At 37.2% G+C, this 144,179-nt stretch overlaps 6 protein-coding genes across 13 annotated transcripts in view; 1 reads left to right on the plus strand and 5 right to left on the minus strand.

Annotated features, from left to right (window-relative positions):
- Window positions 1-12,882, plus strand: part of LOC311282832 (transcription initiation factor TFIID subunit 4) — a 35,417-nt gene extending 22,535 nt beyond the window's left edge. For 2 of the 3 annotated variants that reach the window (XM_084396878.1, XM_084396880.1), the window contains exon 14: window positions 11,263-12,882. In XM_084396878.1, coding sequence (XP_084253004.1) covers window positions 11,263-11,436 — 174 coding nt within the window. In that variant the 3' untranslated portion in view covers window positions 11,437-12,882. The remainder of the gene's footprint in view (window positions 1-11,262) is intronic. The other variant, XM_084396879.1, reaches the window with a different exon arrangement.
- Window positions 12,883-14,099: 1,217 nt separating this feature from the next.
- Window positions 14,100-29,482, minus strand: kctd15a (potassium channel tetramerization domain containing 15a). Of its 2 annotated transcripts, none has more exons than XM_084397561.1 (5): window positions 27,387-29,482; window positions 25,505-25,680; window positions 24,324-24,468; window positions 19,542-19,847; window positions 14,100-16,067 (listed from the first exon to the last, which is right to left on the minus strand). In XM_084397561.1, the coding sequence occupies exons 1-5, from the start codon at window positions 27,396-27,398 to the stop codon at window positions 15,909-15,911; spliced, it is 798 nt and encodes a 265-aa protein (XP_084253687.1). In that variant the 5' UTR covers window positions 27,399-29,482; the 3' UTR covers window positions 14,100-15,908. The 2 variants fall into 2 exon arrangements, with proteins under 2 accessions (XP_084253687.1, XP_084253686.1); XM_084397560.1 differs by having other exon boundaries at window positions 27,673-29,479.
- A 1,525-nt stretch (window positions 29,483-31,007) lies between these two features.
- LOC311282904 (carbohydrate sulfotransferase 8) lies at window positions 31,008-91,651 on the minus strand. Its single transcript, XM_084397000.1, has 4 exons — window positions 91,534-91,651; window positions 76,284-76,492; window positions 39,044-39,084; window positions 31,008-37,222 (listed from the first exon to the last, which is right to left on the minus strand). Exons 2-4 carry the CDS (start codon window positions 76,456-76,458, stop codon window positions 36,143-36,145), a joined length of 1,296 nt encoding a protein of 431 aa, XP_084253126.1. The 5' UTR covers window positions 76,459-76,492; window positions 91,534-91,651; the 3' UTR covers window positions 31,008-36,142.
- Window positions 91,652-110,936: 19,285 nt separating this feature from the next.
- Window positions 110,937-115,492, minus strand: mapda (N6-Methyl-AMP deaminase). The gene is made up of 10 exons (XM_084396296.1): window positions 115,356-115,492; window positions 115,093-115,223; window positions 113,592-113,652; window positions 113,422-113,509; window positions 113,258-113,339; window positions 113,053-113,179; window positions 112,900-112,980; window positions 112,670-112,808; window positions 111,561-111,661; window positions 110,937-111,421 (listed from the first exon to the last, which is right to left on the minus strand). The coding sequence occupies exons 1-10, from the start codon at window positions 115,413-115,415 to the stop codon at window positions 111,230-111,232; spliced, it is 1,062 nt and encodes a 353-aa protein (XP_084252422.1). The 5' UTR covers window positions 115,416-115,492; the 3' UTR covers window positions 110,937-111,229.
- Window positions 115,493-115,708: 216 nt separating this feature from the next.
- cplx3a (complexin 3a) lies at window positions 115,709-123,657 on the minus strand. 3 transcript variants are annotated; one of them, XM_084397787.1, is made up of 4 exons: window positions 122,689-123,657; window positions 117,330-117,459; window positions 116,361-116,448; window positions 115,709-116,285 (listed from the first exon to the last, which is right to left on the minus strand). In XM_084397787.1, exons 1-4 carry the CDS (start codon window positions 122,705-122,707, stop codon window positions 116,061-116,063), a joined length of 462 nt encoding a protein of 153 aa, XP_084253913.1. In that variant the 5' UTR covers window positions 122,708-123,657; the 3' UTR covers window positions 115,709-116,060. The 3 variants fall into 3 exon arrangements, with proteins under 3 accessions (XP_084253913.1, XP_084253911.1, XP_084253912.1); XM_084397785.1 differs by having other exon boundaries at window positions 122,664-123,657; XM_084397786.1 differs by lacking the exon at window positions 122,689-123,657 and having other exon boundaries at window positions 117,330-118,019.
- A 1,442-nt stretch (window positions 123,658-125,099) lies between these two features.
- Window positions 125,100-144,179, minus strand: part of csk (C-terminal Src kinase) — a 23,471-nt gene continuing 4,391 nt past the window's right edge. For 2 of the 3 annotated variants that reach the window (XM_084397265.1, XM_084397264.1), the window contains 12 exons: window positions 138,186-138,298; window positions 137,937-138,050; window positions 135,706-135,818; window positions 133,309-133,528; window positions 130,339-130,432; window positions 130,140-130,205; window positions 129,452-129,551; window positions 129,262-129,352; window positions 129,071-129,144; window positions 128,756-128,951; window positions 128,572-128,658; window positions 125,100-126,507 (listed from right to left, as the gene is read on the minus strand). In XM_084397265.1, coding sequence (XP_084253391.1) covers window positions 126,325-126,507; window positions 128,572-128,658; window positions 128,756-128,951; window positions 129,071-129,144; window positions 129,262-129,352; window positions 129,452-129,551; window positions 130,140-130,205; window positions 130,339-130,432; window positions 133,309-133,528; window positions 135,706-135,818; window positions 137,937-138,050; window positions 138,186-138,200 — 1,353 coding nt within the window. In that variant the 5' untranslated portion in view covers window positions 138,201-138,298 and the 3' untranslated portion in view covers window positions 125,100-126,324. Of the gene's footprint in view, window positions 126,508-128,571; window positions 128,659-128,755; window positions 128,952-129,070; window positions 129,145-129,261; window positions 129,353-129,451; window positions 129,552-130,139; window positions 130,206-130,338; window positions 130,433-133,308; window positions 133,529-135,705; window positions 135,819-137,936; window positions 138,051-138,185; window positions 138,299-138,482; window positions 138,547-144,179 lie in introns of those variants that run through there. The other variant, XM_084397266.1, reaches the window with a different exon arrangement.

Here is a 144,179-nt window from a genome sequence, read left to right on the forward strand (position 1 = left end):
GCGCAGAAACTCGAGCACACACTGCCTCAGTGTGGAGCAAAGTGAATATGACTTTTCTAAAGGGGTCGGTCCTCGCCCAGAGGTCCGTGGCTGGGCCTGCTCTGAAGGGTCCAGTCAGAGATTTCATCACAGCAATGTGCCTGAAGGGCAGCATGGCCCTGAGCGGGAGGCAACCATGTCATTATGGCTCCACTCATTCTTCCCCCACCCTCGTGTCCTGACAGCAAAATACCTCGTCCTTGCTCCCTGTTCGTTCTCTGCGAGCTTCCTGTGGTGTCGTTCTGCGGGGAACTTTGTCGGGGACATAGTGATAAAACACTCAAGTTCTTGTTTGCAGCGGTTGAGGAAAGGGCGCAGTTTTCTGCTTGGCCTTTGTCTGGCCTCGACGCCCTTGAGGCGGTTTGTTGTTTAATTGCTATTCCGTCTGTCTTTGGGTTGATGAAGCATTTAGGCCAGAGGGCAAGCCTGCAGGACTGCTCGAGGGTAGATTAGTCACAAGGGCAGGTGATGAGGACGTTTCTGAAGGGCGAGTTTTAGGGCACGCTGTAATAAAGGCCGCTGAGTTCCTGTGGGCCTGCATACCAGACTGAGCCTGGGGGCAGATCACACATGAGGGTTCAGAGTTGAGCTGTCCTAACATGGGCAGCCCATATTAACATGTTCATCTCAGTCCTGAGGCCAGGGGGATGAAGAGGATGACAGATTGAGAAACAATCCATGTGGAAAAAGAGGAAGAGAAGATGTTTTCATATTATCTGGTGCACTTCTTGAACCATTTTTTTTTTTTTTTTGATCAACATAATTCTTGACGCAAAACTAACCGTGAGCAACTTCTCGCCCCGCATGAGTTTCGTAAGTGTAACATGTTGGCTTTAACTTTCAGTTCGTTTTGTGAAAAGTGAGTGTTACACACCTTCATTGTGGTCTAAACCTTTTATGACTTTCTTCTCTGAAACAAAAATACAAATTGAAGATATGAATGCACCATTGATCAGTACTACAAACATTTTCTTATTGTATCTGTGCACATCTTATATTATTACTACTACTATTATTTTTTTTCAAGATCACCATGATTCTTGGTGTCCACTAACCACAAGCAAATTCTCAGCCCGCATGCATTCCGTAACATGATGGCTCTAACTTTCGGTTCAAGTCAAGAAAAGCGAGTATTGTGAGAAGGAAAAATGGAGACGAAAAGCAAGAAGAAATGTATCTCTCGTACAGAAAAGGAGAATGAATATACGGTTGCCCTTCCCTGCAGCAGAATTAACAGGCATCACATGGAAAACAATCTCAGCCCCGGCTATGAAAGAGAGGAGAGGGCCATTAAAAGCAGCCTGAAGGGATGGACTGGACCCAATATCACTAAAGCAAGCTCTCACTCACTGAAGTGAGGGCTCGCTCACAGGCAAAGAACCGTGCAGAGTTCTATAGCCACAATTAAAATCTCCCCCTCTGCCAGATCGGCCAGAGGGCAGAGACTGAATGGGGGAGGGAGGGGGGACGTGGGGGCAGACATGGAATACCAAAGGCAGATTGAAATGTGTAGCCAGTAATGAGCACTACCAAAGCATAGCTTTTTGCAGCAGCAGTCTAAAGTTTAAACATTACCAGTCATTGAACTGAGAGTGTGGTTGTTCTGAATGTGTCATTAAAGGGACCGTTCATTCAAAATATAACACCGCCATCATTTACTCTGCTGCATGTTGTTCTAAACCTGTATGACTTTCTGTTCTGCAACAAAGACAAACCGCATATAGGGATGCACAATAGATCGGTAATTTATATATATACAAAATTCTTATTTTCAATTTTGACCTTGTTTGGTCAATTTTCAATTTTGAAAATAAATTCTTATTTTCAGTTTTTCAATCTTGATCGTAAATTGTTGTTTCTGGAAGTAATGACAGATCTCTCTCTATACATGTTCTCTAATTATGACACATTTCTCGAAGTATGCCAGACTTCTCCAATCATTTAATCATCTTAAACTCATCCCTTTTTAAAAAAAAATCAACTGCAAGCTTGCATTCAGATCTGCCTCCATTTAATCAGCAACTAAAGGATAGAACCAGTTCCCATCCTACTTTTTTATTTGTTGATTTGTTTTGTTCAGATGTACGTCACAATACGTAAGAAAAGATTTATTGCTATTTACGTTTCATTGTGACTTTAATCTTTAGAAAATTTCTAAATCAATATAAATTTTTCCTGAATTCACAATTGATTTGTTTTATTTTTTGTTTTCTAATTGTATTTAGACAAAATAGTAATAGAATTTTATTATCAGTGCATCCCTGATTGCATGGTGTCCAGAGCTCGTTTTCTATAATGGGCACTGACACTGTTAAACTTCCCACAAACTGTCTGTATGACTCGTGCACCATATTTCAAGCGGTCGTAAGCCATAGAATCTTTTTTTTTTTTTTTTTTTTTTAGGTTTCCAGTAGGCTCCCATTTTCTGTCCCCTACATGCCTTAACCTTGTGCTTTATCTCTGTGGTTTGTTACCGTTGTATAAAGTTGGATCATTAATATAAAATTCACACAGATTCTCTTGTTTCCTGTGGCAGATTTTGCCGGTTGATTGGAGCGCCAGTGTGTGTTTTTTTTTTTTTTTTTTTTTATGCACGGTGATGTGATGAGTCTTGTGTGCGCTATCTGTGGGTTATCTGCATGTGTTTTGACATGATAAGAAGGAGCATGAAGAGTCTGTTATCAGTTTGTAGGGGTTGCGCTGAATAACATAATGCCAAAAATTGCCTCTTTCTGACCTCAGGCTATCATTGCAAGAAGTGGAAGGTCTTTGTTAGTGGTAAGGGTTTTGTAAGAGTGATGTGTTCTGTTTTTCTTAATTTTGTATTGATCAATTCCTGCTTTGACAAGCATTTTTTCATCCAATATATTAAGGGAGGTTAAATTGGGTTTATTTGATCGACCCAGAAAAGTCCTAGTGTCAGACTGAAAAGGATTTTAAATTGGAGGGCTAGTTACAGAAAATTCAACTAAAGTCAGAAATATATATTTATTTATTTTTTGGAGCCAGATTTTGCAGTGATGTTGTTGCAAATATTTTTGTGGTTTTATTACCCTAATTTATGCATTAAATATTTATTTGTAGATCTGGGTATTACTGCTATATGATTCATTTCGGTAAATAAACAATGCTAATCTTTTTACATTAATCATTTTTGACCCGCAACACACACAGTAAAAATCTTGCTTAAAGACACAAGCAATGTGTGACACTTAATGGACTTACTGTTGTCTGTACAGGGAGTTGACAAAATATTTAGCTATGATCAAATGAAGAGCAGGGCCTCCAGAATATTTTCAGTCCTTCTTGGAATACTGTTATAAAAGTCTTGATGTGTGAGGAGTGGAATATTGCATCATTCTCCATGAGAAAAGTATCTTGAAGGATGAAGGAGATGGAATTTTCTGTTCCTACTGTGTGTTTGAGAACTTCACATGATGGTTCGGGTTTGATGATGCTCAGATTGAGAACTTGGTGAGACCACAAATGCATTTGACCTTATCTTGGCTTAAAATGTATCATCAAACCATTTACCTGTCTGGATGTAGGAGAAAAGAAGAAACATGGCTCTTCAGAACATTACCTTTTTTCCATTGCTCTGGGGTTTGTGTGGTGTTCTTGCTCCAATTTAAGCATCATTTGTTGCCATTTTTGCAATTACCGAATGGCAGCCCAACCATATGTTTCAGCTTTCATGACCAGTTCATGTTCAGCGTGTCTCAGAGTACTTTTGCTACTTACTGTTCTTTGTTGCTTGGAGATTGTGATCATCTTGTTTGTGTAGTCACTCTTAGCGTTGCACCCTTTTGTCTTTTTTTACCTGTTATGGCTAATAAAGTTTTTGTGGGCTATTTGGTAAAATGAATAAGGTGCTCTAAATTCAGTTCCAGCAATAACAGCACAATAGACCCCAAAGAGGAACGTTTCCAGCCATCAACTCTTTTAGAATGCAAGTGCATGCTTTTCGCTAGCTTATAATGATGCCCCTCTATTTTGCCCACATCAATGAAAAAGCATTCGGCTCCGTCAACAAAGTCAAGCCTTTGGCGCTTTTAAGATGCCCATCTCAGAAATTAATTACCTCCCTTGTTAATCTTTGCTAATTAAAATTGTAAGTTTATTGGTTCATGATAGCCATGGAAGGACAACTTGGTGAGTGTTCCCTCCAACTGCAAGAGTTTTGTGAAAGTTTGGCTTTAGTTACACAAATCAGAACAATGGGGGAGACTCTTTTCGATTTATTGGCCTGATATAGCTGTTGAGACTGGAGTTTTTACCCTCTTTTTTTTTTCTTTTTTTTTTTCTTTTTTGAATTTGACTTTTGTACCCACATATGGTGACATCCATTTGTTCCTTTTTATTTTGTGAAAGAAAACAGTTGGTCCAAGATTAGCTGCAGAGGTTGCCTACATGTAGACTAATCCATTAGTGTGGATAGGTTATTGGCTTCCTTTCTGCTGCTCAAATGGAAACCCATTAACGGAGGTAATGTGTGCCTCTGGCGAAGCCCACGGCACAGAGGCAGTGGAGGGTGTATGTCTCATGGAGCAAACACACACTGGTGTTTAGAAGACTAACAGTCTCCTGAACCGATGAGCCAAATATTTCTTTTACTGTCACTTTCTTTCTCCTTTTTTTTTTTTTTTTTTTGCGTAAATTTTTTATGCTTGTCCTCCTTAACTCTTTTCTCTGTCTTTCTCTATATATCTCATACTTTCAACTGTTTTACCCTTTCTCTCTTTCGCTCTTTTGCTTTCTCCTGACGCTCTCTGGCTGACACTGGCTTGGGTACAGAGTCACATTGATCTGTGAAAAATCCTTCAGGCAATCATGAAATATTAAATTCAAGTCGTACTCTACACATTTCTCTCCTTTCTCTCTTTCGTTCCCTCTCTCTCTTTATCGCTTTCCTTCCCGATTCACCATGTCCTTCCTTGCGTTTAGTTTATTCGCACTCCATTTCATCAGTTGGAACAAGTTACAACCTTTCACAAGTCACACAGACTGATCTCTATCTGCGTTTTAAGCGGTTTGTTTCTAAATCTTAAATGTAAACGCCTTTCTGGAGTTATTAACCAGAACAGTCAGTCGCAAAGCACTCTTATTAAAGGATTCAAGAGCATTTATTTGTTGATGCTATAAAAATAAAAACAAAATGGTTGTCTAATTTATGTAAATCATGTGTGATGATTTTTTATTTTTATTATTATAATATTTTAGATTGACCAAGGGCGTTCCTCAGTTGGTATACACATTGTGGTTGTGAATGGTTATACCAATTGAGGAAATGTTGATTTTGTCGATTTATGTATATATATATATATTTGTTCCGCAATTATGTACATTGTGGTTATTAATTTCTTCATATTTATATTAGTATTGTTGCATTTAAGAGGAGAAAGAGTGCAGATCTATTTCCGGTGTATTTGTAGACGGCTTAAAGAGTAAATCTAAATGGTTATATACATTCTTAGATTTCCTGCCCTTAATTTTTTTTTCTTTCTCCCCCACTGCCAGAGATCTCTGGTTGGTTGTGTAAATAATCTGTTTCATATTACCGCAATGACCCTCTGTGTATGTAGAAGCCAGAGGGGTATTGGCACCATCTTGGCTTACCCTCCTGATTCCCTCAAGCTGTTCAGCTACCATTACAGCTCATGCTATTACTCTTTATACATTGTGTTTATTCTGGATTGAAACACAGTAGGCGTGCATTTCGCCATTCGGAATGTAACCGCAACAATGTTTGTTAAATCAGCTTATTTTGAAAGTCGAGACACAAAATCGGTAGTAGTGGAGACATTAACCATCCAGTCCACTGTAATGGAACATTTTTTTGTACTCCAAACCAAAGAGTGTTTTAAAGACCATCATGCCACAATCTTTGTTGAGCTACTCCGTGTGTTTTGTATAGCATCGCCCTCGAGCTTAATGTGTACCTTGTAGCCATGTAAGCTGTTGACAAGTGCTCTTTTTTTATACAGACAACACAATGTGGGAGAGCTGTTTGAATTGCAGGCAGATGTAGGCAGAATGTTCGTTCTCCCGCAAGTGCTGCCTGAAGCATCCCGGTTCATTGTGCTGAGAGAGTGAAACAGGGCGAGAAAGGGATACGCTGTTTCTAAAATGTGTGCAGAATAGTTGTGAATTTGCACCGTGGATATTTACCACACAGATTTGAGAGACGTACATTGTCAGAGTGTCAAATTAGACACTTATGCTTAATCCTGAAAAAACAGATAGGGAGAGGTCTGGAGATGTCAGCTCCTACAGCCCGGATGAATCACAGTATGTGGCATCTTCTGACATTCATATCTGATCCAAGTGTTTGGCATACATGCTGCACTTTTGGTTTACCGAAAATACTTTCCCTTTTGGTGGTTATTAGCAATGATTATGGCAGATTTGAGAGCTTTGTATATTGATAAATGCTAGTAATAGATATTTAGTCCATTGACTAGAACCTGCGCCATATCTAGAGACTATAGACTTGGGGTGGGTTCTTTTAATCGATAATGTGATCAGATACCACTAAGAACGCCCTAGAAACAACATAGCATCCACCCAGAATACCCCAGCAACCACATAACATGGTAAAAACAAAAACTCAAAACAGCTAGCTTGTTATGCGGTTGTTAGGGTGTTTCTAGGGTTTTACCAACTGCATAGTAACATGCTAAACAAAACTAGAAAAAACTAGGATGTTATGTGGTTGTTAGGGTGTTTCTAGGGTTTTACCAACGGCATAGAAACATGCTAAAAAATATCTAGAAAAAATAGCATGTTATGTGGTTGCTAGGGTGTTTCTAGGGTTAAATGGGTGTTTTTTTAGCAACCACATTGCAACATGCTAAAATAACCCCTTAACAACTGTATAGCAACATGCTAAAACCACTCAAAACACTATTGAAAGGCAATAGCAACCACCCAGAATACAAGTTTTCTTTAGAGGATCTAGTTTTAACTATTCCGTTAGTGGCTCTCAATAAAATTTTTAGTAAAGGATGAAGGGAAAAAAACATCTGTTTGATTTAAGGATTTTAATTTGATGGTGTGTTGGATTCATGGTAGATTTAAGGGTATTCATGGTAGTATCTTCACCAGTTGGACTTTGTTGTGTCTGTACTTAATTGTGTGGTGAGGTAATGATGGAACACCACAAAACCTTACATGCTCTTGTTATGGTTGGGGCCGCAGGCCTGGATTTTATCCCAGCTCTGCCCCTCAGCTCCTCAACTTCACTGGAGGCACAGGAACTGCAGCTTTGCCACTATTTCACTAATTAGAAAATCCCCTTCCCCACAGCAAGACTTTTTAATTATGTGTAGTGTCAACTACTTTACAGATTTAATCCATGGATAATACACACCGAACCACAAACTAGGATTTTGTCATAATTGGGCTGGAAAAGTGACCATGGTCTTAGCAGCTTTCGTAGAACCATCTTACACTCTTAAAAATATAGGTTCTGAAAGGGGGGTTTTGCCATGCAAACCTTTTGCTTCGCCAAAGAACCTTTTTGTGAACAGGTCTTAAAAGAACATTTTTTTTTTCTTAGTGTGAAGAACATCTTGATAATCTAAAGAACCTTTTTCCACTATAAAGAGCCTTTTTTGCAATGGATGTTAAAGGTTCTTCATAGATTCATCAATGCCAATAAAGAATCTTCATTTTTTAGACTTTATTTTTAACTCTGCATCTTCTTTGAGGAAGATGTTGTGGTTTAAGCAGCCTGTTTTGAAGCCCAACCATGTCCCTCATAGTTTTGTAATTGCACAAGGTTAGATGGTCCTGGATCAAAGTAAAAGACTGCCATCAAAAAGCCGGATAGTATAGGGTTAAAGTGAAGTGGAGCAGGGTTGTGTAGCCCCGGGCGGCAGTTCTGCAGAGACTGGGCTGTGTTCGTGCAGAGGCAAGGCGAGTCATTTCCCCAAACGCTGGAGACACACAGAACCCTCAGGCACTCTCTAACCTTTAGAGGCCAGAAGTGCTCACAGTCGTTTGGAGGAATAAGGTGGAGTAATAAGGTTTTTTCTCTCCATTTTGTCTGGCGAGGGTTTTTTCTGTGGTGGTTTGGTCACTTTGAGTTGAAGGGCTTCTCAATTCTAGGGTAGCTTCGGAGCAGAGCTGCTTCTTGCATGACTTGTACACGTTTTGAAGATTTTAAGGCCTTTACATCTGGTTGAAGGATACGTTTCATGCCTTTCTGCTCAATTCATGGCTTTCAGAGACCTACAAGTGTAAGCTGCCTCATCTCTTCAGGGTTTGGAGCCAGTTCCTCTGGAGGTGTTTGCTGTCCTACACACAGTGAACACGCGCAAACACAACTCAAGGGTTTAAAACACACTTTAACCCTAATGACACTCGAAAAGATAGCTTGTGCACCCTACATATTCCACTCCACAGCTAATGTGGTTTAAAAAATACATTTCTCTCAGTGCCTGGGGCATGTTAATGCTCACATCTGTAATATATTCATCCATATCTTTACACATTTATGCAGGCTTAACAAGCTCCATCTCTAACGCACCACAAGGATAGTGGCAAAATGCCCTGAGCGTGTTCACCCACACATGCTAACTGTGAAACGCAGTCTTCCTGTACTGCAGTATCGAGTTGAGCAAGTAAAACTGTATCTTACTAAAGGCTAGAGTTTAGGTGATTACATATTAGATTTTTATTTTTAAAAATGAGATATGTTTTGCTTTTTGTAAATATTTTATTATGGGTCAACGATAAAAATGTAGTTCTTAGAAATGAACTCTTTTGTATTCATTATGGTTCTGAAAAACTTTTATACAGTTTTCACAAAAAAGTTTCAATTCAATGATAAAAATGTCATGTGTAACCGCCATGTAAAGTAATAACATTTTCCTGACAACATGTATAATGTCTACAGATCCTAATTATTTTTTAATATTTTTAATTTTAATATTTGTTTTTTTTTTAAAAAAAATTCTATTAAGCTTTGATTTATTTTTGTATTGTTTAGTTAGTTGCCTAGGTACAATTTCAAATGTAAGTGTTCCATGTAATATTTACATTTTATTTTATTTCAGCTTTATTTCAATTAACAAACTATTTTAATAATTTATCAACAATAGCATTATTTAGGTGTACCACCTGCAAAATGTATGTAATTTAATATTTAAGATATTAATGTTGTAATGGAAAAAAAAAGCTTCGAATGAAAAAATTTCATTATTTTAATAAGACTTTTTCTTTATATAATATCAGGACATGTTTCACTTTTATGCACGCTTTTAAAAAAAATATGAAATTAATCTTAATTCAAAAATAGCATTCAAGTCGTTGCATGTAAGAATCAAATGTTTGAATAAATAAGATGTCGTTGACCTATTCATTTGAAATCAAGTACAGTGGGTCTGTGTTGAAGACCTCGTTCATAAGTGTTTGCTGACTGTTGCATGACATTTTTAAATTACGTTTCTCCACACACACATACGGCATCCAATGCTCGGCATTGATTTCATGTTTAGTTAAGTGTGTGCAATATGTAACCCAGTGGCTTACTATCACTTGATCGTGTCCTTAACTTCCTGGAACAGTCTCTTCTAGGTGTGGTTAATCACTGAAAATTTTGGCAGTAATCTCTGATTTTAGTTTTGCGTTTCATTCTTTCTTTAAAGTGCTCATAACAATTAAACATTAAACGGCGTACAAGACCACGCACCGACCTGCCAGCGTAAACATGTCGTGTCCTTTGCCAGCCCTGGGTGTGTGTGAGAGTTGGAATCATTCAGGGTGTGTAGCATGTATGAGGGTGATATAGATCCCACAAAGCTGCATGTTGTTTCTGTAGGGTGTGGTGTGTGTTTTGTGCCCAGAGGCCATCTTACACCTTCTCACGTACACTTAGTATTCAGTGAAGGCTGGAGACCCTAACCTCATTCTAGCCGAGTGATGTCACGCTATAGACCCCCTGTACGGCTGGTGAATACGATACACATGCGATCTTCCTCACTCCTCCAGGAAATTGGTTGTAAGGTCTTTCCCCCTCAAGGTGGACTACATAAATAATCTTAATGCTGAGAAAGCTGGTCGTTAGCCCTCTGTTTCATCGTCTTGACTAGTAATACATAAGCATAGATTTTATTTGAAGGATCTTTGTTTTTCATAAGAGTGTGGCTGTGATCTCACTCTTTCCCACTCACATTTGTTTGAGTCAAATCTGAAGAGGAACTGCTTTGAGATACTGTAGTTGAGATCAAAAGTCTGCTGCCCGGGGCATGAGGTGTGGTTCTCTAGCCTCGAGCTGAGAACAGATGATCACATGTTGTGCAGGTGTGCTGACAAACACACAAAAGCACAAAACCAAAGGATCTTTGATGACTGCAAGGTCTTTACTGCAAAAATGCTTGCAAAAAAAAAAAAAGAAAAAAAGAATTCAAATCAAGGCCAGACTGGTTCGGCTCAGATTTAGTAGCACAAAGACTTCAGTTCAATTTTGCATTTTATTTGATTTGAATTATTTTGGACTATTTTAAATAAACACAAACCTTTTGGCCTCATTTTTTTTGTCTTGTTACCATTTTAAATTGAACACAAAACAATCTGACCTAATCGAATCTTTGAGAATAAAAAAGATTTCATTTTATTTCCTTTTACTCTTAAGTTAGACATAACTATCTGACCCAATTGAGTCTTTGAGAATATAATTTTTTTTGTTACTATTTTAAATTAAATACAAAGCAATCTATCTTAATCCAAAAGTAGATTTTTATATAATTTTATTTCTTTTTTTTTTTAAGTTAAACATGAACACAAAATAATGTGACCTAATATTTGAGAATAATGAAAATGTTTTTTTTTTTTTTTACTATCTTTTCAGTCCAATTTTATGGTTTAAAATTAAAAGCACAATAATCCGACCTAATCCAATCTTTGAGAATTAAAATTTGTTTTAAAATTTGTATAATAATAATAATAATATTTAAAAAAAAATGTTATGCTATTAGTCGTGAGAGGGTAATAGCAGAGCAGAGATTTTATACAGTAAAATGTTGGCAACAGCAAAGACAGACATTTAATAAATGGTAACATTTGTTAAAATTAACCACTTGTTTTTTTGTTTAAAAAAAAATAAAAAATTAACAGCCTACTTTAATGTAGAAACCATTTATTGTCATCAATCACAGCCTTGGCAAACGTTTATCAACCTATGACAATGACCTAATGAATTCTTTCATTATTCCCATTCAGCTTCCTGCGGGCTCCTCTGGATCAGCGACCGGCTCTACCTCATCCTCCACGTCTTCAGTCCGGCAGACCCGTCAGCGCATCACCCGGGTCAACCTCAGGGACTTGATCTTCTGCATGGAGCAGGAGCGAACCACAGCCAGGTCCATGCTGCTCTACAAGGCCCTTCTGAAGTAGCACTGATCCAGTGAGATGGATGAGATCATCCACCCTAATGGTACTCCACCTGCTTGACTCTCAGTAATACGTTCAAGTCTTCCTCTCCTTCTCCACATTCATCTCCGGTTTGTGCCTTCAGACTCACCTGTGGCATGAACTCTTTGATCATTACGAGCTTGTTGCTGTGAAACTTCTAAACGCGGCCGTTCTGGAGATGAGAAGGTTCTGGAAAAGCACGTAAGCCGGCGGCTGTGGACACCATGTGATTATCCCCTTTGGGTGACCCTTTTATGGTTTTATTTCCCCTTTGTTTTGGATTAATGAGCCATCATTTTGAGCAATGTTGATCTTTTTATTCATTAACTTGAACTCAGACTGGTTTTACGTTTCAGGATAGAGATTGAGATTTGTTTTATATAAATAGCGGCTGGACTTGTTTTTAACCGAAAGCCTCGTTTGCAATAGAGACACTGGAAATGTGAATGCAAATTTTTAGAGGTCTAACGAGTCGGGAGTATTTTTAGTAACTTATAAGTAGCTCATCTTTAAGTCTCTGAGGAAACGTGTGGATGTTTTGGGGGGATTTTTTTGTTACAGATTTATGCAAAATGAAGAAACTCTGTGTTGTAAAACACTGACTGTCTTTCATCCTATTGGATGGTCTTTTGAAATTCAGTGACAGTTTTGTCTCGCACACTCAGTGTGGAGTTAAATGTGTGTACGGTTTCACTAGTGTCTGTGTTAAGTATACTGTGAAATGGTGCCTTACGTGGCCCTCCTAGGGCACCATTGTTTTTTAATCAAATTCACGGCATGGAATTATCTAATATGCTAATACTAATATGCATCGCTTCTACAACGATTCTAGAGCAGGATCTCTCGTAACTTATTTGTGGAGAAATGGCAGGTTGTACGTATTGTTAATTTGATCATTTTTTTAAATACGTTCAAAATAGGGTGGTTTTCGCAGACTGCAGTAATGATTTTAAAATACTAATGTTGCATTTTGGATCCTGTACTTTTGTGTATGAAATTAAATTTCACAATAAATTTAGTATCTGTCATCGGGCATTATTTTATGTCTCAAATAGCGAATATTTGTAAACTGCCCTTTATGACATGCAGTAGGAGAGGAAATGACATTGTTTGACATGTACCTTTTGGCGTTGTACAGATGTATGTTGGGAGACGGTCAACGTTCATGTCACGTGCAATGATTCCTTTGAGATCTGAAGCAAAATCTTTTTCCATCACTCAGATTGGTTTTAATTTTTATTGTTTGTGCTGACGTTTGGACAAACAGTATTGTTGATCAAGGGATTGTCTTTTGTCTAAAAAAACATATCTATTAGAATTTCTATTTTTGCTAAATTTAACAATTTTTGAATGTTTGGTTGGTTTGGAAAAAAGTGCTCATCTCTATTAAATTTGTACTTTTGTAAAAGAATAAAGTTCCTAATTATACTTCTGGCATGACTTTCTTCGATGTTTGTTTTACATGAATGAATGTCAAAGTCAACTTGAATACACTTTCATATTGTCTTGATAATTTTACATCACAATGAATCAACTTTATTTGGCAGGCCACACGGGCTATTGGTTAACGTTAATCATATGTCCTTACATCCTAACATTTCAACATGTTAGGATGTAAGGACATAATTACCAGCAAGTAAAGGGTCAAATAAACATGGTCTGATTCCTGAGACAATTTTTGGTGTCTTTAACTACTATGTACTAACATTTAAATAAAAAAAATTGGTACAATGCACTCATTGTTTAAATACGTGTTCTACATTGTACTTGTATTATGACATACCAGTATTAAATTATATCTGTAATTACACTGTTGACGCTCCCCTTAACCCAGTGTTTCCCAACCCTGTTCTTGGACACATTTTGGATATCGGTCGCGTCTGACTCGTCCATTTCAGGTGTTGGAGTCTCTACTGTTATGAACAGGGTTGGGAAACCTAAACATACCACAACCTGTTCATCACCTTACCTGTATCCCACCTCAATAGCAGCAAAAAGTACACAATTGTGCATAAGATGTGTGTGTGTATATATATATATATATATAAAAAAAAACCTAGCCAAGTACACAGTAGTTAAAGACGTCTGATATAAACTGAGAGCCAATTGTTTTTTTTGTTTTTTTTCACCATTGACTGCAAACTCATTCAGGTGAGGCTCTATACCTTTCATGATTCAGTAAATTTCTGATTAAAAACAAGTGGGTAAGTCCTGCCCTACCTTTTATTTTATCGTTGAGTAATTTGTTCAGAAAATGTTTTGCGAATGTTCTTGCATGTTAAAGATCTATTTTCTGACTGCTATATTTGATCTCTTGACTGATTAATCTTTTAACATTTGTTTTGACCTTGTAGTTTTTAATCAAAATGCCATGACTCTATCTTTCAGTGAAACGACAGACTTCTCTCTGGTGACGTATGCAGGACTTCTCCAATCATTTCGTCCACTGAAACCCTCTACGATGACTGCAAGCTCGCATTCAGATCTGCCTCCATCCAAGTAATGAACCAAAATAATGTTTCACTAGGAAAATATGTGGCTAATTCTGTTTAGTCTTGGCCTGTTTACGATATTCACTTCAAATGCTCGCTGTCATTTGTATCAAAAGTTCATCCAACACATTCACATACATGCTGTCAGTGGTTTAAAATAGGGAAAGAATCCCAACAATTTATTAAAAGTTCATTTATCAACACCAATTACAAAAAGAATATGACAATTCAAATGAACACATGCCTGACATACCACTACGATTCATATCAATAATAATCCATTACAAAAAATTTGTATTTAAATAATATACATTTGGACCATACTGCAATATACATCTCGACACAACATCCATTAGAGCAGTATTTAAATTAAGATTTTTGTAATGTCCGACGCAGCTTCTCTGACCCTCGTTGCACTGGAGACAAGATAGTCTTTAATTTTTTTCTTAGAAATCTCTCTTTTTTTTATTAAAAAAATGCCAGTTGCACAGCGGCGAGATGGTGAGCTGCATTCAGGGGGACCTGCGAAGCGTCCGTGAGCCTTTATGTACAATGTGCGACAAATCGAAGAAATTTGAACACAGCATAAAAGAAACAATGGCCAGTTAAGACAACAAATAGCATAATATATCCGTGACAATTTCAGTGACCCTTCCTTTTGAAATGGTGAGGCGGAGAGCCTTAAAAGGCTGTCTTATTAAATGTGCCTTTTTACAACACATTATACAATTCAGTCTTGTTTACCAGCCCTGAAGTTAACAGGACTTAGTGAAGCTAACCTTTCAAGTTTACTCTCCCTCAGTCTCTCTCCAAGTGGCTCTGATTGCACTGTTTTGCTAAGGGAGAGCGATCAAAAGGGATTGTGGGAAAGTGACCTTAACCCCTGGAGACTGGAGAGAAGTCTGACCCGACCCTTGAGGGGCACAGTTATCCCCCTCTTCTCTGGCGGTCCGAGCAGCTCCCCCTGAAAGTGCTGACTAATCGTATTTTTTAAAAGGTGCCTTCATCAAACGATGATGTTGCTTTAGACGCGAAGGGATTGTATCTACAAACAGATATTTGCTTTTTAACCGTTTACTCAAAGCAATCATGACGTATAATGAATTTTTCGAAGCTGCTAGATGGCACGTTCAGGGCTAGTTTTGAAGAAAACGGGCACCCAAAAGAAAGTCGAGGGCTTAGCAATGCCATCAGACAAGCGAGTCCAGGTTTCCCCTTCAGACGTGCTAGAGCAAAAAGCCTCTCTGCCCAGCGCTGAATGCATTACCAGACCGTCCGCTTTAGCCTCGAGTCAAAGCGTCTACGCGGCCAACTCCAGACCGCACTTACAACCAAATGACTTCTGAGAACTGCTCTCATATCCTTCATGTAGCGAGACAATAGCAATAAACCTGTAGGTCATAAAAGAACTGATTTACATAGATGAGACTGGAAAATGAGAACATTAGATATCAAGATTAAAAATGGATCAGAGGACAGACTTATGTATTTTGTGGTTAATTTGGCCCGGGAGCTTGGAGATCTGACTGGTGCTTCATTTGAAAGTCTTCTAGCCGGAAGGTGCGTTCGGCGCACACGCAACTTCCTTGTAGAGTTCTTCTCAGACTTTACAATCGCAAAGTTATGTCATGGTTCTTGTACAGTGGAAATATAGATCAACGAGTGCATTTTTCATGACTCGAGCCAAATAAAGAGTTAAAAAGTTCAACTCGAGGTCAGTAGCTGAAAAGCCATCCTGTGGCTCGCTCGGGTTTGTAAAGCATCTTTTGGAGGAGTTTAGGGGTCGTTGATGAAATTACTCGAACATTTACTAAGATTTCAGTCCGAAGAGTCCGAAGAGTCGAAGCAGACTCTTCTTGCAAATAAAGCCTTCTATTTGTCCGCTGGCGTTTTTTTTCTTTTTCTTTTTTTTCTTTTTTTTTTTAAGCAGACTGAGGTGTTCGTGGTTGGTGCAAGAGCTGGCTAGTCCATTGGCTCCTGTTTTATCCGGATGGGCGTGTGGCTTGTCTGACACCGTCTGTCCTCCCGACTCAGGATGTACTCGCTGAACTGGGAGGAGTCCACGCCCCCGCCGCATGACGCCACCATGCTGAAGCCTTTCTGGAACAGTCTCTCCAGGACCTAGGAGAAACCAGGGACATATTTAAATATACTGATATTTCAGTACAATATGAGATACCCAGTACTTCATATGGATGAATCAAGACACCAACAGCCTAACCAGGATCTAGAAGAAACCAGGGATTGAACGATGATTTTCGTACAATATTTATGCTAGTTAATCAGCACTTATATTTGCATCAAAGACAAACACCATGCTAAAAGTCGTTCTACGATCCAGGAGAAACCAGTTTGTTCAATTTGAGACACTCACTATGGGTTTTTGGAGTTAGCCATTTATGCTCCAGATTAAACCTTTTTGTCTCTACAGGACCTAGAAGAAACCAGGGACAGTTATCCGTATTCTGAGAAGATGCTTTTCATACAATGTTAGTTTTCAAAGTAAACTCCATTTATGCAACTCTATCAGCGCTCTATAGTTGCATCAAGACAAACGCCATGTTAAAAAGCTTTCTGGAACAGTCTCTCCAGGACCTAGCGGAAACCAGGGACATTTTTAGTAGTCTTTGTTCAATTTGAGAAATTCACTATGGGTTTTTGGAGTAAGCAGATTATAATACTCAACATAATTGCATCAAGATGCCAACCCTTTTTGGAACAGTCCAGGACCTTAGAGAAACCAGGGAAGTCTTAGTATTTTGAGATGATGTTTATCATAAAATAAGCTGCTTTTTAAGTACTTCACCTAACTGCATCAAGATGGCACCAGTTTGAACCATTTCTGCAACAGTCTCTCTAGGACCCAAGAGAAACCAGGGGAATTTTGTGTCTGTTATTTTGAGTTCAAGTTCTCTATAATGAGAATATGAAAAACTCGGTGTGACTTTTTTTCAAAGTAAACTCCTGTTTATGCCACTCTATCAGCACTTCACATAGTTGCATCAAGACGCATTTAAAATGTGCAATCTCAGTAACAGCGCTATCAACAACTTCACGCTTGCATTAACCCTCAGACGTTTCTCTCTCCAGACCATCCACCCGGGATGAGAAGGAGCGAGCAGACATCCCCTGGGCTGTTTACAGGGGTTTGATGCCGAGTCAAATGAGAATAGGCTCCCCCACTGACAGCCCACACTGTAGCCGCCCGACTCTTTCATTACGAACCCAATGCACACAATCTCAGCTACTGTCAGAGATCCCTCACCGAGAGACGTCTCAGGGCGGCCGCTGTCACTGTCATTCCCACCACCGCGAAAAAAGCCAACCAAATGTTTTATCTGTTGGAGTGCTTGTAGATTTTTTTTAAATTCAATACATGCAGCCTTGAGTATTCACTTACTCCTGCACTTCTTTCAAGTGTGCTTCACATGAAAATGAAAGTTCTGGCTCGGGGCTACAGAGCCAGATAAAAGTCCCTCCGCAAAAAAAAAAAAAAAAAAGATGATGAAGACGAAGGAATCAGCTGAACTGCACAGGGCCTGAGAAAAAATGTCCATCCTTATCCTCACTTTGGAAGTTGAGGCTGCGGAGAAACTTGTAGAGGAAATGAACACTTCTTATGACTTACGCGCAGATGAGGAATGAAAGACATCAGCAGATGACACAAGGGCCTGCCGTGCACAAAGAAAGATTGCGTTTTTGAAGCATCTTTTCAAGAACATATATCGCCATTAAGGTCCATGTTAGGTTTTGGTTGCATCAGTGTTACAGAAGCGAGTTTTAATACACAAATCGTTTGGCTTTGAAGTTCGTTCTTTTTGTGTGATTGTAAAACTTTTGGCCACGAAAATTTACTAGAATAGAAGATATTTTGAAGAATGAGTTGAAAAGCGTTTTTTTGACACTTGGATAAACGTCGACATTTTTTGTTTTGGACCCCATTGACTTTGTATGGACAAAAAACATTTTCAAAACAAATTGTGTGGTGAATTCTAGGTGAACTATACCCTTAATTTAAATTGAATCCGTTCTTTTAATAAAAAACATCCATATCTAGAGCTGTTCGTGAAGACAGAATGAACATGTATAGAGTGTCACAAGCCTCTCAAATATTCACGCATTGATATCTGAAGGCTTATGATTTTGACATTACACTCACAGCGCTGATGGTTGCATCACTTACTAACTTTCTTACAGTAAAGGCTACAATTTCTTGGCAACAAACTCTCTCTCTTACTCTGTCTTTTTCCATATCTCTCGTCCTCTGTCATTCCTCTCTGATCTACTCATATTTCATAGGGGGGTTTTTTGTGAACACCCGAGATGTGACAAAAACGGGGCTTTAAAAAAAATCCACCCGCACGATTTAGTCGGTTAAGTGCGACTTTTTTTTTTTTTGCAGAAAAAATACATAATCAGACACACTAATTAGTAATACAGTAAGTCAATTAGGCGTGTGTAAAAAAGTTGCGTAAACCAGTTTAGGTTGTTCAAAGAAACCAAAGTACAGTATTAAAAATGTAGCATGTGTGTTTAAAACGCTTCAGGCACAGAAATGTTGGAGCACTTTTTCAAACGGAGAGATTTGTCTTAAGGACGAGTTAAAAATAAATTATGCATATCATTTCCCTCTCTTCTCCTCTCGGTTTCATGACTGCATATTCCCCACATTAGCATCGCCTCCAGGATTCACAGACGCATGTATGTGGATGTATCTGTGTGTCTGTTTTAGCACCTTTTAAACAGCCAAATGGTGGGGCATAACTGCACCTTTGCAGCTGTGGAGCCACACCTGCCTTCTACATCTCACACCCTCTCACATCTCTTCATGTTGGCAGGAAGCAGTCAAGCACAGCGCGCCCAATATCCCAGCAATCCAACAAAACTTTTTCAAAGTCACCGAATCCTTTATAATCGTTATATTTCATTTAAATGTAATAATTGGTTTTATTTTAGGGCTTTTTGACATTTTTCCTCCAAATCTTCATTAACATTTTACTTTTACACTTTGTCGCTACTTCCATTATTCTTATGGGTGATTTTCATTATTTTCATAATTGTAAAGCAATATTTTTTTTTCGTTTTCATGAGATTCACCCAAGTATACTCTATCGTTCAAAAGTTTGGGGTAAGAGAGATGAAAAAAAAATATATATATATATACTTTTATTCAGCAAGGACGCAATGCGTGTAATGTTACAAAAGATTTCTATTTCAAATAAATGCTATTCTTATGAAGTTTCAATTCATCAAATAATGTATCATGGTTTCCACAAATATATTAAGCAGCTCAGCTGTCTTCAACACTGATAATAATGATAAATGTTTCTTAAGCAGCAAATCAGCATATTATAATGATTTCTGAAGGATCATGTGACACTGAAGACTGGAGTAATGATGCTGAAAATTCAGCTTTGCATCACACCTATAAATGACACTTTAAAATAATGTACTAGAAGGCAGTTCATTTAAATTGTAATAATATTTCACTATAATACTGTTTTTTTCAAAAATCTTAACCCAAACTTCTGATCGGTAGTGTATTAGTAATTGATGACCATCAAATACATGGTATTATTAATGACGGTGCTGTACCTGTACAGAATTGAGCCTGCAGTAGCCATTCAGTGGAAAGCGAATAACATGGGTTGGATCCTGGTTCCAGCCGGCGTTCACTGAATTGCACATGACATCCCCGGTCTCTGGGAAAATCTCTTCTATGAGGGCCTTGTCCCCACTGATGGCAATCCTCTCGCCCAGGTCAGGGGTCACCCGCACCACCAGGCACTCGCAGGGCTGAGCCGTCCGCCGCTGCTCCCGGTCCTGTTTCCAGCGCTCCAGCTCTTTCACCATGGGCGTCAGCTGGTAGAACCGAGCCTCCTCGTACAGCAGCTGGATCTCCTGCAGGGACAACACATGGAAGTGAATGTATGCACAGAAAGATAGACAGAAGGATGAGCGAACAAACAACCCATCCAGCAAAAGATTGAATGAGCAGAAAACAGACCAACCATTGAATGAATGAACAACTAAGCAGACAAAAAATGCACTGACAAGCGCATTAATGAATAAGCGAACAAACAAAACACCCATTGAGCAAACAAATGAACAAACAAAACAAGTGGGCAAACAAATCAGCAAATAAACAAACAAATGAACAAACAAAACAAGTGGGCAAACAAATCAGCAAATAAACAAACAAATGAATAAACAAAACAAGGGCAAACAAATCAGCAAATAAACAAACAAAACAAGTGGGCAAACAAATCAGCAAACAAATGAACAAACAAAACAAGTGGGCAAACAAATCAGCAAATAAACAAACAAATGAATAAACAAAACAAGTGGGCAAACAAATCAGCAAATAAACAAACAAAACAAGTGGGCAAACAAATCAGCAAATAAACAAACAAAACAGGTGGGCAAACAAATCAGCAAATAAACAAACAAATGAACAAACAAAACAAGTGGGCAAACAAATCAGCAAATGAACAAACAAAAACTGCCAAACAAATCAGCAAATGAACAAACAAAACAAGTGGGCAAACAAATCAGCAAATGAACAAACAAAAACTGCCAAACAAATCAGCAAATGAACAAACAAAACAAGTGGGCAAACAAATCAGCAAATAAACAAACAAACAAATGAACAAACAAAAACTGGCATACACAAACCAATGGACAATCAACCCATCAACCAAATGAATGAACAAGCTAACAAACCACCAAGTGAAAAAATAACAAACAAAAAATGAATGGACTACAAATTATTTTCAAGTCCTACTCTGTCACGATCAAATATCATTTCAGATTTAAATTTTACATAAGTAATTGGTATGATGGTGTGAATCCACTAGGTAAGACATGACGGACGGGACTAATAGAAATAATATATAATTTTTCTTACATAAAAGGAAAAACAAAAACTCTGAAATTCAAACCCATATAATGATTGAGTACTGCGTGTTTCAAAGCACATGTCGTTTAGCATTTAGCATGAACCCAGACCAACACATGGAGCAGTTTTGCCCATCTGACCCGTCTCTAGCCGGGACCAGGGCGAGGGGGGTGGGGGGGGAAAGCCCCTCCGGCTCTCCCCTCACTCACAGATTCTCCGGTCGGACAGCACAGATTGCTGCCTCTGCCTGAGGGCTCCTTCACCCTCGAGCACATTTACCCCACTTACACTCGCCTTTCATTCACCACTAAACCAGATGGCAACGCGCCTCAGTCCAGCCATTACAAACACTACAGAAATGAAAGTATTTCCAATATAAACATGGTGGTATGCATGGGAGGAAAATGACTAATAAACCAAAGTTAGTGGTGTTACCGCTTGTGTAACAAACACTGATTTTATGCAGCAATTCAAGTCTGTCTTATCTCTATTTTTCTATATTTACCAATACTACGGGTATAATTTGGAGAAAAACTTCTAAATATTCAAAATATAAGCATCTAAATATTAACCCTCATGTTCTGATGATGTAGACCACGTTTCTAAAGGTGAAAAATTGATAAATATTATAGTTCAGATGCAAAAGCCTCTAAGTGCCATCTGAAATTTTCTTCTAGAATGATCATTTTTATCAAGCTCGTATATTTAAGTTCAGTAATTTCAATGCCAATGAAAATGACCTATTAATTGTCATTTAAGTGAATTTACTGAATACAAACTCTTCATATATACATATTGTATTAAATAATAGCATTATAATATATTGTTTACAGGCCATTGTTTAATAATAGTATATTATATGGTTTTATTAACGTATGGCATTCACTTTTCAGAAAGACTTTGGGGTCTATAGGTATATTTCACATCATTTGAAACATTTTGAGATTTTGAGGTAAAATGTATCATGCAGCATGTTTGATGGATGTTATCGAGTTACAATTTTGTCAGTTCTCATTAGATTGAGAAAAGTCATGACGCATTAACCTGATAGTCAATGTTAATGTTTTTGGAGATATTAAAGGGCCTTGGGGTCTCTCAGACCCCAAACGTGAGGGCTAAAAGGCAGTTCTGCTTGAAACGCTGATAGCATTCTCTGGTTGTGTGCCTGGTGGCCGTGAGAGATAGCTGTGATCTCGACCCTGCTGGCTCTTCATCCCCACCCTGTAAGACTACTCATTCCACTGCAGGCTACGCCACGCACAACAATAGCACACACCATCTCAGACACAACGCTCTTTTACAATTACCACAAGAAAAGGAGTTGTTTTCTTACCCACACCCCTCCCTCACCCTCTCTTCTTTCTCTCCCTCTTTATTCCCTATGTTCCTTTCTTTAGCCCATACTGGTGCTGACAACATGGATACAGAGACTTTAGGCCTTCGGGCTCTTGCTAATTCAAAGAAAAACAAGCTCCGCTTCTTTCCCAGGTCTGCAGTGAAGGCTGGGTATGTTTTAACAGGGCTCTTTCTGTGACTCACTTTTGGGAAAGAGAATGTAAAAGCAACGGCCCACAGTAGAGTGAATTTAGTCTTCAGGCCATATCCATATAGACAAATGAAGATGGATGCGCTACATGGTTTTCAAGAGCAAACTCTTCTAGAAGAACAAAAATGTTGCCAATTAAGCCAATACGTCGAGTCTTACGAATACGCAAATGTAACAGACATCTGGGAGGAAACCGAACGTATCCCATCACCTCTCACGGGAGGTGCTGCTATGGAAGGTTCTCATAGGTTTTTGGATGAAAAAGAGGTTTGTAGGTTTCTAGGCCTTACAGACAGACCCAACAATGGCTGAACGGCGACTAGGTCACGTAGTCATCGAGTTTCCCCGCTCTCACAGGTCAGGGCACGGTGAGTTTTGATGGGCGAAGTGTGAAAAGTTAAGCATAATGGGATGTAATGATGTGCCTCTCAGTGCAGTTACATATTTTATGTGTTGTTATCAAACGGTCTAACACAGTGGAGGAAAGCTAGCCACGGAGCCTGAGGCGGGAATGACTAGTCTCACCCTAATTAATCCCATTGACACAAATACCTTTACCCATCTGATTTTTGACTGAGGCAGGAATAATACTTCACCGACTTATCTGCCGTCACTGAAGAAAAGACTTACAGCTATGTGTGTTTGAAGTCAGAAATTGTATTTCACACTATTTTGAGTTGTTGCTATAAATATACTCAGTATTTTATCTTATTTTGTTATAAATGTCCTTAGTATTTTTTGTTGTTACTATAAATGTACTCTGTATTCTATTTTATTTTGCTATAAATGTAGCCTACTTGGTATTTTCAAGTCAGCACTGACAGTATACGGACATATTGTCTCAATATGCAAAGGAATTGCCAAAATAATGTTTCCCATCTTTGGCAGCAAAAAATGTTAAAAGGGCTGCATCCGAAATCGCATACTTCCCTACTTCCCTTTCCCGAAAAACAGTATGTGACAAAAGAAGTATGTCCGAATTCACAGTACTCGTAAAATAGTGGGCAAAAAGTACCCGGATGATCTACTACTTCTGGCGAGATTCTGAAGTGTGCATTCGATGGACACTTTACTATCCCATGATGCCACGGGAGAGGATTTACAAATGACAGTGAAGCGATGTAACTGACGCTGGTAGGTCACATGACAACGACAACACGGCGAATGTGGTGCGTCCGGATTATATTCATACTATATAGGATGTTCTTTTTTAGCGGTCGAGAGGTAATTACTTATATAAAATAAGTACCAGCTCAAGAGAGTATGTAATAATAAGAGAGTACGCAGCCAAGGTGTTTCTGAGGAACGATGTCATACAACAAAAATCCAATTGCTCAAATTTGAGATGTCTTTTAGTGAAGCCTGGAGAAACTTTGTAGGATGAAAAATAAACGTTACAAAAGCAGGCTTTCGTAGCGATGCCATAGGAGAACCATTTTTTCTTGTATAAAGAACCTTATGTGCAATGGAAAGGTTTCATGGATGTTAAAGTTTGTTGTTAAAGGATGTTATTTTTAAGAGTATGCCCCCCCCCCCCCCCCCCCCCCCGCAAAAAAAAAACGGAAATGCATGATGAATCTTAAGATAAGGTTGAATTATTCCAAACCCATGATGTATTGAAACCATCATTTCTCTGTGGTTCTGTCTGGCCTTTGCATTTCACCTCAAGGCTATTCACGTGATGCTAAGAGAGGAACTAAATGAAAGGTAACGCTTTATTTTAAGGTGACGTGGTTACACGTTACTACATGTACTTACTATAGTAATTACAGTAAATTATGCATAATTACAAGTAACTAATCCTAACCGTAACTCTGTAGTAAGTACATGTATTTAATTAATACTCAGTACTTATTTGAGTAAGTACAATATAACTACGTCACCTTAAAATAAAGTAGTGACCTGCTGAAGACATTCGGTGTGTGTTCCTTACCCTGAAGTCATCAGGAAGAAGCAGTTTGCTGGTTCTCAGGTAGCTCAGGATGTAGCGGAATATCTCTCCGTCTCTGTCGATAAAATAATGCTGCTTCAGACTGTCCAAAACAATCGGTTCTGTGCCGTTGAACAGGCGACTGATTCTGGGGGGAGAAAATGAAACTTAAAAAAGTTTTACGCAGGTACTACACGACATAAAGAGTGATGATGAAAGAAAAGACATTTTCTAACAAAAACGCTCCTTTTTCTTCACATTTACATTTGAAATAAGTTAAAGGGTGAACATATAAGTTGATTATTTTAACCTGATTTAATTGCCGGAATGGGGTCAAGCAATGGGAAATTACGCTGTACGCTATTTCTGTTCTTTGGATAAATCGACTTTATCTTTGCAAAATGTTCTTATTTCATTCTCTCATCCTATTTCATTCTTCCGTTCGTTCTTTCTTTCTCTCTCTCTCTCTCATTCTGGAAACCGATGCAAAACACTTAATAAGAAAACCAATTCCCCCTTTTGTGCCTCGGGTGGTCCTTTTCTCATATGGTCTTGCCGTTCCCCCAGTTAGAATTTCACCATATAGCTTTAGGCAATCTTAGTTTTTCATCTCAGACTCTTTCTTTTTTTTTCTCCGAAAAGCAATTAAAATGCTGCCTGCTTTTCACCCTCCCCCCATTTTCCTCTCCTCCCTCCTTCTCGTTGCTCTCTCGCTCCATATCCATTAATAAATCAGAGCGAGCCACGCTCTGTGTTAACCTGAACAGATGTGGCAAAGCTCTCACACACTCTTCCCATCTTGCACACACACATCTCTAACAGGTGGCGTCCCTTTATCCGCAAACCTCCGTAGATTACAGTTGGGATGGATGCAGCATGTAGGAATTGCATGACTCTACAAGTGGCAGTAGTAAAATCATATCTTTTAAGCTAATTTTGACACACAAATTAGCTTTAAGTCATTTAAAAGTACAGCAACTAAACACATCTTTGATTTATCTCTATATACATTGCTAAATTACGTGTAACGCTATTTTGCACTTATATGGAGGCAAAAAGGAAGTTGGATCACAGAATAACAACATAAATGCTCATAAGAGCTCTGTAAACATGACAGTTTTAAGTCAACATCAGCCTTATCCGTTCCAATAAAGTCAGCGTCAAATCACGACAGGTTGTCTTACCTGGAGTCTGGGTATTTGGTGAGGGTGGCCAGACTGCTGGTGTACATGTGCCCGCCTACGTCAATGTGGACTGGAGCGTTTGCTTTAGTCAGCTGAGCCGGCAGTGGGATTCCCTGAGAGGCCAGAGGAGACACTGGGGACCGGGTCAAAGACAGCCGAGACATGCTCCTTCCCTCCTGCACAAACAGCACAGTATCAAACCAACAGCTCCTGGTTCCCTTCTCCCCTTCAATCTCCGAGATCTAAGGTGCGATTCTGGCCTGCAAGTACGCGGGAGATCACTTTTACATCTTCCCTTAAATTGCGTTTTTTACCTTAAGAATTAGCACCACAAGTCTAATTAAGAAAATTTGCCTGCCGTTTTTTTCCCCCTCCTTTTTTCATAGAACCGGAGGGGAGAAATGGAGTGATGCTTATTAGCGAGTACGAAAGGGAGAGAGGGAGAGAAGGAGAGAGAGAGAGAGAGAGGGATGGATCCTAATACTGTAGGTGTCTACCTCCGGGGAAAGAGAGGGAAAAAGTGTAAACTCCTAATTAAAGATATTGGGCGAATGTGTGAGACTCAAAACACCTCATCACCAACAGCTTTCCAGTTCTTTAAAAGTTTCTCAGAGCAAAAACAATCAACATTTTGAATTGAAATAAAAATGAGGCTAAATAAGACTCAAATGTCCACAAGGTCAAACATAAAAATCGAAATGATGCTGCGTTATAATAAAGATTCAGCCGGTGCTGAAGGTCTCATTGTCGTCTCCTCTTACAGCTCTTTACATTAAAACCATAGGGACCATGATGCATGAATGCTATTGTGGCATGAATCGACCTTTGTTTGGTGTAACAAACAATTCCTCCAAAACAGATGGTTGAAGTCCCATTTCCAGAGGCATAATGCCTGGAGCAATGTGTGCACATGGTTTAGCGTCAGGGTCTCATATACTTCTATATAGGACGATGTATCCTATGTCTAGCCATTAGACATTAAACTATGAAATGGGTCCATGTTTTAGCTAGCCTAGATAGTTAACTTTCAAATAGTTTATAATGTTTTTAAAAGACAAACTACTTAATATGAGGAGTTATCCAAATATATATTATGGATTTATGGCCTGGGTAGCACCGTCAGGAGAACTGCCCCACTTTTCACGATATTAAAAAAATCAGCCATTGTATCTAGTGAATCTACAGATCCATGGCTAAAAACATAATATGGCATTATATTACATTCTTCTGAATTAAGTTGTATGAGATTAAAACACAGAGTAGCCTACCGTGACATAATGACAAGAAAGCATATTTCCAATAAAAAACATATCCGAAAAACAAACGGGGCCAGTGTAGTCCCATAACAAACAAATGACTCTTATGAGCCGGTTCTTTTAATGAGTCACTCAAAAAGACTCATAACTACGAATCAGTCTGACGAATTCTGTACTGAAATGAACAGTGAATCCGTCAGAGCGGTTTGAATCAGCATCTCACTCAGTTACTAAACTACAAGTTATCATTAAATTGTGTACTCAGTAGGCCATATATATATATATATATATATATATACACACACACACACACATATATATATATATACACACACACACACGTACTAGGACGGAAGCAAACGACGATAAGAGATAGCCTATCCTCAAAGTCAGAACTAATAGTTTGTGATGTTAAAACTGCGCCAGGTCCCTGGAGTGCGTAAAATAGCCCTACAACTCTGTGTACCGCACTTCCTGTACGCAGTGGGCATACAGTAGTGCTCTGACCTCTCATTGTACACTCATATCAGCCCTCCCTGATCTAAAACCGCAAAAGCACGACACCGAAAACGAATGCAAAAGAAGCACTGGAGAAACATTCGAGAATTTGACAGAATCCACCGTACCGTTTCAAACATTTTAGGATGTCCGACGCAATCTGAGGAAGGATTCTAGCAGACGGTCTCTGATGAAGGTTGCTTGTCCTTTAGAAAGAACTTTTCGTAATAATTTTTTTCGGCACTCCAAGAGCTCTTCGGTGACAATTCCGTTCTGAATCCAGCGAAATCTAACGCGGCGCTATATAGGTCGCTGTGGCTTTAAAAACTCGTTTAAAACACAGACCACAGTCTCTGCTATAGACACTTTCCACAAAAGCTTACACAGGGGAGTCAGTCAAGGCTGCGTCCTTACCTTGGAAGACATAGCTGTAAATGTATCTTCAGCCCTCTTTAAAACATGAGATCGATCGTGGCGTGTCTTAGCCTCGCTTTTTTTCTTTCTTGCTCCTTTATTGTTGAAGCGTGAGAGAGCGTTGAAGGCACAGCGTTCCAGCCCGAATAACAGAGGACAGCTGAACAAGAATTCTTGCTCAAGGCTCTCCAAACGCCCCGGGGCAGGATTAGGCTACAATTAGCTCAACCCTGCCTGAGCTGGGGCGAGTTACAAGAACAACATTTGATCTTGCTATTCACATTTGGAAGTCTGCGTATATATGTGTTTTAATCGCATTTATCGTCATTTATTCGTCTACTTGAACAAAGATATGTGCATGCGCGTGGATAACGGTTTACTAGGTTACCTGTGTGCATGTCTTTAGCTTCATCTAGCAAAAGAGAAACAATCTTTTGTTTGAACCTATTTAAATAGCATACAGTATTACAATTTATGACTAATATTTTTTTTCCTTTCTGTTTCTATTTCAGCTATTCTTGCGGGCTTAGAATAATGTATCTTCTTAATTTGGTTTTAAAATGTTTCTCTCAGCGTCCTAATAATATTCTGCTGGCCATGAAAACTAAATGACGTATATCGATATGCATTGTGCCTCTGCAAAAGGCGCCCACACACAACCGCCTCGAGCCAAACGCGCCATTTCAATTTTTGCGCGCGGCTAGATAGAGATGTCTCTGCCTCGATGGCATACAGCTTTCAGGTGGAAAGACAGGCTCATTGTGCTGGAAAGAAAAAGATTTTACAAAAATGATATTTGACAGTTTTAGCCCTTTTGTAATAGTGTTCTACTTCTCTTGAAAATGTGCTGTAGCCTATACCTTGACATCTGGCGCCAACCAGTGACCAAACTGAACGCCAATTAAAAACGTTAAAAAAAAAATCCACAACGTTCAAGAAAACGGCAACTTAATCAATACTTAATTAATAAACTAAAACTAAATGTTTTAGAAATTGTCTGAAAAATATCGAACGGTTAAGATGTCACGTCAGTATAACGTCAGACGTTTACGACGAAAACAAAACATGCCAAAGTTTAAGAAAGCTTTGCCTTAAAATATTTTTTGGGAGCAAAGAAAGTGAAACATAAAATGTTGAAAACTCATACGGAATTTAACCATGGTTTTACTACTATAAATTATTGTAGGCCTCTACCATTATTGTAGTTAAACCATGCTAACCACAAATTAACCGTGGTTTTACTACACTAACCATAGTTTAACCATGGTATTTGTAGCAAAACTGTGGTTATATACATCCGCCCAAAAAAAAAAAACATGGTTAATTTTCGTAAGGAGTAGCATGACCTAAAAACGCTTATTTGAATTCAAATAATTTACAGTACTAACGGAGGCAAACGAGAACAAATTATGAATTAAGATTTCCATAAATAAATAATTACAAATAAAATAGGCCTATAATTTATTTCAGTTCAGTTGTTAGTTTTGCAAATGAGAAACGTGATAGAGCTCTTCTTGTCACAAATTTGAATTTTAAAAATATATATATTTCCAATTAGGCTACCTTCAATAATCTTTTGGCACAGAGCTAATGTTATCACCTTCGACATAATAGTCCACATTTCTCGAGTGTAAAACACAGCAAAGCAAATCTGTTTGTATACAGGAATATGTTGCAAACTATTTGGACTTAACAGCCGAATTTTTTTTTCTCTCGCCTTTGGCTTAAATTAGTTTCCCACATCAGACGAGCAGCAGGAAGACAAGATATTTTTGTTCAATTAAAGGAACAAGCCCGGAGTTAGTTCAATTACTTGACGCTGGAGGAAGATGTAAATTTAAAGATTTAAATAGCTTAGAATGTTGCCTCGAGCGCGTGCACTTCATTTCCTTAATTTACAGAGAGATGAGGGGAGTAATGGTTATCCTAATCATGTGCATCACGCCAACAAACTATGAGTTACATTACTAACCCTGGTCTTACAGTTGAGCTTGAGACAAATAAAACAGCCCGAAGAAAGAAAAACAAAAGCGCCCTATATCAATATAGCATCTAAAGCTAAATCTAAAACTTTCTCAGTTCAAATGAACTAATTTAGTCTCAATGATCCGAACATTAATATTAACGTTGTTAATTTATAACCACTAATAGTAGGCTATTTAAATTATAGTGTTACATTTAAACGATATTATTTGAATTATGTATACGCTTATGTATTTCTAATACGATGAATTATTTGGAGACAACATTTTGCCAAGCGAGACAATTGCAATACCTGTGCAACATCCATAAACGCATGTATTTCCTTTTGCAAGTCGTTTTCAGATGATGACTGACTGTGTCCCTCATTGAACCACAGCGCCATCTGCGGGACATGACAGAATAACATCATTTCAACATCATCACCTTCTCACCTGAAAACAACTTTCAACATTTTTTGATGCTGTTGCATTTTGTCTACTCTTCTTTTGGTAATTAGATTTTCCATAGTCTTTTTGTAATAACTTAATTTCTAAAAGTTAGTTCAGAGCTTATTCGGTTGCCTCCGGGTCCTTCCATTCCAAAACCCAATCATACAGAGAGACACATTTTTTCTCTTTTCAACCCCCCCATACCCTCCTTTTTAAATATGATTTTGGTGCTGAAGAAAGAAAAATGAAGCTTTTCTTTGTTCTGTCTTCCACGTGACAAATGATAGCTGATTTGATGTGCCCTTTGAGTCTGTAGATTGTGAGAGAACAGGATGTCAAAGCCCCAGGCCCTGGGAGATAAGGAGGGGGGTAACGAGGGGGTGGAGCTAAAAAAGCCGCAGTTGCTCCAGGCGGCAGAGGACTTATTGGAGTGGGAGGACAAGATGTAAAGATCAACACCAGTTTTGACTGCTGCTTTTGTTTCCAGTGCTGGGGTAAAGTATAAAATATATAAGGCTTATTATAAAAAATATTTTATCTATCTAACAGTTTCTAAACTGAAGCTCAGGATGCAGGGTAAAGTGTTCAGCAAACATGGACTTAATAAATAATGAACTCATTTGATTTCAAATTATTTCATAACCTACCTGTATATTATTTTCCGCTTCTGCTAATAAAAAATAATCCATGTACAAAACAATCAGCATAGTAACTAGATGAACAATGCAACAATAGGCTGTAACATTATTATGTAATCTTTTGAGGTAACTGAGACTCAAAATGGCGGCAGGTGCGTTTGTATGGCTGCGTCCGAAATAGCATACTCTCTTGAGTAGGTAGGCTACTTATTTTGAATAAGTAATTACTTAATGGCTGCTAAAAAAAAGTATGATTGTGTGTAGTATTCTACACTCGCCATGTTGTCATTATCATGTGACCTACGAGCGTCAGTTACGCCTCACTGCCATTCATAAATCCTCTCCCGTGGCCTCATGGGATAGTAAAGTGTCCATCCTATGCACACCTCCGTCATCCGGGTCAACTTTTCAACCTACTATTTTATTAATACTGTAAACTCAGACTGATGCAAGGAGGAGATCCAGTCAGATGATTAAGTCAAATTTTATTTCTTAACAGCAGACAATCAAATCAATAAATGAAGAGTAAAATTAATTCATAATCAAGATTAAAAGTTTAATAAAAAAAAAAAAAAAAAACATGAATGAACAGTTAAAACCACTTCTAATATTTCTAAGTAAAATATAATTCAAACACTCACAGTATAATAATATTATAACACAATAATATTAAACACAGTATAATATTCTTGCCTAAAGGTAAGTTGTTTGAGAGCTCTCTGTGAAAAGACAGGTTGCCAAGGGAGCAGGGTCTCGTCCAAGTTGAGACTGACCGTTACAGAAGATATTCTCCCTCTTAAGCAGATGCTTATCAGAACAGGGCTAAGTTCCTATTTACTATTACATTGAGCAGACACTAACGACAAATACATATCATTCTTTTGTGGATTCACATCGTGGAGGGGGGCCGTGGCTTACACACATTGTCTGGTACCCCAAAGGTGTCAGAAAGTTGTTAATATTAATACAATACAATACAGGACAATGGCACAACATGTCCCTTCTGCAAGATAACATTCGTTTATCACTTTATTCTAAACACATTCACGAATTTGTGGTTTGTTTGTCTATTGGAAACTTATAGACTCTTGACCTCATCTAAACACCAAGTACAAAAGTTCAACCTAAGTCAATCAGCTACATTTGAGGCATAAAGATTAATAAAAGAAAAGCATTAAAGCTGCAGTCTGTAGTTTTTCCTCTTTGTCGCCATCTCTGTTCGAAAGCTGCAATTGCAGTTATTCGCGGAATTCTCAACTTTACGTGGGTTGTGCCTCGGCACGGCACAGCGCGGATGAATCTAATGTTTTGAGGAGAATGTGCGGCTGTCAGTCACCGCGCCGGTGTGGAAACTGTCATTCGCAATCGCAGATTCTACTTTTTGGAAGTATGACCAACATAAGAATTTTCACCGGAAAATGTCATCTGAACAAGTAAGTAACATCCACTTTTGTTCTGACCAACTAACTAAGGGGAAAAAAGCATTGCAGTAAATCGTATTAAATCTAACCAAACTGTGCAAATTATACTTTGTTCTCACATTGTTAATGTTAACGACATCAGCACTGCGTGACTACATTTCATGTGTATTAGGGCTACCTGTAGTTCAGTTTCCATTTCTGTGCAGTCTAATTTCTAATTGTCATACCAACAAATTAATGTTCCTTAGAACCGGTTCTCTTTGAAATACAAACACACGTATCTGTAATCAGATGCATATTTAAAACTGGAATATAATCTAATTTGTACCTTTCAAAAGCCCTTCCGATGTTTATCCTTGTTTCGCATGGGCCCGGTTGCAGTCTCTTTTTTTCTGTAGCCGATCCGAAGTCCGAAGTCTTTTGCATTTTACAACGGGTGAATCTCCAGTTGTCACCGGTGACTGTCATTTGAACCTTGCTGGATCCGCCATCAAATTGATAAGTTTAATTATATCAAGTGCTGTGAGAAAAGGCTATAAATCTCCACCTCCAACATCCTCACACAATATAGCTTACTAGCCGGGACATCTTCTTTATGTGTACAGATGTGACGTAAAGACGTGGTCGAATTTCCTGCAGAAATCCACCAGTACCACTGGAATTAAAAACATTATTACAAGCTTACCGTTTTGAATCGAGCTAAGGCAAGCAGATAGTTTTGAACACTGGCTGGTTATGTACTTGCTCAAAAATTTCTTTTGGATTATTTTTAACCCAAAAAAGTTACGGACTGCAGCTTTAAACATACATTTCAAATGATAATAATGGTAAACACATCAAAATTATAGTAATGAGAAACATGATTTCCTAAAATGTGATGATTACATTTGATTAAGCGATATTTAAGATCTAAATGATGAAATAAACACAAGTAAAGGATAAAACATAAGTAAATGCGATTTCAGATGCAGACTATAACACGAGGACACGGAGTGATAGAGACGTGAAAGTAGCATCGGTTTCAGTTAAACGGATGAGCGCTCTGACATACAGCATTGCCATGGATAACAAGCAAGGACCCTATTTTAAGGGCGTGTCTCTTAATGAGTAATGGGTGTGTTTTGGGCGTAACGTGCAATAAACCAATCGGAGTCTCATCTCCCTTTCCCTTTAAAAGCCAGTTGTGCTTGTGCCATGGCGGATTCGCTATTTACATGGCGGAATTTGACAGTGGGAAGACTGAACGCTTCTCCAGAGAGGAAACGGATCTGCTCGCGAGCATACCATCTACGGGACCAGCTGGATTCCACCCTATCTTTATGCACACAAAAATAATCTTTTACATTGTAATCCTTTTATTTTTAATATTTGGCATGTTTGTGTGTTGCTGGGCGTCCCTGTGTGTGTAATAAGCAGAGTGTACACGCGTTGCGCACCCGCCTATAAACGCATATTACTAATGCGCCCTTAAAATAACAAAAAAAATCCGTTTCAGTTGATCAATGGCGCAGTCTATTTCAGTTGCCAATAGCAACGCGCCAACAATGCGCCAGAACACACCTCAATTTCATGGGCGCACAGATGGGTGCAAATGCATTTGCTATTTAAACAACGTGGTGCAGGACTTGAAAATGATAACTGCGTCGGGCTGAAACTAGCAAAAAACACGTGTGTCGCGCCTCGCGCCCCATAAAGGAACATTAAACCACCAGATGGCGCTATCGACCAATACCCCGTAGTAATGGGCTACATTACTTCCACATCCACCTTAATTTTAAAGTCGGCATGAAAGTGAAGCTGCAATAGTAATAGAGGAACTTGAATAATGGGTGTTCAGATTCTGCTGAGCTTCCAGTCCATCCCTTACACTAGGAGCCTATAAATAACTGTTATTTTACATGACGTCGTTACAACAGTAAAAAAGGCAATAATGCAGAGATGTCATCAAACTTACATTAAAAGATGGTGCTAACATTTATTGATATAAAGAAAACGTCAATAAATGAGAAATGGGAAAGTAAGGCAAAGGTGTAGCAGGTCATGCTCTAATACATGACATACTGTAGACAAATTGCTCTCAAACATTCACAAAAAAAATGATTTTATCTTATCAGATGTACCAGACCAACAATTTGCAAATGAAATGTTGAAAATGTTTCAGCATGTTGTATTAAGTAAAGTGATACTTAAATCTGGACTAGTGCTAAAACCACTTGCCTGCAACACTTTAATTAATAACATCGTGATAAACTTCAGACGCTCTTCGTACAGTATATTCTATTCTATTCTATTCTATGCAGTCTGAGAAAACATGACACACTGAGCCAAATCACACACAACATTGTGTTAAAGGTATAGTTCACCCAAAAATGAAAATTGTACTCATTTTGTACTTCATGTCATTCCAAACCTGTATGGCTTACCTTCTTCTGTGGAAAGAAAGACTCCAGCTGCTGGTCCAAAATGCAGCAGTTACAGTTAAGAGTTCTTACCAGAACCAGGGATTATGACCATATTAGCCCTGGTTCTGTCAACACTGCATTGGCTCCCTATTAAACATAGCATGCATTTTAAAATCTTGCTAATTACTAACAAAGCACTAAATGGTTTAGCTCCTCAGTACTTAAGCATTATAGTCCTTCACGTCTATTGCGATCTCAAAATTCTGGCAGGTTCATAATACCTAGAATATCAAAATCAACTGCAGGTAGTAGATCATTCTCCTATTTAGCACCCAAACTCTGGAATAGCCTTCCTAGCACCATCTCTTTAACCTGGCATACACATCCCATTTCTATAATTCCCATCCATTAAAGGAATGTTAGGATGCATAAATTAGGTCAACCGCAACCGTGAACACTTCCTATAACACGCGGTGTACTTGTTATATCGTAAGAAGAATGGCATCTACGCTAATATTAGTCTATCCCATAGACTGTAAAAAAAGATGGACGACGCCACTTCACTCTCTTCCATTGGTGAAAAGTGAAGCCGCCAAAGTCCTAATATGGCGCTGACATCTTGCGCAGATTTGGGACCTGATTCTGCGCAGTAGTGAGCGGGGAGTGGAGCCGCGATATCAAGGTCCTGTCCTCACTCCCGCAGAAACTCCCAAAAAAGTTTGTTGGTGCCTTGGTGACTACTTCGTTTAGAGAAACTGTCAATCATGAAGTCACACTCCCGTTTTTATAGCATCAAATAACTAAGACCAAACTTATTTAAAAAAACGAACACTTAAACTTAAATCAGTGTGATTAAAAACTACCTAAAATGACAGAAAACATCTTTGGAAAAAATGTATTTGCAGTGTAATTTGATTGTTTAGTTTCCATCCTGTCCCATTAGACTTCATGGGGAGGGCGGGGTTTATGACCTATACTGGGACCAACTACCTGGGGGCGATCGAGACGCTTTGGCTTCACTTTTCAGCACTTGTGCAGCACACTTGGTCTATCCCGAGGATACCATAGTCAGCCGGATCCCGACTTCAGCTGAACAACAGCCGAAATGGATTATTTTCCTGTTATCACTAATTGTTTCAGCTGCTTTGAAACAATGTGTATTGTATAAAGCGCTACATAAATAAAGGTGACTTGTCTTGAAAACAAAAAAAGATTCTGAAAATTGTCTTTTTCAAACACTGAAAGTCAGTGGAGTCCAGTGTTGTTTTGAACCCCATTAACTTTCATTGCATTTACAAAAACAGCTGAAATATTCTTTCAAATATTTTTTATACTTTTTTTGTTCACACAGGTTTGGAATGTCATAAGGCTGAACTATCCCTTTAACAGGTTTCTTACTGAATAGAATTAAATGGGTTTGGTAAATAACAAGATAAACGCAAGGACCAGCCTGCAGATATAAATATAGAGTGTGATTAATATTTAACATTAACATTTGTTAACAAATAAACAACATTTTAAAGTAATAAAATACCCTCACTAAGACAAAATATGAACATCAGGCCAACAGAAATGTCATCAGGTAACTGTAAAAGGCCTCAGTATAAATCTTTAAAAGGTTTGGAGTAGTTGAACATCAGATAATCCATGTAGTAAAAGTCATATGTCCTTTGTCTCTCTGTCACATTTAGCTGTGCAAAATATCTCCTTGTGATTTCCGAAGTTGTCCTTTCTGCATTAGGGTTCCTGTCTTTAAAACTAGGGAATGTTAAATTGCTAGGAGCACCAATACTTCTCAAAAGGAAATTGGCTTCTTCCTCCAGAGTCTCAAATTTCCCAATGAAGTCATAGTCCAGCAGGCAGGGGCTGCAGAGACGTCCAACGGGCTCCCAGTGGATGTCCATGCCAACCGGCCGATGCACGTCTAACAAATACTGGATGAACTCCTTGAAGGTCACACCCGCCCCTGTGCGTAAGGCATACTGCGTCGCATTGCTGCGGTATCTTGAGATGATGGGCTTCCCAAACACTGGATGGTAGTACGAGTTTGGACTCTCGAACTTGTCCCGAAAAGCAGACACTAGCCTTTCAAAAGGTTCCCTCAGGAACAGGACTTTGGTGTAGGTCTTCAGACGCCGGATGATGCCCTTTTGATTAAATGAGTCTAAACGCTTAAGGTGATTCCCATAATGCACCTCGTCATGTTGGATCTCTCCAGTGGAAGAAGCGAGACCTTGAAGCACCATGAGCACCCTCTTTGAGTTGGAGCAACCCACCTTTGGCACCTCACAGTAGAGGAGTTTGTGCTTGTCTTCCACATAGATACGGGACACATGCATGCGGGTTATAGTCTGCTTAGCGGTTCCGCTTGTGTATTTGGCACAGACCTCCCTCATGAGCCTCAGACGGGAGCTCTGCACCTGAGTCATTCGCTCAGGACTGTCCCTTTTCTGGCCAGGAGGTTCAGCGTTGAGCTGCTGGACAAGTGGGCTGCTCTTGAGGAGGAGTTTACGGTGGCTCTTTTTGACATGGGAAGCAGTGATGTCTCTGGGATTGATTAAAGAAGAACGCTGGACCCCTGGGAAGACTGGAAGTTGGACTGGTTGCACAGGTCTAGGAAAGTTGTCTTCTGTTGGATCAGACTGTCTGTCATTGTCAAGGCAATAATGACACTGTTCCTGAAAGTTAGAGAATAAGAGTACTGTCAGTAACAATAGTTGTGTTTCTTTAAATTATATATATATATATATTTTTTTTTTAAAAGACTGTATTTGGAGATAATATAATATTAATGAAATAAAAGGCCACTTAAGTGCACTTAAAAACTGTTTCTTAACACACTTAAGTACACTTTTAAAATGATACTTAATAACACTTAATGTAAAGTACTTAATTATAATTTTAACTGTAGTGTGTTATTCAATATTACATTTAAAGTTAATATATTTTAAATGTACGAAATTGCAACTTCCTCATTACAGGCATTATGTGGAAATACATGATACAAAAGTTTTAATAGATAAAACATTAAAGTATATATTTGCCATAGATGTTTGTCAGTACAATGAAATTCCATATAGAGATATACTTAAGTCCTACTTCAGGGGCTCAAAAATAAACTCTTAAGGTCAGCTGATTGCATTTAAAACATACAATTTGAACTATAAAACATTTTCATATAATTGCAATTAACATACACAAAACATGACGTAAGTTCACACAAGTATATTCTTTTAAAGTATTAAATACTTCCGTGATAAGTCCTTTTTTTTAAAGTATGCTAATTTTTATTTATTTGTTTGTTTTTGTTTTGTTTTGTTTTTCCACAAGGGCATTTATGTAACAGGGGTTGATTTTTATCAAAACTTTTTTGTTTTGTTATATGACATTCCTATTAAAACTGATTTCAAAAAGATTTTTGTTTTGCCCTTGTCCGAGACCCAGACCTTTAATCTTAAACTATGAAAAGCCATCATAAAGCTGTCACACAGTTGTTTTCCCCAATGTTTATCTGCTTTAATACGTTAATGCGTTAAATAACGTTAATGCTTTAACTCAACTAAATAAGTATGTTATACAAGATTTAACTAATTTTTTTAAGTCAGTTTAATTTAACTTAAAGGGACACTGTGTAGTTTTTTTTTATTATTTTATTAGCTAAAATCAATGTTTTTATTCAGATTTTGAAAGGCTGCACTGCACGGTACTTCATAATGCAGGATTATACTTATGCCGAGCCACAGGAGAAGGAATCCTCAACGCCAAAAAAGCAACAAAAAAAATATATTTAAAAGGAAACGTGACCGTTGAATTAAAAAAATGAGGGTAAATATCGGGATAGCTTTTCCCAGGTGGAAAGAGCTAATGAAGGAGAAAGACTTTGAAAGGGACGCTGAAGTTGCCTGCTTTCTTCTTGACAGGTAAGTCAATGTTACGGTCTAAATTACAAGCTTTTTTTTCATTGCTTGGTTGTGTAATTCATTAATATAGGCAGCATAACAATAGAACATGTATAGTTAAACTCAAAGTGCTACTGGAAGACATGTTGTCATAGCTTTTTGGTACATAACGGCTACTGTAGTTGCAACACGCATTTGAAAAAGCGAGGCGCTAGAGAGCACTATTCGTTTGAATGCAAAATACAATTTCACTGCTAGATGGGAGAAATTCCTACACAGTGTACCTTTAAGTTGAAATGACTTAAACATCCAAGTTGATTGTACTTAAAAATTTAAGGCAGCACTTTAAGTGTAGTGAGAGTATGAAGTGAGAGTGAATAAGTGTATTTTAAGAGAGTACAGTATCAAAAGTTCACATGGCTAAAAGACAAACTACAGGTCATATTTTAAAATTCATGGGCTCAATAAGCATTTACTAGAGAAGGTTGTGGCTTTAAAGTCTTGTCTCTTCAAAGGCAACCACCAAGTGGTGCTAGCGCACAATAATTCCAGCAGCCATATAGCGCATGATGTGAAGCAGGCACTTGTGGACATTCTTACCTTCCTTATGGCGTGCACTTGGGAGAATGTGACCTTTGCACCTGAGGGAAAAGAAAGAGAGGGAACGTTAGGATGACATTTCGGGCTTATCCATTTTCACAATCCACGTACCATGAAAGTGAACTTTTGGGTTCAGGAATTTTCATTGAGCTGCTTGCATTCAAAGTGCAACCAACGAGAAGTTATACTGAAACCGCAGTTATTCCACCCGAATGTGCTGAAATAAAAGAGCATATGGCTCAGTGAAGTGGTGTCCTTGCTTGAGTTTTTTCATAGACGAAGAGAAAGGGCGGACGGACAGAGGGAGGTTGACTCCTGTGGCCGACTGCTAATGTTTATGTGCCATTGCTTGCAGCAGCTCCAGATGGTCTCCCAGCAGCCTGACAAACATCATCTTGACATCAGAGGTTATTGTGTACGAACAGAGGTGTGTGTTGAAAGATATTCAGAAAGATATTCACCATGGGAAAAGTTTGCAGGCGAAGCGTATGGGGAATGAGATTAAAAGAGGCCTTGAGTCATACTGAATCAGACTGCTCTGGCAAAGATGTCTCAATGCTTTGACATTGACCTATGGAAGGGCAGAGACTAGCATCGATTAGATGCCAAAGCCATGACACTTTTCGTTGATAGATTCATTGCAGGCGGTGCCCTAACTTGGGTTTGAGAGCTACAGCAGGTTATTTACAGGCCAGGAGAAGGAGAAGACAGTTTCGCAGGCACGCTTTTACTATACTGTAATCTGTTTACATTAAACCAAAACTGACTCTATTTGCTTTCTTAATGTACGTCTTACTGTGAACGATTCAATGGTGCATATTATTCCAAAGAATAATTGTCCTTGTAATCTTTTATTCAAAATGTAATGTCCGTCTAGCACGTTTACATAGAAAAACGTTTAAAAACTTGTCCATGACACTTCAGGTCTCTACACTGCAACTAAATTGATCACAAATTAGTCACATGACCAAAAAAATAAACTCGTCGATAACCGGTGTTTCCTGCACAAAACAACAATGTCTTATTTGCTGCCAAATTACTCTTATGAACCTGTTCTTTTTTAACGAGTCAGTCAAAAAGATTCACTCACGAGTTAGGCTAGTGGTTTGAATCAGATTCACTAAGATGAATCATTCAGAACTATTATTGAGTTCACCTCTGCCTGAATGAACAGCGAGTGATTTCTCTGTATCGTTAGTCACATTAGTCTGTTTATTTACAACACAATTAAAAATCGATCAGTTCCTGATGGATAAAATCCTGACTTAAATTGTTTAATATTCTGCCTCTTTAGTTTTTGACTGATTCATCAAAAGTATAAAAATGTTAGCAAATGTTAAAAAAATCTGTTTACAAATAAATACATATAGTCATATTTTTCTTCACAAAGTTCTAGGAAACAATACAGTTCATTGCACTGCATAAAACTATGTAATCTGATTTGAAAGGTATTTTGTAATGAGGACACTGTATAGGTTGTGAGTGAGGGTACGAATTTCAAAGAGAATCTGCTAAATATTCATGGTGTTCTCTTTTATTCATAAATTCACAGAATCCTGGTGAGCCTGTTTTATCCTGCACAATTTGTGTCATAATGCATTATTTCACTTAATCTGGCCGCGATGCTGAGTGCGAATGTATACCAGGATGAGGATAAACACATACTGTATACCATTACCAAAACTGTGCTCAATTTGTGTCACAAAATTACGCCATTTCTATAGGAAGGGCCCATTCATGTCTGTAATTGAGACACGTGTTATTCATCTATTTATGCAGTTTAATTTTTTGCCTGACAAAGTTAATTTTCCACACTGCAAGATAAACAAAATATTATCGAAGTTTATATGGTGGATCAACCATGTATAAACCCATGTAAATTATTTAATTTAGTCGTGAATTATTAAATGAACCATATTTCCCAAAATGATGAGGGTCGGGGTAAGTTATAATAATAGTAAGTGATAGTGAGCAATTACCATTTCAAATAATATTAAAAACACTATTACAAAATGTGGAATAATGTTTCACTAAATTCAAATATTCTGAAAATTAAACCATTTCCTGGCTGGTTTATAAAAAGGGAAATAATGAGACATTATTATTTTTTCTCGTTTATGTTAATATTTTTATTTAAAATGTAAATTGTATAAATAATCCCCAATGATTATTTATATGGCATTATTTAATAGACTTATTTAACTTGACTGCATATATGCCAAATTATGCCTTTTTTACAGCGTTGAACACAAAAATGCATTCTGCAAGAACCGGCATTTACTCTTCCTCTGAAACTTTTCGTTCATGACACTTCAGGTCTCTACAATGCAACGGAATTGGTCACAAATTAGTCACATGACCTAAAATATAAACTCGTTTATAACCCGGTGTTTCTACACAAAACAACGTCCTATTTCCGAACAAATGATTTTTATGAACCTATTCTTTCTGTATTGATTCAGTCAAATGTATTGGTAATCCTTAATACTGCATCTGAACTTGCTACAATTTAGAGGTGTTAAAGTTCTATTGTAAAGTTCTAAAAATGAATATCAAGCAGCACAGAATGAAAAGATAAGATGAAAAGATAGTATGCGCTCGCACGGATGCACAGCCTTGTTCGTTGACCCGACTGCATGCAATTCTCTCACGCTCTATGGGTCTGCAAGATCTCTCACTTGAGTGGGAGGAGGTGAGACAGGGAGGAAAGGAGAAGGCAGGAGGGATTGTGTGAAAGATAACAGACGATCCCTGTAAACAGCTAATGTCTTTGCTGTGCGTCTCCCTCCTGCCTGCACCGGCAGATCACTCACTTCTATTAGATCAGAGATGGCCAACCTAAACGACGTGAGGTGAAGCAGAAGAGTGACGCTGCTGCCCGGTAGGAGCTTGCAGTAATGGAGCACTGCAGGCAGCCTCGCTCCCGATGACTTCACAGCTTATGAATAACTCAAATCCCGGGAAGAGAGCAGGAACATGGAGCAAGGGACTCTGACTGGTCCCACCACCGTATGATCTTCTAGAATGCTCTAGTACCCGCCAAGTCCTAACCAATGTTACAATTTTATAAGAGAAGCTGAAAAAGAAACTGTCGAAGGGCATTGTAACACACTACCTGTAATAAACTTGCTTCCATAAAAGGACTTTCTGGAAGTCATTGTCATGGCAGTGTTGGCAAGGAAGAGGAGATAAGGATCTATATGCAGCTACTTTATTAACAAAACAAAGACAATTCATGTAGTGAGAAACGTGATCAATTCACACACGTGGAAAAGACAATACTCAACACTAAACGGAGAGAAATGATGTCAATGAATACACAAGATAATGAGGAACTAAACAAGACACAGGTGATAACGATGAACATGGAAGGGAACAAAGGAAACAGGAAAACAAGAGCCTACAACGTCCAAGATCATATAAAAGCCCAAGAAAATGAAACTGAAACAAAAACTGAGTTGTACTAGAAATGTTTGTCTATTTAGTATAATTTTGCACTTAAAATGTTGTTTACAGTGATTAAAATAAGAAGTTAAGGCCATTGCACACTGAGTCCGAAATTCGCATCCGAAATTTTCGCACGTTAAAAAAAATTCGACCTCACGTTATGTCAATCATGCTTGCACACTGTCTACGAAACTTTCGTCCGTAAAAAAAAAATTCGGATTGGGCTCGATTTTCTGCGTTTTTCGCATCCACAGCCAGTGTTTTGTGAGGTTTTTTGAAAATTCAGAGCCACCGTACAAGCGAACGACAAAATCCAGAATGACGTCTGACAAGTTGATACACTTCGTCTCGCAGCACAAGTACTGTATGAAAAACAAAATGCGGATTACAAAGACACTGAATAAAATATAACCTGTATAAGGCTGTTCTCTGTCTGCCCAGCGCTTCTTCCGGCCGCATGTGTGTGTGTGTGTGTGTGTGTGTCCGTCCATAGACATAGGCCTACTGCCAGTTTCTGTTCAGGATCGATTGGTTCACGGAAATTGGTGGTCTTCTTTTTAATATGTGGCTCCAGTATCGCTAGCAAAGCATCAAACTGTTCCACTGACATTCTGAGGTAAATTTTGAATCGTTTGGTAACTTTGGGATAATTTCGCAACTCCTTGATAAGGAGGTGAAACTCTACTTCCTCTCGGCGCAATCTCAGGATTGGATGGACCCAATATTTCCTCTTTCTTTTTCTCTTTTTAAGAAGAAAGAGGGCAACAAATTCATCCTCACTGCTTGACGAATCCATTTAGTATTTTTTGCGTTTTTTTCCGCAAAGGTTTAATAAATACGCATCGGACTCAGTGTGCAAGGTTTCTGTGCGTGACGAATTTTACTGCTGACGAACACGAAAAAACGCATACGAAAATTTCGGACTCCGTGTGCAATGGCCTTTAGAGTTAAATTGATTAAAATGAATGAATACAACAACTTTTTAAACAAAACTATGACTAATGCAAACAAATTGTAAAAATAGTAATCTGACAGTCTGACAAAATTTAAAAATAATTTATTATTAGTACAATTATTATAGTATTAATGAATATTTAGAATTTTATTATGTGCTTTCGTCATTTTGATAAGTGTTTGATTTTGATTTCAGTCTTAGTTTTATTCATTTTCGTACTTCAACTTATTTGGTTGTTCAGTTAGTTGTTTTTCATCTAATATTTGTAACTTATCTATCCTTGCATCTCAATTTAACTCCTTTTTAGTTAAAAATAACAACTGTGCAAAACACGCCAAGTTTCATAAAATGTAACAGAATTAGTTACTTTTACAGGAGAAGTGCAATAATGTAACATTACTTTTAAAGGTAACATTTCCCAACACTAGCAGGAGATAACCGTCATATGAAATAATATACCCTCTTGTTGGGTTCTTTTATGCCACATGCTATTGATATGGATTAAGATACTCCTTCACTAATGCTTGAGTGCAGTTGTATACGTATAAAGTTATACAACAGACGTCTGAAGATGCAGAGAAGAGCAAAAGCAAGCAGAGTGCCTGTCACATCTAATGCAGGAGCTCTTTGTTTACCGCGGTGCAGCTTTCCACAAAATCAAATCAATATGTCATAAACACGGCGACAGTCTCCGGCACGATGAGATCTTACTGATTTGACAGAAACAGAGAGGCAAGGTTTACACTCGAATAGTTAGTATCTATAACTAAAAAGTCCACAAAATAAAACCCAATAAAATGTCACCATTACTGATATTGCATCATTACATAACATATTTTCTAGCTACAGGTTTAACATTTGGAGGACAGCGAGGTATCATGTGTCGAACCACTGAGACCAATAATGAGGCTAAATTAGGTGGTAAAATACGCAGCTGTCAACATCTTCATTCGCACACTGTGTGAGATGTCGTGACTGACTATAATAATGGTTTCCTGATATTAGTCCTCTTCATTAGACTGAATGCACTGTGAAAAACTCCCATCATTTTCACAACTGATTTGTATGCCTGTCTAACCTTGTTAGATTCCAGCAACAACTAAATCAGATAGACTTAGTCTATTGCCATAAATGATGGTAAATAAGTCAATTGGAGCATTAGAGATGAGTTAAATTCATTTGAAATATAAACTCAACTCGAGGGCATATGGGATGCTCAGTTATAAGCAAAGATGCAGCAAGAAAACAGCTTATATCAGGTATCAAATCAAGATGTTTATGAGAATGAAAAAAGTTAAGATGTATTTGCCAGACAGACAGTGGGCGTATAAGTGTGTATACTGTATGTGTGTTTCTTTCAAATAGCTTTAGAATTTCACCTGGCTTTGGAAGTATTTGTTGCCTGGCTGCAGGAATATGAATTTAAAAGTTAGCAATAACATATAAAAATGATCACCTTTAATGTTGAAGGTTAAATACAAGTTATGCTCTCTATGCCATAGAAAATTGTGTGTTCGTTAATACACTTACAATCAAAATGATTAAAAATACAGAAAAAAAACTGTATTATTGTGAAATATTATTACAATTTAAAATAACTGTTTTCTATTTTAATATATTTTAAAATGTAATTTATTCCTGTGATGTCAAGGATGTATTTTCAGCATCATTACTCCAGTGTTCAGTGTCACATGATCCTTCAGAAATCATTCTAATATGCTGATTTGCTGCTCAAGAAACATTTATTATTATTCTCAATGTTGAAAACATTTTTTTTTTTTATGAAAAATGTGATCATTCTTTTAGGATCCTTTGATTAATAGAAAGTTCAAAGAAATAATCAATAAAATCAGAACTATTTATTTAAAATATAATGTAAAAGTTTCTGTTAATCTAAAGTGTAGTGGATTTCTGTCTGAGAAATCTTCAGGCGAGTGTCTGGAATGGACACATAAAGTTGATCGTTTATCGTTTATTGAATTTTAAAGTGCATAAAGGATCACAACAATGTCTCTCTCTTTCTCTTTCTCTGTCTCTCTCTCTTTCTCTTTCTCTCTCTGAAAGGACTGTGACATCTATACGGGCCGCCCACACATCAATATTTATACCTGGCAGTCACAGGAAGAGTAAACACCTCTGGCTGCCACCGTCAAGAAGGGGACGAATGAATGAACTGTGTGAGAGGGAGGGAAAATGAGCAAATCGCAGCAAGATGGAAGGATTTAGTGAGTGATGGGGTGATAGATTTCGTGATTGATTGGACAGAGGAACGGTTAGATGGCTATAAGGATGGATGACCTGATGGATATGGTTGTTAAGAATGTAGTTTGCAATTTGTGTCTGGCCATTTCCCGCTCAAATCCGGCCCATTTTCAGTAAAGTGTCCTTCTGCCGTCTGATGAACACGTCGCAGACTCTACATCCAATTATAGTCCCATGGCGACACACACTATTGCATGTTTATTTACAAATAGCCTACTTTTTCAATATACGCACTCTTTTCATCAATGCTGTTGTCCTTGACTAACCCAGACATTTAGGAAATGTGTTAAGAGACTCATTTATTGTAAGCTGTTTACTTGTTTACTCCTGTTGTGTACCAGCGGGCCCCATGGTGGCACATCCGTCTGTTGTTAGCTGCGGTGTGTGTGTGTGATATCTGGCTCTCTCCCCTCTCTCTGCATGAGCCTGCACTCTCTCCAGAACTTCATTAGCTTGATTAACATTCATGTCCCACCTTCCTTCACCTCGTGCTGTCAGCTACCGACTTCTTAACTAACTTACACCCCCACTAGACCTGAGCGCTGAGAGTTTGTCTTGACATTGGTGCCGTCTTTCAGCCCACTTCAAGCATGCATCAGACAATAAAGACTAAATATGGCCTTGGTATTAAGATGCGTTTTGGTCGATCGGATCACAAGTGGATGACGCTAAGTACAGGTCTAAACAGGGTCTAAAGCGTTTTGAGCTTGTCAACTTTCGACCACTTCCAGAGGTAGACCGGATTGCTTTCATAATGTAGACGCTCATGTGGTCGAACGTGTTCAAGCCGCTGCAAAAGACGCCTACTCTCCGCCTACTGAGCTAACGCGTAAACATTATGGGAAGCGCAATAGCCAGATGGCTGGGATTTAAACTTTGTTGGCTGAAGACCCAAGTTTGGTTTGAAGATGAAAACGTACCAAGCACAATGTTCTCTCACCATTCCTGATTTCTAACACACACTCACACAGCGTTCGTTGTGATCTTGCATCTGTCGGAGCAGAAACGAAAGCTGCTGCTCTCCGTGTTTTCCCGTCGGCTTTGGTGCGTTCATATGTAAATTGTATTAGCTTATTTTTCAATTATATGGAAAGATCCGAAACATACATTTACCTGCCCATAGACCCTCCCCTCGAAGAAATCAGGACATAAGTGGTTGAAAGTGGACAAAAGAGACGGATTAAAACACCAGGTGTAAACGAGAATGTGTCTCCCTCGTCTACTTGTGATCCGATCGACCAAAACGCAATACCAGGTGTAAACAGGGCCTTACTTGGTCACAAACCAATGCTGTAAAATAAACTTTCTATTCATCAAATCACATTTTCCACAGACATTAAGCAGCTCAACTGTTTTCAACATTGATAATAAAAAGAAATGTTTCTTGAGCAGCAAATCAACATATTAGAATGATTTCTGAAGGATCATGTGACACTGAAGACTGGAGTATTGCTGAAAATTCAGCTTTGTATCACAGGGATAAACTGAAAAGAATGTAAGGAATAACAACATCAATTTAACTAAAACTCTTTTTGAATAATTAATTCAAATTATGTTTAATCGCACTGTATATTATTGCATGCAGTCTGTGAGGACAGCTCAATAATAAGATGAGTTTTCTTGCTATTATTTGACACATGTTTGGTCTGTTCCTCACACTAAGCTATCACATCTATCACATTCTTCAGAAGACTCGAAAAACAGCACACAAGTCGTATGCACCCATACACAAAAGAAATATATTTTCTGGATATGTTTTGGAATATATGCACATATTTGAAATTGGCCCAATAAATATATTTCATACTTATATTTCATATATTTTTGTTATATTTCAGAATATATTTCAATGTATTTTTTTCTGTACGGGTCCCCAAAAGTGTCAAAAATATATGTGGCATATATTCCAAATATATTGAAATATATTCTGAAATATAACAAAAATATATGAAATATAAGTATGAAATATATTTATTGGGCCAATTTCAAATATTTGCATATATTCCAAAACATATCCAGAAAATATATTTCAAATACAATTCTTTTGTGTATGGGCACCACTTCTATGATATGATAAGGTTGAGAGCATCATTGGAGCAACATTTTTAGGTGAGCTATTTCTTAGAAAGCTACAAGGAAGCCAGATAAAAAATAACAAGACCAGATCTAAAACATTCTGAAAACCTCAAAAATATGACACACAAAAAAACTGACTGATAAGGAACTGTGGTTTATGATCCCTTAACAGAAAAATGCATTGTATATTATATGACACTGAATCTATCTCTAACTTAGTGAGAAACACTGTTTCTTCACCTTCAGCCCTTTTCATGACCTTTCCTGACTTTTTGGCCTTTTGTTTCTTCCCATGTTGACTACAGTGAGAAACTCACTCACGGAAATATTTTATTAACCAGGCTGTGCATTATTTATGCTCAAATCTGTTTACAAACAACAGCTGTAGGGTTATAGACCATATCCTTCCACTTATCACTTCTCCTATAAAATACCCAATTTTTATTTCGGTTACACTAATGAGGCCACAAGATATAAAACTGCTTTCCCCTCATTTTCTATTGTATACATTCTCGTGGCGATTTCCTTTTTTGTTATCTGCATCCAGAACACATACAGCTTGTATAATTCACAGTGGAGTCACACAAAGGAGGAGCCAGTCAGCACACTGAAACACAGCATGAATTCTGCTGGAGTCCAAACCTCCAAGACATCCAGACCATGACCCAGACCAAGATATTTCTGCAAAACAAATTCACCCTTACCAAACAAAATATATGGTGCTGTAGGTGAGGAACACACCAAATAACACAAATGTAGAATTTAGGCTTCAGCAAAAATAAATAAATAAATAAAATAAAATACATATTCAGTATAATATAATAGTTATATTGGTTTAATTATGCTAATTATAAAATTAAAATTGACTGAATACGTTTCTATTGGGACCTCAAGTGGATTAAGTAAACTGAATGAACTATTAATTTGTTGGATTCATATTTTAGTTAAATTGAACAAGCAGCAAAATAATTTTTTGAGTGGGATGAAGGATGATGATTTCTTTAATGGTTCTCCAACATTATTTGATTCATCAAGGCAACAGGACAATGATTACTTTTTCATCTGCATCCTTTAAAATCCAATACACATCAACCTCCACATTTAAGCCCTAGATTTTGATTTTATGAGGCTTGAGAGCTACAATTGTTCCCAGTGGATGACATCTTCGCACAACCTTTTGTTTGCATGGATCAATTTTAATAAGTAATGAAAATGGATTAGTCCATGATTGAAATCCACATTGCACCACAAATGAGACAAGTCTGAAGACTACTCTTTCCCAGGGTGAAAGGATTGAACATTTCTATGGCTCAGAAAGGGGCTTGTTTCCTCTGACCTTGAGGCGCCTCATAAGGAAACAGTGAAATCTGGGCTGCTGCATGGCAAAGCTATTCTATATTAAAGGCAAAAACCTTTGCCTTCCAAAAAAAAATGTCATACCAGTAAAATGACATTTTAAGCAACTTCCCTCTCTCTCTCTTGTAATGATATTGCACAGGATATTGCTGCATGCAGAGACACAAGGATTATTGTGTTGCAGGTCTGCAGAGAATGTATGCTGTGAATCACAGCATGCTGAATATCAAGGGTTTAAAGTTCCTGGTTTCCCAAAACATAAGACCTAAATAATGCAGACATGAAGAATCTCCTGTCACGCACACTTGTCTGAAAAACAAACAACAATATCTGTTACTGTCCTTTGAACACTTTTTTGGGAAACCTTAACGCTACCCTCCACGACTTCATAGGTTGTCTATACAAGCCTGTGGCCTGATTTTTATGTGAAGGACGTTTTTGCCGGAAAATCCAAAGGATGTGACGGTTACGCGCGCTCCCGAGAGTCTCTTTTCCGTTCAATGACACATAAAACGAATGCTTACAATGTTCAGGATAATGTTGAAAGAGCCATTCTGTACTGTACATGCTCTTTTTTTTTGCTACGGGAGTTATTTCATGTATGTTACATGCGCAGCAGCAGCATGTCTATGAATGATGTACAGCATCAGCAGCGTATAGCAGACCTATTCCACCAAGACCAAATACATTAACATTGCCATATCCATTACCATGCCAATCTGTCCGAGAGTTGTCATGACAGAAATGTTGATATTGAGGAAAGTGTGCAGCACATATTTACATACTCATCTTAACGTCGCTCTCAGCACGGACGGATGTTCATTCAAAGATACCGCTACAAAGATATTTCTAACTTCTTTAAGTGAAGAACAAAAAAGAACTTCGCTGTGAGTATATCGGGACTTTGAATCATATTTCTTGTACGTTACGTGTGCAAGCGTGCGAGCATAAGCAGAAAGTTGCTGGCTGCAGTTCACTTAAAGGTGCTCTAAGTGATGCGACGTGTTTTTTAGGCCAAAACATTTTTTGTCACATACAGCAAACATCTCCTCACTATCCGCTAGCTGCCTGTCCCCTGAACACACTGTAAAAAAACGCGGTCTCTCTAGACACCACAGGCTCCACAAACGGCAACAAAAACAAACTGGGCTCACCCGCACCACGAAACATAATAAACAGTGTTTCAGCCAATAACCGACATTGGAGGGTGGGGTTTGGAGGGTTAGTGCGCGTTCACGTGAAGGGGGTGTGGAGGAGAGAGAACAGAGAAGCATGAAGAGGGAAGTTTGAATTATGGCCGACACACGACGTTCCGATGAACAAATTGCAAAGAAGAGGGACAAGGATAAGGAACAAGGATAAGGAACGCGTGAAGTCCCGAATTTACATCGGAAAAACCTTCGAAAGGTGGCGAGAACTCCGCCGGCAGAAGGGCTTCCAATCCGACATAGTTGCTCTGTTTTTGCAGAACAGGTAAATCCATTTTTCTTTCTAAATTGACGTTCATGTTCGCCAAACCAACACAAGGATGTAATTAGCTAGAACTATGCAGTCAGCGTTAACTTTGGTGAATACAACATGTTTCTAGCAGCGATCAATCTCTATTGTAAATGATCAAGCAAATTCACAGTAGGGCGACAATTTGTGTGAACGATTGTTTTCATCCACTGTTTGACATGTTTGAATATTCATTTATAGGCTGTTGACAACTTTGACTAAATTTGTTTACGCTGCCGCCGTTGTTTGTGCTCACTCGACACTGGGAAACGCGAAGCTAACGTTATCTTGCTATTATTGTGTCCTTGTATGGGAGCTATAGTTATAACCTCAGGTGGTGAAACGATTTTAAGATAATGTTTCTCTTTTTCTGCATTCTGTTCTGCAATATATAAAAGCATTTATCTAACTTGGCGACATTACACATTGAATGAAGTATCAGTAAAACTTAACCTTGTTTGTAGTGACTATTTTGACTTTCCTTTATGTCGGAAGGGAGGGGAGGAGGGAGGAGACGGGATGAGGAGGAGGGAGGGTCTAGCTAGCTTCCGTTTTGTTTGACAACAATTCGAATGTCAACAAGAAGTAACGTCTCCCGGGATCGCTTAGAGCACCTTTAACGGCCACCGGTGTCGCTAATAACAAGGGTTTCTGAATTCTACATTTAACATGTTAATTTGAGATAATTAATGAAAGAGTAGGGCATTAAAAATGATACATTGCAAAATGTATTGTTGTGGACTGCAGAACAATATCAAAATTAAACAAACAATATATTTTTAATGTAATCTCTGAAAATATGTCTTTTATCAGCTAATTTTAACATATGCGATACATTTTACTAACTAATAAGCATTTCATTTTTAATCAACTGACAGCCCTTATATAATCTTTTTTACATTTGCCTTTTTTTTTATCTTTTTTTTTTTTTATAGAGGACTGAATCAGCATCACAAGCTGGTTCAGTGTAAGGTCAGTCTAACTTGGGTGCTTATCGGGTGCTTTTTCATTTCTGGCTTTTACAGTTAATTAAAACCTTACAAGACTTATCCAAATGGGGTATTAGATTATGGCACAACAAAAAGAATAGTCACTGGGAAGAAATTCAATAGAATGAAATCTTTATGACATAAATTAAGCCTTTAGTTCAGCTGTAACAAACCTATTCAGTGGGGCGTAATTCAATCTGTGCATTTAAGCAGAACTTTGCTGACAACACGGCTAGCAACTGCTGACCGGTCATATATCATTTGGTTTTAGCAAACACTTTATGTATCTTTATCATTTAGAAGCCCTCGTGATATGTTTTGTACTAACTGCAAGCCTGAAAATATGTCTGCCTAAACATCCTTCCTAATCATCAAAATGTGCAGCGGTAAGAGGTGATCGAGGCCAAAAAGCAAGCTGTACTTTGACAAAAACAATTGTATTTTCATTTCTGTTCGCAAAACAGTCCAGTGATCTATCTATCTGATCACTGAGCTTCAGGGAATACAAAATAAATCATAGATGGAAAGGTAATAATTAGGAATAAACTGCGTCTTCAGATATATTAAAATATATGAAATATTTCAGACAGTAAGAGAGGCGCCGGTTGTCAAACATCATTAGTATTACAGAAAAGTGAAAGAGATCAAGTCGTAATCTAACACTAATGATCTGCCTACTGTTGTCCTCACTGACTCTTCATAAATCAGACATCAGTCTCATAAAACACCCCCGCCATTCATGTGCATGTGTGTGTGTACTCGGCCTTCAGCGTGGAGTGTGAGTTTATGAATTTAGAAAAAATTGTTTATGGTTTATTCAGTAATGTTACACCGTGTCCTAACTACACGCAATAAAAGGTATCTTTTCCATGTTAATCAGAGTTTTTGTCCTAACCAGCCGCAACGGGGACACGCAACGATTCTACTTTATAGAAACAGTTCCTATTTTTCTGCGCCGTCGCACTGGAACAACAAACACAAAGTGTGGCAATGATAATCTCAGGTACTGTTGCATGTAATGTGACTGAATATCATTTAGTGCTCTCAGCTTTGTAGCCGTAAAATGGATAATTTATCTCAGATCTTGAAATTAAACAAATGGAAACAAGAACAAACAAGTGTACTCTTTTACAAAGATTGTTTTAGTAGCCTATGTATATTTAATAATGTTTAAATTATGTAATATTTGTGAATTTGATAGCCTACTTTTTTTTGTGAGTGCCGTTAAGATTACTATCTGGTGCTGTGCACTTGCTCCGAGAGCCCGCCCACACGCTGTTCTGATTGGCTGTGGGTTTTGATTGATTTTGACGCATCTCGTAGTTGTGGACAGACAAATTATTTGTCGCTGGACTCTTATCGGATCACATCTGGTTAGGACACGGTGTCAAGGCCATCAATGATGCTAGTCATTTTACGACACATATATGCAGTTTAATACACATTGCACTAGATGTTGTGAACAGTAGGCAATGACAGTTTGATAGGTTTCAAAAGGTTTCAATACAGTTGTGCTTTCTCCCATCTGATTTTCTGTATCTCTGCCTATTTTTACACTGAATGTTGTCAGACCTTCAAACAAAACCTATAAATAAATAAAAGTGATGCGTCATGAACAAAAACCACAACAATGACACATCCTTCATTAATTTTTTAAAGAAAGTTATGTAACATACAGTACCCTGTTCACACCTTTTGCATAATTAAGACCATTTCAGAAATTCAGACGGGGCAGATACTTTTTCAAGCACAGTAGGCACACTGTCTCATACAAAATGATATTCACATTTATTCAATATTCCAAGTTATCCAAGTTTTAAATGATTCTGCTGTTTAGCATCATTATTCATTCACACCAACAGCCGGGTTATAATGAAGCTATGTGATTATTATTTTCTGCATCATTAGAAGTGTGAATCGTGAATCGTTTTTAAAGTGAATGTTGTCACGTAATATCGGATAAGGATGAAGTCATCTGAACCTGACTTTTGGTGAGCTGACACACTGGTCACTCTGATTGGAAATGAAATGACGAGGCCACAGACTTCAGAAATGGCTTGACCTCTGACTGTCGCTTCTGTTACCCAGAGGCCTTGAGCAGATCTGCTGAAATTCTGAGCACATGCTGCCCACACAAGGATTAGACATCCTAAGGGAACAAGCGACAATGAATTCCCAGTAAAGGGATAGAGAGAAAAGAGGATGGAGAAAGGCTGAGCACATCCGCTGGACTCAAGGGGATCGAAAGGACGAATCATGCATATAATAGCCGCAGCACGAGCAGAGAACACCATTGTTACATCACATTTTTACATATGCAATTTCATGAAATCCCAAAATTTATATCATACAGTAATTTTAGAAGGAACAAAAAAAAAAAAAACTAATTTAAAAATAAAAGGTGTATAATTGAGACCGACAGAACATTTAAAACATATGGGCAGTTCCATCAAAAGTGTAATTATTTGTTCACCTCTCTGGTCTGAATAAAGCAGTGATATTAATCTATCCCAGCAATCTCCAGCTTCAATGTTGGGCAGCTGTTTTCCTAGCCATGGTTGAAACAGGGTCTACACTTGGATGGGTGAAAATAATTAGGTGCTTGTCATGAGAAAGTGTGTTGTGGCATACCACTCTAACACTGGCCCTACAGTAAATTAAATCTGGAAATGCCAAGTATCCAATTTCTTACTGTTGCCATTATGGTCACCCACCCATATCCATTTATCAATTTTACCCGGCAACGCCTCATTGCTGTACATCACACCACCGTCTGCTAGGAATCTGTAAACAGCTTCAGTGCACAAACTTCTCGTAGGGAGATGGACTGTGCGACTGTGAACATGGGGACAGAGTCAGACGTGAAGAGACAAACACAAACACAAATATACGCACCAATGCAGATGGACGAGCAAAGACAGACACAAAATGATTGCGCATACACTGTATGAAACTCTATACCTGCAATACAGCAGCCTGTTTAATAAATGTTTCCTTATCTGACAAAAAGTTTTAAAAAATCTGTTATCATCCTGTTTTCAAGTAAAAACTGACTTGACTAAAACGGACTAAAAATCCTTAAAACAAGATAAATTTACTTGAGAAGCAAAGTTGCATAAGATATTAAGACTTAATGTATTTAGCATGAAGTATTTTTTCTTTTTACATTTTCTAAATTTCTTTAAGCTTAAACCTTATTTTTAGATTTATTTGATCAAAAATACAGTAAAACAGTAATATTGTGAATTTAAAATTTAAAAGAACTGCCTTCTATTATATTACATTTTAAAGTGTCATTTATTCCTGTGATGCAAAGTAAGCTGAATTTTCAATTTTCAGCATCATTACTCCAGTGTTCGGTCACATGATCCTTCAGAAATAATTCTAAAATGCTGATTTGCTGCTCAAGAAACAAAATTATCAAAAATTATCAAAGTGGAAAATGGCTGAGCTGCATAATATTTTTGTGGAAACATTGATACTTTTTTCAAGATTCTTTGGTGAATACAGAGTTCAAATGAACAGCATTTATTTCAAATAAAAATCTTTTCTAACATTATATGTCTGTCACTTTTGGTCAATTTAATGTGTTCTTCCTGAATAAAGGTATTAATTTCTTTTAAAAAACGTACTAACCCCAAACTTCTCTGAAAACAAGCCTAGTCAAGCAATATACACAAGTACAAGTTTACAAGTATATATTTTTGTTTTGAGGATAATTAGATATTTAATGATTAAATAAAAAAAACATGGTACTTTCATGTTGTACTTTTTACGGAGACAGAGGGATCATCAACTATAAAATGACATGATTATAGATTAAAAGGCTGATATATCTCACATTTAGAGTCTTTCTACAGCATATGAACTGAAATTCTAGCTGGGCTAACAATGAAATTCAATGAAAGGCCATTGCTTTATTGCTCTAATGAATCAGCATTAAAAAAATCATGACCTTTCAAAGCTATTTCAAGAGTTTAAAGAGGAAAAGACAGAGGCATCTTCAAAAAATCTTTCAAGAAAATGTAACAAAGTCCTTTGCTTTCTTCTCAAAATACTTAGTGAGACAAGACAAGTGAAGCGAGGGGATGCTGCTTTCAACTAATCAGAGTAATACCATTAGTCAGTGAGAAATGACACCAAATTGTCCTGAATATTTGAAAGTATAGCATCTTATTTGAAAGATTACAGTCTTAAAGGAGACAGAAAACATGATGATGTGGGGGGAAAATATGTGATGGTCACGTGCTTGCCATCAAATGAGAGCATTCATGTCTTTTTTTCTTCTTCAATTTAATTAGTGAAATCATTGACTGCAACACTCTTCGGCTGGATCCATTTATCCACAGTAATTTAAAATATGACATTTAGCTGACATTTATTTCTGGCTGCTGAGTCTTAAGCGAGTCTGCATGCAACAAATTAATTAACGGTAGGGGACAATATGACAGGATTTTCACACATTTAGAATACATGTTGAATTTTCAAAGAGTTGTCGGTAACAAAAAGCCAAAGATCGTACATCGAGAGCACTTACAGGGGAAATTTACCAATTTAGCTCATTATTGCATGCTGTCTGTGTTGTTTTAGCACAGATTCACTAAAGAAAGTAGAATTTCCTTTCTTTACAGCAATAACATACCTATTTACTGTTAAAAAAACAATAAAAGTAGTTATTATTATTGTTATTATCACATTTATTACATATTTAAATGTGTTTGAACAAGATAGGAATAGAGGGAGACTTGCTAGTGTTTATAATTCTAGTTTGGAGTTTGTTCTAATAATAATAATAATAAATGGATGTGTTAGCGCTGAGAAGAATGGGACCTAGTCCACACTAATACATTTTCATTTCAAAATGCATCTTTTTCTCTCCATTTTGGCCGTCCACATTGAGACAGAGCTTTTTGAAAACACTCTCCCAAGTGGATGAATTTGAAAAATGTATGTCCTGCGGTAAAACATGACAATTACGTTTTAGACCATGTGATTTTGAGTGCAACCTGGACGCAACACTGAGCAGTGGGATATTTTGCTAAAAAAAGACTGTGCCAGAAGAATAGAGTGAGAACTTTATTATATCTGCTCTCTCGGCATCATCTTGTGAGCGTTTGGTATGTTTAACGCATGCGCAGTAACGGTGATTTAAGCATTGTCAGTTTCAATGTGGATGAGCAACTTTTGGTAAACACTTGAACGCTAGTGTGGACAGGTTTTCAAATGTATCCAGATTAATATAAACATAGCCTGACAATGACTTAATTTAAAACTGTTTTCAGCACAAATAGCATCTGGTTGAACTGGGTTGTGGGTGTTTAGTCAACAAGGCGCAGGTTTTTGCACTGAGATACCTCAAACAAAATTGGCACAACAGTGCGACAAATTTGTTAGTGTATATTGCAGAATGTCCATAAAAATGTCTATAGAAGTATAACAACGTTCAACAAAATGAATACATGTTTGATCCTACTTGTGCTGCCTTCTGCTGAATTCAAAGATCAAAGAGCCAATTTAGAGTTCACACCGAGGCCATCACTGGGAGAAAAACGCCCGTGCCCCTGAACTCTGCCTGAACTACGTGTTGAGCGATGCTTTCTGTTCTGATGATGCACAATCCTCAAGACAGATCAGATAAAAGACTTACACCTGAGCCGACTTCCTCCTGTCCATTATCATCTCGCTGACCCTGTTAACCCGCTGAACTTAACAGGAACTTTTATAAAAGGATTTCTTTCCTCAGAAATGAAAAGGATAGTTCTGTATGAGAAAAAGACAAATTTCAGTCTGTTTCTCTCACAGATCTCCGGTATGACTCGTAACTTAAGGACTAATTTTATGATACTTTTACGGTGCATTCTGTTTGAAGCTTGAAAGCTTTGGTCCATCTTCATTGTAATTGCATGGGGAAAAAACGACTGGCAAATTCCTCCTTGTGTGTTCTACTGAAGAGAGAAACTCATAACAGTTTGGAACGACATGAGTGTGAATAAATGATGACAGGATTTTCATTTTTGGGATGAATGATTCCTTTAAAATATGTAGCGCATTCATTCTGAATAATGAACTTTGTGTTAATTTTGGCATCACTTGAAATAACCTGTTGTTTTGATAGTGCATTTTAAATGAAAACATAATCAGCTTATGCTAGACAACCCTATTGCTTCACGCCTGGAGGTTTGATTTAATCAAAGCCTTGCAGAGAGTGTTATTATGTCCGGTGAAGCTTATGGGAAAGTTAAAGTTGAGATACTGTCAGCACAGGTGTTTTGTTCATTACCTGACATTGATATTTACATACAATGCAGCTAGTCTATAATACAGAAGCCTGAAGCTTCTCCTACTAATAAATGCTTCATCCACATGCCTGAGATGCACTTGTACAGCATCAGCAGATTTCAGGCCTTGGAGGATAGCCGTGAGTTAATTTAGGCAAAATCATAATGTAGAAGCTCTAAGCTCAAAATTACACTGCCAGATAGGCATTTCTATCAAAAGCATGTCTTTAATGTGATAAATACCCACAAGCATTTATATTCTTATTTGGTGACATTCACAAAAACAGTCATTTTAATGGTAGTAATTAATTTAATACTTTTTCATTTCACACTAGTCTCTGCACTAATGGTGGGGATTTTCCACTAATTCTTTCTGCAGTTACATTTTGACAGTCACATAAGTGAATCAATGAGTCATTCACTCAGCCGATTTGTTCAAAAATGGTTATTCATTTAGAAAAGAAACAAGTGACTGTCCTTCCGAGTGAGTAAATTAAATATTAGCTCAATCGATTCATTCAAAAATGTTGATTCATTCAGGAACAAAACAAATTACTGTCTTTATGAGTGATATTGAATCGTTAATTTGAACAATTTGTTAAAAAAAAAAACTGATTCGTTCAAATTTTGTGAGTCATTGAATAGTTTTCTCAATAACTTAAAAAACGCTGCTATATTCAATAAGGAAACATCACTAATGTGTTGCTAGGAGATGTGCAACGACAGTGGTTTTGTTTGTCTAAGCAAAAACAGATAAATTAACTTGCAATATTGAGCCTGAAATATAAGACATTAATTAATAACTTCTTGTTTATTGATTTATTTATAGGAATGTGTGGGGACGTGTAGAAGTCTCTTATGCTCACCAGGGCTGCTTTTATTTGATTAAAAATATAGTAAAACAGTAATATTGTGAAATATTATTACAATTTATTTATTTTTAAATGTATTTCTGTGATGGCAAGCTGAATTTTCAACATTATTACTCCGGTCCTCAGTGTCACATGATCCTTCAAAAATGATTCTAATATGCGGATTTGCTGCACAAGAAACATTTCTTATTATTATCAACACACATACATACACATACACACACACACATGTATATATATATGTGTTATATTACATAATATATATTATTATCAATATATATATCCAGTACACACACACACCCAACTGTGCAATTTGACAAAATAATCATTTGTGAAGCCACTTCGTCATGGCTAGTCTAATAAAAATAACTCAAATCCAGATAAAGTCATAAAGCCGGATAATGACATGCGTATGGTGTGTACTCCCTCATTTCTCATCTTAATTAAGGAAACACCTGCTGTATAGACAGCAGCCAGTGGCCTAATTGTGTCAAGACTCTGCTTTCAGAGAGCCCTGCACAGGGTGCGACTGCACAGCAGCAACTGTGTGTTTGAACAGGGATCAGATACTAGTGGCTGAGAAAGTTTTGCCCCCTCTCAAAGGAATGCAATAGCCTTGTGTTCAGATACCACAAGTCATGCCCGGCCGATACAAAGCGCAAGAGTCTCTCTGTCATCTTTCATCTATAAATACCCCAACCACAAGCCGCCGCACCTACACAGCACGGCATTCTCACAGGGCCATGGGAGGGGGTCGAATATCAGGATTTCTATAAATAAACACATTGAAATAGCATTTTTTTGCCGCATGAAGTAGTGTATTGAACCCATTTGATTTAACACTGCAATTTATGCATGAAGCAAGGTGACGAATGAGGCTGGGTAAAAGCATGAGGCCTTAATCAAAGCCACCTGGTAATTCACCTCCATTAATTCAGTGCTATATGAATAGAATATCACCCCCAGCTTACATTGTTATAGGTGTCACGTAAAAATGGCCAACATGCACAGTATGTGCACTTTTAAAAATTACCAACCCGCAAGAACCATAATTGCACAGTAAATGCGATACTAATTGACCTTTGTGTCATATGCCTAAACGAACGTAACGAGCAGTATGATTGAATGCTAATGAGCTGCGTTAGAATATCTACGCTGAAAACATCTTTCAAATGTGACGACCTCCATGCCCACTGCTTTGAGTGGGCTTGATAGAACGCTTCACACAACCATTAACAGTCTTTCTTTGCTTCCTTTTCCACTCTGTTAGTGCTTTTCCTCATTTTTTCCTCATTGTCTTTTCTTGAGGTTAAAAGGACATGCGAATGTAGGAGAGATGAATTGAGCTGTTTTTATGACGCCTCGAGATTGCAGATATTTTGTTGAAAAATAAATAAACACAGCCCATTTACACATTTCAGATCCACTTGTAAAAAGGTGCTTCACCTTCTGAGCCACTGAAAGTATTGGTTGTCTGCAGTTTGTGAAATGAAAAAAATGATTTTGTTTGGACACAGATGCAGGGAGCTTGGCTCAAAGACCCTCACCTCATGAGAGTCAACATCTGACAACTGTGAGGGAGTTAAGTGATATATATTATATTCATAACTGTGATATTCTAAATGTACTATCACATCATTTCTAATTTTATATGAACTATTTAATAGGGCTGAACGATACATCGAATTTTCATCGTCATCGCGATATGAACTCGCGCGATGAACACATCGCAACAGACAGCCTGACACGATGAATAATGCAGTGCAGATTACAAGATTTTTGTGTTTGTTATGATAGTCACTGTGTCAGATTACACGATTTTGACTCCTAAAATCTTGTCGTGTCGTGGACAAGAAACATGTCAGACTACACGTTGCTTTCCGACCAGTCATCGCGTGCCGTCACACGCACACATTCACTCGCAAACATTCACTCGCACGCACGCACACACACACACACGCGAGAGTGCAAGCAACAGTGAGTGTGTGTGTGCACCAGTGAGCGAGTGTGTGTGTGCGAGTGTGAAACACACACACTCGCTCACTGGCGCACACACACACTCACTGTTGCTCGCACTCTCGCGTAGGTTGTCGCCCACTATGACACACTTCATAGATACGAGATGAAACGATCGAATCTTGCGTCCCGATGCCCGATGTAGTTTACGAATCCCCACGACATCCTACGTCAAACGGATCAAAATCAAAATCGCGCTAAAATCATGTCATCTGAACCAGGCAGGTAATAAACGCTTGACCTATCACGCAAAGAACCTATTAAAGCACTAAGACATGGGAACAGTATAGCTAACATTCACATTTGAATATTTATCGCAAGTCATATGGTCATCGCAAATATTAAACAATGTTATCGCACATTGCACCTTTTCCTCATATCGTGCAGTGAAAATATTTAATATTTGATCTAACATAATATTTTTTAAATATATATGTAAAATATATTTTTGTCCTTTTGACAATGGAATTTGTGGCTCCAGTATTTAAAAAACAACAACAACAAAAACATTATATATTATGACAATTAGACTTAGCTATTTAAAAAAGAAATAAATATAAAGAAATTAGAAAAGAAATATTTATTTTTATGTAAAAAATAATATCTTTCTTGCATATTAGTGAAGAACAGCACAGGTTACTGCCTCAATCACCGAATACTAATGAGAAAGTCTTACAATTCGACAAACAAAGTTATCCTTTTTTTTTTTTTTTTTTTTTTTTTTTTACTCACATTTAGGAGCTTGGCAAGTGTTTATTTTGGACTGGTATCAATTGCAGCATGTTCTATTCAAATCAGAACACAATTTTTCCCCATGATCTTTTAAAAGGATTATTTTAAAAATGCACACATATAATTGGATTTGGAATCTCATAATCAGGTTTATCTAGACATAATCTCGTAATGTTTTGAGAACGTGAGCCATGGGAAGACCTGACAGACATTTGCTTCAAAGCACCATAGGAGCCTAATGCAAGTATATATTCATATTCTCAGGCAGCGGGCTCCTCTGAAACCAGACTGCGGAGTGGTCCAACTCTGCGTGAACTCTAATTAAACTAAGACACTCCGGCGAGACCTTCCCATGCAGAGACATGTTTGCGTGTTGATCCCGGATGCTGGAGATTTTCACACACCTCTCACCTCTCTGAGTTTTGAACCTTGGGGAAGAAATGTAATCTACAGCCTCACACATCTGAAGTAGAAAATAGGAAAATGCTATCATGTCACATGATATGTCTGACAGTTTCATCTTGGCTGAAAGGAAAAGTTCACCCAAAAATGAAAATTCTATCATAATTTGCTAACCCTCCTGTTGTTTCAAACATGATGTTATGTTAGGTTTTGTACGGGACTATGAGCGTCTTTTATTTATTCCACAAGTTTTGACTCGTATCTTCTTGTCTTGTATTCACACTCGAAATCCATATAGTTCCTTTATCAGTGTTTATTCTTCTGTTCCAAGTCAATAAAGAATCACATTTCTTACATACAGCATAATGCGCAGCGATGTCTTCTCAACAACTTATTTGTAGAGATACTATCCTTGTGAGACAATTTATGCTATATTATAACAAACGGTCAAAAGCTTTGTGTTCTCCCACTGTGCGTCTGCACTTATCGCATGTGTGTCAAACTTTTTTACATGCGCTACCAAATAGACGTCTGAACATGAACATGCGCGGTAAGAACAAATATAAACCAAATAAATATATTCAACAGTAAATGACTAATTAACAAAAATAATTATTATATCAAATTTATGCAGTAGAAATATGAAAATATAAATTTTGAAATATGAAATATGGCTCTTACAGGTTTTGTTGCCTTAGATATTGCCAAGTTATGAATGGATGGAATGAATGAAAGGAATGTCACCACAATATAATTTTTTAGTAAGAAACTCTTCTTAGAATCCAGACCTCCTGAGCTGAGGCATATCAATTAAAGAATCAGAAACTAAGTGAATTTAGCAAGCGTCAGTAACTTAAAACCACATCCTGTCATAATGTGTTCCAAAGAGCAAAGAAAGATAAAGGTAAAAGTTTAAGAAAAAGGTTTGGAACTTCATGAGGGCAATCAAACAACGCATATATATATACACAAGTACAAGTTAACAAGCAATATTGCTTGTTATTGCTTGTTACTTAGGCTACTTGTTATACATACATAAATATATGTATATTTATATAAACTTTGGCACAATTCTTGTTATCAATGTTGAAAACAGTTGTGCTGCTTAATATTTTTGTGGAAATCATGATAAATGTATTTGATGAATAGAAAGTTCCAAAGAACAGCATTTATTTGAAATAGATTTTTTTTTAACATTATGGTGTCTTTACTCTCTCTTTTTATCCATGTAATGCATCCTTGTTTAATAAAAGTAATTACTTTTTTATTTTTTACCATTTACCAGTGACAGATCAAAAAAAAAAAAAGGCCAACAAAACATACAGTGGGTACGGAAAGTATTCAGACCCCCTTAAATTTGTCACTCTTTGTTATATTGCAGCCATTTGCTAAAATCATTTAAGTTCTTTTTTTTTTCCTCATTGTACACACAGCACCCCATATTGACAGAAAAACACAGAATTGTTGACATTTTTGCACATTTATTAAAAAAGAAAAACTGAAATATCACATGGTCCTAAGTATTCAGACCCTTTGCTCAGTATTTATTAGAAGCACCCTTTTGATCTAATACAGCCATGAGTCTTTTTTGGAAAGGTGCAACAAGTTTTTCACACCTGGATTTGGGTATCCTCTGCCATTCCTCCTTACAGATCCTCTCCAGTTCTGTCAGGTTGGATGGTAAACGTTGGTGGACAGCCATTTTCAGGTCTCTCCAGAGATGCTCAATTGGGTTTAAGTCAGGGCTCTGGCTGGGCCATTCAAGAACAGTCACGGAGTTGTTGTGAAGCCACTCCTTCGTTATTTTAGCTGTGTGCTTAGGGTCATTGTCTTGTTGGAAGGTGAACCTTCGGCCCAGTCTGAGGTCCAGAGCACTCTGGAGAAGGTTTTCGTCCAGGATATCCCTGTACTTGGCCGCATTCATCTTTCCCTCGATTGCAACCAGTCGTCCTGTCCCTGCAGCTGAAAAACACCCCCACAGCATGATGCTGCCACCACCATGCTTCACTGTTGAGACTGTGTTGGACAGGTGATGAGCAGTGCCTGGTTTTCTCCACACATACCGCTTAGAATTAAGGCCAAAAAGTTCTATCTTGGTCTCATCAGACCAAAGAATCTTATTTATCACCATATTGGAGTCCTTCAGGTGTGCTTTCATGTGTCTTGCACTGAGGAGAGGCTTCCGTCGGGCCACTCTGCCATAAAGCCCCGACAGGTGGATGGCTGCAGTGATGGTTGACTTACTACAACTTTCTCCCATCTCCCGACTGCATCTCTGGAGCTCAGCCACAGTGATCTTTGGGTTCTTCTTTACCTCTCTCACCAAGGCTCTTCTCCCCCGATAGCTCAGTTTGGCCTGATGGCCAGCTCTAGGAAGGGTTCTGGTCGTCCCAAACGTCTTCCATTTAAGGATTATGGAGGCCACTGTGCTCTTAGGAACCTTAAGTGCAGCAGAATTTTTTTGTAACCTTGGCCAGATCTGTGCCTTGCCACAATTCTGTCTCTGAGCTCTTCAGGCAGTTCCTTTGACCTCATGATTCTCATTTGCTCTGACATGCACTGTGAGCTGTAAGGTCTTATATAGACAGGTGTGTGGCTTTCCTAATCAAGTCCAATCAGTATAATCAAACACAGCTGGACTCAAATGAAGGTGTAGAACCATCTCAAGGATGATCAGAAGAAATCGACAGCACCTGAGTTAACCCTTAAAGACCGATACGGCCGCCCGCGGCATAAAATAACTATCGTTCTAAAATGTTTAATAACTTTTGAGTCGCTAATCCAATCTGTATGCTTTAAAATGCACCGTAAAGATGAGATTCACAGCTTTCCCGTGTTATCACGGGTGTCTCTATTGGTCATTCATAGGCTGCGTAGTGCCGGTGATTGCGTCATCAAAATCTGCAGCAGTGATTCGTCAAGGAAACACATGTGGTTTCTTTCTCTGAGCCAAACAGGAACGATTGTTGATGCTTAGTCCCACCCCCATGCCCAGATTCGTCCAAACGGTCATCAACTCAACCAACAAACATAGTGATTGGTGATTTTAACAACCAATCACGTTTCTTTATACATTTTTAACAAACGCAATGCATTGAAAACTACGCATGAAAACTAATGGATGCAGAGTTTTTGACCATAGCGCAAAACACGAAAGAGCGCAAAACATGAAAGAGCATAAAACACGAAAGAGCATGAGTATGTAAAAAAAAACAGCAGTACAAATCGGAGGATGTGTTAGAATTGATTTTTTTAAACGAGTCGTTAGACCTGGTGAAACCTTCCGATTCAGAAGATTGTTTGAATCATTTGCACTGTTTATTTATCTATTTGTATTTAGTTTGTGAAGATTATTTGCACTATTTGTTCATTAGCACTCAGTATATTACCCTCAATGAACCATTTCTTCATTTGCACTGTTTATTTCTTTTTGTATTTAGTTTGTGAAGATTATTTGAACCATTTGTTGAGTTCATTTACACAATGTATTGTTAGTATTTATATTGCACAGTTGTCACTACTTGTTATATTGTTTGCATTTGTTGTTCATGGTCAAATTATAATATAATTTTCTGAAGAAAAATGTTTGCTTCAGTGTTCTGTTGTAATATAACAACTTTTCTATTTACTTTACTTCCTGAACTTATTTGGACACATCTACATTGTCAGTAAATGTAATACACCTGTTTTTGCTCAAAAACGCCTAGAATAATATTATAATAAATGGCTATAACTTGCTGAGGGATTGTTACATGTAGACAAAATTTCATCTGGAAGTCTAAAACAACCAAGTCTAACTTTCTAAAAGAAAAAAACAAAACTTCAGGAAGTTGTGTTTGAGTTCACACTGAAAACACCACATTTTTTGCTGCCGTTTTTCTTAAAATCCTGTTAATTTCATAAATTCTCTGACAAAAGAAATGTAAAACTGGGACTTTAAATGAGCTAGCTGGAAACTTTAGGTTCTCCTGTTTAAAATGATATATGGCACTTGATGCTTGCTGCTAGAATGGGTTAGAAAAACAAAGAAAAGTACAGGTGAGTCAGGCGCCCCAAAAATGTTCTAGGTCTTTAAGGGTTAAATATATGAGTGTCACAGCAAAGGGTCTGAATACTTAGGACCATGTGATATTTCAGTTTTTCTTTTTTAATAAATGTGCAAAAATGTGAACAATTCTGTGTTTTTCTGTCAATATGGGGTGCTGTGTGTACAATAATGAGGAAAAAAAAAAGAACTTAAATGATTTTAGCAAATGGCTGCAATATAACAAAGAGTGAAAAATTTAAGGGGGTCTGAATACTTTCCGTACCCACTGTACGTAACAACAGCCACCATGATTTGTTTTTTTGTGTGTGTGTGAGAAAGTGTAACTGTGTGTGGGAGTGGAAGCATATAAACAAAGGAACATCTAGAGATGTTTAACTGACATATGGTAAAACGTAATTATTTATTTAATAAAAAACCCTCAAACTTATACAACAAATACAAATAAATGGAAATGGTATTCTTATCTATGCAATACACAGTACAACGTACTTGTACTGCTAGACTGCTGTGAATTGTTTTTAAAAAAATATTAGGGATTCGCTTATGATACACTTCAGGCAGTCGCTGATGGGTCAGAGGGGTTAAGCACTCATCAAATTATTGACAATAATGATATCCTAAATGGAAAGTCGAGTTTGTTAATGTTCTGCAGAGTTGGGGTTAAAATTGACTTGAATAATTGCTCCAAATTGCCTTGTAAATCTAGCAGGGCTGTAAACGAGTATTGATCTTGTTTAAGTGGTGTGCAAAGTGAGCTCAATGGCAATCAAATTAGACAGGGGAACGGTAGGAAATGCATGTGCTATGATGTAGTTCTTTATAATCCCATTGACTGCAATAGACCGTCTGAAAGCAATACAATTGACTGACCTGTGTGACTGATCACATCCTTTTTTTGGCAGCTGAGAACTCTTACTTAGGCTCTTTGCATCAGTATCACTGAAATGATGTACTAATTACCTCATAATGGAATGTCCATCACTGAGATAATTGTGAAAAGGGCTAAAAGGTCTAGACTTTACTTTTTTAAACACAGCATTAAATGTCTATTTAGGAAATGTCAGTTTACTTCCACCATGTTCCTGTCAGTGTAAGAAAACACCTGGTGCATTTTAATCCTCTTCGCCTTGTTAAACACATCAGCAATGTTATTACAAGAATTTGTAGGAAAATATCAAATTACACAATCGTGGAAACATCCACAGCTGCAATTGGATAGTTAAGGCTGAATTCTTATGCGATTCATTCTGTTTCATGCACAAGGAATCAGTCTTAATGAACAGAGATATGCCCTCTCCAGGGCTAGTCATATTTCTTTTGATTCCTTTTGGCCCACATTCATACAGACACTCAAAAATCCCCACAAGTTTTATCACCAAGACTCATTGCTGAAAGGATTGTGTAATGTATCATTGCTGATGTATTAGAGCAAAAATTATAGATAACCATTGACTGTAACTTCTCTGAAATATGATAGTATTATACAGGACTGGAGAGTCATATAGAAGTTATTATAGTCACAGACTAGAGCCCCCCCCGGTCCTCTTTTGAATGGTCGTCAGTGACGAAATATGCTCATTGGGTCTAGATAGTGTATCTAAACGGCATTTAAAGGACCAGAAGGGACTGATGGGGTCATGCTAATTTGACATATCTTGACCCCTAATAGTCCAATCGTCAAAATTTGTCAAAAGTCTAGTTTTGTGTGTAAAAGTGTGTAAAAGTCTGTTTTATTTGTATTAAAATGATTTCTATTAAAACTGAACTTGACAATGTCTCTGAGGGAGTTACCACAATAAACAAAAATGCATGCCTAGCCATAAATGTGTTTAAAAAAAATTCTCAGTAAACCAATTTGATTTAAAATGAAATGTTAAATACTGCATCAACAAACAGCAGTGAGGTTGACAGGCAAATTTCCTTTAAGACTTTCTGTAGAGTTTTTCATTGACCCACATTTCCGAGAGATAACATTGCAATATCTCCCCTGCGTATCTCACAATCAGTACAATATCGTCCTCATGAGCTTCCGTGCTCAGCTAACAATTTCCCGTGTCGCAAGATGGAAACAGACAATATTAGTTAAATTTGAATTAAAGGGTTAGTTCACCCAAAACTTAAAATATAAAATGAAAATAGTCCTTGTGACTACAGTGGTTCAATCTTAATGTTATGAAGCGACGTGTATGTGCAAAAAACACATCTTTATTTAACAATTTCTTCCCTTCTGTGTCAGCCTCTGACAGTGACTATACGTGAGCACCAAGACGCATACAGGAGCCGGCCAATGCTGAGACAGCATTGAAGTCGTTATTTTTGTTGTTGTTTTTTGCCCACAAAACGTATTCTTGTCGCTTCATAACATTAAAGTTAAGCCACTGTAGTCGTTTACACTATTTCAACGATGTCTTTTCTACCTTCCTGGCCCTTGAAAGTGGTAATAACATTGCAGTCTATGAGGGGTCAGAAAGCTCTCAGATTTTATCAAAAAAATCTTGATCCGAAGATGAACGAGGGTCTTACGGGTTTGGAACGACATGAGGGTGAGTAATTCATGATAGACATGTCATTTTTGGGAGAACTAACCCTTTAAACTGAAGACAGATTGCATGAACTAGGAACTGGAGTCCAGGAAGTCTACTGACAATTTGAGAAATACAATAATTAAAAAATGTATTTTAACTGTAAGAAATAAAAAATACACTTTTGAATGGTTTTCTGGGGGGGAAAAGATGTACACAAATTCTTTTGAACTAAATTTAAAATGTTTCTCTTATAATCTCACATAAAAAAGAATATATACTAACTTAACACAAAGTAAATAATTTCCAAACAATATTTAAATAATTTATTTGGCTTTAGTGAATAATTTAATTTAGGAAATTTTGGGTTTTTTTTTTTTGTTTGTTTTTTTTGCCAACTATCCTCTAAACCCTAATTCAATGTTTAATGAATGCAGCAAAGTTTAGTAGCAATATTAAAAAACAAATTCTTCTTTTCTAAAATTGAAAAACCCCACAAGCCCTCAACAGTTTGAAATACCTCTGAGCCAAAACTTAGTCTGAACCGCGGCTTCCCTGCCAATGATTCAGGGTCCACAGAGACAGCTGTCATTGACTGGGCGGGTTGGATCAGAGGGTATGGAGAGACAGATCAATCAGCACAGGAGAGATGAAACTGAATAGACTCCCTTTTCAGGGCACTATTGAACTGTTATTCAGCTTCCCCACCAATGACTGCTTACACAATCCCTCAGTCAATAGTAACGTAAGATTCAGTCATCTCAGGTTAGTCATTCCCTAATTAGATTCTAATGCGCCAAAGAGCTCTACTTTTTTTTTAAAACGTCTCAAATGTAATGCATTTAGAGAAGTTCCGCATATCTATTGTTTGTGTCTTGTCAAGCATTTGAGCTCCAGGCTCATGTAAATGTTCAATTACTGAGGAAGCCACTGAATTCTGTCTCTGTGATCTGACAGGAATGGCAACTTACATGAAAAGGTTACAGCAAAAGTGTGTAAAAGTCTGTTTTATTTGTATTAAAATGATTTCTATTAAAACTGAACTTGACAATGTCTCTGAGGGAGTTACCACAATAAACAAAAATGCACGCCTAGCCATAAATGTGTTTAAAAACATTTCTCACTAAACCAATTTGATTTAAAATGAAATGTTAAATACTGCATCAACAAACAGCAGTGAGGTTGACAGGCAAATTTCCTTTAAGACTTTCTGTAGAGTTTTTCATTGACCCACATTTCCGAGAGATAACATTGCAATATCTCCCCTGCGTATCTCACAATCAGTACAATATCGTCCTCATGAGCTTCCGTGCTCAGCTAACAATTTCCCGTGTCGCGAGATGGAAACAGACAATATTAGCTGCTTTGATGGCTCTGCAGGGAAGACACAGTGAGTTTTAAAGCCCACTTCACCGCATTCTAGCACTTCAAATAAACCGAAAAATGCCAGTAATCAAACCCAGTGTTAGCTCTCGGCGAGGACAACTGTAGTGTATGCTGGGACATCACCTTGCCAGATGAGTCCTCTGGTTGTTTTACTGGAGCTGCAAAATTCAATAAATAACTGCTGGTACTGTAAAAATAATTGTATGCAGGTTTGGTCTGATGTAGATGTATGTATCCATATATATATATATATATAAAAATGCTACTATGCATGCCAGACAAGTAGTTGGCGATCACTGTGTAAAGACTACGTGCCTGCGCATATACGCATTATTTTACTACGGGGCACTAGAGTCGAACGCACATGCCTATAGACACAAATTACATAATTTATAATATTTACATTCTAAGGATGTTAATCTTGATAATACTGTATTATTACTTTGTCTTCTGAGTAAATTTCATCTTTAACCCCCTGAGGTCGGCGGTATCGCCGGCGATACCAGCTCGCTTTTTTTTATCAGTGTAAAAGAAACTCAGAAATACTCTGTTGACTTTGATTTTCCATAGGAGTTTCATACATCAATCGATTCTGTTAAATGTGTATTATTTTTGTGTATACTCACAATAAAAATAAAGTGTGGTGCTTTTTGCCAAATAAAGAAAAATAAACACGAAGCTAGGTTCTGCCTTCTCTCTGTCCGTGTAGTCCATTCTGAAACGCGTCCGAAAATGAATCATAACTCAGCGAATACTTCTCACACAGGCATGTGAGTTATGTCTTTATGAAGCTTGAAATCTCTTCTTTTAAATGAAGTAATTTATATAAAACACAAATGTTTTCAACTCATGTAATCCGCTTGAAAGCAAGGAGAGGTACCGTTTTTCCTTCTCCCTTCATTATCTCTAAATGAGCTGCGGCCGCCCCGCCCCCGGCGCGATTCACATGTAAATAGTTTAGGTGATCTAGTATGCATCGCATACGCCCCCCGATCAATGCCATAAAAACACCGTTTCTTCATCAGACTCACTGATAGTTCATCGCGTTTTGAGTATGGCACGCTTCTCCGGTAATAAAGACGCCCTTCAGATGATTCTGGACAGCGCCGGGTTGTTTCCTCAGAGGAAGATTGTAACAGACGACGAACGGCAGCATATTGAAGAGCGAATTCCGCCGAGGACACAATTTCGGAGTAAGTTTTACTTTAAAGTCTTTTGTCTTTTATTTTTCGTGTTCGCATTTATGAGGAAAAAAACAATATTACGTGACAGTTCTCCATTATGGACGCGAGTGCTCTAAGCACTAAAAGACTTTCAAACATTCACAGAGACCTCAAAACAGAAAGTACAAATCCTTTCTTTAAAACGAATTTCGTTTTGTGTCAATTGTATCTTAATTTTAATAATTTTTTCATTAACAAATTTACTGGATTTAAAGTAAATATAGGCTACACAATCACAACAACACACACACAAAAAAAAAAAACTATGTAGCCTAATAAATGTGCATTTCTCCGGTGCGTTCACTAGCCTACTGCGAAGATCGCGAGTCAATCATCAACTTCATCTTTGCCAGAAGTTAAATTTAAATCGCGTGTGTGAATGAATTATGTTGTTTTAGCAAACTGTATTGCTATACTGAGATGAGTAAAAATCAACTGAAATATGTTTAAATAAAATGTAGGCTATTTGTATAAGCAACATATTACGGCAAATTAACAATATGCACTAATATTTCATGAAAACAACGTTACAGTCAGGCGAAATATGAAAGACAACATTTTGTTTAGATTTGGGTACAGTTTTTACTGTAGAATATACTGCCACATCAAATAAGCTTTTGTTTAGCAATTTCTATATATAAAATAGCCTACTATTTTTGTCAAAAATAAAGTCATCAACTAAGATGTTAGCTGTTCCAATGTTGGCTATATTCAAAGTAATGAATACATAGATAAAATGTAGGCCTATAATCTGTTTTTTTTTACAAAGAAAGAGTACACTTGAAATATTGTTGAAATTGTAATTATTGTTGTTGTAACCTTTTTAACTTTGAAATATGTATGATAAAATGTATACTTTAGTTTTTACAAAGAAAGATTACACTTGAATTGTTGTTGTAATTGTAACCTTTTTAATAAAAAAAATATATTTACAAGGTAGATGTAAACAAACTATTAAAAGGTAAATATAAGCCTTTTCTTTAAATAATTTTTATTGTGTTTTATTAGTGACAAATTTGGGGAGAGGATAAATATTCCAAAACTGAAAATACAGTATGAGAATTAACTGCACAATTACTAGACATGTTTTCCTTGGCTATTATAGGCCAAATTGCAAGCACAATATGTGGAAAAATAAAAAAGAATTGAGATGCTTCCAACTGTTGCTCTTGCATTCTTGTGGCTCAGTGACTCACCTGAATGAATGGCTAATTAAGTATGCGGGCCCCATTGTCTCCTAAGGTGTGAACCACTACATATGCATGATCTGTGACGCCCACTCCGCATATGGCCTTTCCAAACAGAAAGTGCTTTGCAAAATTCAAATCAATGTATTGTGTTATGTGAATGATTAGGCAGGGTGATTTTCACATCATTTTGAAGAAAAAACACTAGGCAATGACATCTATTAGACAAAAGTCTTATTGGCACATATTTAGTATGTGTTTTATGGCCTTATTTCAGAAACTTTAGTTTTTAGTTTTTTCAATAACCACGCATAAACATTATTCTCTCAAAAATGCAGACATGTACATTCTTGTTGCTCACATATTATGGTAGCCCTGTTTGTGCTAAATAGTGTGTAATTTTTTTTTGCCATTAATATGTTTATAAGCAACTGAAAAAAGCACAAATGTCAGGGCATGTCAGAACATCTCAAGGACCCCAAAAACACCTCAGACCCCAGAGGGTTAAAAGCCAGAAACATTCACTGTAATCCCAATTTTAGAATGTTCGCCTCTGATATAAAGTCCCTTTTTACTTTCTTTAAGAAAATGTCAAAACCTTTGAACACAAAGAAAAATTCTAAACAGATTCACGTTTTTGTAGTTTACACAGAGATGATAAGGGCGTCGGTTTCAAAAACTTGCACTTTGAAACCCGGTTTTCATAAGTTTGCGGTTTCAGGCCACCAAAACGCAGTTGTCGTGTCAATGAACGGATTTTAGCTGATGAATTTTATGAATAAACTAAATGTTGATGAATAAAATGTATTTTTAGTTGAAAACGGTGTTGTGTAAATGGCCCCTTTGTTTGTTCATTTGTCTGTTCTTGTTTATACAAGAGGTGGCTGTGTGTTCTGATTCTGTGTGTTCTGTTCCTCTCATGTTAATTACAGTAGGTTAATTATCTGAACGTGCTCCTCCCGAACTTTGTTAATCAAACATTAAAATGTGCTATTTATTATGTATTTTGATGTGCTGAATTAAAATATGTATCAATTAAAACAACTGATTGGCTACTGTTTCCAAGATATTTAGGTCTATGTATATTGTTGTGGCGAGGGGGGCGTGGTTCAGTGAGGTCTGCAACGGGAGAGAGAGGCAGGAGAGGAGTGTGTAGGTCAAGTGCAAATGGCAAACACCTGTGTCTTGTTTCAGTAATTGGCATGGAGAGACAGGATAAAAGCCACCAGGAAATGGATACAGCGAGAGAGAGAGACTGGACTGAGAACTAAAGACTGGAAACACAAGTGCTGCAGTGAAAGAGCTGATTTTAAGCCCTATTGGCACGGGATAAGTATTACCTGGTGACCTCTAGTTATTTGTAATAATTGCGGAGGTTGTCTGTGGTTAAAGTAGTAAGTAGTAGAAGTAAAAATTCCCCCGCAAATGATCTACCATGTTTCGCCGAACACAGAGGTCCTGTGATAATATTAGTCCCGTGCGAATCGGCATCTCTGTGATTTGGCGGGGTCGTTTATAATTTTTTCAAGGTTTTTGTTTCCTGTGTGCTTTTTTTTTATCCATCTTTCTCAAAGAATGGAGGCTGCGTTAGAGTGTTTTGATAGTATTGTGGGTGCTGGGTCATTTCGCTATACACCATGATACGATACAACTATACAATTTGCAGAAAGAGAAAGCTGAAAACCATCAGAAGAGCAAAAACTTAAATAATTATTAGATGGAGATGGATGACATGTATAGCAGCATGTGGTAAGGAACATTCTTCTGTTTATGATATATCATACAGCTAGACCTATAATAACGACAAGACATTTCCAAGCAACAATAGCCTTTAGACATCATATCCGGGAGATAAGTCAGTAATTTCGAGTAAAATCACACGATTCGTTTATCCACATGAAATTCAGATGTGGGGGGGGGTAATTTCTAAATCACACGAGGTCCCCAGATAATACTAATCCAGTACGAATAGGGCTTTATTGTTATTTGTGCAGAGCGCAACCTTTCGTTTGTGATTTCTTGGAATTAGTTTAATAAAACGCAAAAATCTCAGTCAGCTGACCCCGTCTTCTTCCTTCCTCACACTGAAATCATCACAATTGTGTAGATAGTACCAGTCACCTTTCCTGTTTATGTAACGCTTTAAAAATGAGCAAAATGGTTATTGTGGTTAATGCAAAAAACTATTATGTACATGGTTTAATTCTATTCAGAGTCTACTCTGAGCTTCTTGGCTTGTCTCTTGTATTCAATCATGGGCTCAATTTACTCTTTTCGAAGTTATCTCTAGTTTACACAAGTACGAGGCATCTCTGCTCTCTTTGGCAAACAAAAATGTGTCCCTTTGCAAAATCAAACACTGACTAATAAGAGAGAGCACAACGCTGTATGACAGGGGTGCAAAACTCTGTTCCTGGAGGGCCACAGCTTTAACCCTAATTAAACACACCTGATCCAGCTCATCATGTCCTTCAGGCTAATTTAAAAACTACAGGTACAGTGTGTGTGTGTGTGTGTGTGTGTGTGTTTGAGCAGGGTTGGAACTAAACTCTGCAGGGCGGTGGCCCTCCAGGAATTAAGTTTTGCATCCCCTGCTATATGATTTCTAGAGCTGATATAGGGTAATTTGTTCAGCAGACTGATGTAAGCTTTGTTATGATTGGATCATCCATCCTTCTAGGATCAACATGATACAATTCATATCATGTACTGTATGACGCAATACCAGCTTCAGATTGCATTGCATTATTCATTGTTTTGCCTAAAAAGCAAAGTACTTTCCAAACTCAGTTATAGATTTATTCATAGATCCAGTCAAAGATGTATTTTAGTCATTTCTGTTTTATATTGAGATCCCCTCCCTTTATAACTCACTTATTCTCAGCCATTCCCAAATCGTGGGTCGTAATACTGACCCGATAGCACATCTTGAAAACTAGCGCCAATCAGCAATTTTAAGCATAATTTTTGTTCTCAGTGAACCAAAATTAGTAAAGTTTGACTACATTTATTACAGAAGGATTTTGGCTGTAGACCAGTGTATTTAAATGCTTAGTTTTATGATCAAAGCTCTGTAGTTTTCATTATGGTGGCAAAATATATAATGCAATGAAATACAAAAATGATTAAGAAATGAACACATACAGTAAATGTTCCTCAAAAGCCTATCATAGTAGATTTTTCTAAAAAGTGATATATGGATAAGTTACTTCAGTCTAGTAAGTGTTTGTCACGATTATTCTTAGTTTCACCCTCATGGACTCTTAGTTTGTTTACCTTCAGTCACATTCAAAGTTTCCCGCCTCTTGTTTCCTAGGTTACTCACTGCCTTCTAGTTTGTTTCTATGGTTACTCATCAGTTACCTCGTTTGTATCACCTGTGTTAATCCAATCATCTTTGTTTTCACTTAGTATATATTTATGCCTGTGTTTTTCGTTAATGCTTTAGTTCAGTTTGGTGTTGTTATCTTTCTGTCAATAAACTCGGTTCACTTTTATCTTCGTCTTCACGTCCTGCCTACACCACGCATCTAAAATATTACTAACAATAATAGTTGTTCTTGTGTTTCAAATCTGTAAAGAATTCATAGCAAAAAGACACGTGAACCACAACCTGAAGTGCATGTTTTTACAATTATACTATAAGGTCTTTTTACTAAAAAGTATAAACTACTGTATCAATCAGACGACAGAAGACATGTAGACATACAGATTGTATACAATCTACTTTTTTCATTTGATATATTTTATATATATTTAAAAAATGTGTTGGTTACTTTTAAATTATAATAAAGATGTTTTCCACTTTGTGAGTCGTATTTAGTCATAATAAATAATATTTCTTGAATGAAAATACTTAATTTTGATGCTATCACATGAAGCACGTATTTAGACAACCAGGCAAAACATTTTAACAGTGCGAACACTTTCTTTAAAAAATAAAACTGAAATAGCAAGACTGCATAAAAGACTGAGACACATGTTAGACAGACCTTGGTTTTGTTGCTGGAGTGTCTCTGTGAGGTCCTGTAGATGTAGCAGAAGAAGACTTCCAGCGCCTAACAGCAGCAGGAACCAGAAGGAGCAGGGGATTCTCATGACTGTGGAGAGTAGGGACCTCCTTCTGCCTCCACAGCCGGCCTCCAGCACCCTACACTCTACCCACATCACGGCCTGTGACGCACGGCCCTGGCGGTGGGACCTACACACACACACACACACACACACACAGAGAAAAAACACTTCAACAGTGCCTTAGCAACCAAGGCCGTCGTGACTGCTTTACTTCTGTAAGATAAGCTAGTGGTTTTAGAGTCTGGAATTAGAATTGTTTAGAGTTCTTTTAAAGCAAGCACCTAGCAACAACCTAGGACACCCTAGCAACCACCCAGAACATTCTTGGCAATTTTTTCATTCGCAATCAGCACTCTTCTTTAAAAAAAAAAAAAAAAAAAAAAAAGTAAAATCTCCTGTTGGGAACTGTTGAAAACTTGTATTAGTTTTAGTAACAAATTGAAAAGGACAATGGGGCGTTTGCATTTGTGAATGTTTATTTCTGTATCTCACGCTACAATGTGCATGCATTTATATTTAGCGTGTTGTGTTTTCGCAGATTTATCTGATGAATATTCTGCTGACTGCAAGGTCCCATTTCCCGCAAGACAGAGAATAAGAAAGAGAGAAAGGGAGGCACAGTTGTGTGTGGTGTGTGTGTGTGTGTGCCAGGTCTGCTGTTCTCAGCAGGTGAGAGCAGCGTAAGGAATCATGTGCTGAGCCTATAGGGACCTGAAGCCTACACAAAACATCTTGCCCTGCCTGTTCCATGTGTACCTTCTACACACTGTGAGATTAGACGACCCACACAAACATAAATTCTTATTACAAACATTCATCATACACTGTGCTTTGTGGAGCTTAACACCAAACAAATCTGGAACACTGAGGAGGAAGTCATAAACTGATTACTGAATTAATAGACTGAATTAATCTGCTTTTAACATTATTAATAGGACTGTGCATAATAATATTAATTCCACATTAAATGGCACTTTTCCACAAACAGGCTACAAAATAGCACCTGAAACTCTTTTTCAACAAATAGTCAGAGGAAGGAAGTGCTTAACCTTCAGAAAATACCTGAAGGAGGTCTTACTCAATTTAAAATTTTTCATTCACTTCATATGAGGTTTACAAACCAATTTGGGACATGTCTAAATAAACCATGGTTTGTGTGATTTTCAACCAGTAAACTTTACTGGTAAACTTTATATATATATATATATAAATTATATTAATTAACAGTTTCCACACACTGAAAAGAATTATTTGTTGAATTTAATTAAAAAAATGTATCGTAAGTGGTTGCACACAATTGATTTTAGCTACATTTAAACAAAATTGATTAAGTTCAACTTAATGCATTTGTTTAAATGTAGCTAAAATCAATTGTATTGTAAAATTGTAAAAATCAACTGTTTTCAACATTGTTTTATTGATCAATTGATAAAAGAAATGTTTCTTGAGCACCAAATATTCGAATGATATTCCCGCCATGCTGTAGAAAGAGTCCAAATGATGACTTCTTGGGTGTCACAATATTAAAGAATTAAAATCACTTGGTAAGAGGGTTGACCACAAAATCTAATTTTTGGAAAAAAAAATCTTTAAAATTAGCTAACACTTATAATTGTATTTATCGGATAAAGTTCAGAAAGTCCAGAACTCTGAGATGAAAAAAAAAAACACAAAAAAAACAATTTTAACTGGTCTTGACCAGTAAAATTGTGTGTCAGCACAATAAATCAAAGCCCAGCAACTACAGAAATTATATGTAGCACTGTGAATGTGGCTTCATTTGCTTTGCAAAGTCATTTTCATTTGCTTGAAAGCATTTTCCATTCAGCACTTAAATGTAAGTGCTGCATTTTCTACTGTAAAACCGAACATCAAACCTTTGCCAGATGGAAACTGGCCTTATCATCTTCCCACATCAAAACACCAAAATTGCAGCTTGATGTGTACAGTCGCATCTTTGCAGGCAATCACAGCTCAGGTGATGGGGTTAGATTTCTTTAACAACAGCTTTGAGTAAAAAAACACCCCATGCACCTGCTCCTTCATCGACGCCCCCTTTCCTTTTATCTGGGCTTGATTGCTTTTCCCTGAATTGGACCACTTCCCCCATTACCCCAGTCCCAGGATATTGCTGATCCCTGACCTGTATGATAGTGGGATTTAAAAAGGTCTTGAGAAGCACAAGGAAACCTGTGGATGTAATCTAGAGCTGTTCTCCTCAGTAAAGCCAGAGGATCTTCTGCTAATGAAAGCAGCTCTCTCACCAGATGCTACCCTGCCATTTAAGATCTTACTTTTGACATTCACTTGTGATTATACTTAGAATTCAAACCCGGGCCAAAAGGGTTTTGTTTTTTCACTTTTTAATCATTATTACTTCTATTAAGCAAACTCTTATGCAACTGTTGTACTTGCCAATTAGTCAGGCTTTAATATTCATGTGAAATATGGAAATTAGGTGGTGGATCATTATAAACGTATTCTCTAAATAACTTTAAGAAGTCACTTTATAGAAGTTTTATTCTTATTACCACTCGGCCAAGGTCAGAAATAAAAATATTTGAAATTTATATATTATTGTTTCATTCTGCCTTGTAATGGTCGGAAATCGTGAGTTTAATACAATTATTTTAAGCTTCTTTTCAGGTTTATACATCTTAAAGTAGTGATGAACTGATGGATATAAAAAAATACATTGTGAGTAGAAACTAAATATTTTTCCAAATTATATTTCATGAATATCTATAATACATTTTTTCACAGAATAAATTAGTTTTTATACATGAATATACATAGCTTATTATTATATAGGGGATAATTTTGGGGTGTCCACAGCATTAAAACATTTGAAAACCTCCGGCCTTAGTGACGCGAGCCAAAAAGAAAAGTCTTATCAGGGCCAGAGCAGGTTATTATGACTATGAAAAACTTTTTTTTTGTTTCTTATTTTTTGGGTAACGCACACCGATAAATTATGTCCAGACCAGGAACGTGTATAAAGATAGTTTATTTTGATTGTTCTGTCTTAAAGTCTAGTCTGAAGTCATATGATACTGTATAATTCAGGTACATCGTAGAGGCTTTTTTCGATCATGTTTGATTGCAACATTTGCAAATTTGGAAGTTGGAACCACATCACAGGCTCAAAAAGACCAGATGTGCTCAATTACCCATGATAAATTAAACCTCTGTATTTACATAAACAGACTAAATCAATTTTGTCTGACTTGTTTAGACAGCTGTTCATTACAAAAGACGTGAGGTTGTGTACATGGACTATTTAGAGATGTAAACTGAGTTCTGCAAAAGTTTAGTTGCTAGTGAAGCTAAGTTAAAAACAGCCTTGAGTCTTATCTACTGGTTCATGTGATCTGTTGAGTTGCTGTATTTTGTGTAGTGTCATATTAACATTCATTATGGTGACAGATGGAGGACATATTCGCAAATCAATAAGCTTCCCCACTGTCTCTCCCCCACTTTACTCTGTCCTTCCTTGCCGAACACATTCATCATTGCTTTGAATATTATACCTGCACTTTTGCAATTATTACCCTGTTGAATCAGTACTCTGAAATTAGAAATGATTAAAACCATTGATCCAGTTTACCACGTTCAAACATAGCAAACCATATTCATTGATTTGTCAACATAATCTGTGTAATCTTATTAAAAAAGCAGCATTTATCCCCATTTGCTTTTTTGATGTTATTAATTCCCTTTCCCAGGTAAAATCATTTTAGCACATGGCATGCTGATGATTCTCTGTGCATGGGTAGTTTTATTTTGAGAACTGGCTCTGCCTTTTAACTGGATTGGATGTGTCCTATAACCTAAAACTAAAAAAAAAAAAAACAGAAAGCTGAGAAACAACACAGGAAATGTTATATGATCATATTTTTTTAACTCTTGTAAGTTTTCAAATAACTTTCCTCTCTATGTAATTAAAATCAATCCTAACCTACAATATAATAACATTATTGATCGCCAAAAACTGTCTCTAAAGCTGTCTGGAAGCTGTGGAGGACCTAATGATGTCAAATCCTTTGGGTTAATGGATTACTGACCACTAAGGTTATTTACTGGGTTAACTGGACATCAAGTGAGGTTACAGTAAATGTACAGTCTGAATCATAGCAACAGCAGATCAGCTAAAAAATAGAGGGTGAATCAGAGGTTTTTACAATGATTGGCCCTTAAAAAAAATCACCCTTTTCAAATCAAATGTAATGTGAATGTAAATGAAAAAGCTCCACAGTATGCTTACCCAAATGACTTGATTTTACAATAATTTTTCCTCCCTAATGACACTGAAATGGTGAAATAAATCACTCTCGCTGCACAGACAGAAATCAATTGATCTTTATGTCTTTGCATTATTAACTTGAATATCAAAAATCTGCTTTTATGCCCACTTGCACATTTATCAAAGGGGAAGATAGCTTATCCTTGAAATATTCTCCAGCCCACTTCCTTAGGTATTACTGGAGTGAATGAAAGATGTCTCATTATAGTGATTCTCTCACACTGAATAAAAATGATACTGCGGCACGCATGTCTCACGGCTCATGCTTTGTCATCATACAGGGCTTTAGGATAGTGATTCCCAACCAGCGGCATGCATACACCAGGGGGTATTAAACCTATCAAAAAGAAATTACAACTCTAATACCATACTTACATAAAAAAAGTTAATAAATAAATATAAATTAATAATAATAATTCATTATTAATCATAATATAATTATTGTTGTTGTTGTGTTTATTATTTATTATTTAATACACCAGGGGGTATTAAACCTATCAAAAAGAAATTACAACTCTAATACCATACTTACATAAAAAAAGTTAATAAATAAATATAAATTAATAATAATAATTCATTATTAATCATAATATAATTATTGTTGTTGTTGTGTTTATTATTTATTATTATAATTTTATTTTAATTATCATTGTTATATATATATATATATATGTTGATATAGAATTAAATATTTTAATATTATGATGACCGTAAAAGTTTTATCCTAGTCACAAATACTTTTTTATAAGTATTATTATTAATAATACTTCTACTATTACTTATGATGTATTATTATTTCAAAAATAATATAATAAATAAAAAAAAAGAACAAAAACTAATACAAATTCTATTTAACAACAATTAATCTCGTAACTTGTTTTGTAATTAACTTTTTAATTGTAACAAATTAACGATTCATTTGTCCCCAAAAGGTCTCTTACACTTTAGCTACTCTTAAAAAAGGCACTATGTTTTACATATGTAACGTGAGCATATTTTTCACAATTATAAGCCTAATGGCATGTGGGGTTAGTAAGACAAAAAAGGTTGGGAACCACTATATTCAGTATATTCAGTAAAAAAATAAATCCTGAATAAAAGTTTTTCTCCAATCTTTCTCCGGTTGCAGTGGAAAGAACCATATTGATTCTTGGGCATGTGTGATATTACCCTATATACGTGGATTAATGGTTAGAGACCCGCCAAAGCCTTTTCATTTACAGATCACAGCATTTTTTCATTAAGTAAAGCGCTCCTAGAACATGATGGAGGAAGGGCTGTGATTACTTGGGGATCAAAGGAAGGATGGAGAGGAAGGTTAAACCTGGTCCTATATGTGTACACAGACCCCTCATCCATCAGCGGCTTTCTGCATGGATATACTGAATAATCTGTAAAAAGGGCATGAATCTTTAAAAACTTCTGAATTTCTTTCTCATCTCGTCTCTAAAATCTATTCCCTCCCATTTTGGTTTCATATATCATATACATTACTGGCAGTGTATTTGCAGACAGTTCATTATAGGCTATATCTTATAATCCATAGCTGTCACCAATCAGTAATTACTTGCAGCACGTGATTGTTAAACTGGGATTTAGAGTGATCTGTTTATTACAAAATGACTTGTCATGAGGTACAGCTGATCTTCATCAGGTTGCTGTGCGTATAGTGAATCACCCATACAGATTATGTATTATGTGGGAACCTTGAGCATTCAATATTAAGTGATGTTTTAATATCATTTTTATTTACGCATGATCTCTTAACAGTAATTTACTGGTAATATACCCGTAAAAACTGTATATGTGAAAGGGGCTAATAACTTTGCATAATTCATTACCATTCACAACAAACTTGTTTGCCACCATGCTTCACATAGACCGTGGCAATTTGGGAAATAAATTGCAATTAATTAATAAATAAATATGATTTCACTTAGTCATTCATGTCCTCGCATCTCACAAATACAATATTTCAAACTCCATCTGATACATAAAATGTTTTAAAGAAACTTAGAATCTTTATTTCTTTTTTAATCAAATCAAGTATATGGCGTCTAATTCGACTAAGATGCAACCCGCTGAGTATTATTTCCCTGACGTCCTAAGAGACTCACTGCCATAGTAACCGGCCCCATGCAAGTCTCCAGATGCTACTGTCTTGCACTGCTCTCACTCAGGTCCTCTTATCTTTCTACTACCCATGAAGCTTACTGTGATTTTTCCAAGAAGGACATTTTCACATTCTTGTTGGTCCTAGAAACAATATGATGATATTGAGGGGTAGATATTTGGTTCGATACACAATACTTGATCTCACGATACAATACTCTCAGGTTTTTTTAATTATTACTTCTAAGACATATGACAAACATTTAACAAAAAGTATTGTTTATTAAAATACTAAATTTGGTATTACATCAGGGGTGGACTTGAATAGACTTAGACTTGGTCCTTCTCCCCCAAGCACCAGGCAATGGCGACACCAGAATAAAAATATTCATGATTCTGCCTGGATAAAAATACAGAATTATGTTAAACACATAAGCTTGCGCCCTGTCCCGTACATTTAAAAAAGTTTTAAATATTGTATTTTATTAAATAATTATTTTACATGTATTATTAATAATTAATGGAAGCTTAAATGTGTGACCTTCTGGGTTTACCACATTTGATGCTAAACTAAATGTCTAAACATTCATTTTAGGGGAACTATACAATACATATTGTATCTATCATATGATACACATTGCCGCATTTTTGAATAGCGATACTGGGAAATTACATATGGTTACGCCCCTATGAATCCATCTGAATTTAAGGGTATTTGATAGTCACAATGTTTTTTGATGTTGATCCAGTAATATGTCCTGCTTGGCCAAATCACGGTCGATTCACATGACCGTCACCCAAGGAAACTCTCACTCAGGTCCTCTTTTGACGCTACAGGTTCTCGACTCTTACCGAACTGCCTGCGTGACACACAAAATGATCAGTGCTGACAGGTCAGTCATCACTGTGCCTTGCTCTCCCTCTCTCCCCTGTCATCCTGCCTTATGTTGTGACAGTGTAAATTACATTAGTCACTTCACTGGGGCGGACACACGGCTGGCCACTCATCCGATACACAACGAAACACACTCTCTGCTTGCTCACAACGTAATACCGACTCTGTTTTAACAGCTTGCGTTCTTTGCCTCTCACACGCAGATACACACACAGCTCAGCACCATATGTTGACCTCCCTCACACATGAGGTGCTCTGGCCCCGGAGGGAAATAAATTACACACTAATATTACTGTGCACGCTTCTCTAAAAGACAGATGTTTACTCGGGATGATCTTTAAACAACAGTTCCAGCAAGACTTTTCACATCTTTCTTTCGCCTTAATGATGGCCAAAGCTCGCTGGACCCTGACCATGAGGTGTTTCTAAGAATATTGCCGTAAATGCTGGTCTAAGATCAGTTTCGACACCCCTAACCTGAGAAAGGAAAGCTCGATGGTGTTTTTAGCCCCCAATGGCTCCTTAGAGGCAGCTAACCCTACCCTCAACCTTAAACCTACCCATCCCCTCGCTGCCTGGAAGGCGCCGTTGGGGGCTAAAAACACCAAACACCGAAAGGAAAAGCTGACTCAAAATGACTTTACAAATAAAAAAATAAAAAAATTCAATGAACAAAGGAGTGCATTTTGCGGATTAATCCATTGGTCCATTTTGCTACTTAATGTTGGTTGCCATGACAATAAAAAAAAAAAAAAAAAAAAAAAAAAATCGCATTATGCTTGATCTTCAGTCGCTTAATTAATTAGCAATGTGATATGAGTTCTGAATTTACAATAAGGTTTCATCACTTAACGTACGTTAACTACTTTAGTTAACATGAACTAAGAATGAACAATAATACTACAGCATTTATTAATCTTAGTTAATGTTAATCTCAATGTTTACTAATACATTATTTTAATCAATATTTGTATTTATTAACATTAGTAAATGCACTGTGAACTAACATGAACAATGAACAACTGTATTTTTATAAACTAACTTTAATAAATACTGTAAGTATTGCTCATTTTTAGTTCACGTTAGTTAAAACATTAACTAATGTTTAATGAGACCTTATAAAGGTTTAGGGGTAGATATCTATATTTAATTAGATATAGAATTTAACCAAAAAAATTCTTGAATCGGGGTTACTGAAAAGAATGGATCAAAAATGCTAAAAAGATATTTAATGCTATACCTCAGATAAAAAAGCAATTTTTCAATCCTCCTATTTGCACTGTTAAGTCAGCAGGTGCAGAGTTACGTAAAGTCTTAAAAAGGCATTGCCATATTATTATTTCTAGTGATCCTAAATTATCAGGTATTTTTAAAGAAGAATATAACAATATATTTCAATCTCCATGGCTTGTTTAATCTGAATTTATGTCCGACAAGCCACGTCGCTCTCATGCCACACACCATGTTCTCAATACATCATGGAGCAAAGAGGACACTGACAACGCGCTGACAGACAGGACATACCAGGTTGTACTTTTGATATAAAAACAAAGTCTCAACTTTCAAATTTGGTCATTTTTTAAAGAAATGTAAACAAGAAATACCGTTTTGTCTGTTTAATGTGTCTGACGGATTGCCGTAGAGCCTCGTAGAGCCACGTAGAACCGATCATCTCTTCCTTCTAGTTAATTTATAGCATCAAATAAACATGAAAGAACATGAGGAGGAATGTTGCTTCGTTTTTGAAGTTCAACTACTCTCCTGACTGCTTTGTCAGACAAAAATGGCGGATTCGGCGGAATATGATTAGTCAGATCACCTGTCAATCAAACTCCCTGGCGAAGCATCTTGGCAATTAAACTTGGCATAAACTTGGCATTCCCACTCTTCCCTAAGGTAATTATAGGTGTGGTAAATGTGCACAGTGTTCTTTTACACACAGATGTCATCCACACACTGGTCGTAATATTTTGATATGTGGCACTATTACCTGTTCCTCTACTCATCTTATTCTGTTTCCTTGTGGTCTTGCATATTTTGGGAAACCTTCTAGAGCATTGCATACTTGTAATAGTAAAACACAGTAGCAATATCAGGACCGGAGATATGCACAGCTAGAGTCACATTTCAGACAAGTTGTCTGCTTTGCAATACATTGGTATAGTAAATGTAAAAAAATAAATAAAAAAAACATAGGAGGTGATTATGAGAAGAAATTGTTACAAATGGAATGTTTTTGGATTTATACTTTAAATACTTTGTCACCATTATGACTGAATTTGACTCATTATGAATATCAAAGGATTTTGATATTAAGCCTATAGTGATTTATATATTTTTTTTCATCTGCTGTTATTATCAAAGATGTAGTTTTTAAAAATAAAGGTATTGTTATTTTTTCATACTGCTTTATAAAATATTACAGCTTATGTGTAGAGAGTTGAATATTTAATATCATATTATTGTAGTCTTTACCATCATGTGGATTGTTTAGTATATTTTGTTTATTGAAATTATCTTTTTTTGTTTTTGTTTTTTTGTATGGTATGATTAAGTTTTTTTTTGTGTGTCACATAATATGAATTGTCACATGTTTTTCAGAGTGTGTCTAATTAAAGGGGACCTATTCCCCTTTTTTCAAGATGTAATATAAGTCTGTAAAGTTTCAGCTCAAAATACCCCACAGATCATTTATTATACCATGTTGTAAATGCCCATTTTTGAGTGGAAGGAAAAACATGCAGTTTTCGTGCAAAAGTTATTTGGAGCAGTACTTTCAGTGTGGACACATTTCCTTTTTCTATTATCATTATTTTGTTGTCCTCCACCCGTACCCAATAAGGGTGTGTGGGATGTGCACACCTTCGTTGTATTTTTGATTCTTTAGTGATTTTGGTCTGTCCCACCTCTCGACCTTCTTAACTGTATCTAACCATTCAAATGTCATAATTTTTACATAAATCCATAATCCAATATATTATTCCCTAACTGTGACACCTGTGAAGTAACATAATTTTGACCCTTTTAAAGCATGATAAGAAGACAAGTAAAAAAATCTCAATCTACAAACTGTTTCGTACACATTACCCAACGTATTGCACACAAAAAAATATATATATATATATAATATATATATATATATATTTTTTTTTAAATAGCTAGCAACAGCTTTGTGGTCTGGCCTATTACCTGAAAATTCAGATATCCAAATGGCAATGCATTTTGCTATAAAATTGTTTTGAATTGCATAGATATATATATATATAACAAAAATTGCAATATTAACATAAAATGAATAGAAAATATAATAAGCTCATAAAATAAATACTTTACCCTGGACAACAATCAGCATTTTCTGAAGGACCTACACTCTCAGAAAAAAAGGTACAAAAGCTGTCACTGGGACAATATGTACCTTTGAGGGACTTAAATGCACTCTTTAGGTACAAAGGTGTACCTTTTGAAAAGGTACCGCCACAGTGACAGCTTTTGTAAATTTTTCTTAGAGTGTAGGCACCTCTAGTCACTGACAATTTGTTGAAAACCTTTTTTTAAAGAATTTCAGGCCCAAAATTAATACCCTACTCATGGAAAGCGTTTAGATGAATTATTAAAGAATAAAAATCGAAGACATTCACTGACACACCAGTCTTCATAGCTTTACCCTGCAGTTGGTTCACCCATCTCCTATGTCACCAGCCTACATTCCAGTCAGACAGTTTGATGAGTGGATCTTTTGAATGTCAAACCCTCATCCTCTCAGGGCCTGACTAATCATAAAGAGTGAGAACTTGTCTTTTACCTTCTCTTGGAGCTTTCTGATTCTGTCCTTGACATTCAGACAGCAGACTCTGTCATGAGGCTCACAGAGGAATACTGTGTGGGTGTGAGGTGTGTGAGGCTGAAGAGCTCAAGACTTGAGTTAGTGAGTGTGTGCGCACGTGTGTGTTTAATTATTCAATCATTTAACTAATGAAAAAGCGTTTAAAAGAGGTTGTGACTAAACCATTGGCTCCTCAAACAAACAAAATCCCTGCTTGTTTGCAATGCAAGGGTAAATAAAGAAATGATGTTTGCATAAGTACAGCGTTTCCTTTAGTCAAGAAACACTGTGTCCATAATTAAAAGCTAACTTTTTTTTTGTATTTGAAGAGCGGAGAATGGGTCTTTGTCTTCAATGTGTAGTTGAAGCAAATATAGCCTACTATTTGTGCATAGCACTTCATGTTTTGTATCATGATATTTTGATCGTGAGATTTCAACAACAAGAAAACTATAAACTTCGTAAAATACCTTGTACGTTGATAAAAACGTAATGCGATACACGTACTGCCTCAGATGCGCATGTTCCGGTGACAGAGAAAACATGTCATTCGCTGGTCAAAAACCTTGTAGGCTTACTCAATTTAAGCTTGATTTTCATAAAATGTTAATATTATAATGACACATGCAAGTGTCTGACCATAAAGCCACAATACCAACTTCGACGACAGTGTTTAATTAAATAGGAGGTTTCCGCCCGAAAGCTACGATATGTAAATCTGTTGTTTTATCATCATTCAACAATGCCATACTATGAACTTATTGTGGTTCTACCTGACTCAAAGCTCAAGTTTCACATTTAATGTGAGTATATAATATCTATTTTTTGTATGCCATTTGAAGCAATGCATGTTTGTGCAATTTTGTTAGCCTATATTTTTATATAGTGGTGTGCCGTGGGATTTTATACTTATCAAAACTGTGCCATGGCAAAAAAAAAAAAAAGGTTGGGAAACACTGGTCTAATGTCTACGAATCTAACCCATCATCATATTAAAATACTAGCCTAGCATGCCAGATTATTACTGCTAGTATATGTTTGATCTACATGTCCACAGGCTCAACTAAAGCACATATTACACCTCAATAGATTGTAACAGTCGGTTCCCGAAGTAAAAACATTCATTTTCTCTATAAGGAAATTGATTTTGAACGATAACTTATAAACCTTAAAAGACAGACTTACTGTGAGCTAAGAGGTTGTTAATTGATGGTATTTGATTCCGTTGAAGCTGTCAGTCCGCATTATTTCATCTTATTTTTTTTTATAATTGTGTTTAACTGTGGTATTCCAGGTGAAAAACTACATTACCCATGATGCTGTACAGAAAATTCCACCAATCAAATAGCACAAAACAGCAAAATGTCTCGTTAGCTCCGCCCACTCCCATGAAGCCCTGCAAATGGCATAGGCCTAGGCTGCGTTCCAGTCCACTTTTATACAATAACTTGCGAACTTCCCTAAGCACTTCCCCTCGGGGGAATCCCTGCCGCCATTTTGACTGAGGGATCGAGTCTACTTAATATGTACACTTCAGCTATATGCCCCTCAATGCAGTACGATTGTGACGTCACCACAGATCTCATCTAATCACCACCACAACAAACTCTATGATATATTAATTATATATTTTTTTTATTTAAAACAACCCAAACACACCTATACACATTTGGATGCTGCATTAAACAAATTCTTAAAGGGAAAAAATATTAAAATAATAAATCAACTTCATAGCTGATTCCAAGTGATCAAGGGCTTAGGACGTTCGAATTCAGCCCATTGCAGTTTCCGCCAGTAGTGGGCACTCGTGCAACGTAAGCAATGACATACATCCGAGTGAACGAGACAGAGGGAAGTTAGCGTGTGAAGGCCATGACAATTTTGGACTGGAACACAGCCCTAATTGAGTCAGTCTCCCTAAATATTAGTTTTATATTTCTCCATCATTTTTAATTTGATTATGCTGTTTGCGATGCTTCATGGGATTGTAGCTGTTTGGCTTGGTTCATTAAAACGTGTTAACAAAGACTTCTTTGAAATCCCTATGAGAAAAATGAAAAAAAATACTTCCAGAACCAACGCCGCTGAAAAAGTGGGCGGGGCCTAATGCACACTAGAGACCTGCAACACTAAGAGAGTGCTAATTCAAAAAGTATGCATCACAAACATATTTACAATGTATAATGAAAAAATGACAAGGATCCCGTCATCTTAAACGTACCGTGCGTAGGCTACAGCCAAACCAGATTTCTGTCCTTAAGTGGTCGTTTTAAAATGTTACGGCTCTCTGCGGCCTCCACAAACAGCAAATATCCATTAGTATAATGCTAAAAAATGCATGAGTTGTCCCACAAGTATTATTTCCACAGAATTAAGGAGGCCATTATATAGGCAATATCTATGCCAGCGAAAGTAAAAATAACCCTCTGTTTAGAACAGGGTGAAATACAGGCGGAATTGTTACGAGACAAAATTATTAGATGAAGACCAAATGTTGGGCAGCCAATCGAATCGATCCCCTTGGGAGGGAAAAGAAGAGCTCTTACATTCATAATTCACTCGCTGGGTGAATAGTTGAGAGAACAGATTAAAGATTAAACTTAAAAAGGTTTGTACATTTTTAAAAGAGACATACATTCAGTAGATGTGCCATGTAAAAAGTGAATATTTTGGGTTAAGCTCAATCGACAGCAATGCAAGTGAATAGGCCCAATGCATAAACGATACTGTTTCAACAGTATAGCCACTAGACGTAAAGAAAAATGTGTTAACATTCATTTAAAATGCTCAAATAATAAATTATAACATGTACAGCTCAAATAATGCATGGTTTAACATAAGAATAAAGTGGTTCTATCTATACATTAAGTTAAAATTATTTTTGAAAGACTTTCAGGATGATCTGTGACACTGCAGATGTACAGGATACAAACTGACTGGCCAAATAGGCTAATTGTTGCGATATCAACCACTACTTCGTTTATTTTTGTCATTTGGAAAAAACGAGTAGAACGCATGCTAGAAAGTCTTGTCCTCTGAGCACATCCATTTCTTAACTAGAAGCTGGTAGGGGCATGTCACCATCCTATTTATAGCCTGCCGAGAAATAATTCAAAGGAATCAGAGTGAAGATCTCTTAAATCTTCCCTTTCAGAGTCCTACACAGAATGAAAAAGGAGAACGTCTCTTTCTCACCCAAAAGCCATCTGTATGAGACAGCGCAGCACACCTCTGAAAAGGTGTGAGTTATATCCTGAACATCACAGTGATGGATGTGGCATCTGTTGGAGAGACAGAACAGCACACATGGCGCTGTTTTCTAACTGTGACGGGCAATAAAAAATTGAAGCTCTATTTCCAAAAGAACTTCCTATAGTGAATTAAAATGCATGTTGGAATAAGAACTAAATGCTCTTAAAGGGACAGTTCACCCAAAAATCAAAACTCCATCATACTATATGACTTTTTTTCTAGTGTGGAGCAAATGCAGTATAGAGATGTTAAGGAGAATGACAGCCTCAGTTTTATGAGAACAAAAATGAAAAGAAGAATGACTGGGCTCTTTTTTTATGCATTCTTTGCAGAAGAAAGTCATATGTAATTGAATCCCCTTTGAAACCATATTTAGACAAACTATCCCTTTAAATAATTTGAAAATAAGTCAATAAATAAAAATCATTTTAAAAAAAATGAATTGCTGACAATTAATCTTTCAAAGTTCAGCTTTGAAAACCGTCTTGTTCAACTCAAAGTGACATTCATCATTTCCACTTGAACAAAATATCGAATGAGGCAACATTACTGTCCTACAGTTAAACACGACAGACAGGTAACTGCCACCCAAACTAACGGTAGGACTGCGTTTCCACTTCTTTCCAAAAATGTCTGTCTCCTCACTTCTCCTCCGCGGTCCAGACTCGGACACATGCACTTTCTTACCTCTTTGAAGCTCAAATTTCTCGCCTGGGGACCTAATTCTATTATTTCCTCTAGGACAAAACACGAAGAAAAAACGTTAGCACATTCAACACTTACCTCAACAATCTTCATATGTCTCAAATGTGCCGCTGTAGGCGCTCCGTTTGTGCTGGCTCAATTCAACGGTTTAAATTTCAGTGCCGAGTTAGTAACTGAACCATGGCACGTAAATTAAACGTAGCCCGCGATGAAATGCCTATCTGCGGTCGGAGTGTAACTTTAAAGCGATTGGTAGCGGTGTTTGGTGAGATGTGAACGGTCGCGACTCGCGCGGCGCTCGTGTGTGTGTTGGGCGTGCGTGCGCATCCTGTGCTTCTATTCTCGCGCGCTCTCTAGGGACACCGATGCTGCTGCTGATATTGCCAAGCAACAGCTTCTGTAATAACCCATCAAAGTCTGACGAAGCTCAAGTTTGGTATGCTTTATAACAGACGCTCACGGTTGAACTGTCATTCATAGTTAGAATGGATGATGGAGAGATCTCTAAAATGTAGTGAGGTCATCAAATGCCTTATTTGGGTATAATAACTTTCATTAATGTCAGTTACAAACATTATATGAGGGACATATATAGCTTCGCTATATGCAGCATGTTTTCATGTTCCCATTATGCATGTTTTAATATACTGGAATCTTTTTTTAAACTCACAGTTTTTAAAGATATTAAACCATATTAGTTCATTTTCCCCCCATTTATTTATTTATACAATTAGGATAATTTTTTATTATTATTTTTGCTATTTGGTTTGAGGCTATGTTGCCATTTTTGGCATGCTCCCCTTTAAAATGAAAAATGCCAGGTGTTTATTTTCTCTAATCAAAATGTTTCAAAATAAATTTTCAATTGCTAATCCGTAGGTTTTATAACTGTGTCCTTAATATCACTTTTCATCTTAATTTTCTTGCCATTGTGTAAGATAATATAATCAATCATTAACCAGTTATATAATTACATTGACAGTTAAATAATATATTTATAAATTAATAATATAATTTAATATTATGAATAAATTAATACATTTTAAAAGCCTGCACTTGACCAGAGTATATTATTGTTATACATTAAATTTATAATTTTTATATTTTAAGTTTAGTTCAATACAGCATACAAAGTATGACCCATATTGTAACGTTAAGGCAGGGACGAAGCAGAGAGAGAATCCACATGCGAGCACAAGCACAGGGAATCCAGGGCAAACAAAGAAACTCAGGACAACAAACAACGACTGACAAACCACAAGAGAAACACAAGGGCAATGTATACACAGGCTAACAAGGTAACAATGGGGTGTGGTGGATTGTCATGCGGGAATACACAAGGATATAACCACGGGAACTAATAAGTCACGCCCGGGCCGACTAATCAACATGAAAAACTGCAAAGAACTACAAAAAAAGTTCCATGAAATAATACGAATGTACATACAGTGGGGAGAACAAGTATTTGATACACTGCCGATTTTACAGGTTTTCCTACTTACAAAGCATGTAAAGGTTTGTAATTTTTATCATAGGTACACTTTTAAATAATTAATTTGCATTTTATTGCATGACATAAGTATTTGATCACCTACCAACCAGTAAGAATTCCGGCTCTCACAGACCTGTTATTTTTTCTTTAAGAAGCCCTCCTGTTCTCCACTCATTACCTGTATTAACTGCACTGGTTTGAACTCGTTACCTGTATAAAAGACACCTGTCCACACACTCAATCAAACAGACTCCAACCTCTCCACAATGGCCAAGACCAGAGAGCTGTGTAAGGACATCAGGGATAAAATTGTTGGCGCAATTATTAGAAAATGGAAGAAGTTCAAGATGACGGTCAATCTCCCTCGGTCTGGGGCACCATGCAAGATCTCACCTCGTGGGGCATCAATGATCATGAGGAAGGTGAGGGATCAGCCCAGAACTACACGGCAGGACCTGGTCAATGACCTGAAGAGAGCTAGAACCACAGTCTCAAAGAAAACCATTAGTAACACACTACGCCGTCATGGATTAAAATCCTGCAGCGCACGCAAGGTCCCCCTGCTCAAGCCAGCGCATGTTGTTTGCCAATGACCATTTGAATAATCCAGAGGAGGAATCGAAGAAGGTCATGTGGTCTGATAAGACAAAAATAGAGCTTTTTGGTCTAAACTCCACTCGCCGTGTTTGGAGGAAGAAGAAGGATGAGTACAACCCCAAGAACACTATCCCAACCGTGAAGCATAGAGGTGGAAACATCATTCTTTGGGGATGCTTTTCTGCAAAGGGGACAGGACGACTGCACCGTATTGAGGAGAGGATGGATGGGGCCATGTATCGTGAGATCTTGGCCAACAACCTCCTTCCCTCAGTAAGAGCATTGAAGATGGGTCGTGGCTGGGTCTTCCAGCATGACAACGACCCGAAACAAACACCCAGGGCAACTAAGGAGTGTAAGAAGCATCTCAAGGTCCTGGAGTGGCTTAGCCAGTCTCCAGACCTGAACCCAATAGAAAATCTTTGGAGGGAGCTGAAAGTCCGTATTGCCCAGTGACAGCCCCGAAACCTGAAGGATCTGGAGAAGGTCTGTATGGAGGAGTGGGCCAAAATCCCTCCTGCAGTGTGTGCAAACCTGGTCAAGAACTACAGGAAACGTATGATCTCTGTAATTGCAAACAAAGGTTTCTGTACCAGATTTTAAGTTCTGCTTTTCTGATGTATCACATACTTATGTCATGCAATAAAATGCAAATGAATTACTTAAAAATCATACAATGTGATTTTCTGGATTTTTGTTTTAGATTCCGTCACTCACAGTTGAAGAGTACCTATGATAAAAATTATAGACTTCTACATGCTTTGTAAGTGGGAAAACCTGCAAAATCGGCAGTGTATCAAAAACTTGTTCTCCCCACTGTATATGTGAAGCCTCATATAATTTTTGTAGATTATAAATGTAAATTATTATAATGTATTATTACCTTTAAGTTTTCAACAACCCTCTTGTATCCCCACATTGCTTTAAAGGGGTCATATAATGGTACATGCACTTTTACAAGTTGATTGTACTGAAATGTGTGTTGGCAGTGCCTGTACACAACCATCATAAAATGATAAAAATCCATCCAGTGTTTTTTTTATTATCTTCTTATATGTTTTCCCCCATCTCAAATCAAGCCATTCGATTTTGTGACGTCACAAAATTGACGCCCCTCCCACGATTGTTGATTGACAGCAGCATTTCAACACAGACCCGCCCTCGCTCATGAGCGAGCTGTCAATCATAGTCGTTGTTACACAGTATCATTGTTGATACACTGGAGCACTGTCTATGAGCAGAATGGCTTCTAAGCGATTGTGGTGTTCTGTTCTTGGGTGTAATAAGGAACACAGCAGTTATTTTGATGTTCCTTAATCCGAACCGCTGAAGACGCAGTGGCTGAGTTTGTTTTCGAAGGGAATATTCCCCACGATCAACGTCAATGCTTTCATGTTTGCGCGAATCATTTCACACACCAGACTGCTTTACAAACGAGGGTCAGTATAAAGCTGGTTTTGCTAAGAAGCTGCTCCTGAAAAAAGGATCGGTACCAACTATTCGTGTTCCTGCTGCACCTCCAGAAGAAGAAGTGAGTGTAATGTTTTATTAACCTTTATATTAATATTTATATTAATCTTTGCAAATCGCTTGCTGCACGCTTCACGATGAATGCGGCTATTTACACTCAGGGTACATTACGGCATGTTTTATGTACGGCGTTCTCAATATAATTCATAATCCCACGTTTATAATGAACAACGCGTTATGGTTATTGTGTTATTATTAAAAACGGTGTACGCAAAGAACAGAGGGGCGGGGTGAGCAAAGCTCATTATCATTTAAAGACACATGCACTTAAACGGCGTGCTGAAAACAGAGCTGTTTTTGACCAGGTAAAATGAGTGTTTTCTTACAATACTAATGAGAATTTTTTATTAAAGTATATTACAAACTTTTAATTTAGACCCTAAAGAATCATATTAGCTTGTACAAAAATGGCATTATATGACCCCTTTAAAAAAAAAGCCATCTGATGGCATCACTGTACGAACATTCCTCAGTCACCAGACCAGTCACCACAGCACACTACATTTCCCATAATCCCTCCTGGCTCACACCTGCACATCACATCACATAATCATCACACCTGTTCATATTCATTTCAACATCTCTGTGTATTTTGTTCCTCTGTTTTCAGTCTTTAGTTGTCAGTTGTCAGTTGACTGTATTCAGTCTTTATCCTCATCCTGTGACACCTACTACCACAGCACTTCTCGTAAGGGCTGTTCTAGTGAAATCTAAAACTCTTGTTTTCTTATGCAGGGTTATCGTAAACTGAAACCATAAATCGTTAAAAAAAAACTTAAACGTATTGTATAACAGTTAGTTGCCTGCAACATTTCTAATATTCATTGTTTAACTGGGGGAAATGAAATAAAATAAAAATAAAAAATAAAAAAACTATATAAATGACAAGCACACTACAAAATTGCTAAAACTTTTACTAAAATTGAAGTGAAATCAGAACATATAAAAATAAAATCCAACTTAAAAATTTAAAACTATAATATGATACTAAAATAACACTGTTCTTATCCAAATTGCTCTATTCTGCACTTGTTTTTTGGGTGACGCTGGACACGAGTCTATAAATGAACATACAGTCCATAAATAAATTCAGACTCTGGGGACTGACAGAGATTAAAGGAACAGTGTGAATTTATGAAACTGGGAATGATATCATTGTGCAGTGCTGCCCTATTTTACAAAGGTGTGAAAATATGTATCAAGCCCACATTCAACATTCACTGTGGGCTTGAGGGGTCCTGGGTTGCATGAACATTTCATTTAAGTCTATAACACAATGCTGATTAACCTTTCTCTTGTCGATCAAATTTTATTTATGACATTATTTTGTCTATTGACTTCAGCAACTCCAAAACAATAGACTTCCACCGCCAAATGGATTAAATGATGTACCGGAGGCGGTTGTGCTACTTTATCCTGAAGGCACATATTGATTACTTTATAAATTACTGTCAGCTTACATCATTTAATTTCTTCACTGTCACCATAAGATACTGCCTACTTTTCCATACAGCAATACATTTCACCTCGCTGCCCACAAGATAACCAATTGTTTTTTATTCACTCCAGGAATAGACAAAATAATATTGATCTGATGATTCAGGTCTCCTTGTTGCTCTATCCCCACAGCCTCTTTGCCAGTCCAAAATGAAAGGCAATATGAGACATTCTGTTAAAGGTCCTTTACTTATACGCATAACCATTGACATCCAAGATGGTTTGGCCATCTACAGTATTTGTGTTTTACTTAAATTTAGAGTTACTCAAACTTCTCAAAAGTTCTGCGAGCCAGTGCAAAGTTTCTCAGGGGAATTTAAAGGGGCCATGACATGAAAAATTTAAAACATCAAAACATCGCGCAAGTTTTGTAGCTTAAATCGTCCTCCTCGTTATAAAAACGCATTTATTTAAAAATCTCCAAAAATTCGGCTGCCTCCAGAGTAAGCCATCGACTAATCAGTTCGCAAAGTAAATTTTGTTGAAAGATTAAGAAGCTAACTCTGTTGGATCTGACAACAGCTACGCCACAAACCGCAAGTAAACAATTACATAATGGTTTGTCTTTAAATGATATGGATAAAGTCTTCAAAACACTTACTCGTCGATTCTTTTTGCAATGACGTTAGCCAATCATAACAGTGGCTGTTTACTGACAAGCCTTAAAGGAGCCGCCCCTTAAAAACTGATCATTTCAGACATGGGTCAGAATGAGGGTTGAAAATAATTATTTCCCAACATACATTTGCGTTTTTGTGTGCACAGTATCAACATTAAGTGAACCTCAAAAAACATATTTAAATAGTTTTTAAAAATCCATATCATGACCCCTTCAAGTATACATTTTCCTTCCTTCCCTCCAATCATATTATATTATAGGAAGTAAAATTAGTTGTGAATAGTTTCATATGGACTTTAACCCAATCAATAAGGAATCATATACTTTATAGAAGTTTCAGATTATAGCATTTGACATCTGCTTTGATTTATGATGTCATTGTTAATCAGTTTTCTGTCTAGTTTCACAGGGTGGCAAATTTATCAATGACTTAGTTACACCTGGACTGGACTGTGCTTCTTCCTTGTATGGATTGCCAACCAATACATAATTTGTTCATCTGCAGGGCTAGAAGCCTCTTTTAGCTCACTAATGGAGCTCTTACCAGGAGATCAAATAGCAGTTCAGTCAATGATGAGGTTTGTGGATAAAAGAGATGATGATGTCACCTATAGTCAGGCATACCAATGCCTGTATGATTGAGGAAAATCTCAAGCCAGTGCAAGTGCAGAGCGCAAACAAACATCAAAACCCCCCCAAAAATAGGTTTGCAGACCATCATACATGTACAATATCTTTCAAATTTGTTGTTAGTAATTGCATCAGATGAACCGAAACTAATAAAACCCAGTATTGGCCTGTTTGTGGCAAACACGCTTAGTTATTGCATGTCTCGTGACCTGCTGATCTCTGAGAGCGAAAAATTATATGTTTCCCAAGACACAAACCCGAAACTTCTAAAACAAGATAAAACTTTCACCAGGTGCTTCAGACAGACTTATTTATAACACCATGGCAAAATGAATAGATCTTTCTCAAAGGATGGCATTTTCTGTCCTCTAACTAGATTTAGATGGCTGCCTCTGTCTTCTAAATTTAGATGAAGAAAGTGAGTCAGCCCACAGAAAGTCAATATTAATGGTGATTTATTGGAGAGTGAAAAAGAAAATGTATCCTCACAGGACTCCAGTCAGTGTGTGAGCACCTGGCCCACAGCAGTCTCTCTGAGGCGAGGCACACTGTGGTGGAGGCAGTACAGTGAACCCCGCACACTACTGCCCTCTGCTGGATGGCTGGACCACTGACTCATCCAGTGCATGGGATTTCACCATGTTCCAACATCTGAATGCGTGAGCTGTTGGCTCATGAGTTGAGGACGCGAGACCTAACATTCTTTCCCCTACTTTCCTGTCTACATTGTACTTTCTTATAAAAGTAAAGGCAAAATAATTAATCTGAAGGGAACATGATATAATGCAAAATGGAGCTAGCTCGGATTCTAACGCCGCGCGAAATTTAGATGGAAGGCAGAAAGTGAAAAGTAGAATGGACGAGATGGAGGAAAGTCCGTACTGTGCTGGTTTAGACAGTAAACAAAAACATCACAACATATATTGGACGTGAAGTGATTCTTATGTTATGAAGAGGAGCGATTTTTCTACTTAATTGAAATACTTGCCTGACAACGAGGCGGTAGATAGCCTATAGAGAATCTTTTGAAAGTAGGCTACATTAGCAAACGCATCCTGTTTCATTTGAAAGGTTTAGAGGCACAAAAAAATGGTCATGTGAAATGAAACATCTGTTTGCAATGCAATAAACCTTTAAGGAAACCAGGGAGAGCAATAAGATGCTAAAACATTCACTGTATCAGTAAAAAAGTCTGGTGGCTGTCCTACCTGATGTCACTTTTTGGTGAATTCCTCCATTTGACTGTTGCAGGAGCTGCTGTTACACAGGCACTCTGACTCTCAACCCAGTAAAGACAAACTGCCCACTGGGTTCCCACACCAGAGTGACGGTCATTAGACATTACCAGTAGTGCATTTGGCAATTACCCTGAAATGTAATCTATTTCTTGGTGCTACGGAGTCCCTTGCCACATTAGCGACTCAAGGTTTGTGTGTGTGTGCAATTTTTTTCAATACATTCCTGCTCCACAACTGGGCCCATATTACAGTTCTCCACATCACTGGGCCGTAAACCCATACTGCATTCCTCATCAGGCGCTATTTCACCTGTATTACAACCTCTTGTGACCTTTGACTTGTACCAGAGGGAGTTGAGCACTGAGAGAATATAACCAACAGCATTACACTGATGTGCTGATACAACATATTCATATTTTCCAATATTTTCTTGCCTACACACTGGCCCTGATGGCTGTAGTCTAGATCAAGGTCATAAATTGTTTGGCCATTATGGATGTAATGAATTTATTAGAGACTAATGGCCAGATTTATTAAAAATCTACTGTCAGGATTTACTAAAGACACACAGTGAAAAAATAGCGCTGAAAAGGCATGTACACAGTTATTTTTGTGGCTGACCTTATTGCATATGCATCTGTTGTAGTTTCCCTTTCAGATGCAAAATTTATGGGAGGAGGGTTTTTAAATGAATCATTGCAAGGTGATTTACTAAGGTCAGTTTACTGGTATTTGCGCCATTATTTACCGTCCCAAAAAAGCATGTCTTAAATCAGATGCTAATTTGAGCTGCTCTTAGTAGATTGAGTTGGTCTTTATGGAAATGATCCGGCTCTTCAATCCAGTTTCCACTTTCCACTTTTCCAGAACTTTCCACTCCCATCAGCGCTTTTTTGGAATTAGTCTCTCTCTCTAAATTGCCCTGTTTAGTAAATCTTGCTCTACATATTGGCCAACGGTTATTCACATCACAGCACAATCTGCAGATGTTCGTATTGTGTGGTGTGAAACCATGTAGTTGTTTGGTGGATTTAAAGGGGTGGTATAATGACCTTTTCACAAGATGTAAAATAAGTCTTTGATGTCCCCAGAGTGTGTATGTGTGTGTATAGAGTGTGTATAGCTCAAAATACCCCACAGATATTTTTATATAGCATGTTAAAGTTGTCACTTTTTGAGAGTGAGCGAAAACGCACAGTTTTTGTGTCTGACCCTTTAAATGCAAATGAGCTGCTGCTCCCAGCACAGGGGGCAGAGCTACAACAGCTTGTGTACTTTTACCTCAAACAGACATGCACTGAAAATTTCAAAAACTTTTAGCCTTTTATGTTCAAACCGGAGTCAGAAAGATGGAGAGACTCAAGAAGTGACAACATGTAGACAACATTTCTGAATGATTAGTTGGTGAATTTATGTAGCTTATGTGTAGTTATCTTTTAGTCACTGATTAGCATATTCTGTCATGATAATCTATAAATCGTGTTCCGGGGGCGGGGTTTATGTAAATTTGGAAGAATGTCGTGTAGTCCTTACCAGCCGTTTGTTGTAGTCCTTAAAAAGCCATTTCTTTAAAAGAAAATATCTCCCTTTGCTTTGAACTTTGAGCGTTGTAACTTTGCAGATGTTGTTGATGCTCAAACAGCAGCATTACACACTAACTAAAGTTATAAAAGTGAAATCATATTCAACCACCCCTTTAACTAAATGATAGTGAGCATGAAGCATTGAGTAGATATTGGAAAGTGTATTTTGCTACCTGCTGAAACAACCCCATACCTCCTTTAAAAATAAAAATAACTGTAAGAATAGGAATAAAGAATGTACTGTCACCACTCTAAGTCTATGTGTCTGTCACCTCAGGCAGTAAATAGGTCCATGGTAAATCCTGTGTAATTGACAGATGCCATCTGCTTGTGTCCAGTCACTGGAAATCTGCCACTTGCTTCATATCTTTAGCTGACAGGTGGCAGCAGTTTAAGGGACAGGGAGACGTCGGCAGAACTTTGGAGACACTGTCATTGTTTCGGCTGGCATTTGCTGAGCAGTGGGACAAGACCATAAGCCTCACTACTTTTAGATGGCTCATCAACATCCCCTTTTAAAGATAGAGGAGAGACAGAGCGAGAGAGAGAGAGAGAGAGAGAGAGAGAGAGAGAGAGAGAGAGAGAGAAAGAGAGAGAGAGAGAGATGGATGGATGGATAGAACAAACAAACAATAGATAGATAGAACAAGTGATAGATGGATAGATGGTTGGATAGAACAAATGATAGATATATAGACGGACGGATGGAATGATAGATGGATGCATAGATACAGTAGATAGATAAGATTGTAATGCAATGTATTGCTGGCGTCTATTTGTGTGTTTTATGGCTTCAGATTTTATTTAAAGAATTCTGTCCACTGACATTCTCGTTTTTTTTATCAAGGTCGTGTGTGACAATTGCTTTCGCAAAATAGCTTTCAGCTCCAGAGTCTATCAGAGAAAGCAAACATCTCAAACTCTGTAAATATGACACAGACTGCTCCTTTCAGGGCGTACCTCCAGGTCGGTTGTAATGAGGATGCCGTGGGCTTCAACGGTTTTCTACAGAGAGAATGAATTCATAGTGCACTCGAGGGTTTTGCTGCTGGAAGATCATCTATTTTGGGCAACAGTAAGGATTGCGGGTTTCAACTGCTTGTGAAGATTTCCCATTTGAATATATTCAAATGTATTATATCCTTGAAGAAACGCAAATAACTTAATAGATCTAAAAAATATATTTTGGAGGGAACTCTAAAAAATGTGTACTTATGAAAAATTATTTGATATATATATATATATAATTTTTTGACCAAATTGTTTTATTGTTTATAAACATAACAAAAGATAATGCACATAGCAAACATCCAATAGGGGAGCAACAGACATATTTTCAACAGTCAGATCCATGGAAAACAAATACATTTACATAGCTAATACATAGTACTAGTAATAGTACATTAATAATACATTTTCTTTATACAGTCCAATATATTGAAAGAAAGACATTTTCAGGCATCAACAGGTCAATAAGTCGTGCTGTTACATTCACATTTCACTATTTTAGTGGTTATGTATCCAATATTGTTTAGTTCATATGTGTGACGTAAACCAATTCTGTATTATTGTTTCTTTTGCAGATGTAAAACCAGCCAATTTTAGTATAACTTTTTTCTTTTAAAGCAAGGTTCTCTACTGTACATTAACAACATTAGTTCATGCATTATATATCACTTACAGTTAAATATATTTTAATAAATAAAATGTTAATTTATGATTTATTATTGTTCACTATTAGTTCATAAAGTATTATGTACCAAATGTACACAATTTGTGAATTAATTGTTAAATCTGATTTGGGGATCAATAGGTGTACTGAAAACTGACTCAAAAGAATGATTAATTTACTAATCTGATTCTCGGGTTCAACTCAGTTGTGCGAGGATTTTCAGGAAATAATGACTGTTCCTCACATAAAGCTATTGTATGGCTTCAGAAGAGTTAAAGCACTTCCAAAAATCTCATTAAGCATTCATGTCACTCTATAATTGTTTGAACAGTACTGCATATTCATATATCTGTAATGTCTTAAGATCTTTGTAGTCTGATGCTTGTGCAAAAGACACAAATACTGTGTTTTTCATGTAAAATACATGAGATATTTCTTGGCATGTACACTAAAGTAGTATACCATAGCGATCAATAAGTCATTCACCCTGCTCACATGGATTCATACAGCTTCATATCAAATGTGAAATTTCACACTATGACAAGCTTATGTGGATTGTTTGGTACCTTTATATTGAAATGTTACTCACCCAGATAGTTTCTGCTCTTTGTAATTTCAGTCACATCAATCCCTATTGCTCCTCGAGGGATCTTCTGAAACAGACAGTAGCTCACCTCATTTAGGAAAACAGATGAATACACCTGTGACAAAACTGCATGAGTCAATAAGATCATCACAGCCCTGTTTCTGTAGTAAAGACAAATATGGAATACCGCAAACAAAATTTGGCCATACACAAAACTCACTATTCACGCATTTGGATGGATGGGTGTATAGAAAGAAAGATAAACGGACAGATCGATGGATGGATAAATTGATGGATAAAACGATAGATAGATAGGACGACAGACGGAACGATAGATTGATGGATAGAACGATAGATGGACAGGTGGAACGATGGATGGATGAATTGATGGATAGAATGATAGAATGACAGACAGACAGACAGACGGAACGATGGGTTGATGGATAGAACGATAGATGGACAGATTAAATGATGGATGATAGATAGATACAGACAGACGGACAGAACGATGGATGGATTGATGGATAGATAAAACGATAGAAAGAACGATAGATAGTCAGACTGACAGATGGAACGATGGATGTCAGATGGAGTCAGACTGACAGATGGAACGATGGATGGATAGATGGATGGATGGATAGACAAACGGTCAGAACAATGGATAGATAGATAGATGGAATGATGGATGGATGGATAATAGAACGATAGATAGACAGATGAATGATGGATGGGTGAATAGACAGACAGACAGACAGACAGATAGATAGATAGATAGATAGATAGACAGACAGAACGATGGGTGAATAGATAGATAGATAGATAGATAGATAGATAGATAGATAGATAGATAGATAGACGGAACGATAGATAGATAGATAGATAGATAGATAGATAGATAGATAGATAGATAGATAGATAGATAGATAGATAGACGGAACGATGGATGGATGGAACGATAGATAGATAGACAGACAGATGGACGGAACGATGGACAGATGGATAGATAGATAGATAGATAGATAGATAGATAGATAGATAGATAGATAGATAGATAGATAGATAGATAGATAGATAGATAGATAGATAGATAGATAGATAGATAGACAGAACGATGGGTGAATAGATAGATAGATAGATAGATAGATAGATAGATAGATAGATAGATAGATAGATAGATAGATAGATAGATAGATAGATAGATAGATAGATAGATAGATAGATAGATAGATAGATAGATGGAACGATGATAGATAGATAGATAGATAGATGGAACGATGATAGATAGATAGATAGATAGATAGATAGATAGATAGATAGATAGATAGATAGATAGATAGATAGATAGATAGATAGATAGATGGACAGAACGATGGATGGATGGAACAATAGATAGATAGATAGATAGATAGATGGACGGAACGATGGACAGATGGATGGATGGATAGATAGATATATAGATTGCTCAATCTACACCTGAAGTTTTTTCTAGCAACAAGTATTTTCCACTGTTCATACCACTGGGTCAATTTCCAGAGTGAAAACGGGATTGTTATTGAACCCAAAATTGCACAGCCTTTATTAAGAGGCATCTATTACTGTTGAAAACCCAGTTTGCACCAATACATTCTATCATCCAATTCTCTTTCGCTGGCACTCCTGCCACAATTACATGCTACAGTGATTTTAAGGAGCCTGAAAGGGCAGCCAAGGCGTTCTCAAGACACCTCTGCATGGTGCTCATTTTGCAAGGTTGTTTCAAAACAAATCATCACCCTGGGCAAACTCAGAAGTGAAGGAAAAGCGTGGGCACAGTTGCAACATGTAATTGTACAATAATAATCTTCCAATCCAGCAGGAAAAATAAATGCGGTATATCTGAGATCTATGATTATATCATGCTAGTAATTACTTGAATAATATGCTGTCCAATAAAACTGCCATTCATTTTCTTTAGTCTTCTTTGACATGCGTTGTGAAATGAAAACAAACAACCAATCACAAACTTATCGGCACTTACCTCATTAAATAGAGGAGGGTAACAGATTTCGGTAACCTGTTAATCTGCCTTGTCGGATTTGGTGACTGCTTTATATGTTTGCATCAGACAAAAAGGATTTTCAGTATGAAACAGGAGATTAGATGATCAGCAGTGAATTTTGGGAACATTAAAGCCATTTTGTGTGAAATAGAGGAGGGTAACACATTTTGGTAACATATACCTTGCAATATCTGCTTTTGTCAAGGAGTCAAAGCTCTTGCTAACAGAACAAATGCATCTGGGCATTGTTGAGGTAATATCAGCAAGACAAGCTTTGCAGTTTTTTTTGTGTCTGGCATCATCACCAGCTTGTCAAATATGCTTTCCAAACACAAGCAACATAACAGAGGCCTTGTGAAGAAGATACGCCTCTGTGGAATATCTCACTGGACAGCGGCCAGCGTCGTGTGCCTGTTTTAGCCAAGTGAAGGAAATGATCACATCTTAAAAAAAAATACTAAAAAAAAATCAGGTTTTGCAATGAATTTAATTTATTAAAAAAAATTAAACCGATAACATACAGACAAAATCCATGATAAAGCCATTATAAACAACATAAACGAGCAACACAAGCAATGATTGAAGAGGAACACTATTAGGTCAATAGGTCATTAACATTTTATCTGTCTTATTGTAATATGAATTAACAAAGACGCATTGATAAAAAGCTACTAAATAAGCATAGGTTGTCTCGAGGCGACCAGACTCATCTGAGGAGATTAAAACTTAGTACAAGTGTTTTTCCTACAACAGATGCATAGTTATGTGCTAAACAACAAAAATCTTACACGTGGCAGTATTTTGTGCAGGTGTCATTGTCGAAGATGATAATACGAGTTGTGTTGGGTATTGATTGAACGATTTGACCTCTGCCCTTTACATTTACTGGGCACAGAGGCCCTAAAGCTACGACTGAATAAATGACAAATGTGACTTGTTAAAAGATACAATAGGAGGTCCACTCTTTAAACAAACAGATACAACTACAATCGCAAAAACAGCACAAAAAAAAGTCATTTGCAGACTGGCTTTGTTACAGTGGGACAGATGCAAGAGGCGTGCGGATCCATGTGCAAAGCTTTTAATCAGCGAGATGCGTTCAAAACAGGCAGAGAGTAGTACAAAACCAGGCAGATGATCAGGACAGGCAGCAAACACTCAGAGTCGAAGGACAAAGCAGAGGTATCAGAGGCAGGCAGCAGACAGGGAAATATCCAAAACAGAAAAGGTCACAAAACGGACGGGCAGGCAGACACAGAAATGAACACTCAGTAAAGTTCACAATAGTTAACCAATACTCCGCAACCAGTGAGCTCATGTATCAGTAATTTATAGTCCCTGATATTGACTACAGGCCTGGAAATAATCAAAGCAATGAAGTATGGGAAATGTAGTCCAAAGTAACCTGTAACTGTGTGTGCAGTGAAAAAGTCTTAATCGTGAACAGGTGACCTCTAGTGGTGATAGGATGGAAACAGCAGGCGTAGAATGTGTCACAGAGCCCCCCTCCTATAAACAATATAATCCAGGTGGGAGGTGGAGCGGAGGCGGATCCGGGGGTGGGACGGAGGACCAGGGCGGAGCAGGCTGGGGAGGCGACCAGGGCGGAGCAGGCTGGGGAGGCGACCCCTCGGGCAGAGCAGGCGGCTTGGGCGGTACTTTGGTCCACCAGAGCTCGTCAGCAGACCACCATGGAGGCCCAGGTGGATCAGGAACCCATGGCAAAGACTGAAACCTAAGAAAAACTGGGAAATAAAACATAGACAGTGTATTCACAGCCCGTCGGTTCGAGGCCGGAAATACAACGGGTTCAATCAGAATCTCTGTGGAACTGTCTGAATCAGCATAAAGCTCAAAATCAGGTTCATGAATGGAAACTAGGCAAATAGGCAGTTCAGAAAACTCAGGGATAGACACGGAATAGTCAGGTAATTCATTTGTGGCCACTTTAGTCATGACAAGGCTACTAGAGCCGTCAGGAAATTCTTCCTGAGTGTCTTGGGTCATGACAGGGCTAACAGGGCAAAGACAAAGTTCCTTTATGATCTCTGTGGTCGGATCAGAACTGAGCGAGAGTTCACAAATAGTCTCCTCGGTCGGTTTAGAACAGGGCGAGAGTTCATTGACAGGAAGATGATCACATGAATATTCAGGACTGGCTTCTACAATTGGGTCAGAACAGGGCCAAAGTCCATAATTGTCCTTTCTGGCTAGTTCAGGACGGTACCATAATTCATTGTTGGTCTGCTTGGCTGGTTCTGAACAAGATGGTAGTTGAAAGATTGCCTCCGTAGCCAGGTCAACACAGGAGGAAAGTTCATTAACGGCCTCTGAGACAATTTCAGGGCAGGAAAACAAGGGTTCAGAGATGATCTTCATGGCTGGTTTAGGACAAGGCAAGAGTTCATAATCGGCCTCCCTGGCCAATTCAAAACTGGACCAAAGTTCATCCCTAAACGTAATCACCGCGCCAGGAGCTGAAACGAGTGCCACCACCTCTGGATATTCAGCGGTGGTGTACGTGGCCCAGACACACCATAAAGCGAGCCCCATTACGGGTAGAACGGCCGACGGGATAACCTCGGGAGTAGAAGGGCTAGAATGAGTTAATTTGGGAATCCCAGCTGTGCGTACTGACACCAGTGGTGGATCCTCCACGCTGGATGCAAACTTCGGATGCTGGATAAATGTTTCCCTCCCCAAAATGTTCTTGGGGAAATAGGTGAAGACTGACTCAGGGTTGAAGGCAGTCAGCGGCAAAGATGGGTCCGGACTGGATAAGACCAGCTAGTCGCTAGATGACACTAGACACTAGATGTCGCTTGGCTACGGTTTCGTTCCAATGAACTGCAGTAGCCAAGGCGACATCTATGTATATATCTATACCCGCCCGCGCCGTCAGATCATTTGGACGTGTGCTGTGTTCAAGAGATAACAACGATATAAATACTGTTCGTTTTCTCACACAAACCGCTCGTTTCGTGTCTTAGGCCATCAATGTGTACTTATGATGGGGAATTGTTTAATTTGGACGATGGGGAATTGTTTTAATTTGGACTCTGTGCTTGTGTTTTGAGACAGTGACCATAGACCTGCATTATATGACTGACAGACAAGAACGGTTTGACCTAAAAATATCAAAATTGAAACTACTGCGGAAACAAAGACACCTACATCTTGGATGCCCTTGAGGTAAGCTAAAACATATCAAAAATTAATTTCAAAGTGAACTATCCCTTTAAAACGAACAGCGTTTACTGAATATAGAATTATTTTATAACCATGTAAATGTCTTTACTGTCACTTTAATGCTAGCCTGGTAATACCAGACTCTGCTACTTCACTTTGCTTCGTATACAGAGTCTGGAATGGCATAATAGAGAAGTGTTTTCTCTCTTACTAGGGGGCGCTTGTCTGACGTTTAAAATCATTGGTTACCCGTAAGCCAATCACATGACGTTTGGTTATGGCGTGTGTTATGCGCATGCTCAGCCGCATCTAACTTCCACTGTAAACACATGTATGATGCGAAAACAAAACCATCGAGCGAAATACCGGAGTGAACATGGCTGTGAACGACTTTTGCAGATTATGTGAAGTAAATCTACGCATCCACGGTACAATCAGTGTCTACGTCACGGCTCTCAGCCCGCCCTCTGTTCGTTGATTGGCCCGGCCGTCTGAAGGCCGGTGGAAAACTGAAAGATAAGCTGCTATCTCAGACTGACTACAGAAGCGAAATGAAATTGAGCGGAAGTAGGAAGTCTGACGTAGTCAGGCTACTTTAATGCATCCTTGCGTAATAATTTCTTTAAAAAAAATACAGACCCCGGGCCCGAACTTTTGAATAGTGTGACAACTAGCCCCGGTCTCTCCTGTAATTTGACACCACCTAGATGGAGCTGAAAACGCATTTTGACATTGATTTTACCCCGTATGAAACACAAACACAAAAATATACTATTTAGGACTTCTTGAGGAAACCTCAGGGAGAAATCAATTCAGGTGTGACATCTGAGGTGCCCAACCATGCACCACGCGGGGTCTATACTGTACTCATTCCCTTCAAAAGCCTGCCATGAAATCAAGAACTAAACCACTCTGCTGGAGAACAGGGTTAGTGGGTTCTAAAACGTAGGGCGGGACTTGATGTTGTCCATGGGGAATTGATTGGATGATTAGACGGTTTTGGTTTGCTATTGGTCGATCTCATGTGAGTGACAGATTGTCCCGCCCTCACGCCAATAAACATGTCTTCAGAAAAGATGTTGCTGCAAGAGAGGGAGTGGAAGTTATTTAGATTAAAGATTATATATATGACTTAAATAAAATAGAGGCATGCACAGATAAATCGTTTATAATAAATACGGCAATATTCCATTAAAAAACAACAAAAAAACAAGAACTGAAATTTTTTATTTTACGGTGATTTTAACTGCATGCTAAGCTATCACATAGCCTACACCTTTTTTTTAGCTCTGGCACTAGAGGGAACAGAAGATATTTGAGGATATAAAAAGGTGGATATACAGCTTGACCAAACATTTAACACAGTGATCTCAAACTCAATTCCTGGAGGGCCACAGCTCTGCACAGTTTTGCTCCAACCCTAATCAAACACACCTGATCCAGCTAATCAAGGTCTTCAGGATTACTAGAAACTTCCTTGCAGGTGTGAGTTGGAGCTGGTTGGAGCTAAACTGTGCAGAGCTGTGGCCCTCCAGGAACTGAGTTTGAGATCACTGATAACATGTCCGAGATCTGAGCTGTGTAACGTGATCCAGGAGAGAAACCAGAATCACTTTGCAGTTTGTGAAAAGGAACATTTATAATGAAATGCTGCCCTCTAATGGTAAAACCTTTTGGTTGTATACAGTATACAGCTGTGCAACTACTGTGATTATTTATTTTTTATTTAATGCTAAAAATGCAACATCCACTGTTTTATCCTCTAAGAATATATCATGTTCACACTGGCTATGTAATGAATAAACATATATTTGATATTACTGTATTAATATCCAATAATAATATTCAAGAAACCTTCAATAATCTACAATAACTTATAATATGAATTATTAAATGTTATAATATTTAAATTAATTTAAAACAGACCACAGCTCTATTTCACAAAACACAGTTCGGCAATGCTTTACAGTAAGGTTTCAGTTGTTAACATTAGTTAACATGAACAACACACAATACTTCAACGGCGTTTATTAATTTGAGCTAATGTTTATCTTAACATTTAATAATACATTTTTAAGATCGAATGTTGTATCTGTTAACATTAATTAATGCAGTCTGTGAACATAAAAAGGCTAATAAATGCTGTAAAAAGGCTAATAAATGTTAACTAATGTTAACAAATGAGACCTTATTGTAAAGTGTTAGCGGTAGTGTATATAGTATTTCAGAGATGAATGCAGTGTGCTTTTCTATAGTGGCCTAATCTTCTTTAACCTCGCATTGTGAAACGATAAAGTAACAAATAACCAATCATAAACTGTCCTGTGCTTACCTAAATAAAAAAATAAAAATTCTCTTCGTAGTCACAGAAACTTTTTATGCTCTATATTTCGTTTGAACGTTTGATGGAAAATCAAAATAACAATGGAGAAAATGTTGCTTCTTTACCCTCAAGTTGTTCCAAACCTGTATGAGTTTCTTTCTTCTGCTGAACACAAAAGAAGAATGTTGTTAACCAAAAAGTTAATGTAAGTTAATGGGACTTCTACAGTAGGAAAAAGAAACTATGGAAGCCAATGGGGCCCATTAACTTTTTGGTTACCAACATGGTTGGTTACACAACAACAACTAACCCTTTAACTGGAGCAAAAACACACCAATCAGATACTGACTGTGCAACTTATGTAAATTAGAATGTTAAGAACTTAAACATATTTGTTTTCCCCAAATATGGAGTATTTATTAAGAAGCAACAACAAAAATTGTATTGAAAATGTAAAATGAAATAGACCACTTTCACAGAAGCTGTGTAATTAATAAACGTATATATTTAATATTGTATTAATATTAAAAATAACAATATTTATATTCAAGAAACCTTCAATAGTCTATGATAAATATTAAAATCATCTTAATGTAAACAGTCTAACTCTGTTTCACACAACACAGGTAGTTTATATATTAGTTCAGATATGAATGCAGCGTGTGCTTTGAAAACTGAGGAAACCGACATTAGCTGCAACAACGTGCCTTCGTTTTATGAAAAGCAAGCGTTTGGGCTGTCTGAGGTAGGACTGTTGGTGAAGTTTACAGCAGTCATTCCTCATTGGAGAATCTGCTGTTTGAGCTCCGCCCATTTCTTCTCCAGCTTTTCTTTGATTGGCTCAGGGGCGAAGGTGTATCCAATGGCCTGCTGGGAGAGACTCCACACGGCCTCCTGAGTCAAACCAAAGGTGGAGGCAGCCAGCTGGTACTCCTGAGAGAGATCCGTGCAGAACACACCCTTATCATCCGTCTGACGGGACAGGAGGAGCAACAGGCATAGTGTTATTTTCTAATAGAATTTATTATAATTCTATAATTATACAGAATTATGTATAATTATAGAATAATTATAATTATATAGGGGGGGGTGGGGGGGGGGGGGTACTCACGCAGAGAACACATGGGTGTCCTTGCTTATACCAGTACTGGAAGTGATGCTTCTCATATGAAGGCACTGTTTGACCTTTGACATTAGAGGTCAAACACAGCTCTGTAAAACAAGAACGGGAATTATAATAGAACACTAGATATATATATTATCTAGCAAGTATATATATATATATATATATATATTTATATATTTATATAAAGCAAGTCATTTTGGAATTATGATGGAAAACTAGTAAAACAAATTAAATTAAATAAAAAAAATGTAAAATAAAAGTTTAAAAAATATTTATAATAGATTTATAATATTTATAGATTTATCTAAGATTTATAAAATTAGTGTTCGATTTACAATAATACACTTTCAAAAAAACATAACATAGTTAATAACATAAAATAGTAAATCATTTAAAAATGTTATCTAAAGTTCAGAAATAAAAATATTAAACTATTTAAAAATATTCTTTAAAGTTTCTTTAAAGTATTTCGTTTTGGAATTACGATGGAAAACTTGTCAAAAAAAAAAGTTTTAAAAATAATTCTTTAAAGTTTAAGTATGCAATTTCGGAAATACAATAGAACACTATTTAAAAAAACATAAAATAGTTCATAACATAAAATAGCATATAATAAATAAATAAATAAAAAATATTTTTATTAAATTATTTTTTTTAAATTTCAAGTATGTAATTTTGGAATTATAATGGAAAAATGTAACACTAATTATAAACATTAAATAGTTCATAAAATATGAAACTAGTTACATTCAAGTATCTAATTTTGGAATTACGATTTAAAACTAGTCAAAACTAAATATTTAATAAAATAGTTTTAAATATATATATATATAATTCTTTAAAGCATGCAATTTTGGAATTATGATGAAAAAACTAGTAAAAGTTAATAAAATAAAAATGTATTTAAATGAAAATAAAATAGTTAAAAAATATATTATTTAAAGCTCAAGTATGTAATTTCAGAATTACAATAGAACATTATATAAAAAACCTAAAATAGTTAATAACATCAAAATAAAATAGTAAAACAGTTTTAAAAAGAATTCTTTAAAGTCCAAGTATGCAATTTTGGAATTAAGAAGGAAAACTCATACCAATAGGAATATGTTGTCTGCAAACTTTCTCCACAAGACTGTCCGATCCACCGACCTCAGGATGTAGGAAGGTTCCGTGGCCGATTCTATCAGGAGGCAAGTTCAACAACAGCTCGGACTCATCTCTCTGAGAAGGAACCTGAAATGCACACAAACTCTGGCGTAAACCACGTAAAAGCATTCATACCGAAACAAACTTCCGATAAGGAGATGTTTCCACGTGCTCTGACCTCTGAGAGGTGTAGAGCCAACTTCAGACCGCAGTTCTTGGCTTTCTGAAGTGCAGAGAGCAAGTCTTTTCCGTGACCGACCTGTGTGATCAAAGATATGAAGACTGCAGCCAGAAACAAGTGGAGTGTGATGTCATTGCAATCTAAACTCACGGTTGGATCTCCACTGAGGTCAAGTCCGACTACTATTCCATCACTGGAGAGCAGGAAGTCCTCTGCTAGCTTCACGGTCTCCATTGCAACCTCAGGCCCGTGTCTGCGGTCCACAGCCACGAGAAACCTGTTTCTCGTGAAAAAGGTGAGCATGAAAGAAGCAGGTCGTCATCTAGAAAATACAGAATTCATATTTAAACATTACCTGACATCAATGTCAACTTCCTCTTGTTTACACTGCCGGATGGCTTCCAGCACAGTTTCAATGTATCTTTGTTTAGTGAGACCTTTTTGTGACAAAAATAAATGTCAACAATAAGCAGAAATGAGCTGCTAATAATTGTTTGACATATGAATTGCTTCCAGTACCTGTTTCAGTCACTTCCCGTGGCGTGCTACGCAACTCCAAGTATTTTACGCCATCTGCCGCAAACTCTCGAATGACTGCTTTAGCAACCTATTTAATACGAATAATTCCTCTTTTTTAATGTATTCTTATACATGTAAAATAATAAAACTTTGAGCAAATGTTGCTTTACCATTAGGATGTCCTCTTCTGAATTAACCAGCTGATGAATCACTTTAAACACTTGAAAACACCTAATGGAGAGATACACTAATATAAAAGCTCACTCGTAACATCAGGATTTAGACTAGTACACTATGGCCCGGTTTCACAGACAGGGCTTAGATTAAGCCAGGATTAGGCCTTAGTTCAATTAGAACATTTACGTAGCTTTTACAAACGTGCCTTAGAAAAAACATTACTGGTGTGCATCTTGAGACAAAACAATGGCACTGACATATTTTAAGATATGTCTCTTTCAGTTAAATCAGCTCAAACACGCATTTTAGTCTGGGACTAAGCTTAAGCCTGGTCTATGAAACCGGGGATTGTGTGTACTTATCTAGTCGGCAAACAAGCAATGTCTTCATCCAAATATGTATACATCCCTACTCTTTTTAGTTAGGGAAAAACAGTGATGTACGTTTTTACAGTATTCATAAAACGGTTGTCAAAAAATTACCCAAATGAACTACTTCTGGCGAACGGACAATTTACTATCCCGTGAGGCCGTCCGAGAGGAGTTGTGAATGGCAGTGAAGCGATAACAACTGATGGTCACAAATACACGACTTTTAATGATCTCCCCTTCTTTGAAAAATAATCCTCCATGTATATCAAAATGGCTTGAACCTTACCATATATCATAGCACAGCATCTGGACATTACCTTATAAATATGTTATTTCTAAAATAAATAAATAAAATACACCTAATGCACTTCAGCACTGTGTGTGTGTGTGTGTGTGTGTATATATATATATATATATATATAGTGTATGTGGATATCAATCAATGATATTGAACTTTATTATTATTATTATTATTATTATTACCCAGTCTCTCTCATTTTTGGATTGACTTTAAAATTGGACACGGCATGGGGGAAAAAAAGCTTAATGTAGAACCTTAAAACCTTACTATTTTACTGAAAAAACTAAATCACCTCGTTAATACTTTAATTATTTTAGCAAAATTGTACATTCCCAAGTCAAGTATAACTAACTAATAACTAACTTACTAACTAAAATATATATATATATATAAAACATTTAATATCATGTCTCAGCCTAATGTTACATTTTTGTTTGTTAGCTTTTTATAGCTGTTGTTTATTCTGTATTATAGTTGTTGTTTTGTTCTTTATCTCACGTGATTCTCTGAACTGTTAAGTATTGTACTTTTTTGTTCAGTATTTGACTGTTATTACAGAACTAAAAACTAAATAAATGACGGTGACAACTTATTAAGTATGGATTAAATTACTTCTACACACATTAATACTATATAGAACGAACTTCTTTGACGGTCGAGAAGTAAGTTAGGTGTTTTTTTTTTCTTCAAAAGTGCCTACTCAGAGAGTATGCTATTTCAAACGTAGTCTCAGATTTATTTCGAGCACTACATGTTCGTAATTGTCAAAACATTATAACCCCGAGTCTGTTGATTTGAAGTGTACAGGTGTTTGATACGGACTCGTCCAGTGTTCGGCGCTGTCCGCGGCGGATGGCGGTCATGTTGTGCTCAATGTTCAGATGCGGCTTGCGCTGAATCAGCGTCTCCATAGTCTCAAAACTGACTGATCCGTTGAGATGCGCGTGCAGCTCCTGAAAGAAACATAAACACTGTATTTAACTTCATTATCTATTTTCATTAATGTATATAAATAAATAATTGGGATGAGCTCACTAAAAGATCATCTCTGTTTTATTAACGGATCTATTTTTTGTGTTTCCTACCACTTTGGGCAGCTGACGATAAAAGAGATCCGCTTCGGTGTCCATCGACGTTTCCGTCATGTGTGAGAATTTCAAACATGGAGACGGAATGTTTTTCCTGATGCACCACAGTTCAGTTGCGTTACAGAAATGAGTCTAAGAAAACATTGACTTTTGACAGTGGTTCCCGTATTGATTCAAATTAAATTGGCGGCAATTTATGAGACGAATTGAATTGACGTTTTTAGTATCTACACACTTCACGTAAATACATCAATATACTGAGTACATAAAAAGGTTCAAATACATAAATACTGTAGTTTAATAGTATAATTTAAGCATATTTTTTATTAATATGACTGGAATACTGTATTTTGTAACATTTTCTGGCTAATTTAAAGTAGATGTAGGATAGTCAATCACATATAAACAACTATAACATTTTAAGCACTAAAGAACAAGAAGTAGAAAGATGTTAACTGATAATTATTGCCTTAACCCACTTTTATGACAATGTATACAGTGTGGCAAACATTATTTACGATATTAACAAACACTTCAAATTTAATATATGATATCATGGCTTGGCTTTGGGTAGGAGCTCGTCTTTCACAAAGCATTAGGCATGCTGTTTAGGATCTGATTTATTTCCTATATTCTCCCTGAAGTCATCGGAGCCGAGGAAACATCTGATCCTCAATCAGCAGTCCAACTCTGGGGTTGGGGTTACATGACATCACACTTTTCAGCCGACTGTCTAATGTCTTGGAGGGTGGACTGGGCCTTCTCCTTTAACTGATCAATATCTACATTCTGAATGTTGGTCAGCTGACCCAGGACAGACTGCTTGTTCTCCTCCTCCTGGTTGTCTTCAGCGATCATCTTGGCCAGTTCTGTGGGCAACTCCACGTCGTCTGCCGCAGCCTGAATTTGCGTGTCGTCCAGTTCACTCTGTAAATAAAAAGTACAAGTTAATAATGAAATAACAATGGTTCACACAGTGCATTTTATTAAAGGGATGTTTACTTTTGGAAGACGATATTTTTCCCTGAAGTGGCTCCTGACTGTGGCCCGTTCAGCCTTCTTCTGGGCAAAGCTGGTATCCCGCTCCAACCTAGATGAAAAATAGAAGCTAGTTTGAAACGTAAAACCTTTTTTTTTTATATATAAAAATATATTTTGCTTAAACATGATTCCCTGAAATGGATAATTGATATCAATATTAAATCATCATAATATTATCAATTATTATGTTCAGTGTGCATTTTAACTTTTTTATGTCTAGGACGATGTAATACGATGCCATTCAAAAATGCAGACAATAGACAGAAAACAGCTGCATGTGCATTTCTGCAGAGGAGTCACTGTCCTCAAGGCTTGAGAGCAAGGTGACATGCACTATTGATTAAACCACAGAAATACAGGAAGCTGGAGATAAACATTGACCTTCTTGGCATCTCCTTGTATTACATTTGAACAAGTGACTGTGCAGCTTGTGTATTAAATTTAAACAGGAGGGAAAGGGTCCTCATAATTTTATATTGTACACACACACACACACACACATACATACATATATATATATATATATATATATATAATTTTTTTTATACAATAAATAAATATATATATATTTTTTTTCAGACATTTATTCCTATATTATATATATATATATATATATATATATATATATATATATATATATATATATATAATAAATGTCTGAAAATGTATCTGAAAATAAAATAAAAAACTATTATTGATAAAATATTTATAAAATTATATTAATAAAAATGCATTAAATTACTGTATATACATTTTTAAATTAACATCACATTCATTTGCTATTACCAAACTAAATAAAAATGGAGGGGGAAATGATGAATATATTATAAAGATAAAATAAAATACATTTTATTGATAATGTTAAAAAATATCAAACATTTAAAATCCCATTCTTTGGTCATGATAACCATAGTAAGTGCAAAGTCTTACTTCTCCTCCGCCAACTGTTCTTGGTATTGTTCAAACTCTTCGTGTGTCATTCCTTTTGCTCCAGCTTCGGTCTTTTCTCCTTCTGGCTTTTCTTCTCCAAGACCCCCGGTAAGATCCTTCAGCTGCCCCCCTATCATGTGTTTAAACATAAAAGCCATTGTTTTTCTGCAGAATACAGATATAAAACGCCTGTTTCTTTGGATAATGTGCCAGTCGCTTGAGAAAGTCTAGTTGACTCGTCACTCGTGTGAGAAGAAAACAAAAACGCCGATATGTCTTCCTTTCTTCCGCTCAATTCAAGTTCTAGCACCAAATATTCATAACCTGTACAACGCGGAGGAATTCATTCTCTCTCTCTCTCTCTCTCTCTCTCTCTCTCTCTCTCTGTGTGTGTGTGTGTGTGTGTGTGTGCGTGTGTAAAGTAACGGGCGACTTCTTCTGCATACATGATTGAAAGTGAAGCTCAAAAACATGGCAAAAGTCACCAATGGCTGACAAAAAGTTACACTACATAATGTACTACATAATGTATAATCGTTATTATGATGTTGCAGAGATATATATTTGATGTAGGCTATTTATTCTTACACAACATGCTGTGTATAATGTTGCCGAGATTAAGTTTGTCAAGGGTTCAGTGGGCAGTGAAATGCTGTGATGAGGCTTAGTTTCAGAGCAATTGTGCCAAAAAAACTCATGCATGAGTAACATTGAGTATTAGTAAAAATTAATGTAAAATGGGACATAAGTATACAGATTGGGAATATATTAAATCTTCTGCTATAAGATGTTTCTACACTGTAAATCAATTTGGATGTTTAAGTCATTTTTACAATGTATATCAGGTGTATTTTGAGGAAATGCCTTTTATAAATAAAGACACACTGTAAACCCGAATAAGTTGGCAAAACTCAAAAAATGTAAGGCAATCAGTTGCCTCAAATTTTTTAAGTTAAGAAATTCAAAGTTTAAGCAAGCAGAACTGGCAGATTTTTATTTTTTACTTATGCATTTTAATTGTTAACTTGAAATGTTTGAGTACACTAATTCATACATTTAACTTAAAACTGTCATGTAATCTCAATGTGAACACTTTTATTAGTATAAAATTAGCTAGCTTTAACAAGCTAGATTGCTAACATACTAATTTAACGTGTTAACAATAGTATGTTATACAGTAGCACTAGCTGTATGAGTGCAGCAATATAAAGATGTTATACACTCACCTAAAGGATTATTAGGAACACCATACTAATACTGTGTTTGACCCCCTTTCGCCTTCAGAACTGCCTTAATTCTACGTGGCATTGATTCAACAAGGTGCTGAAAGCATTCTTTAGAAATGTTGGCCCATATTGATAGGATAGCATCTTGCAGTTGATGGAGATTTGTGGGATGCACATCCAGGGCACGAAGCTCCCGTTCCACCACATCCCAAAGATGCTCTATTGGGTTGAGATCTGGTGACTGTGGGGGCCATTTTAGTACAGTGAACTCATTGTCATGTTCAAGAAACCAATTTGAAATGATTCGAGCTTTGTGACATGGTGTATTATCCTGCTTGAAGTAGCCATCAGAGGATGGGTACATGGTGGTCATAAAGGGATGGACATGGTCAGAAACAATGCTCAGGTAGGCCGTGGCATTTAAACGATGCCCAATTGGCACTAAGGGGCCTAAAGTGTGCCAAGAAAACATCCCCCACACCATTACACCACCACCACCAGCCTGCACAGTGGTAACAAGGCATGATGGATCCATGTTCTCATTCTGTTTACGCCAAATTCTGACTCTACCATCTGAATGTCTCAACAGAAATCGAGACTCATCAGACCAGGCAACATTTTTTCAGTCTTCAACTGTCCAATTTTGGTGAGTTTGTGTAAATTGTAGCCTCTTTTTCCTATTTGTAGTGGAGATGAGTGGTACCCGGTGGGGTCTTCTGCTGTTGTAGCCCATCCGCCTCAAGGTTGTGCGTGTTGTGGCTTCACAAATGCTTTGCTGCATACCTCGGTTGTAACGAGTGGTTATTTCAGTCAAAGTTGCTCTTCTATCAGCTTGAATCAGTCGGCCCATTCTCCTCTGACCTCTAGCATCAACAAGGCATTTTCGCCCACAGGACTGCCGCATACTGGATGTTTTTCCCTTTTCACACCATTCTTTGTAAACCCTAGAAATGGTTGTGCGTGAAAATCCCAGTAACTGAGCAGATTGTGAAATACTCAGACTGGCTCGTCTGGCACCAACAACTTTGCCACGCTCAAAATTGCTTAAAGGGACACTTCACCCATTTGCATTAAGCTTTGTATTGTTGTTAGAAACCCAGTCATATATTATAATAAACGTGGATTTTTCATTAATTTTTCCCTGAGATGGGAGAAATAAGGATTTAAGTGTTTTACTTCCTGCTTATTATGACGTAAAAATCATCATTTTGCGTCATAATAAGCAGGAAGTCACATTTCATTGAAAAGTGTAGAGACTACAAACACTAGCTCCTCATTATTCCAGGGGGCGGGACCCGCTCACGCTACAGGCCTATTACAGATCAGTGGGTGGGACTTCACTTTCTGAAACTAAAAGCAATATCCTCCATCTTGTTTGGAAGCTAAGCTAACAGGCACTGTGGAGCAAGCTGTGAAGATATGACAATAGCGGAGGGTAACGTTACTCAATATGATGTAGAAGAAGAGGATTTCGGAAGTCTGATGCTCGAATCAGGTGTTTGTGGCTACCTTTACAAGCCGCATAGCGAAGAGCAGCCGACGCAGAAGACCTGCCTGTCGCGGACGAGAAGCCCAGACTGGCTCGAGCTGGGGGCGGACTGGTGGCGCCGGTGATCTCACTATGCAACTACGAACCGCTACGAACACAGAGATAGAGTCCGTCTGCTGCAAAGCATTTAAACGATGCCAATTTCTCCTGGACGAAATCTCTGAATCAGACGAGGACACGGACGTTTGTGTTGTGAACCATCCTAGTTTCGCACCGCATCTGACTGAACATCCCGGTAACGTTACCATGCAATAATTCACCACTTCGAAAGAAATACAAATGAGGAGTAATTCATTAATGAGTTCGCCAACTAACTAACGTTAGACATTTTGTGTGAAATGAATTTCATGCTCCGGTGGTAGCTAGCCTTATGGACGGATGAGTGATTCATATGCTGTTCTGGATTAGTGGGAGTGGCTTGCGCAGCTGTGCAATGTGGTGCATTGTGGGAGTTGTTGTCTTTCATACAAATGCGTCCTGAAGTTACTTTCTTTCTTTCCTCGGTCAAGAAGGCACCAAATTCAAAATTTATTTTACATTTCGACTACATATATGACCCACTTTCAATAAAGATCAATGTTCCCATGGGTGAAATGCTCCTTTAAATCACCTTTCTTTCCCATTCTGACATTCAGTTTGGAGTTCAGGAGATTGTCTTGACCAGGACCACACCCCTAAATGCATTGAAGCAACTGCCATGTGATTGGTTGATTAGATAATTGCATTAATGAGAAATTGAACAGGTGTTCCTAATAATCCTTTAGGTGAGTGTATTTGCTCTCAAATCAAGCTGCATGCACCACTTGTCACCATGATGGTAACTATCCTAAAACCAACATTAACAGAAATTCTTCAAAATTAGCATAACAAAACATTAATCAATGCTAAATCTCCCACTTAACATTAATCTTACACAAAAAAAACAAAAAAACATTATATTTCACTTCATTTTAGCATTTACTCTCCCTTTCGAGTGCCATCGGCATAGACATCCCAGCCATTTCAGTTAAACTTAAGTTCGTCTAAATTAAAAGAAATAATTTCATAAAACTCAAAACAATGAAACAGTTCAGTTTACTTAAAATATATCAGTTCTGTGAACATGAAAGAAAAAGAAAGTGCTAAATACTCATAAAAGTTAATTTGACTGAACTAATTAGTTTAATTTAAGTTTGTCCTACTCAAACCAATTAATTATTTTGAGCGTTAGGGTTTACAGTGTAAAACAAAACTGATTACTTACTATCAAATACTTTAGATTTGAATTTTTAAGAGACGGGAAATACTTTCATTGGCTTAATTTGTATTTTCTTGCGTGCTCCATTAATGACAGCCTGTGGGCTTGTTGATGAGTCAGTATGAGTAACGATGAGCTGCCGTCACTTCTCTCCTGTGTCGAGCAAATCACTGCTCAAGTGAAACACCTCGGTCTGTGTCAACTAATTGAACCACATACAGCGTAAGGGACTGTGATTTACACTTCTATGCTAAAAGCATTGAGTACAGTCTTACAACTGTGGGAAAATGTATAATAAATACTTATTAATATAAAAAAATACATGCAAATATATGCTAAATGATGCTATAGGCTAAAGTTTAGCTTCAAGTTATCAAATCACATACAAAAGTCTCTTTCCTTGCCCGCCTGTTGTAAAATTGATTAAATATGTATTTAATATAAGAAGTTAGAGGTAAATATATGACATTTTAAGGTTATAATATTAATATAAACAACATATATATTGGTGAAAATATATATATATAGGCCATTAAGTTTCTAGCATGTTAGCTATATGTTTGGCAACAGTTCTTCTAACCCTAATTGATGGAGTGTGTTGCTTTTCATTTCTTAAACAACCATGTAGGAAGACACATCATGGCCATATTCCAGGATGACAGTCAAGATTCATCAGGATCAAACTGTGAAAGAATAGTTGAAAGGAAGCATGAAGAATCATTTTCACACATGAATCGGCACCTCCGAGTCCAGACCTTAAATTCATTGAAAGTCTTTGGGATGTGCTGGAGGAGACTTTACAGAGTGCTGGACTCTTGCATTGTCAATACAAGATATTGACCAAAAATGTACACACCTCTTGATGGGAATAAATGTTGTGATGTTATTTCCATCAAGAGGTGCATCAGTGTTTGGTCAAGATCTTGTTGACCATTGTCATCCTGGAATATGGCCATGATGTGTCTTCCTACATGGTTGTTTAAGAAATGAAAAGCTACACACTCCATCAATTAGGGTTAGAAGGACTGTTGCCAGACATATACAGTAACATGCTAGAATCATTATAATCACTGCAATAATGATCCAAACATAATCATTTGCCTATTTAAATCCAAACAGCAACTGTTTTGGGGCCGGGCAGTGTATATTTTAGATATAAAAGTATCAAATAAATCATATTTTTTCATTATCTACATTTTGAATTGTTGAAATACGTTGACAAATCACTTTTCTGAAATGACATGAATAATGCATGTGTAAGCGTCGTCTTTGGAGGGTATGATGACCTTTCCCAAAGACAGCGGTGAGTCAACGCTTTGTACCATTTGGGGGAATTTCAACAGTTACGTTTGCTTTGAACATCCATCTTGCTGAATCCAACTGCTTTCAGATGTAAATCTCTGATAATATGAGTTTATTCAGAGACGGCACACTGAATCCATTATCATACATGTTTTAAACATGACCAGCTGCAATCTGATTTGTCCTCATTTGTCCAGTGAAGAACAAGAGACTATATTGGATTACATTCATTGTCCATACAAGCATAGACTCCTTGCCAAACCTTGTTGTCTATAAGGGTCAATGATTCTCCAGATAAATGCCAGGGCATTGAGAAGGTTTTTCGCTCTTGCCTGAAGCAGTGCCCTAGCGAGTCACTTCTCTGTTCAGCACAACCCTGAATCACTGTACTCAAGAACCCTTCATGAGGCACATTTCTGGCCCAAACGCAAACAGCAGAGGGATGCATTTTGCATGAGAGAAGACCGTCATGAATGTATGCATCGTGAGGACTCCACCTCTGGTGTTGATTGGGATGTACACTGGCATACGAGCTCCCTTAGGCTGGGCGTGGGTGAAGGCCGGATGAGGGCCTGAGCCCAAATGTCATGGGAGAGATGTAAATGGGGGCTGACGAGCACTGCGGAGCATATCTAAACCCACAGCTGGAGGAACTCTGGTATTTTAAAGAATCAAACATAGCGTGTCACTTAATGTTGCTCTCTTCAGGCGAACGCATGAACTCTGCATCTCACGGAGATTAAGACTGAAGGAACATATAACCCACTGCTGCTTATAGTCTGTTTAGGCAGGGATAGTTTCAACATTTCTGTTCTTCCCTCATAACATGAGATCAGAATCACTTCCTTTAAACGATACGGTTGAATTAAACTCCTCTTACTGTCCCTTGGCGACGTCTTCCAAATAGGCCACAAAACAAAGCAAATCGTGACACATGCATGGTGACATCCACAGTCAAGCGTTCTGGCGTGAAGCACACACGCCCGAGGGGGAAGCTGAAGTCCCGTCTCCCTAACTTACCTCATTCTTTCTTGTTAAGCAGGGAAGCTCGCGTGCTTGAAGTTTCGTAAGCATTTCCGGATCTCACTTTTAAGGGGAAGTACTACAAGTGGTTTCATTCCCCTTTCTTTTTAAATGAAAATGAAATAATTAAATCAATATAAATTAGCATAATATTCAATTATGCATCATCTTATATGCAATGAGTTGTGCACCGTCTATCAAAGATTGTTTATGTTGTTTTGATTGTTATTTACATATACATATGTACACACACACACATTTGCATGCCACTAAAAAGTAAAATGAAATGAATAAAAACAATATATATATATATAAAATCAACATATACGTATATATATTTCAAATATTGCATTTATACTAAATGCACACATAAATTTCACATCTATATATTTTAACAAAAGACAACTTAAAATATTTAAGAAAACACTTTTAATATGCATTCGTAAATGCAAAAATACTTCTTTTTTTTTTTACTACTGATTATAAATAAATTACAAACAGCATTTAATGCATGAATAAAATGTCATATTTAGGAAATTACTTTGCCTATTGCATTACCATCGCTTAAGATTTTTTCAGAGGTGATGTAACTATCATTAAAAAATTCTTTTGGCTATCATTTTGGATGATTTTTTTCCCTTCCTTTTCCTAAATGAAGAGAATTGAACAATTGAGCATTACACATTCAGAAAAATCGAACCAATCAGCACGAGACGAGGCCTGTATGTATTCTCTCTCACCTCCGTCCCACGACAGCATCCCACCACCACCCCAACTCCTCGCTCTCGACGGGTTCCTATCCCAGCCAGGGATATATCGGGGGAAGGTACTCTGGATTTGGGGCAAATTCCAAGCTCGGAGCAGGCCCCCCCCCCAAAAAATCTGATTATACGTGTGAACTCGTGAATAGAGGTTTCAAAATAGAATTTCTTCCAAAATCATAATTTACGCAGCCCCTAAAAAAACGTATTCAAATATGTATCTATAAAAGAGAGAAATGCAAACATTTCCCTGTGTTATGTTTTCATTCAAATGATTTTGTTGTACACCAGAGGTGGGTTCACCTTCACTGAAAACCACAAACACAGCATTTCAGTGGTTTAGGTTTCATTCTAGCTGCGAGCTCATGAATCTTCCTCTTCTTGATATCATGTTGCTGATGAGAAACATGCACTGAGCAGAAATACAGCGTCCTATAGATAGACCAGAGAACAATCCTTTCACATTCTGGTGTGATTTTAAAGACGTGACATCGGTATTGTGATGTACTGTTTCACATACGTCTGTCAAAACCTTCTGGTGAAAATCTGTCATGCGTCACGACGAGTCTGTATGGGTCGCTGCTAAACGCGCAGAAGTTTGTATAAATGACATGAGTTTATTTGACTGACCTTTAAAATGTTTGGTCACATTTAAGGGCACATAAACACACATTCAAAGCTTTTTGGCAGCCTTTTTATTTTTTTGTCATTTATCTTTTGTTTTTATCAAACTGTTCAGGTGGAATGATTTTATCTGAAATATGGCAGCAAAAAAAGAAGAGAAAAGCACTGCAAAATCAAGTCCTTTGCAATAATCAGCATATAATATATAACAAATATTTCACAAATCTGTATTTGCGGCTTTTTTTGTATAATTTCTCTCTTATATTTTTTGATATATATCTTTTTTTTAGTTTGAACTAAAGGGATAGTTCACCCAAAAATGAAAATTCTGTCATTTACTCGCCCTCAAGTTGTTCCAAACCTGTATGAGTTTCTGATTCCCATGCAAGACACTATGCAAGTCAATGGGGACCAGAAACATTCTTCAAAATATCTTCTTTTGTGTTCAACAGAACAAAAAAAAAAAAACTCAATACAGGTTTGCAACAACTTGAGGGCGAGTTGACAGAAATGTTCATTTTTGGGTGAACTATCCCTTTAAAGCATTTCAGCTTCCACCCAAGCCACATCTCTTTTGAAAGGCCTACAATGTTTATATTCATCCTTTCTGGTTAAGAGGCTCAGACTGACATGTTTGGAAAGATGAGAAAGACAACAGGAAATCAAAGCGCTTTTACACACCATATTTAAAATAAAATAAAATAAAAAACAAGCTCTGTGGCGAGACAGACTTCTGCCGTAAAGGCACTGTGAAATGGAAGAAGGATTCTCTCGTGTATTTCATTGGCTACTGGAACTGAAAACAGTTTGGGATGAACATACGGTTTCCCTAAGTGCCAATTATTGTTCTTGGGTACAAGATTTAACAAAAAAATCTGCCGTATGGGTGCCGAATGTCATTTCTCATGCTAATTTTATTTTGTTTTATGGACAGATTTAGTAATAAAACTGATTTTTCTCCTTTTTTGGCAGAAAGTACTACATGCTAATCAAAAGTCCGTAATGGGGGAGTGTATGAGGATGAATCAGAGGAGGCTGAAGATCTTATGATTCAAAAAGAGGTGAGTTGGTGTAGAGAAGGCCAGCCTCCCCAAAATTAAGAAAAATCAAGCCATGAAAACAATGCAAAGAAAAAACAAGTATGCGCTTGCAAAAGAAATTTCTGCTGAAGTTTTTCAAGTCCACTGCTTTAAGAGTAGATTTTGGTCAGATTGTATGAGAATGGTCCCATGGAGGTCTTCCCTCCTGTGTTTTTTCCTTTAGTTTTTGTCTTTTATCGGTACAGCTCATTGGTTATGATATCTTGAAGTTTCTCTCTCAGTTCTCTGAAGCTGGGCCGCACCACGGGGTCCAGAGTCCAGCACTGCTTCATGATGTCATACACCACTACCGGGCAGACGTCGGGGGCGTCCATCTTATAGCCCTTCTCCACACGCGGGACAACTTCCTTCAGAGGCTGTGAGAAGACAGGACGAAGGACACCATGTGACTTAGATTGTGCTTAAGTAGACTACAGTGTCCTCTACTGGTGGAATTTACCTGGACACTAAAATACTAAGAATCGGAAATAAATATATAAAATATAGCAAAATAGCATGACTAAATTATGATGGCATTATATCATCTAAAAAATATGTACATTTAGATACATTTTTTTATTAAAACCACATTTTTTAGATTATGTTAATGTAATTTAATTAATAATAGTACTAATAATACATATCATATAAATTAAATATATTATATAATTAAATAATATTGTGATAATATTATGACAATTGTATTTTTATTGGTCATGTTTCCGTTCATTACAGTTTATATTGATATAATACTAATAGTATTCTTATTATATTAATAGTATTTAAAAAACCTACAATTTTTTTTTAATTGGTCATGTTTCTGCTTTAAATTAAACAAGCATTGATTTTTACATCCCAAGTTATTTTATTTTATTAAATGATATTATTATTATATATTGATTTAATTAGAGATGCACCGATTGATCGGCTGGTGACCGGAATTGGCCGATTTTCACGTGATCGGCCATGACCGGCGACCGGCGACCGGCCGGTCAGTCTGACATATGCCGATTTTATGCCGGTCAAATGCACTCGGGGCGCGCCGCATGATTAACCTTTTGAGCGGTACGGTCTCATATGAGATGTGTATGTCTGTGCCCATGAGAGTACGGTGCGGTGCCACATTTAGATGTTCAGTGACGTCGCATAACTGCCAGATTCAAACTGTGCTTTCGCGCGTTGGCTGGCCCTGAGCCAGAGTCGGACGCGTTCAGCGCTGTTATGGCACAACTAAGCAGTGTTTTCAACCTCATAATGTTTATTTTAGGTTTCAGATATTTAAATACACATAAGCACGATTAAAACAATACATTTGGAGTTTGTAAAACACACACTGATGTCTGTGGAAGCAGCAATAACAATCTATTCAAATATAATTTGCCGACATGTGTGTTATTCATTTCAGACAAACATAGTGGAAGTAACTATAAAGTTTACTCTATTCTTCTCAGTTCACCGGCCACTTTCTTGCATTTATTTCGGAGAAACTGATGAATTCACGTGCTGTAAATCCGACTGACAGGACAACTTTGCGGCGCCCATCTCATTATAGATCAAGATTAAAGGTTTTTAAACGACCACTCACTTACACGTATTTGAGAATCGGAATATCAGATAGGTTGTTGATGTTTGTGAATATTTTGAATAAAAAAGGAAAAGCGAAATAAAAGCGACACATCTGTCATACAGTTTTATTGTGGCTGCGGTGTATCGCGTGACGAGTCGCCATGGAAACATTAAAGGGAACGTTCGCGAAAAAACTCACTCGGGGGGTTGGGGTGTCAGTTAGAATATTTTAAACTTACGCGTGAAAGGGTTAAAGAAAAGATGGAAAATAAATATTTGTGTGTGCTGTAAAGTGGTTAAAAAAAATTAAATCGGAATCGGCTAAAATCGGTATCGGCAGGTCAAACTCAGTGAAAAATCGGAAATCGGAATCGGCCTAGAAAATTGTAATCGGTGCATCTCTAGATTTAATACTAATAGTATTCTAATTATAGTATAATAATACTATTTATAAAAACTACACTACATTGTATATTCATTGGTCATGTTTCTGCTATGAAGTGACTTATATATTAATTATAAACCCTATTTAATTAGATAATTAAAACTATAGTAATAATAAAAAAATAATACAATAATATATAAAAAGTACTGGTCATATTTCTACTTTGAGGTGACATAATTAAGAAAAAAATGTACTGATAATATCCTATTTATTTTAATAGTTTTAATGTAAATTAGATTATTAATAATAATAATAATAATAATAATACATTGATTTATCAATAAAAAATATATATAAAAAATTATACATTTTATTTTATTTATAAATTTTATTATTTATATTATATATATATATATATATATATATATTATTATATATTATTATTATTATTTTTTTTTTTTTGTCGTGTTTCTGGTTTGAAGTGACTTACAATTCTTGGATATGGTACCCGGCCAAAGGAATAGATCTCCCACAGTAAGATGCCATAGCTCCATACATCTGACTTAGTGGAAAACTTCTGTTTCAGACAGAAAGGTAGAAAATAAAAAGATTAGAGGACGTGACCTACTGCATGTCTCCATTTAAACATATTAAACCAAAAGCAGACAACACACCTTCTCTCGTAAGGCCTCAGGTGAAGTCCACTTAACCGGGAGTTTGGCTGTATCTTGAGTAGAGGACGCTTCCTTGGTGAGGCCGAAGTCGCTGACTTTTGCTATGTTGTCTTCCGACACTAGAACATTACGAGCCGCCAGATCCCTGTGCACGAAGTTATTGGCCTCGAGATATTCCATCGCCTTGCAGACGTCCCTAAAATATTAATCAACAAGAAAACATTCTGAAAATGTAAAAACTGAAGATATACTTTCTTTTTTAATTAATTATGAGGCAAAGTTGGATGAGTACAGAAGTGATAAAAAGAAACTTACATTGAGAAATTGATCAAACGATCTCCACCAATAACAGTACGTCCTCTGGAGCGCAGATAGTCCACTAGACTACCCTGAAGAAAGAGATGAAGACATCAAAAATTATTAAAGTACTCTTTGATATGCCTAAACGACAAGATTAACTGTACAAGTCCAGTTGTTCTCAGTGATGACAGGTTGGAGACACTGACCTTGGCCATATACTCAGTGACAATGAAGAGGCTGCCCTTCTCTTCCACAATCACTCCCAGCAGCTGTACCAAGTTATTATGCCGTAACTGCCTGTAACAGTCAACATCAATATTGATATTTATTTTTTATTCCTTATTATTTTTATTCTCTGGAATATTTGATTCTGATTGGTCAATCGGGGGGACATACGTCATGACTGAAGCCTCTGCAACAAAGGCCTGCGCTGTTGCGTCATTTTTGATACATTTCACCGCTACCTTCTTGCCTCTGTAGTCTCCAACCATCACATCTAAAAATCAAAGAGCATTTTTTTGTAAGGCTGGATGAATTATTGACCGCCTGTACAGTTCATGGTACTGTTAATATATATGTGTTTATTTTTATAAGCAGTGTTGTGGGTAACGCATTACAAGTAACGCGACTTACGTAATCAGATTACTTTTTTCAGGTAACTAGTAAAGTAACTCATTACTTTTTAAATTTACAACAAAATATCTGAGTTACTTTTACAAGTAACGCGGATTACTTTGTTTTCCCATTTATGGACTGACAGCTCTCCTGTCCCCATGTCAGAGAAATCTGAAGGTGCAGATGCGTTGTGTGCGCTGTGTGAACATGATGGTTATTGTGGTTCTAGACTAATCGTGAGCAGGCATTTACTCATCACACTTGAACAAAAGCAGATTTTAGTATTCCTCAAAATAAAATAAAAATAAAAACAACAGTAGTGAAATGTAAACTCAGAATATTACGCAAACCTGCAATAAATGTGTTAAATAATGCAAATATACTTTATGCATTTAATCTCACTTTATTAACCAAATGAACTAGATGTGGTTTCTAATCGCAAAAAAGCATGCTATTAGCACGTTCGTACCTCCAAACTCTCCCTTTCCAATAGTCTGATTAAGCTTCAGTTCTTTTCTATTCAGAGCCCAGCCACCTGTGAGGAAGGAAGATTCATGAACTTAAAAACACCTTTCATAAAACTAACTTTGAAGCCATGCAGCAATTTAAACCTGTATAAATGAAGCAAATGCAGGTGTAAATATGAATACAGTCGAGAAGTCTCTTACTCCTAGAGAACTCATCCTGGGCCGCCACAGTCCCCTCCATGAGTTTAGGTTTGATAAGTCTGGTACAGAGTCCATCTGCATCTTTAGTGTAGTGCTGTTACACACACACACACACACACACACACACATTATGCTCATTTACAAAAAAATTAACATGCAGTATAATGATAAAATATGCATATCAGCTGATAATACTACATTACTTTTAAACAAATGAACACTTTACTGAATTATGCAAAACAATATGCAAATAAATGCACATTAAATACAACTGAAAAAGTTAAATGAGCCTCGAATGTGCTGTTTAAATAGACAATGACTCATAAAATACGTAACGTTTTACAAATATATTCTTTCGTCCAATAAATAAGCACATGCAACGCAGTAAATGTTGCTGGCCAGCAGAGGGCGCTGGTGTACATGTATGCGCTATTGAGCTGGACTCATGCGTTTCCCTTTCCTCTCCTCAGAGAAACAAGTCGACACAGGCGAGAACATTCTTATCATTTCAGTGCTGAAATGCGTGTTTGTGATTCCATATGTCTGGACGCTATAATCGTGTGGCCAGACGACGAGATAATATTGTTACATGACTGAAACGGCATCGATTGAGCGGTTGAAATGATCTGGAACCTGCGCTCGTTTCCTCTTTGTCACTTCCTCGTTATCAACTGTTCCAGGAACTGCAGCGAGCGAGCGTGCGCGCGCCGGTCTTATACACGCACGCGCTCAAAATAACAACACATTTGCATGACTAGACTGTAACAAACACTTCAGTGATTCTATGATACAAAAATACTATTTTTAGTAAATCCTTACGAAATCATTATAATAGGCTGATTTACTGCTCAAGAAACATTTCCTATCATTATCAATGTTGAAAACAGTTGTGCTACTTAATATATATGGAAACCATGAAAGATATCTTTTTTCAGGATACTTTTAGATGAATAGAAAGTTCAAAAGAACAGTATTTGTGTGAAATGGATATCTTTTGCAACATTATACATCTCTTTACTGTCACTTTTGATCAATTTAATGTATCCTTTCTGAATAGAAGTATCAATTTAATAAAGTTAACTGGTCAGACACAGAGCTGTAATGTGATGAACCCAAATGAGCGACAACAAACACTAATGGATACACAACAGAGGACGCAGTATTAGTTTGAGGCTTTTATTGCATATATCTCCACTGGTTTTCTGAGGAATGTTATCGAGTGGATTGTGGGAGGAATATCTTCTCTGGTAGTCTAATCACTATGGACATAAAGCCTTATTGTAGACGGTTTAAGCACAACTGTTCAGCTGAGGCTATAAGGGTGGGAGAAAGAGAGAGTGACTGTAGCCAAAATTACTCTAAAGAATGCGTGGAATTCTGTAATAGAAAGGGTGAGGAAAGACTTGAGGAACCCATAGAGCCTCTGCTCTGACCACTAAAGCCACTTAGACCCCAATCTAGAATAACCAGAGCAGAACCATTATCAACACTTAACTGAGAACGGATGACTGGTTAATCACACAGACCGACCCTAATAAAGCCAATGACCGGTGGAATAAAAAAAGATATGTAAAATTATACAAATGACATGTAAATCAGCCCTTTTTAAGGCTTTCTTTTCATTAGTGGTGCTTGCTAACTAAGGCTTTGTACTACAGATTTGAATGTTACCTCAAATGATGAAGCTTGTTTGAGAAGACGTGTGCAATTGCTTTTTAAAGCAAACAGATAATGGCCACAAAATTCCTACAACTTTTTTCTTTTGACTAGTGCCATTAAGCAACCACCTCAAACAACCTATGATATGCAAATAAACACTAAAAACCACTCAGAACATCTTAGCAACACTCCGGCAACCTCCAATAACAAGCTTGCATTTGTAACAAGCTGGCATCCGAAGATGATGATCCCTAGTAGATCAAGAAATGACTATGGTATGATTAATATATCAAAGTAACATTGTGTTACATCTGATGATACCATCACTGAACTATAACACTGCTTTGTTAAACTTAGACATACAACTAGAATAAACCTCTTTCATTAAAACACCCATTTCACAGCTCTTCCTTCAACACAGCCTGGACTGAACCTTTGACCTCAAAGCACAAGGTGTGCGTGTAAAAAAATTGTTTCCTGGAGTCTATCGTAAATGCTTGCTTCATCTCTGTGCCCAGTGCGTCTGATGTGGACTGACTTCCTGTTAGGGCTATTTTTGGCTTTGTGTGTGTGTGTGTGGCGATCAATTTGAAAATGTTGACAGAGGCGGTAAAAGGACTCACAGGAAGAAGCTTGATAGTTTCACAACCCGCTGGGCTGACAATGGAATGCGTTTTGCACTTTTATTTATATATATATATATATATATATATATATATATATATACACACACACACTTTTTTCCATAAGACCCTAAATTAGTTATGCCAGTTATCTATGAATATACAACCAGAGTCTCTTTAAGGCAAGTCATTTCACTCGGTGGCCATCTTTAAAATGCCTCTCTGGCAGCTGTTTCAGTCATGCAAGTACAACTCCTATCTCTCTGAATGGGGAAACATCAAATTCTCCAAAGCTGTTCACCAACCTTACGATTACATTTCACATTTGAAATCACTAATGAAATCTGACAACAACTGTCTCATAAATTGTGTTTCTAAACGCTCAAATCATGACAAACCCCCCCCCCTCAGCATTTTTCAGGCAGGATCAGCCAGTGGGCATGTGCGGTCCTAAGCTTAAGTCTCAGAACAGAGTGTGTTTTTATTGCAACCGGAGCTGCAGTGACACAATGCCAATTAGCCATTGATTATTTTATTTAGAAGGCATGACTTATTCCGCCATATTCCCATTGCACTTTCTCCTGTCCAAAGTATTATGAGTGCACTAGGTTTGTACAGTATATCTTAAGTTTTTGATACAACTCTTTTTAGGCTAATCTGAAGCTTAAACCAAGCCAGCAACCCTCACCTCCATGAGCTGCATGAGGTTTTCAAAGTACTCCTCCTCATCGATGGACAGTTTGCCGTTGTGGTAGATGATGCGGTAATGCTCCACCTTGCCGTCGCAGCTTACACACAGGGTGTAGTCGCCGGGGTAGTTGGTGCTCTCGCGCACCAGGAAGAGGCCTGTCTCTGGGGGGTAGAGAAGCCCCTCGGCCTGCTCGCGTGTGATCTTTCCATGGAACCATCTGAGTGACCAAAGATAAAGGACATGTGTTTGTTATGTGTATCATTGAGAAGTGATATCAATGTATATTTTGTGTTGTCTGACGAAGAAGAATTGTTTTTCTTTTTAGTTAGTTTATAAAAAGTTTATAAAGTCTAAAGTGCAGAAATGAAACCTCTAAGCACTAAAAGTATACACAATTGCATATTTGACTTTTTAGTCTGATCTATTAATGGATCATTCAAAAAGGTCCATGAGCCCACAAGTTATTGTTTTGAATCAGTCTTGCACTTTGAATTTGGAACAGATAATCTGTTAAAAAAGAGCTTTGTTGTAATAAATAATATTTTACTGTAAAAAAAAAAGAAGTATTTTTTAAAGGGATGGTATAATGCCCCTTTTTACAATGTCAAATAAGTCTCTGTTGTCCCCAGAATGAGTATTTTAAAGTATATTTCAAATACCCCACAGATAATTTTGCAAAACATGTTAAAATTGTCCCTTTTTGAGGGTCAGTAAAAACACGTTGTTTCGTGTGTGTCACTTTAAATGCAGATTAACTGCTGCTCCCACCACAGAGGGCAAAACTTCAACAGCTCACGCGTGGGGGGATGTGTTAGCAGCTCCGATCAAGACTCAAGAAGAAGTGGCAACATGTAGAATGCAACAGGACATTTCTGAATGGTTAGTTGATGAATTTATGTTGCTGATGTGGAGTTAACTATCTTCAATTAGCACATTCTGTCATGATAATCTATAAAATCGCTCGTGTGGAAACTGTTGTAAGACGCCTACAGTGACATGCTATTGCATTTGTGTTACGTACTGTATTGCATGCGAACAGATGGATGTATTGTACTGTATTGGATGCGACAGCTTGAGGAGACTCCCTTTTCTCAACATGGACTGCATGTTCCCGGGGGCGGGGTTTATATAAATTTTAGGGTTAGTGATGTCAACTGAATTGAACAATTGAAGAAAAAAAAAAAAAAAACACACACCTTTACAAAAATAGCACTGTTTTGTTTAGTATAAACAGTACGAATTGAATAATATGAGAAATAATACAAATTATATTTGAAATTTGAAATTATGACCAATTGGTTGTGATCTTCCTGATTTGAAAGTCGCTTTAAATAAAAGCATTTGCTAAATGAATGAATGAAGTCCAATTCACAAAATAATTACTCGTAAGAGTTGGTTCTTTTAATGAATTGGTCAAGAATAACTCATAAACATGCGAGTTAACACTTAACCAAAATCGTGTTGATATAATGGTATTTTACTTTAAAAACACTAAAGTGTGTCACAAAAAATAGTATTGTTTTGCATGTACTAAGGACCAACTATGGAGAGAATTCAGTAAGAAACACTGATTCAGATACATAATATTGTGCAGAGGACTGAGAAACGAAAGCTAAATTACAGGCTTCCAAAAGCAGCGCTGGCCTTGCCTGGCCCTTCTGTGGCTTCCCTGGCATGACAAACATCCAATCTGTATCTCCTAATTACCCACACATATACATACACACCATCGAAAATAAACCAAAGCTGTGCACTTACCAAAGACTAGACAACCAAAAAAAAAAAAAAAAATGCTACCATCACAATCTGCTAAAGCCGAACTCATCCAAATCTAAACCTTCCATTACACATGGTTAAAAGCAGACATCCAGATCCCATACATCAGGTTAAGATTCAATTGATGCTGCAGGCTAGTTTGTCTTGCTATGCTAAATAAAATTGAGACATCTACGTCATTATATCCATTGTTCTCTCTCAAAGCAGTCAGTAATTGAAGAATATCACATGCTCTCTTACAACCGAACTCTTATCATGATGCATGTCTCTGGCTTTTGCATATCAGATGCCAAGAGATGGACTTTTTCCAATGGCCTGAGTGGTGCCATTTATATAACTTTCTGATTTCTCCTTCCATATTAAACAGCAGGCCGATTCAAATGAGTCTTTGGATTATTGTGGTGGACCGGAAAGCAGGAAGACATTTGTGTATAATTACAGATATAATAGGTGATCTGTGATGATATCAGAGATACATGCTAAATATAGTGTGCTAGTGTGTGTATGCACGAAACTCACACAAACACTCTTTCTTATTGTATATCAATGAGAATCAATGCTGACAAAACAATCTCATGAAATAAAAAAAAAAAACACGAGAATGAACTATGTACTTACGGCATAAGGCTCAGTTTACCGCCAGACTTCACTCCTTCTCTCTTCTGAACATAGTTTGCTGGTATGGTACCCTCTCGTCCTGCCGAGTTTTTTGCTTTGTACCAGTTTGGATCCTGGAATGAAGCAACAACAAACATTTTAAATGTATTAATTAAATCATTTATATTTCGCCTTGATGCCGTTCCATACTCGTATAGCGTCACTTCTTACGTGGAACACAAAAAGAGATATTTAGCAGAATGTTCGTGCTGGACTTTTCAATCCAGGGAAAATTAATTTAGGCAAACACTGACTTAAATTTCAGTTTGTTCCTCACACACAGCTATCATATGGCACATTTATGATATTTGTATGTCATTTTGAGACCTTGGAAGCCACTGGTCAATGTACCGGTACGGCAAAAATAGCATGAATATTCTGCTGAACTTCTTTTGTGTTGAGTATTTTATGTTGAGAATTCTTTTAAAACACACATAGTTGGCAAAAATTGTACTAACTCTTTTTGACAATAATATAATAATAATAATAATAAATGTTTCTTGAACAGCAAATCATATATTTTTGTAAGCCGCCATCAACAGTTAAAATGAAAATTCTGTCATTTACTCACACTCATGTCATTCAAAACTGTATAATTTCTTTAAGTAGAACATGAAAAGATATTTTGAAGAATTTTTCAACTTTCAAAAGTTAATGGGGACAAAAGCTACAAAAAAAAATGAAAAAAGACACAGGACCTTACTGACTTGACAATTTTGGCCGATGCCGATAACGCTTTATATTTGAAAGCCGATAAACTATAGATTGGCCAATAAATCTAAATCCATATTTTGATATATTTTTTTAGGAGCCTGATTACAACCACAAAATGCTCACCATTAAAAGCCATGTCTCAAACACTTCAACATGAATCAAACACAATACAGTAGCCTATAGTGAACCAGTGTAAGATTCCATAACTTTTAAAATGACTTTTACACTCTGATGGACAAATAATATAATAAAAATTACAAAAATGACGAACATCGGGAAACTGTCAAAATCATAGTTATTAATGTAGTGCATCGCTGTTTGAGCTGCATGCGCTGGAGCTAAAGATGATCACTGGTAAACTGGAGCGCTATGCTAGCGGGTTAATAAACTCACCTATGTGAGATTAAATATTACAATAATAATATTACAACCAACACTGGGTAGATTACTTACAAACTGTAGTCTGTTACTGATTCCAAATTACATGGCAAAAATTTAAGTTAGTAATGTAATCTAGATTACTAATTTTAGGTACTGTATTCTGACTACTTTTCACATATACTCGTTTATCACATTGATTTGAATAGGATAATCTTGTACAATATTGGTATAAAGATACAAAGAGAAGGAAAAAATATATTCTGTTCTTTGTTATCAACAACATTAAGTGCATTAAATATTATATTACATCATTACATTACATCCAGCACGTTCCCCATGGGGTTCCTGATGGAACTGCAGGGGTTCGTTAGTTTAAGGAAAAGCGAATTTAAAAAAATTAAAAAAACTTTTACCAGCAACATCAGAGAACCGTGAACTTCATTCTATTATTATTATTGACTTCGTTTTATTATTGACCTAATTACTAACTTTAAATCTAAGAGGTTACTTCAAGTAAATATGTTAGGTCAAAGAGGTTCAGCAGACCAAAAAAAAGTTGGGGAACCCTGCCTTGCATTCAAATATGATTTTTTTTAAAAACATTTTAAATACAAAAGCCTTCCAAAGACAGCAATACATGGTTAAATGACTCACTGAGTGATAATTCAAATAATAATGAATGTGTTCATGAGGAGCTGATTAGATATGCAATGTTGAGAAAACACTTAAAAGTGAAATGATTTCTGTAAATCCAGTGATCAAATGCTGTGGGTCTCAGTTTTTAGTGACAGGCTCATGACTAGTGGCTGGTCTGCGTGTACAATTCCACAAACCTGAAAGACCTTCTGAACTTAGGCCTATATAAGCAGTAGACTTTTATAGAAAAGGAAACATTTAAAATATAACAAGGAAAATAAACATATATCGGCCGATACCGATATGGTGGCCGAAATATCGTGCATCCCAACTGAGACATTTTTTTCAAAACATCTATCTTTTAAAAGAAGAAATAAAGTCATACAGTTTTGGAACAACATGACGGTGAGTAAATGATGAACTCTTTAAATACACTCTAACATTCCTTTTCAAAACTTTACCTTAGTTACTCCAATTATAGTCAGGACATCTCCTTTGCTCATAGGCAAGTCCTGGTCTGCCGTTCCAGGGAAGTTGTACCTGGCCACACACTCGGTGCCCGGAGGCCAGATTGTCTAGTAAAAAAAAAAAAAAAGTACAAGTAAATGAAAAATATCGGGAAAAGCCCTTGATGTCCAAACTACAACGAAATAAACCCCAGCCCTAAATCACATTATATCCTGACGGCAACACTTTGAGGTTTGTGTTACCTCAAAGGTAGACATATCCGAGGGAAATCGTCCGCTCACAGTCAACCCGTTTCAGCCGGTAACATCAGAGCTGAGCCTGAGGCGTACAGCTGTAGCCAGAACTGGCCAAAAACCTGGTGAGAAAGCACATTGATTCACTATTGGAATTAAAGAAAAACACATAGCTATTTCCAAACAATGAAATAAACACTGAACATACAGAACACTTCAATGCTAAATCCTAAAAAGCTGTTTTTAGTAAGATACTCATAGAGAAAATTAACTCAAATTTAAACAGTGCCTCAAAATTAGACCTACTGAGCATTTCAGCAAACACAGTTTAGCAGCAAATGCAGTTCAAGCACACACACTTTCAAAGGGGAAGTGGCGGCTGTAGATTTTCCGATGCATCAGACAGGAAGAAGATCTGAGCAGCAAGCAGGCTTGCAAAAAGCCTGTCCAAGCGTTACTTTTACGTTTTCTGCTATTTTCCTGGGTTATTCATTTATTTATTCAGTACACACACTTTTGGAAACCGTTGCATTTATAAAATGTGAAATTAAAATTTAAAACTAAATTACATTATTATTATTGTGGTATAGCCTATTTCAAATAAAGCTGCTCCCAAAAATAAATCAAACAATGGTTGGTCGATTTACATGTCAGTCAGATTCTTCTAATCCACATTCAAAGATCTGTGAGACCTAGGTATCGTCACGTTACCTTCAGGTTAAATAAAGCAGTGCTGTTACACATTTAAAAAAAAAAAATAACTCACACCACAGCTTGAGAATTGAGAACACCAGAAAACAGAAATGAGAAGTAAAAAAAAAAAAAAAAAAAAACTTTTCACTTTCGTGATGATGAGCAACATGTATCTCAAAGTTATTGCGTTTTTTCCACTAAAACAAGTGTTGTAGGGAGAAGAAACTTCTGAACTGAATTCGATGACACATGCGAGTCAGCATGTGTCATCGAAAACTCATTTAAAACTCTCATGGGAACAAATTAGCAGGCAGTTAGGGAAATAAACTGCATCTGGAATCAGAAACCAAATGTACCTGAAGTATTTCTGCTCTGCATTAAAAGTGAACAACTGAACAGTTGGTTGGAGGCGGAAATCTAACCAGTTGTCTACTCTAAAACAGAAAAGCAGACAGAGCTTTAAAAGTCGAGACGTCGCAACACGTTTTACTTCAGTAATGTAATGTATTTCAGAGCGAAACAGCATATTCAACTAGAAGAAGAAAAAAAAGAGGGCCTTCATTTTATTCATTGGTCCATTGGAACGACTAAGAAAGTCAAATAAGAAAGTAATATACCCCATAAGCGGGTCACAAGATCGTTATGAGTGGGTCGCGCAGTGTGTAGTCAAAGAAACGACAACAACCATAACAAAAAACATTTCTAATGCGAGTGAGAGTGACTTGAACGCTTGAAAACAAAGTCCACTAAACAGTGCGCAAGCGCCGAGCGCGTCTTTCCACGCTCACGGCCAAAGGAGTAGGCTATACTTTGAAAGTTTTGCGCACTCAACTTGTTCGCGAGATGGAGCGAAACGTGGAAAATAAAGAGTACCCGGACCTTAAAGGTGCATTGCGCAACATTTCATGTTAAAAATACCCGTTTTTCTAACCCATACATGCTTAAACAATTGCCTGATGGGCTGAATGAGCCCTTCTATGATCACTGCGATTGCCTCTATCCTGTACAGTAAAATAAATAAGAGGGATTCGGGACGGAATCGACTGGGCGTGACGTCATGCGCGTTCACGCTCACCTGGCTATGTCTGGCAGGTTTGTGTATTCGCCGCCATTATCCGCATCAGCGAAGACAACTCAAGCGACTTTTGCAAAAGTAGAAGATGGATTCAAAGAGACCGGCTTCTAGTTCATCCCAAACCCCAACGCAAACTCCACGTAACCGCGTGCACAACAATGGTTGCAGTTTCGCGTGTCGTCAGAAGGGGGCATAGTTCTGCAATGCACCTTTAAGCATAAATCCCTGTGGTGTAATTTTTCTAACATTATTTTCATAACTTGTTACTAAATAAAAAGTCTCTCACCTCAGAAAAATAAACTTTACAGTACGGTCAGATGTAATAGGCTACTGTGTTCGTAGCGTGCCGTTCGTAAATGAGGCATGCGCTGTATATCAATGAAATTATGAGCATGTAACGTCAGTTACATTGTCAATTAAGTCACCAAAAAGTACCAATAAATGATTGTATTTACCATGGTTACTGTAGTTTCCGCAATCTTAACCCAAAATACCACTTGATTTCCACTTTGTGCTATTTTTGATGACAGTGGCTCATACCAACTTACTAACTTTAATGTATTAAAAAAAATAGCCTTTCCTTATATTCTTTACTCATCAGTGTTAGTGATATTCTTACAATGCATGTGTGTGTTACGTAAAGTGTGTGTTGACCATTTTTGAGAAATAAATTTGCTTTATAATTTCTTTTTTTTAAAATGGGAAAATGTGGGTCCCATGGCCAAACCAGTTGCTTTAAATACATTTAATCTAGTGCATGTTTGTTGGTAGTTACCCATGACAGTTTCCTATACTTCTTTGAGTGTATCAGTAAATTCACAATCCTCCCACCTTATTTTCACAAGAGGTGCAGAGCATGCGGCACATTTGTGAACCAGATATGATTATGACACTGAGCACCCTGACCTCATTAATATATCAACCAACACCGACTGCCACTCTGTTCAATGCAAAGCAGCTCTGGCATGAAAGCTACAGCAAGCCCCATGCACAACATGAAGTCACTTCCTGTCTGAGCTGCAGAGACTGGAACGGTCTTCCTGTATTGGCACACAGGCATTGGTGGGTGATGAGCACTATGGGTTGAAGAGTGCCTGGCTAGAGCAGCAGACGGCAAAAGGGGCGCCAACAGCAGCGCAATCCACAGAAGCCCTTACAGTGAGGATATAACACACTTCCCTCTAAAAACACTGTCTTCCCCTGCTGCTCTGACTACCTAATTTTATACTCACTGCTAACAGGAATAACACGAATTATGTAAAGACAGGAAACTGATTGACATTGTAGTGGCTCACCATTTCGAATGTGTCCAATTTTGTCTTCATGGTTATTTTTTAAAAGGCATTATTGCATTGAACTGTGCAATAAAAAAAAAAAAAAGCCACAAGTGGTCTGCGATAAATAGCAGGAAGACATTTTGTTTCAATTTTACTATAACCGCCGCTCTTTACCACACTTGTCAAGTGAAGCAAAAAGCTATTAATATCACACTCTCACAATGCCAGTTGTTTGTTTGGCACTTCAAGCAACCTGTACTTAAGACATTTTATTAGTGTGGTTCGCTAAGGCATGCATCACTACTACTATCAGATGTACTTGTGTTAGACATTTGAACAACCCACTTAACCTCAAGCAACTGGTGCATAACTCAACCTTAAATCATACTTTTGCCTGATGGATGATCCCAAAACACACTAGCAGTAGCAGCAACCCTATAGAAATATAAATGATATGCTAACCCTGTGAACAGGCTCTGAGAAAGAATGTGAAGTGATGTATATCTCCGACTTGCAATTAATAATTTGACTACTGCACTGACACCAAGTTCACATTCACCCTAAACAAGCTTAACGGCAGGAACAAAAGAAATGCAGTCATGTGAAAGCACCTAAAGACAGATCAGAGAGCAGGATACTGCCAATTCTAAAAAGATATCCAACCACAAAGATGGCTCATCTAGAAAACAAGAAGCTGACATTCAAAGAGGAATGCAATTGCAGTCACCAATCAAAATCAATGAGGCTTTTCTGTGATCAGCAACAATTTCGGGGTGTGCTTTGGCAAATCCCGTGTTACAAATGATATCATTGTTTAGGGATTGCATCAGCAGGGCTACGCCTTGCACAAGAGAACTTTTCATTCCTCGAGTATCTCAAAACTTGCAGCAGACATTTGGAGGCCGGCAGGCAGCTCACTGCCACTGAGTCCAGTCAACTCTGGTGGCTCAAATATGACAGGGACTGCAGAAGTTTCCAGAGGGCATGATGGACAACCAAAGCCTTTCCTTTTATTCACAGACTTCAACAAAAGCATCTTTGTATGCCAGAAGTGGATACTTCAACCCAGTTCTATCCGGACTTGGTCTAATGGACATCGACTTTTTAAGGGCAACACAAGTATCCTTAAGAATCTTACATAAGCATTTGATGAAGGTGTTGAGTGACTTGAACAAGTCAAAAAATTCTACAAGTAAATTTCCATTGCTTTTCTGGTTTTCCAAACCCACTTTTTCCCTCGTTTTTTTTTAATGATCGTTCTGTTCATCTTAATGGTTCAGCTCTGAAAATAAGCCCTGCAGAATATTAAAGCCAAACTCCTTTGAATGTGATTTATGCTGTCATGTTCAAAGTAAAGCACGTGTGAGACTAGTAGTGAGACTCAGTAGGGGAGGGATGACAGTTGCCTCCAGGCCACAAGAGGAACCAGGAAACCAGCTTCAATGAGAGAGAACAGAGACATGATGTGCCCGGAGATAGAGCGGATTCCAGCCTCGCAGCCTTTCATCCCTTAAATCCATCTACTTCACATCCTCCAACAAAACATCTGATCACTTACAACCGTGCACAAATACCACCACGGGTCAGCGAATGACCTTAATCGAACGTTCGGATGCTCTTCGATTCTCCCTTTCCACCACAAATAGGGCATCTTTCAACATGTTAATTTAATGAGTACAGTCAGTGTGTTTCAGGAGGGCCGCTGAGATACGCGCTCTATTTTTAGATCCGTTATGAAGTGCTAATGTGTCAGTGTGTGTGTTAAAAACGAAAATTTCAGAGGGAAATGCTCAATATCACGCATTCATTTGCGTATCTGTAGTTATAGTATGAATAAAGAACAGTTACATTAGAGTGCTAGCACAAAAAAAAAAAGTGCAGTATGAATCTGTGTGATATTCAACCTCCAATCGTTCTGAGATCACCAAAAATAATGGTAATGCTGTATTCTTTCAATGACATGAAAATAATTCAATATGAATATGATTATCATAGTGTATATTAGGGATGCACCGTTTTTTTTTTTTTGGCTGATACCGATTTAAAAAAACTATTGGCCGATTCCGAAATGTGTCACTTGCTCTCTTATTTGAACTTTTGTCATTAAAATAGGTTAGTGTTTTTATGATGTTTTAAATGAGCAAAGTTCAAAAACGCATTCGGAGCATGCACAGGCCAACTAGCTAGTTTATTGCTACATTGGCAATTTGATTGGATCCATATAACATTCAACAGGCCGACATAAATACAACAGAACAAAGATGCATATGAAAAACACTTTTCAGGTAGGCTATAGGTTTAGTTTTTAGGTATGCCATCCTTTATTGTATAAATTAAATCTACATTAAAGGGATCGGCTATTTCCCCCCAAAAACAAAATTCTGTCATCTTCACACTCTCAAGTTGTTCCCAAACTGTATGAGTTTCTTTCTTCTGTTGAACACAAAGGAAGATATTTTGAAGAATGTCGGTTTGGTTCAACAGTTGATGGACCCCATTGACTTTCATAGTATGGGAAAAAAAACAATGGATGACAATCATCAACTGTTCGGTTACTGAGATTCTTCAAAACATCTTCCTTTGTGTTCAGCAGAAGAAAGAAATTCATACAGGTTTACCCAGAGAAAATGCAACAGACTCGGAATGCACGATATATCGGCCACCATATCGGTATCGGCCGATATACGATTCTTTTTAATGTTATCGTTATTGGCCCAATGAGAAAATCTGGCCGATTTATTAAAGCCGATAAATAATGGATTATTTCCTTCAGCTGAGACACATCAGATACGCACTGTTCGCCATGATGGTTTTGAATTGCTTGAAATATTAATGGAAGAACTTAAGTGCAGCATGTGCAGTGCACGTCTGTCATATAGGCTACATAAAACTATAATGAGAACATTATAATTGTGTGCTTGGGACATGGCTTTTAATGGTGAGACTTTTGTTTTTGTA

Source organism: Rutilus rutilus (genome assembly GCF_951802725.1).
Source record: "Rutilus rutilus genome assembly, chromosome: 23".
Lineage (NCBI taxonomy): Eukaryota > Metazoa > Chordata > Actinopteri > Cypriniformes > Leuciscidae > Rutilus > Rutilus rutilus.

Coding starts and splice junctions, on each gene's coding strand:
- kctd15a (XM_084397561.1), bottom strand. Junction 19,848..24,323: donor TTCTTCCTGATGACTTCAGG/GTAAGGAACACA, acceptor TTGTCCCTGCAG/GAGATCCAGCTGCTGTACGA. Junction 16,068..19,541: donor GCAGGCTCAATTCTGTACAG/GTACAGCACCGT, acceptor GGTTTCTCCTAG/GTCCTGGAGAGACTGTTCCA.
- LOC311282904 (XM_084397000.1), bottom strand. CDS start 76,458: ATGTGGGTAGAGTGTAGGGTGCTGGAGGCCGGCTGTGGAGGCAGAAGG. Junction 39,085..76,283: donor ACTCCAGCAACAAAACCAAG/GTCTGTCTAACA, acceptor CTTTTCCCTCAG/GTGCAAAGGTCACATTCTCC. Junction 37,223..39,043: donor AAGTGCACGCCATAAGGAAG/GTAAGAATGTCC, acceptor TCTAACTTTCAG/GAACAGTGTCATTATTGCCT.
- mapda (XM_084396296.1), bottom strand. CDS start 115,415: ATGACGGAAACGTCGATGGACACCGAAGCGGATCTCTTTTATCGTCAG. Junction 115,224..115,355: donor ATCGTCAGCTGCCCAAAGTG/GTAGGAAACACA, acceptor TGTTTCTTTCAG/GAGCTGCACGCGCATCTCAA. Junction 113,340..113,421: donor ACGGGAAGTGACTGAAACAG/GTACTGGAAGCA, acceptor TGTCACAAAAAG/GTCTCACTAAACAAAGATAC.
- cplx3a (XM_084397785.1), bottom strand. CDS start 122,703: ATGTTCAAAGCAAACGTAACTGTTGAAATTCCCCCAAATG. Junction 116,449..117,329: donor GAACAGTTGGCGGAGGAGAA/GTAAGACTTTGC, acceptor TTTTTCATCTAG/GTTGGAGCGGGATACCAGCT. Junction 116,286..116,360: donor AAAAATATCGTCTTCCAAAA/GTAAACATCCCT, acceptor TTTTATTTACAG/AGTGAACTGGACGACACGCA.